The sequence below is a fragment of the Phragmites australis genome, chromosome 9 (assembly GCF_958298935.1).
Source record: "Phragmites australis chromosome 9, lpPhrAust1.1, whole genome shotgun sequence".
NCBI classification, from domain to species: Eukaryota; Viridiplantae; Streptophyta; class Magnoliopsida; order Poales; family Poaceae; genus Phragmites; species Phragmites australis.
In genome coordinates, this window is record NC_084929.1 from 35,420,503 (window position 1) to 35,528,267 (window position 107,765).

The 107,765-nt window shown below is 43.5% G+C and overlaps 11 protein-coding genes, 1 long non-coding RNA gene and 3 pseudogenes across 14 annotated transcripts; 7 read left to right on the top strand and 8 right to left on the bottom strand.

The window, feature by feature from the left end:
• Positions 1–15,205: 15,205 nt before the first annotated feature.
• On the top strand, positions 15,206–21,374 carry LOC133929463 (uncharacterized). Of its 2 annotated transcripts, none has more exons than XM_062376224.1 (20): positions 15,206–15,521; positions 16,474–16,553; positions 16,836–16,922; positions 17,692–17,742; positions 17,850–17,967; positions 18,106–18,162; positions 18,298–18,362; positions 18,491–18,574; positions 18,673–18,723; positions 18,812–18,874; positions 18,959–19,005; positions 19,085–19,163; positions 19,264–19,326; positions 19,489–19,578; positions 19,664–19,702; positions 19,769–19,996; positions 20,095–20,180; positions 20,306–20,435; positions 20,517–20,610; positions 20,723–21,374. In XM_062376224.1, exons 1-20 carry the CDS (start codon positions 15,404–15,406, stop codon positions 20,914–20,916), a joined length of 1,824 nt encoding a protein of 607 aa, XP_062232208.1. In that variant the 5' UTR covers positions 15,206–15,403; the 3' UTR covers positions 20,917–21,374. The 2 variants fall into 2 exon arrangements, with proteins under 2 accessions (XP_062232208.1, XP_062232209.1); XM_062376225.1 differs by lacking the exon at positions 15,206–15,521 and adding an exon at positions 15,594–16,134.
• A 1,614-nt stretch (positions 21,375–22,988) lies between these two features.
• On the top strand, positions 22,989–26,517 carry LOC133929464 (uncharacterized). The gene is made up of 4 exons (XM_062376226.1): positions 22,989–23,298; positions 24,299–24,650; positions 25,374–25,501; positions 25,787–26,517. The coding sequence occupies exons 1-4, from the start codon at positions 23,233–23,235 to the stop codon at positions 26,219–26,221; spliced, it is 981 nt and encodes a 326-aa protein (XP_062232210.1). The 5' UTR covers positions 22,989–23,232; the 3' UTR covers positions 26,222–26,517.
• Positions 26,518–26,796: 279 nt separating this feature from the next.
• LOC133928201 (pentatricopeptide repeat-containing protein At5g39680-like) lies at positions 26,797–29,251 on the top strand (annotated as a pseudogene).
• Positions 29,252–32,699: 3,448 nt separating this feature from the next.
• LOC133929465 (uncharacterized) lies at positions 32,700–33,604 on the bottom strand. The gene has a single exon (XM_062376227.1). The coding sequence runs from the start codon at positions 33,425–33,427 to the stop codon at positions 32,933–32,935; it is 495 nt and encodes a 164-aa protein (XP_062232211.1). The 5' UTR covers positions 33,428–33,604; the 3' UTR covers positions 32,700–32,932.
• Positions 33,605–41,702: 8,098 nt separating this feature from the next.
• On the bottom strand, positions 41,703–42,741 carry LOC133929918 (oleosin-like). Its single transcript, XM_062376674.1, has one exon. The coding sequence runs from the start codon at positions 42,416–42,418 to the stop codon at positions 41,930–41,932; it is 489 nt and encodes a 162-aa protein (XP_062232658.1). The 5' UTR covers positions 42,419–42,741; the 3' UTR covers positions 41,703–41,929.
• A 765-nt stretch (positions 42,742–43,506) lies between these two features.
• On the top strand, positions 43,507–46,889 carry LOC133929468 (uncharacterized). Its single transcript, XR_009911599.1, has 2 exons — positions 43,507–43,804; positions 45,546–46,889. It is a non-coding gene; the product is annotated as an uncharacterized LOC133929468 (long non-coding RNA).
• On the bottom strand, positions 43,971–48,807 carry LOC133929466 (protein CHUP1, chloroplastic-like). Its single transcript, XM_062376228.1, has 9 exons — positions 48,481–48,807; positions 48,342–48,391; positions 47,527–48,252; positions 45,584–46,888; positions 45,308–45,439; positions 44,991–45,172; positions 44,729–44,840; positions 44,420–44,563; positions 43,971–44,327 (listed from the first exon to the last, which is right to left on the bottom strand). The coding sequence occupies exons 1-9, from the start codon at positions 48,566–48,568 to the stop codon at positions 44,229–44,231; spliced, it is 2,838 nt and encodes a 945-aa protein (XP_062232212.1). The 5' UTR covers positions 48,569–48,807; the 3' UTR covers positions 43,971–44,228.
• Positions 48,808–51,384: 2,577 nt separating this feature from the next.
• On the top strand, positions 51,385–56,705 carry LOC133929467 (mitogen-activated protein kinase 17-like). Of its 2 annotated transcripts, none has more exons than XM_062376232.1 (11): positions 51,385–51,863; positions 52,782–53,181; positions 53,276–53,403; positions 53,491–53,550; positions 54,031–54,180; positions 54,582–54,737; positions 54,829–54,966; positions 55,053–55,132; positions 55,268–55,369; positions 55,735–55,915; positions 56,077–56,705. In XM_062376232.1, exons 1-11 carry the CDS (start codon positions 51,573–51,575, stop codon positions 56,149–56,151), a joined length of 1,761 nt encoding a protein of 586 aa, XP_062232216.1. In that variant the 5' UTR covers positions 51,385–51,572; the 3' UTR covers positions 56,152–56,705. The 2 variants fall into 2 exon arrangements, with proteins under 2 accessions (XP_062232216.1, XP_062232213.1); XM_062376229.1 differs by having other exon boundaries at positions 55,735–55,924; positions 56,077–56,701.
• Positions 56,706–65,008: 8,303 nt separating this feature from the next.
• On the bottom strand, positions 65,009–67,914 carry LOC133928202 (probable auxin efflux carrier component 3b; annotated as a pseudogene).
• A 7,306-nt stretch (positions 67,915–75,220) lies between these two features.
• On the bottom strand, positions 75,221–76,734 carry LOC133929919 (protein MIZU-KUSSEI 1-like). Its single transcript, XM_062376675.1, has one exon. It carries the CDS (start codon positions 76,606–76,608, stop codon positions 75,730–75,732), a length of 879 nt encoding a protein of 292 aa, XP_062232659.1. The 5' UTR covers positions 76,609–76,734; the 3' UTR covers positions 75,221–75,729.
• Positions 76,735–82,861: 6,127 nt separating this feature from the next.
• LOC133929469 (probable calcium-binding protein CML14) lies at positions 82,862–83,822 on the bottom strand. Its single transcript, XM_062376233.1, has 2 exons — positions 83,735–83,822; positions 82,862–83,660 (listed from the first exon to the last, which is right to left on the bottom strand). Exons 1-2 carry the CDS (start codon positions 83,805–83,807, stop codon positions 83,101–83,103), a joined length of 633 nt encoding a protein of 210 aa, XP_062232217.1. The 5' UTR covers positions 83,808–83,822; the 3' UTR covers positions 82,862–83,100.
• A 2,007-nt stretch (positions 83,823–85,829) lies between these two features.
• Positions 85,830–90,195, bottom strand: LOC133928203 (serine/threonine-protein kinase STY13-like; annotated as a pseudogene).
• Positions 90,196–91,249: 1,054 nt separating this feature from the next.
• Positions 91,250–92,063, top strand: LOC133929470 (Bowman-Birk type bran trypsin inhibitor-like). The gene has a single exon (XM_062376234.1). The coding sequence runs from the start codon at positions 91,284–91,286 to the stop codon at positions 91,827–91,829; it is 546 nt and encodes a 181-aa protein (XP_062232218.1). The 5' UTR covers positions 91,250–91,283; the 3' UTR covers positions 91,830–92,063.
• An 8,843-nt stretch (positions 92,064–100,906) lies between these two features.
• Positions 100,907–101,639, top strand: LOC133929471 (Bowman-Birk type bran trypsin inhibitor-like). The gene has a single exon (XM_062376235.1). It carries the CDS (start codon positions 100,939–100,941, stop codon positions 101,464–101,466), a length of 528 nt encoding a protein of 175 aa, XP_062232219.1. The 5' UTR covers positions 100,907–100,938; the 3' UTR covers positions 101,467–101,639.
• Positions 101,640–101,813: 174 nt separating this feature from the next.
• Positions 101,814–102,980, bottom strand: LOC133929472 (thaumatin-like protein 1). Its single transcript, XM_062376236.1, has 2 exons — positions 102,584–102,980; positions 101,814–101,933 (listed from the first exon to the last, which is right to left on the bottom strand). Exons 1-2 carry the CDS (start codon positions 102,973–102,975, stop codon positions 101,894–101,896), a joined length of 432 nt encoding a protein of 143 aa, XP_062232220.1. The 5' UTR covers positions 102,976–102,980; the 3' UTR covers positions 101,814–101,893.
• Between the last annotated feature and the right edge of the window lie 4,785 nt (positions 102,981–107,765).

Consider the following 107,765-nt stretch of genomic DNA (forward strand, 5'->3'; position numbering starts at 1 on the left):
AGTCACGTTCAAGAAAAAACCAGAACACACTATCATATCACACCAAACGATCAATAACCTAACCTGTGTGAATCTGTGATTGTACGTACTCATTTGGCTCACCCCGACCTGGCTACGTGCTTAGAGTACCTCTACCTAACTCTCTAAATTTTACTCATCTATATTTACTAATATTTTATAACTAAAACATTATTTTCAAATTTGACGCACCTCACCAAAGCTGTCACCTCCCCTTCTCACCCTCCCGCGCCGACTCCCTCTTCTCGACAGTGTAGAGCTCTTCTGCATCGTCCCTACCCACACGAGGAAGGAGGTGAGGCTGCCCTCATCCGCGACATCGTCGATGTGAAGCTAAAATCCATCTTTTGAATACGAATATGCTGAGGTAGATAGCAATTCTGTTAGATATGCTCTTAGAGTATATCCATCTGACTCTCTAAATTTCGCTTACAGTATTTTCATATAGAGAGTCTCTTTAAAAGATTCTCTTTCTATTTCTCTACATATTCCAACCGACTCACTAAATCTCGCTCTCTAAATCCACTCACATATATTTTATTAGTATCCTATAAATAAAAAATATTTACAATGGCTATATTTCCGAAGGATAAATTTTTATATGTTTAAATTTTTGTTTGAATTTAAATTAAATTAAAAGAAGAATATTATATAGAATGATTAAAAAATGCATATAAATAGAGTATTGCAAGGGAACTTAACTTTTCACTATATAACCTAGAGCTAAAAATAATTTTAGAAATTAGTCCATCATATAAGCATAATATTAATGATTTTTTTAGATTGTTAGGAATTTATTTGAGGCTCTAACAATTGTTAGAACTTTAGTTTAAATTCTACCATGCTTTTTAGTTAATCTAATTAAAATGGGTTGCACATGAATTGTGAAATATGTATAAAAAATTATAGAATTTTTAGCAACAGAAGATCACTATTTTAAATGGAGAAGATAGAGGAAAATTAGAGTTATCATACTATTCACACTGGTCCACCTGTCATCATTATTTGTTTGTTTCTTTTGCTGATGCAGGTGTGATAGCGAGCCTCTCCCGCTTAATAGATGTGACGAGCGAACGAACGAAATAAAGAGCAGGTAGCGAGTGAACCGAATAGCAAGCCAAATACCGATTCTATTAGAGCCTTTTTTTTCGTTGGTTAAATTTGGAGATAACTAGTGATGTAGCCATCTGTTGGAGTTACTCTAATGCTATGGATTTAGAGGGATACAGGAGTACGGGACCCTACAAGACCATCTACAATATATTTTTTTTCGAGTCATATTCTTTTCGTAAATATATTTTTATTTTTTTCGTCGTTTCAACGATTTTTCTTCACGGTTCTCTTCACGAAAAGATTTTCAAGGATATTCTCTTCACTAAAATTTTTCTTCTTTTCTTTTCGCGAATATCTTTAAAAAAATTGTTAGAGATAAGAAGAAATAAAAAATAAAAATAAGGAGAAAAATTAGGAAAAGAAAAATAAAGAAAAAATGGTTAGAGATGGTGTACCTACCAACGGTCGAGCCCGCGACGTCAGGGGAGGGCCACGTGGTGGCGGGCCCATCTGGGGCTTGTCGGCTGCATCCGCAACGTGGTGGGGCCCGCGCACACCGACCTGCTCTGCCGGGTGGGCCACTCCCACCATTCAACCGCTCCTCATACGTGGCACTGGTAGGCTAGGCGGCAGGGCCCCACCGAGGATCCGCACCGGGCCCGCGTACGTCCGGAAAGATGCCAGATTTGGCCCCGTTCCTCCCGGGCGTCGTGCCCTTCACTGTCGCCACGTCGCTGCACATGTTGGATGCGTCATCTGGTATGCAGCACAGTTGCATGCTGCTCCTATAAATTCAAGCGATTTTACAAGTGCTTATGAAAGTTTTCTAGTGCTATATATACGCGTAAATCTATTGCACTCATTCTTAAAACAAAGACTGGAGTCTCGATACATTGTTAAATTAAATTTGTTCCTGACACAGCTAGACAGCCAATCACCAAACTTATAAGTTAATAACCCGGGCATGGTTTGAGGTCTCTCTATAAAGCCTTCGCAGGAGCTACAATTAAAGAGTGGAGTAGAATATATGTCAATGGCACTGTGCCTTTTAGCTGAGTGGCAGAGCCGGTTTTCTTCGCCGAAGCCAAGGAGGCTAGAGCTTGATACCATCGGTCCCGATTTAAGATTATCTTCAACTATATTTCTTTCACTTCATTTCCTTTTCGATTTTCTTCTCCGTTCTTATTCTCTTTATTTTCTTTCATCTTTAACAGCTTCCATTCGAAGGGAATCACGAAAAGAAATAAGAAAAAATCCCATCATGAAGGGAATGATCTTAGAAATCTTTTCATGACGGAAACCGTAAAGGAAAACTGTTGGAGCGTTGAAGGGAACGAAAATCCCTTCACGACGAGATTTTCGTCCTCAAAAGGAAACCGTTGTGCTAGACTTGACACGCCTGCTCATCTTACTCTTGGGGTTAAATCCTTTATGGTAATATATATAATACATGCTCACATGGTGAGTGCTCACATGGTGAGTGAGGTAGCTAGAAGAGAACTCAAAGATGTTATGATTTACATCTGGAAAGAGTGAAATTAACGTATCTTTCAAAACAGTGCAAAACATCATTGACTATCAATGACATCAATCAGGGGTGTCGACCGTTGGCTATGGGGATGTTAGTTTGTAACTTGTCTTGCTCTGGTCGTATTTCTCGGCTCTGTTTCGGGCGGCACTTTTTGTAAATCTGTTTCTTTTGACTCTATCTTCTAATTGAATTAAGGTAGAACTCATGCCAGTTTTTGCACACAAAAAAAAACCCATGACGAGTGAGGTTAAACCTCCAATCTAGCTTAGAAGTTGTGTTGTCACACACTTCATTTTGTTTAGAACAACGCCAAGACAATGTTGGCCATGTCAGCCGGGCATAAAGAAAAAGCGCACCTATCGGATAAGCCGATAGCGCATTGCCTTTTGACAATAGTGTGGGCTTTCGTCACCATTAACGCATGCAGGAGTCAACAAGATATACTCGGGCAGAACTTTCTATGATTCTTTCTTTGCCACTACACGTAGCAGTACTGAATAGCAAAACAAAAACCAAAAGTTCGAAGCTTATCGCGACGTTCCTTTCGTCGGGAGAAAGAATCATCTGATCCTGTCGGCCCACGTACGTACGTGGCCACTCCACGGTGGAATTTTTACATTTTAACCTTTTTATATTCTACCAACAGACTCATGTGATAACAATTTTTGAAAATAGATCTTTTTTATGAAACTATAACATTTGGCGTTTTGATTGAACAACACGACGACGTGATATTTGGTACCGTGCTACCGATCTTAAATTTTAAATTTGAAAGATCAAAAGTAAATTATTATGTCGTTAATTGTCACGTTTCTATGCTATTCAAGCGTCAAATGCCATGATGCTATAAAAAAAATTACTTTTTGATATTGTTTCTTATAGATGAAAAAGTTTTTGTAAAGGGTGAATTCTAAAAATTCCACCACTCCACGCTCGACAAAGAAGTACGTTCATTGGACGCGCTCGCTGGTCATCGTCGTCTTCGCCGCGCGTCATGGGGATGGGGGCCATGCTTTTGCCCGTACCCATGGAATAAGCCACGCGAATTTCAACCAAAACCGGCAATCCGTGGTCGTCCATGCGAAAGCGAAGCGAGGGCAAAGCGGCTTTAGGAACGCCCGGTCCATATCCTTACGTGCTCCTTCAACGCGTACGGGCTGTGCTAATTTGCTGCTTCCCTGTTCCCTCCACCTTCCAAGAAATCGATGTAGGATGTACCACAATAGAATCTTTGGAGCTGGGGGAAGTGTCAATGTCCATACTTCTTTGACTAGCTTAAGCTTTTTGAATGAGTTGGTCCATGCACCTGTAGCATGATTTGGATATCATCGGATCAAAAGTTCCGAACATCAGCACTCCATCCTCTAGTGCTCTAGCTGGGAAAAGAAAATTAACAAAAGCCTAGACATGGCAGGGCTAAACATCTGGCCGGTTGATGAATTTTGGGCAAAAATTCAAAAATAGGTTACATACGTCATCATACTTATCATAATATATATTATAGCGATGTATTTACAAATCTAACACAAATTCGGCAACTCAAACACCGAAAACTCGATTTCGAAACACGAGACACCGAAAATAGGTGGGTCTGCCTATTTTTGAAAACTGAGGTGTCGAATACCGTATTCAGCGCCTCAAGTTCTGATAATAGGCTGGCCTTGCCGCATGCTGCTTTTGTCGCTCACGTCGTGGCTTGTCGTGTGTCATTTTGTGGTATTTCTCTGCATAGAGTGTAATATCTATTGGTGATAGTAGGGCTAAATAAAGTATAGTAGCATAACTTCGTTTCAATAGGGCACGAGCGAATAAATAAAGAAAATAACATGATGAGTGAGTGTGTCATTTCGTGTCATCTCTTTGCATAGGGTGCAGTACCTACTGGTGATAGTAAGGTTTAATAGAGTACAGTAGCACATCTTTAGTTTATTAAGGCATGGGCGAATACATAAAGAAATAAATAGGATGAGTGAGTATGTGTAAATTTGTTTCAACGTAATTTTATCGATATTTTATTATTCATTTAATATATTTGTGTGGGCAACTTTTTAGTGAAGTAACGTTGGGAAGATACAAATTCTAATTTGTTAAACAATATTAGTTGTAAAGTATGATTATCATATAACTTATGTGTAAATTTGTTTCAACGTAATTTTATCGACATTTTATTATTCATTTAATATATTTATGTGGGCAACTTTTTAGTGAAGTAATGTTGGGAGGATACAAATTCTAATTTGTTAAACAATATTAGTTGTAAAGTATGATTATCATATAACTCGGCTTAGAGGTTACATACGCCCATAAATATTATGGGATATAGGGTTTTTTGTCGCTGCGTGAATGGATCCTAATCATAAAGAGATGACGATAACAAGCGTTGGCATGCACGGTAGCCTAAAGACTAACTTAATAGTATGCCGCTGCTAAACCTAACATGCCTTAAGGAATGAAAATAGATCGGGTTACAATAGATGCTCTCTACTGAGTGCACCTAGTATATTGCCCTTTCGTAGGGCATCGGGGCCTTTCGCTTTAGTGCGACGGGTCCTCTCCCGCTTCATTTCCCTCTCTGCTCCGCGTGCCTCAACCGCGACATGCTACTTTGATGCTTTCCTCATACGCTCCTCCTCCTGATACTTGAGTAGTAGTTCCTCCTACTGTTGCTCGTACTCCCGGCGTTCATAGGTTTCCCTCCTCCACCGTATGCTCATGTCAACCCATCACTTCTGGTGCTCATTTTGCTTCAAATCTAGTCATTCCATAAAGTCACAGATATGTGGAGGAGACTGGACAAATGAAACAAGAGGAGAGATTAGTATGACAATGCATAAAGTCATATGAAAAGTGTCACATGAGTGATATACGTCGTTATACCAGTGGGTATTAGTACAGTCTATATCGAGGCTTGTCGTACTAGTACTTGGCCCATATGAAGAAGTGTAGGCTATAGGTGTAGGAGATGTCTTGAGACTCGCGAACCCTACAAGGTTGTCACATAAGCACATCAATTGTTCGGCCTCCTGGGAGATGAAAATCCTCAATGTTTCTTGAGTGAGCTTGGTGGGGCTGAGGAAGATATTGCAGTTGAGAGAGCTAAGGAAAGAGTGGTCTATTCATGGATGAGGGTGGGGTTATTTATGGTGGCTGAGGGCCGATGTATGGACTACTTGCATAGACTTGGATGGGGCTGAAGCATATGATTCCCTGTGAAAGCTAAAAAAGTTATAACATTGATGCTTAGTAGAGATTCCTTGTGAAAACTGTTACTTAGTGTGATCTTTTTATTCTGTAAAAGTTCAGCAATGAGTCATTGTTGCCTCTATATGGAGGCATAGAATCCTTTAAAAACATTCCTTATGAAAGCTGCTGATTTTAAGTAGGTGTAGAAGTAACATCTATCTCTTTGATTTTAATCCAAAGTCAAAACCTGCTTTAAGCATTCATCCTAAAGCAATCAATTCTTGTGTATTGAATAGTTTATACAATCACATGGGTGATACAAGAGCTGCAATTAATATTAGTTCTCAAGATACTGGTGATACAATCCTAGTCTATGCCAGTCCCCAAGGTACTCGTGCTACAACATTAGTCATAAGAGGACACTAGCATAAGCATTTGCGTGTCTAAAGTTTGAATCGGGACAAAGGTGTTGTGGTAGGGAAAAACCTGTGCATGAGCCAATGTTGCAGTGCCTTATATTGATGAAGGGCATCAAATATTCTGGTAAGCTCATTAACGGGCATAATTGCAGCAACAGTGAAAAATCTGTGCATGAATCAATGCTACAGTGCGATGAGGTGATTAGTCCCTGTTGTTTGATAATTGACCTACATCTAGATTGTGGTGGAGATGAAGTAGTCGTTTGTATGCACTGAAGTGTTTTCGTGAGTACGTGAGCGGGTCTGGTGATACTATACTTAAGTAGCTTTGTAAGTAATGTTTTTTTTTATGTTGGAAAGAATTATACTTAGACAATACATTAATATAATAAATTTACCATCATATTGATTAGACATAAAATTTACAAATAGTTCCTAACATATAGTATGTTAATATAAGACATTGATCATATACCCATCGAACTAAATAGTCAATGCTATCAGGGTAAGATGGCTGTTGTCAAGACCTCGACCTCGGGTTCCCATGTGCCTTTTGTATCAGTCCCTGAATCAAGTAGCTGATACGCACAGAATTCAATAGAATTATATCAAATACATCATTCAAATAAAATAATTACCTGAAAGGCGCAAAAGATGATCTAGTGGATAAGGATCCACAACAGACCAACCAGCCAGAAGTGCCTACAGCGGATTAGAGCAAACAACGATGCAACCCCACGGTGTAGCTCACATTCCTAATAGCCTTTGCGCTACATGTATGTGGGGTGTATCTACTGATCACAAAATAGTTCTCATATTTTGGCTTATGTGCTCGTACGAAGTAAGAACATTTTGGTGCTTAATACACCTAACCTCATACTCTATATGGTTAGATTGGGCACACTTGTGGTCTATTCTTATCATTATAGTATAGTTGGTAATAAAGTGGATGATCCTCCCCTTGTTACGAAATTATTGCCTGACTTGGATGTCGCTACTCTGGTATCCTTAGTTAGATAAGGTTTTATACTCAACGACGGCACAATCCAGCAGCCCAGCACCATGGAAATACTAGATCATCGGCATCAGATCATCGTTGTCAGCAGCTTTCATCCTCGCTACCACCGGCTTCATCATCCATCGTGCATCTTTCTCAAAAGGGTCAACTCTAGTTCCCTCTCTATCAGAACTGTCCTCTTTGACATACCCTTTATCCTCTTCATGCATCACATGCTGGCCTGATACATCCACGGTAGTCACTGTATCACCTTGCACCAGCCGTGGTACTATATTTACGTACACCCCCATATCAAAGTTCTCTTCTAATGCCTTGAGTGAGTATAAAGTCCATGTGTTGTTCATTCTTATCTTGAACAATATATGGACAACGACCGAGCTGTTTGGATAAGCTGTGGCTGCGTTGTTCTTTCTCATCTCGAACAACATATGGATAATGACCGAGATGTTTGGAACAAGTCATGGCCGTATACCCTCCAGGATAATAATATGAGATTGCTGGTTCACACGCAAAATACTCATAACATGTGATTTCAGACCATCTCGGTCGTTAGTACCTCAACCGAACTCTCTATGTGCTACTAATTCTGAATTATTACGAGACTCCCTTGCAAAACTACGAGACTTTCTCCATAATATATATAGAAAGTCATACTGTATCTACTAAACAAAGGTCATGTAATAAAATAGCTACTTAAATGTATGTACAATACACAATTAATTATGCCCATCGAGAAATAATAAATATATTAACAATGCAATTAAATAGTATACCAATGCTAAATATTTATGTAATTAACAATGCAAATTAAATCATCAATATTGAATTCAAAAGAAATAATTAATTTAATATTAAATTAAAATATTAATTAAATAGGCTTACACCACTATGCATCTATCATTCTTATCGCATCTCATCCCTAACCATATCTCCGGCCATGTGGTATTCGGTGCACACCACTATTTTAATTGATTGAATTAATATACTAATTAAACAGGTGTACACCACTATTAATTAAAAAATTTCAATTTCACAATTGTGCATTATGATTTTAATCGAATCTTTCTGTCCAATCTAATTTTTTTTTAATCTTTTTGAAATTTATTTATTTATTCCTTTCTTTTTCTCTCTTTTATCTCATTGCATCAACACCCTATTTACACCTATGGAGAGCATGCATGCACTAGACTATCATCCTACACCACCACTAACACAAAATACCACAACTAGGCCACCATATTATTAAACTAATTAAATAGTCTAATTATATTGACTAATCAAATTCATGTTAATTACTATTATACAATATGCTTACTCTGACTAAGCAAACAATTGCTATTATACAAATTCACACTAATTACTATTACACTGACTAAGAAAATAATTAAATTCATATAATCAAACTAAGCAAATAATTAAACAAATGTAATTGAATGGATTAAATAATCTACTTACCCTAATTACTATTATTGTGATAAGTATTAATTAAATACATAATTTTGGTACTTACTGTAACTCGCGTTGCTGCTCCTCCCTGCCTCGGACTAATTCTCCTCTCCTCACGCTACTGCTACTCCTCACCTCGTGTTGCTTCTCCTCTCCTCGCACTACTGCTTCTCCTCTCCTCCTTTGCTCGCGTTGCTCGTCTCTTCTCTTCTCGCGATGCGTCTCCTTACCAGCCCACTGTCATCTTATAGAAAAACACGGCAACGTAGGGGCTAAGTAATTAACGCGGGGCAGCAGCGCATGGGGTGACAACACCGACAAAAGCGAAAGCGACCGGGTGCACCGAAAGCAGTGACACGATGCGATGTGAAGGGACAGGAGCACCACGCCTGCCCTAAGGTGCCGAATACAGGTCGGGTTCATCGTTTTTATGCGCCTTAGGTACTAGCATTGATTTTTTGGTGTTTGCGGTGCCGAATACATATGCTAGATTTGCAAAGACGTTGATATGTTGTCTATTTTGGCAAATACAATGACATATGTTGTCTATTTTTTTGTTTTTTTGCCTAGATTCTGCAGAGATCAATCATTTGGTCACTCTTGTGAGCCAGCACTACTGTAGAAACCCTAAACACGGCTGGCTCCAAATCCTCCTTTGGAGCCGGTAGTGGGCAACAGGCAGTGATAGTCTCTGAGTATCACTGTCGGTTGAAGCCTTTAGATAGAAGTAATTGCCGATCCCCAATTCAACGTGTTTGTGGTCGAAAAAAGCAAAAATATTTTTCTTGACCAGAGGCATCCGATCGACTACTACTCACCTGCTTCAACCAGAAGCTCGAGTCCGATCACTGCTCACTCACTATTTTTTCACGTGAGTTTTAGTACTCAAACTCATGACCTCGATCAGAAGCTCCAAGAGCGTGACCTCTCTAATCATCTCACGTCTCATTCATTCATCAGTACAATCGCAAAATCAATTCTTTTGATCTCTTCTGATTAAATGTTTGAACGGCTATTTGCATATCTAAATGATCCTAAATGAAAATGTTATCAACTATAAAGATGTACAACTCGTTGAGTTCTACAATGTTAATATAAAGTTAGTCTTCATCTGACTTCGTATAAAAAAAGTTTGTGTCAAATCTGTGTAGTGTTCAATAAAGCAGTCATAACTTTACATATGTAATCTGATTTCAACGTTCGACTTCTACTTTCAAAGCTAACGAGGAGGCGTATCTGAAAAAAATACATATCTTTAGACCTGTACCTTTCGTGGCCCCAAAAAAGGCTCGAAAGACCCTTAACAGGATCTCTAAGGTTTTTGTTAAAAATTAACCTGAAATTTTGTGGAGATATAATTCTTCTTCTAAAAGTTAGTACTGTGTGAACATTTCATCAATTCGAGTTACCAAACTCACTATAAAAATCTTTAAATTTGCAGTTTTCAGCTTTGTGACCATGTGTGTGTCTTTTTCGGTGATTCGTACAAGTGTTTTACATTAGATCTAGATCAAAAGTATTCGTACAAGTGTTTTACATTAGATCTAGATCAAAAGTTTGTGGTCAGGTACATGGCTCCCTCTATACTAGTTTTAGAAATTTATTTGTGCATCTATATGGCTTCAAATAAAAAAAATTATACTATAAAGTTGTAATCTTATCGAGAGTTATAATTTTCATATAAAATTTGTCTTCATCCGACTTTGTATGAAAATGTTATGATTTTTTTTAAGATGAGCTATCATCGACCACGACTGAAACTTTGTTAAGATTATTTGAGCATTTAAATAACTTCAAATTAAAAAGTTTTCAACTATAAAGTTATATATCTTGTCAAGTGCTACAATTTTTATATAAAGTTTTTCTCATCTAATTTTATATGAAAAAATTCTGAATTTTTTAAGATAAACTCTCATTCATTATCACTGTCAGCTCGTCACATGACCCGACGGTGATACCCATTATTACTGCCGGTTCATAATAGAATTGGCAATGATACTTGATGAATTATCACTGACGGTTCATGGCTAGAACCGATAGTGATAGTTCAGTATTATTGTCAGTTCATACCCTCACCTAACAGTGAAGCATCACTACCGGCTTAAGGCTTCAACCGGCAGTGATGCTCTTCATCACTACCGGTTCATAAGTCATATTAGCTGATTTTTTCAGCATGACTTTTAAACCAGCAGTGATGTTACATTTTTGTCGGCCTATTAGCAACCGGTAGTATTGTTCTATTATTACCGATCTATTAGTAATTGGTAGTGATGATTCGATATATAAATCTATTTTTTTTTATGTAGTGGGAAAATGAAATGAAGAATATGTTTGGTCGGCGCAGAGTCCGCGGACTCAACATGTGCTGAGTTCAGTACTCCCAAATTATTGGACCAGCACTGCATTCATACACTACCAAAGAAAATTGACCGTTCCTCTCTCTTGTCCCAGTTCATCCCTCCCCCTGCCAGTTTCCTTTCTCACACTCACACAGTAGTACATGCAGAAAAGAGAGCACAGAACATGCAGCGGTGCGACGTGGAACCCTGTCTGGGCAAATGCAGCTATGCATATCATCTGAGACAGCGTACGGGGTGAGAGTAACCAACCAGTGGTGATCAGCTACCATGAAGCGCAGCAGGTAGGCAACCTTCGATTAGGTGCTGAAGCCAAGGATAACGTACACGTACTGATGAAACCGACAACGACAACTACCCGACCGGAAGATCTCGACGTGTGAATCAAAGGGATAACGTAGTTTAGGTAACAATGCAAGCTGGGTTAGGGCTCGATCGATCAGGATAATGAATTAATGATGACCTACGCGTCATTAGTTTAGCTGCTCGTGCAGTCATGCTTATGTTAATTCATGGCACAATTTAAAAAGTGCACGTTTGTTTTGAAAGCCTTTTTTTCATTATAATTATGACATGCACGCATGCACACCAACCACACAAGTACAAACCCCGGGAACACGTATCATATCACACGCTTATAAATAAACCGCTAAAATCGCTTGCATGTGTGTAAACGCTTATAAATAAACCGCTAAAATCACTTGCATGTGTGTAAACTGTGAATAACAGAATTTACTTACATCGGTTTTGAACAATACTAGTACTCTTCCGGTCATAAATACATGATGTTTTAAACAAAATCTAGTCTAACTTTTAAATATTTAGATTCAAATAAGGAAATTATATAAACTTATTAAACTTTATAAATATATTCTAGTAAAAAATAGTGATCGAATGTACGTATCGAAAACTGTAACATATCTAAAACTAAGTATATTTAACCGGAGGAAGCACTACTCAATTAATTTGACTCGAGGATGCTTAATTAAACTGTGACCAAGGAAGATATTTCACCGGCCGGCGCTCTTAATTATGCCGCAGATTGCCTTCCATCCGACGGCATGGCCTGCCTGCTTCCCGGTGCAGCTGTTGTCGGACGAGAAGCACTGACAACACTACTAAAGTTACTACTCAATCCGATCATTCATACTTATTATTTTAATTAAAATCCAATCAAACTTTAAAACATTAATCATTAATAGCTTCTAGAATAATTAGTTTAGAAACATAAAAATTATATGTGTATATTTGCCTTGAAAAATACTTTTATAATATTCTATTTTTATTACATATTATAACTATATTCTAATATAAACTAATGGTTAAAGTTGTACATCGAAAACCGTAAAAAATTAAAAGCGATAAATATTTATGACCAGAGAGGGTACAATCTTAATTGAGGATATAATATTTTCCACTTCATTTACTCGAAGCTACACATCCGAATACAAACAACAAATCTCTCATAAAACAGTGTGATCCTTCCGGATTTCCACCTTTCATCCCACCACTACTTGCTTGCTTTACAAAGAAACCTGCACGAATCCTAAAGTGCTTAATTGGGGTGTCCAAATAAGAGGAATCAATTTAATCCCTTCCTCGGTCGCATTAAAAGAATATAATTCCAGTCATGATCATATATACTTCGTTTTGGTAGGTCGTTGGTTGCAACTTGCAAAGGTAATTAAGTTTGTAATCCGGGTTAGACTGTTGTAGTTAGGTTGGTAAGAACCTTTGGCGCCAAGCTTCAACATTCAAATACTCACCTTTTGCTGAGATCATGAACAAAACCATATATATATATATATATATCTCCCAATCTACCTACTTCGTTGTCGGTCTCTCAGCTTAGATCCCGCAGCAAAAGGGGCCTTTAATTTACGTGTGCTAATTAGTTTCACTTGAGGAGATCATGGCCGAATAGACCAGATATATATAGCGTAAAGAGCTCGCACTGAAAAAAGATGTGAGAGCCTGATGAAATGGCTGGATCTCCTCCCATGGTCAGGTGTCAGAATGAAGAGTAGCATCAAAGCAAATTCTAAACGCAGGCAGGTAGCTCACGCGCGTACTACTGCACAGATTTGATCAAAGAATTCAAAGAAAGAGATGGCCCAAACCCCACCCGGATTACGACGTTCTTTCGATCGACAGCGAAGCCAAGCAAGCACTATTAGTCGGCATGAAATCCATATGTCAATCCGAGGCCAGGGCCGTGCGACAGCTGAGCGTCTGAACGCCACACGGTTCTCTGAATTCAGAAAAGAAGATCATTACACGGTTCAATTCAAGGCCCTCGGAAATTAACGGCCAAGCTTTTTTTTTTCCTTTCGGAATCAGGTTCTCGCGTTGGGAACAAGTCTAAAAAGCACACCCTGATGGCTTGATTCAAATACGATTACTAGATCAGCAACAAGCCAACAAGGGAATAGTCACCAACTTTTGCGCTCAATTATTGTTAACACTCGATCGATCGATCGAAAGTGAAATCATCGCGTGATGGTAACTAGTTGGAGAGGAATCTAGTATTTCTTGTTGATGCCCGACAACCAGAATGAGACTCTTGACATAGACTTTGCAGCAGGACTGAGGGAACAGATTCTTCGCAAAAACTAAGTCTCTCAAAGTCAGAAACGGAAGCTTCTTACTAAACCTGAACGGTTGCAACTGATGCTACTGCAACAATTATGCCAGCCGTATCTTACCAAACTATGCATAGATGAGTTTATTTGTGATCTTTTTCTTTCATGGTCTTTCAGTTGATAAGCTTGAGAATATGACTATGTTAGTCATTGCAATCGTTCGAAGTAAAAAATGAAAAAGACAGAAAGAAGGCAACCAAATGGTGTGCTTAAGACTAGAGATGTCTATATTACAGCTAGCGTGCTCAAGGCAATGCACAAAAGGGTACAGCACATCATCACATTCTTTCCTAGTTGTTTCCGGTTCGACGAAAAGAAGTCATGGGTTAAACGTTGCTGATGATCTTTATTATCTACGTCAAAGTTTGAGTATGGCGTATAGTTAGAAAAGTTTGAGTACGGTGTCAACATCTTCTTAGCAGCTTACTCCCTCCGGTCAAAAATACAAGATGTTTTTAACTTTTCACGATCTTCGATGTGTAATTGTGACCACTATTTTTTATTATGATATAGTTATAATATATAATAAAAATATAATACTATGAAAATATTTTTCAAGATAAATCTAAATGTATGATTTTTATATTTTCAAGCTAAATATTTTGAAAGCTATTAACGATAAAAGTTTTAAAAATTTGACCGAACTTTAATGAAAGCATCAAGTATTTATGACTGACGAGAGTAAATTTTTGAATGAACTGGTGGCTACTTGAAACCTAACAGTTTAGATTCTATTCATTGACCAAGATTGACGTTCAACTAAATAGTCTTTCGTTCTGCTTTGAAACTTTTGAAATACAGCTACAATCTTAGAAGCGCCAGATGTACGAAGCAAACCTAACTTCAACCTCAACTTAGAGTGGTGTTGAGATAAGAGAGAGAGATTAAAAAACCAGCAAATGAAATGTGGTCCATCTTCCTCCTGCTAAGGGCTTAGATTTGTCTGAATAAATCATATATGCTACTGTGCTATTTGTTTTGGTTTCAATTATGAGAGAGGCTGTTTTGTCCTCCTCTTCAAGAACTAGGATCCTTTGACTTCTCAATAAATGAAGTTACGGTGACTTCAAAACGGCGTGAGCCATTTGATTTGAAATGGGTGGGCAAGATTTGATGCTACAGTATTCCCGTAAAACAGAAAACGATATATTATTCCATTAAACAGTAAATATCGATATAGTATAAATAATATATGACTACAAAGTACTAATACACATCACATGTCGCTGTTCATCTCTGGCTTCATGAGATTCGAATCCCAAGAGCTGTATGGGCAAATTTGATGCTATAATATTACAGTGACTTTAAAGCGGCATGAGTCATTCGATCTGAAAATTGGATGGGCAAGATTTGATACTACAGTGTCTCATGGACAGACGTATTCCATTAAAATAGTAAATATGGTACTGTATGAACAGTACATGACTACAAAGTAGTACTGTATCTCATCTCACACGTTATTGTTTCTCCAGACTTCAAGACGGTGAGAATCCGGATTCTAAGGGCCAACAACGCCTATTTAACCCCTCCCCTCTCCTCCCCTCCCGGCTACCAAATCCCAGCCTGAACCAAAAAAACCTCCCACCTCCTCCGCTTCGGCACTAGCAATCTCCTCTGTCCGCTCGCCCTCCCTCCTCCCAAGGCAAGAGGCAGAAGCGACCGCACACGAGCCACCGCAGCGACCTAGCTAGCCAGCCGAGAGGAGAGAAAAGAGGCGAGGGACCGCGCGAGAGGCCATGAAGTACGTGCTGGTGACCGGTGGCGTGGTGAGCGGGCTCGGCAAGGGCGTGACGGCCAGCAGCATCGGCGTCGTGCTCAAGGCCTGCGGCCTCCGCGTCACCTCCATCAAGATCGGTAAGCCCGCCGCCGCCGCCGCCGCCGCCGCCGCCCGTTTCTCCCCCGCACTCCCCGCTGGCGCTGTTTCTCTTTGTAATGGCGGCCACGTGATCGCACAGGGCACGAACGCCGGGCTTCGCGCCTTCGCCGTACAAAAGCCATTCCAACTTCTTTAGTCTCCATGCGTACGTGTGCCATTTTTCGTTTGCTTGAACTTAAACTACTACCCCTAGCTAGCTAGGGTCTCATCTTCTCTCGACATCAGGCATTTCCATCGTAATGGGGACCTGATTTGGATTTGTGATGGTCTCTTGGGTGGATAAGGCTCTAACCTTTTAGGCACTTCCTTCCATCTTTCCATGGTGATAGTCATTTTTTCCCCTGTGTTGTACAGTACCTGCTACTGCTACTTGTTTTCTCGCTTGGTTCTCTGTTCGTACTACAAAGCTATCTTTTTTTCTATGGCCAGCGATTAGCTAGCAAAGTTGCCGTTTCCTCTAGCTTTCTGTTAAAATATTCATCCCATGTCTCATTTTCTTTTGAACCGCAATGACTCGTCGCTGCTTTGATGAAGTCCGCATCTGATACTGTGGTCGCTGTCTTGGTTCCTTGAAGCACATGAACTTCTCAGGTGCAGTATTTTATATTGGGGAAAATTTTCATCTCGCGCTCTGAAATCTTTTTGTCTTGACTGGGAGTTTTTGACAAGTGCTGCGCTCCTTTCTCCGGTCTAGCTATTAACAAACCAGTTTTTACCTTGCCTTGTAACGTCCCAGCTTCCCTGCTTGTTTATCAATTTTCTCTCGTATACGTATGTTGTGGTAGTGACGTGGCACTAACTTATGACCATTTTTGTTTTTTGCCATACGTACGTATGTCGAGTTAGTGAAACTTGTGATGTTATTTTGTTGGGTGACGATTGCTGAACTCTTGTGATCTTCTTTGTCTGTCGCTGCTCGTGTGCATGCAGATCCATACCTCAACACCGATGCAGGAACCATGTCTCCTTTCGAGCACGGCGAAGTGTTTGTTTTGGACGATGGCGGTGAGGTAGTACCACTACATGCAGTAGATCTATCTGTTCATACTTTCTATTAGACCAGTCACCGCCCAATTGTGCATTACACTATTGGAGATTTAATGCCGTCAAATTTTTAGAACAGTATTACAAAGAACACGCCAGCACCTACACGATACTGCCACGTACTCTCCTCTTTCTTTTACTTGAACTATCACTGACTGGTAGCCCACTTCATACACTTGTCCATTCTTCTCTTCTACGTCTCAAGTGTTCTTCAAACTGAGCTATAATTCCAATCTTTCTTGTCAAAGGTGGACTTGGACCTTGGAAATTATGAACGGTTTCTGGACATCAAGTTGACTCGTGACAACAACATAACCACGGGAAAGATCTACCAGGTGATGTGAATAAACAGCATCTCTCTCTTTCTCTCTCTCTCTCTCTCTCTCCCTCCCTCGTTCGCGCAAAGGAATAAACAATCTCTGTCGAAGTCGAAGTCCACACAAGATTTTGAGCTAACTTGCTAGTATCTGTTAAAAGTTGTGGTTTATGCTTCACCTTGACATTTACGTATTGGAATATTCGGTGATTCTGTTTTACCACACGGTTGGGTTGGGTGCTTCTTTACCAGAATTTTCCATGGAACCCACAAATCTTTTGCTGTGTCGCTTTATTCATCCTAAGATATGCTACAGTTCAACTGTACATGTGGACAATCCTCTGGGCCTTAGTCGTCGGTCACTACTGTCTCGAGCAATTGGTTGGTAGTATATATTCAGCTTGAGAGTGCACCAGTCATAGGATTGGACTCATTGTAGAACTGGATGCTTCATTGGCTGCATCCGCAAATTGGTGCAGAGGACTACTGGCAGTTGAAATATGTACGATGAATATCATAAATAAACACAATGTGAATCAGAATAGATAATGAGAGCCTGAGACTAGAAATACACTTTAAAATGCCAAGTGTAGCTGTTTGCTATTACTTTGCACTGGACAGAATTTAGGATCACTGTAGAATATGCCTCTATGTAAACCTTGTATGAGATACCCATATCCTGCATTCCTGCTAATTGAACATGTTTTTATTAGAATACAGATTAACTTTTACTAGTTCGTTTCATAGTATAACCGTTAATAACTTCTCTACTAATGCTCAAACTGCAGTCTGTTATTAACAAGGAACGTAGAGGAGATTACCTGGGAAAAACTGTTCAGGTGAGGATTGGTAATCAGAATAGAGGTTTCAGTTTTTTTGTTTTGCTATGGGAAAGGTACCATTGTTTATGATGAGTTTACAAATCATAGTTAATTCTCTTTATCAGGTTGTGCCGCACATCACAGACGAAATACAAGAATGGATTGAACGTGTGGCAATGAATCCAGTTGATGGCACCGAAGAGTCAGCTGATGTTTGCGTCATAGAACTTGGTGGAACTATAGGTAAAAACAACATACTGAAATATTGCGGAAAATCGCATAGCAGCATATTATTTTGCTCAATTGTTCCCATAGTTGTAAGTATGCCGGTGCAAGAGAAAAAAAAATCGCCGCATAATAACAGTTGCATTCTTGATGCAGGGGACATTGAATCAATGCCTTTCATTGAAGCATTAGGTCAATTTTCATACCGCGTAGGTAAGAAAACAGTAGATACCCCCCCCCCCCCACAACACCAAAAAAACATGTTTTCAATTAACGATGTAGCTTCAATATTTATTTTGCTATTAACTCGATCTCCTATTGATGCGATCTTATATATTCGTATGTCAGGTACTGGAAACTTTTGCTTGGTTCATGTCAGTCTTGTACCAGTTCTAAATGTAGTTGGTGAACAGGTAAGTTCTACTGATTTGGAGGCCCTTAGATACTTCTGAGTTCTAAAGATATTTTTTTAGACAAAAAAAGTTCTAAAGATATTATTACTGTCAGGAAATATATTGACATCGCTTTCTTTCTTATCCAGAAAACAAAGCCTACCCAACATAGTGTCCGTGGACTAAGAGGACTTGGACTCATACCTGATATTTTAGCATGTCGCAATACTCAGGTATCATACAGCACTTGTCTCGGTATTTTCATGCCGAGCTCCCTGCTCTAAATGTTGACAGTGGCTTTATGCATGGTTTGCTCTGTTCTTTTTGGCAGCCACTTGAAGAACATGTGAAAGTGAAACTCGCACAATTTTGTCATGTCCCGGTAACAGTGTTGCTTGTTATTGCAAGAGTACTCAAAATTGAGTTTTGCGTCATGCAACAACAATGCTGATTTCGATTTTATTTGGCAGATACCAAATATCATTAATCTCCACGATGTTACAAACATTTGGCACATCCCTTTGTTGCTCAGGGTATGGCACCTGAAATCAGTCGTATGCATGATTGCCAAATTTTCATTGTGCTTAGTTAACCATAAATGCCGGTACTCTTGATAGGATCAGAAGGCCCATGAAGCAATTCTGAAAGTTTTAAACCTTCAGTGGTACGTATTTTGGCCAAAAGTATGATAAGCTTATCCAGTTGGCAGGAACACTTACGTGTATTCTTTCTGTTACATGTAGTGTGGGAAAAGTGCCTCGTGAACCCAAATTGGCTGAATGGACTGAAAGAGCCAGCAAATTTGACAAACTGAAAACCCCGGTTGGTTTCTTGACATTTCAATTGTTACTCTTCATAGTATGCACTCCCTTTGCTCATAATAATTCGGTGTTGAAAATTATTGTGAAAAAAATCTTTTCAGGTTAGGATTGCCATGGTTGGAAAATATACTGGCCTATCGGATTCCTACCTGTCTGTGTTAAAGGTGATGTCACTGATCGCTCTACTGCTTTTCAACATGCTTCCCAACTTGTTTATTTTAGTGAAACTACTGAATCTACCTTATAAGACAGCTATGTAGTTACCAAAAAAAAAACTGTGCTTCTGAACAAAATTTGTGGGATTTATAGTTGAGTACTTCTTTCAGGCTCTTTGTCATGCATCAGCTGCTTTGGACAGAAAGCTTGTGGTAGACTGGGTTCCTTCCTGCGATCTTGAAGATTCTGCAGCAGAAGATGTCAGTGTTATTTATGTTTGCACTTTCAGTTCCGCTTTCCATGTTAGAGAATTTACTGATAATTGGGGTATTGTTGCATTTGCAGACTCCTGACGCCTATGAAAAAGCGTGGGAATTACTGAAGGTAAACACAGACTACATTGTCAAGACATGCCACTATACAGAAATCTGAATGATTTTTCCACCTCAGGGTGCAGATGGTGTGTTAGTGCCAGGAGGTTTTGGAGATCGAGGAATCCAAGGGAAAATTCTGGCTGCAAAATATGCGCGAGAAAACAACGTTCCATATTTCGGCATTTGCTTGGGCATGCAAATTGCAGTGATTGAGTTTGCCCGTTCTATCATGAAGTTGCATGGTGCTAACAGCACAGAGTTCGATCCAGCCACAAAAACACCATGCGTTATTTCCATGCCAGAGGTAATTAATTTACTACAGCTGCTAGGCTTTTAGGTAATTCTTGTGTGTTGAAAATTAGCTTGTGTTATAGCGCCAACCATTCTCCTGCTGTTCTGCAGGGATCCAAAACCCATATGGGTGCAACAATGCGCCTTGGATCAAGGAGGACTTTTTTCCAGGTCAATAGCTGCAAATCTGCTAAGCTGTAAGAAAGCACTTGCCACATCTTCCACCATTGTTTTTTACAACTACTTTACATTTGATCCCTCTTTTCCACCATTCTATTTATACACTACGGAGATACTCGTTCTGAACTCTGGACTACCTTAGGTATGGCAATGCTAGCTATGTTGACGAAAGGCACCGCCACCGATACGAGGTGAATCCTGATATGGTCCCCGAATTTGAGAAGGCAGGGCTTTCTTTCGTTGGCAGGGATGAAACCGGGAGACGCATGGAGGTAAGGTCCCTAACATTTTCCTGAACAACTTACCGATCGATGTTCTCCACGGTCTAACGCATAATGCTTTACTGCGTGCAGATTATCGAGCTACCAACTCATAGGTTTTTCGTCGGCGCGCAATTTCACCCTGAATTCACATCACGGCCTGGAAAGCCATCTCCACTTTTCTTAGGCAAGGCGTCCCTAAAACTCCCACTTGATTTTGCCCGATGTGCCGTTTCTTTCCTTTTGAAAAGAAATACAAACGCTTTAGGGATTGACAAAAGCCAGTGTACGTTTGACAGGATTGATAGCGGCGTCATCAGGTCAGCTGGATCACCTGCTCCAGCGCCCTTGCTGCATTGTCAGCCAACCAGGCAGATGCAGCTCCAGCAACGGAGCGACGAAACTGAAGCTGTACCCGAGCGGCCGCGCCAAGAACAGCCTGGTGAACGGGTACTATGCCAACGGCAACGGGTGCTCACATCTCGCAGCATAACGCTGCAAGAGGCCGTGTGCTTGTCTCTTGAGACTCTTTGCAAATCTGTCGGGTTAATTTTTGCCTTTTTCTTGTTCCCTGCTTGCATTCGTCACCTGCCCAACTAAGAAGAAGAGAAGGGTCGTCTACTCCGGCGACACGGCGAGCCGTTTCCGATGTTTTAACGAGGAAGCATTTGGCACAGGCGCCGTCGCATTAAAAAGCAAATCGGTAGCATAGCTAGGAGTTGATTAGTAGTAGTAATCCGTTGAGCTGTTTCTTTTGTTTGTTCGTTTGTTTGCCTGTATTGATGAAGATTAAAAGGGCTGGTGATGCGCAGCTAGCTGAAGCGGAGCCTGCCATCTCTTCTGATCATATACTGTAAACGAACTGATGCTCTCCATGGACTGAATGAATGGATGGGTATACAGGTATTCATTACTGAATTTGCTGCTGGGAATGTGCAGTTTCATTGTTTTCGCGGCGCAACTCCTCGTTCTTTTTGTGAGGTTTAAGCAGCTGACCCAGTCGGCAAACTAGGAGTGGTTAACAAACTGACCTCGGTGATCAGGATCGGCGCGGCCGCCGCCGTGCATTGTGTTGGCAGCCACTCTCTGACGGCGGCCGGCCTCGACCCCTCCAGTTTGTGCGCTCTCGGTGGCGCTCGCCGATCCGGCGGAGAACCGCCGCGTACCATCTGCCCGAGCGCACGCATGGTTGGCCGTTGCGCGAGCACCGGCGCACGGCACGGAGCGCTGTTCCATCACAGCTCGGCGCTGGGCGTCGAACGAACTCATTCCAATACTCAGCACGAAACCAGATACAGCTAAAGCAACAGTCAGACACCATTCTCACTGGACACAGGTTCTTTATCCTTCATTGAGATATCAGGTACTCATGTATAGCAGTTGCATAAACGCTGAATCTAGGACAAGCTCTCACTGGCGACGATCTGACACGGTACTGCTGATATCGAGTTCAGATCGGCTGGTGGCACCAGGAAAGAAAATGGCGACATAATCAAAGTGACTCAACAGCTCCGATGAACAAGAAGATCCGTGAACAAGAAGGCGGCGAGACAGATAATGCAGTGGCGTACTTTGAAGATCCGTGAACAAGAAGGGCAAGGTCCTTGGTCATCTTCCCAGACTCAACAGCTCCGATGCAGGCAGCCTCAAGCTTCTGAGTGAAGTCAACTAGTCTAGCATTGTCATCTCTAGCTTTGCCCTACAGCACACAAAACAAGGGGAGGGTAAGGGTTACAGTGACAATTGAAAAGATGGGGATGCCCAAGTTCTGAATAGTGAAGATTGAACAACAGGGTATTTCAATTTTCACAGCATCACTAGAAGGCAATGCTGCCACTTGCCACTATAGCAAACGGAAATCTCCACATAACGTAGAGAACTGAAGTAGTTAACAGTTGTACCTGTGTGCAAGTCCTCTTGTCCATGCAAATATTGAGGCAATGCTGTTTGTACTGATTTCACCTCCTTTCTGGTGAACACGGTAATGACGGTAACAGTACCATGGGCAGCTTCAGCTTCGATGGTCTTCCCATCAGGGCATACCTGGGACATGGTTATATAAACCAATCAGCATCAGCATCATTGTGATTTACAAAAGTTGTGTTCTTCTGAAACCTCAAATTCTTGCTAAATATAGCAGCATCCAGGTAAATTACACAGTGAATACAGACCCGCTCATGCAGTCATATCTACTTGTTAGTGTCACAAAATCATTTTCATATAAATAACTAATAACAGTCTCAACTTTTACATCCACTCATACAATCTCACATTCGACCATTTGACTTTTACATCCACTCATACAACCTCACATTCGACCAATCAAATGAAAACTCACCGCATCCTATCCTAACAGAGATAACCAATTAAATAAATTTTTTTCAACAAATATGATTTCGCCTAACATATTTTCTCTTAGCCTATATATATATACAATCTATACGAGCAAAATTCATACGAACAACAAATAACATCCTTTTGAACATGTGGTAGAATAAAATAAGAAAAGAAAAACAACAACAATATCTGATTTTTTTTTTTACCTGCAGCTTCAGGCCATGGTTTTCCTTTTCCCTTTGGCTCGAGCCTTCCCTGCTTCCTAGTTCCTTCCCGCGAGGCGCACCAATGGCACGAACCGCCGTCCTCGGGTCTCCCCGCCTCCCTGGGCTGCCTCCGCTCATCGGCTTGTCTCGCTGACCTGCTTGCGTTGCGCGTTCGTGGCCCGTCTCCTCCGTTTCAAACCCAGTGCCCACCCGCCCCTCTCCAGATCTCCGGCCGCCCGGCGCGCGCTCAGTTGTAGTCCGCGGTGATGCGGTGGTGGGCCCGCGCGCTCCTCCTCCTGGTCGCCGTCTTCTTCGTGGTTGCCGTAGCGGAGGTGAGCTAAAATCTTCCTGCTGTCCCGTGACTGATCGAGCTGCTTGTTAGTCTCGGTTCGCTCTGTTGCTTGCCGTATGGCTGGCCGGATCATGAGCTGTGCTGCTGCTGCTGCTGCGATCTGAAAGAGGAGTTGCCTTAGGGGGCTGATTTTGAATGGACTTAATCGGATTTGGACGGCTTTGAAGCCGTATATATTTAGGGCCAGTATGATTTGGCGCTGAGGCGTCCCGTTAGCTAACAAAAACAATACTCACTTTGATCTAATGTTTTCATCAACGCAAACACGAGGTAGATACGGTTTGGTGTACAAAATTCATCTGACCAGATCAAATAGTCACTGCTTGTGCTTCGAGTGATCCGAAATAAGCTGCCTAATTCTGGGCACAATCCTGCAAAAAAAAAAAAAAAAAAAAATCGAAAGCCAAATCCTGCAAATTCAAGTAGCTAGTGAGGATGTGTTTAAATATGCCAGTTTTGGGAATTCAGACATACTGTTTTTAGGATAACCGTATCTAAGCCACAAGTATGTTAAATACGCAATCTGCCACCCATTTATATCTAGTGTGATATAAAACGCGGATGGTAAAGTTCTGGTGGAGGGCCTTGTTCTTCTTTTTGGGAGGGGGCTAACTTTGCTGTTAATTTGATTTTTTATGCTTTGAGCTAACTTGGCTAATGACCCGTAACACTTAAGCCCTTTCTGTATACACACAAGCATGCAAATCATTTTGATTCATCTTGACATCTCAACTGGGATATGCACTTTGTTCTTAAAAATCAAGTTGGTCTAGGTTGTTACCCCTTGTTCTTGGGCCAAAGTGCTCCGGTTTCCCTTGCTAACTTCAGGAGTTGCGAGTCCAATGCTGAAACACCTGTTAGCAAACTCAGTTTCAGATAATCAAAGTACACTGCATCAGAGATTCAGAGGTCCACTGGACTAACTGATGCTGCAATGCGTATTAGTTTTCTTTGTGATACATCTTTCCTTTTGAATTCAGGATAGTGCTGATACCCTGCCAGCCAAAAAAATTGGAGATAGCTCACATTCAGGTGTTGGGAAATTTGGACAAACTGATGAGACAAATCCTAATAAAGAGCACATTGTACATGAGGAAGGAGGATTCAGGAGTGATACAAGTGAGAACAATAAGAAAGATAACTCAACAGAAGGAACCAGCGTCAGAAGAGATGAACCAATACAGCAGCCAAAGGAAAAAGATAACAAAGCAACAGAATCTTCACAAACAAGAGACTTCTTGCAAGATCCTCTTATCATGGAGTGTGATCCGTCCCATAGGTGTATCATTGAAAAGAACAAATTCATTGCCTGCTTAAAAGTTCCGGGAGAAGGTGATTTTTCCAGCTGTTTAAACTTTCTCCCTTATCTGTCAGTGCACACTACACATTTTATTATTTTGTTATTGTATACTTGTCGCTATCAGTCTTCTAATCTTCTAGTCAACTTCTTGTTCTTTTAAGGTCTGTTTACTATTGTGATGTTGCAGTTAAACTAATAGCATTTTTCATTAAATATAACTCCAACATTCAAAGGTAACATTTGTACTTTCAAAAGTACTATTTCAAATATTTGAACATCGATTTTGACATCCTCTAGTTTGTACTTGCATCTATCCAAGAACTGGAAGATCATAGAATAAATGTTTTGGATGTAGACATTGCAAACGAATTTCCAAAATGGCATCAAATTTTAAGGCCAAATACATATGTTCTCCAGATTTGGCTTTGTTCAGTTTGTAGCTAAAAATTTGCATTGAAGGAAAATTTGGCCAATTATAGTCGAGTTTTCTGTCAGCATGTGCCTACACTAACTTGCTTGGGACAAAAAGGCTTTTTTTTGTTGCTGTCAACATGTAGCCGCAATTATGGGTGCCTAAAGAATTAAGCAATTGATGCTCAATGACACCTATTACCTTTATTCTTCTCCAGTAGCAATTATTTGCCAGGAATATATGTGTTCTGGAGTTTTTGTTTCACATTTTGGTATAGTCGTATTGGTTCTTTTGCATTCTGTCCATACTTTGCACATAAGTAACTTGTTACAGTTGGAAACAGATTCATTAGCTCTATCACTTCTGATGGACAACAAAGGCATGGATCCACTTGATGTTAGCATCATGGCTCCAGATTATGTCACTTTAGCTGAAGTTACTGTCCATGTTGAAGCAAACGATCACAATGAGGTATAAGTGAGTAATTCATCTTTGAAGATAATTATACTGATGAGTTTTTTGGATAGATTTTTCCATATATTGTCTATATTACATGCTTAGCTGCACTAGCTTATGTATATTTTGAAAGATTGTTAACAGTGTATAGTGGTGTTGGCAGATTGTTTAGTAAACATTGTTGTGCTTACCAGCTTCTAGTAGTAATCTATTGTTGTGCTTATCTTTGATATTTGATTTTGGTGTCTTCGAATGCTTTACTGAGCCTTTGACTTCTATTTGTTATCATTGTTGTTTTAGACACAGGTGAGCGTTTCTATCAGTGATGCTGCAAATGACACAGCGATAGTTCTCAAGGTTGCAGAAGAAACCTGTACTATTAACATTCACAGTGCAATCACAAGGGAGACAGGTCCAGTCATGCGAATGCGGCTGACCTCAACGTACACGCTAGTGCCTGTATTTGTTCTCCTTGCAGTGGTGGGAGTATGCATCAAACTTCGGAGGACGCGTAAGCAAGATGGCGACCCTGCGTATCAGAAGCTTGACACAGCAGAGCTACCGGTTTCGATAGGAGACAAGAAGGAACCTGATCAATCTGATAAGTGGGACGACAACTGGGGAGATGACTGGGACGATGAGGAAGCCCCGTTGACATCATCCAAACCTATGCCCAACCCATCGTCCAAAGGTCTTGCTCCAAGGAGATCGACAAAAGATGGCTGGAAAGATTAGTTGGCAAAGTGAGCCCTTTTAAAGGAGCATCGAGGGAATATTTCTATTTCCAATGCCTATACCGTATTTTGGTCTTCCTTTTAGAGGAAAATTTTGTATTGTTGCCTTATGGTTAAATTTCTGGAGGAGACTGTCAGACGGTTGTAATACACTGATACCACGCAGAGAGTTGCTGGTCGATGCAAAATTTTCAGGTGTATGTCAGTATGTCTCTTCTTGCCTGAGACCCTTTTGTATCGCGGAAATCCACAATATTCTTACAGAATGTATACTAGTATATTACTATTACCAGTCAATTTTTTGCAAAGTTGTTATGAAATTCCTGGGTTCCAAAAATATGGTTTTGACAATCTGGGTCATACCTTTGATGTGAATGGTACGTGACAGCTGCAGTGGCGGTTAGTGGAATTGAGGCCCGTCCTTACATTTTCGGCCCAGATAGCCTATCTAGGAGTACAAATTCGAAGTCCATATGAGCCGGGCCTTCTACCTTAGATGGGCTCTTGGCCGCCTTCTCCACCTTGAACCATCGAGAATATACGGAAAATAAAAATGGGCTGGGCCTTCCACCTTAGATGGGCTTTGCAATTCTATATTTCTGTCGTCTTTTGAGGGTCGACCTATCAAGGGTGATGGGTTTAAAAAATTAAAAATACAGTATTCCAATACTCTCAAACGCTATTTAAATTGTCATATTTTTTTAAAAAAACTGTTGTGTAGATGATACTATAATCTAGCGTTAAAAAAAATTTCAACGCAAACAATTACTTGTACAATGAAAAAAAAAATAAATTTCAACCTCCCTGAAATTTATCTTGTTTATTTCTCATTTTACTGGTTATATTTTTGTCTAATTTTTTGTAGAACTAGATGATAGCATCATCTACACCAAAATTATTTTTTAGAATTTTTCATTACTATTATTGTAATGTTTTAATTTATATTTGTAATTTTCTGATTTGAAATATTATAAAAATTAAAAAAGGTCCTTAGCCGCTTTGCCGACCTTGAACCATTGAGAGTATCTCGAAAGTCAGGCCCTTCCTTGTAACGTGCCATTTCCTTTTCCTCAAAACTTCTCTTGAACCCTGAACCTGAATCCATGGCTAGGCCCCACGGTGCCGCGCTCTAGCGGTAGCACACAGCCGTGGCTGTCCTTCGCGTGGCGAATGTCGCCGGTGACCTGTCCAAGGTCAAGGCACTCCACGCGTGGCTCATTAGAGCCACCTACTTTGATGTCGTCCTGCACAACCACCTCATCGCCTTCTACGCCAAGTGCGGTCGCCTCGGGCTCGCCCGCCAGGTGTTCGACGCAATGCCCTCCCGGAGCTATGACATGGGTAGGCAATGCCATGGGTATGCTGTTAAGGCCGGGTTGGCAGAGCAACCTTACGTTTGCAACTTGGTGCTGCATATGTACTGCTAGTGTGCGCACATGGAGGATGAAGTGAAGGTGTTTCAGAATGTGTCCGGTTTTAATGCATTCACGTTCAACTCAATGATAAACGGGTTTCTTGATCGGGGGCAGTTGGATGGTTCAGTCAGAATTGTGAGAAGCATGGTCGGAGAAGTTGAGCAATGGGATCATGTGTCGTATGTTGATGTTCTTGGGCATTGTGCTGGCTTGAAGGGCTTTATGCTTGGGGGTCAGGTGCATGCCTAAGCTTTGAAGAAGAGGCTTGAACTGAATGTGTATGTGGGGAGTGCACTTGTTGATATGTATGGGAAATGTGACCGTGCCAATGATGCTCATTGTGCGTTCAAGGTTTTGCCAGAAAAGAATGTTGTTTCTTGGATAGCTGTTATGGCTGCTTACCCTCATAACGAGTTGTATGAAGATGTGTTGCAAATGTTCTTGGACATGGAAATGAAAGGAGTTTAGCCAAATGAATTCACTTATGTTCTGGCTCTTTACAGTTGTGTTGGTCTTGCAGCATTGAGGAATGGCAATGCCCTTGGTGCCTGTGTTATGAAAACTGGGCATTGGGGTCATCTGTTTGTCGGTAATGCCCTCATGAACATGTACTCAAATAGTGGTAGCATCAAGGATGCATGGAGAGTATTCATTTCTATGCCATATCCTGACGTGATCTCTTGGAATTTTATCATTTTTGGCTATGTTCATCATGGTCTTGCAAGAGAAGCCATGGAAGCATTTCATGATATGCTGTTTGTGGCAGAAGTCCCTTCTTATGCCCTTATGTGACTTTCGTTGGGGTGCTTTCTGCTTGTGCTCAGTTGGGTCTTGTAGATGAAGGATTTTACTACTTGAATACTATGATGAAGTGGGAGTAAAACCTGGAAGGGAACATTATACTTGCATGGTAGGATTGTTATGCAGAGTTGGACGACTAGATGAGGCAAAACGGTTCATCATGAGTAATTGCATTGGCACATATGTTGTTGCATGGCGATCACTTCTGAGTTCTTGCCAGGTATATCAAAATTATGGTATGGGTCATCGTGTAGCTAAACAGATCCTTAGTTGAAACCGGACGATAAAGGAACCTATGTTTTGCTATCTAACATGTATGCAAAAGCAAATCGATGGGATGGTGTGGTGAATTCCAGAAGCTGATAAGAGAGAGGGGTGTTAGGAAGGAGCCTGACGTTAGTTGGATTCAAGTGGTAAGTGAGGTGCATGTTTTCACATTAGAGGACAAGGTACATCCACGGATGGACCGGATCACCAAGAAACTTGAAGAGCTGATCGACCAGATAAAAGTGATCAGACATGTTCCAAACTTTGCAGTGGTCCTACATGATGTTGAGGATGAACAAAAAGAGGAGCACCTTATATATTGCAGTGAAAAATTGGCTCTTGCGTTTGGCCTTATTCACACCCCTAAGGAAGCAACTATCCGTATCATGAAAAATCTCAGGATATGTGATGATTGCCATGTTGCTATCAAACTCATATCAATTGTCACAAGCAAAAGAATAGATGTGAGGGATGTCGTTTTGTTTCATTGTATAGAAGGTGGAGTATGTTCATGTGATGATTATTCACTACTACAGAACTACTTATAAGTGTCGCCTTATCAGTGTCAGTTTAGTCAAAATTGGCACCGATAGGGTATCAATGCCGGTTGGTAGTAATACCAAGCATCAACTCGTCCATTCAGATAAAAACCGACACTGATAACTAGTATCAGTGTTGGTTAGTATTATGAACCAACACTGATAGTATCAGTGTCGGTTCGTATTACGAACTGGCACTGATATTACGATCGGACCCAAAAATTTTAAGCAATGGATTTTGGCTCGCGCTGGCATCCACTCGGCTCTGTCACGACTCAGGCGCATCCTTATCCTCTCGATCTCTCACCCTTGCAACCTCACTCCTCGAGTCCTCACCCCCATCTCTCTCTCATCCGGTCTCTCATCCAGCCTTCTCCCCCACGGGCCTCCCCTCCGACCTCCTCCCCACTGACCTCCTCCCCTCCTGCCTCCACCGGCCTCCACTCCTCCGACCTCCTTAGTTCTACAAGACGACACCGTCCACCTTGGAGAAGTGTGGTCAACCGATGGAGGTGACACTGGGAGAAGTGTTGTGGGCACCACTGGCCTCGTGCCCCCGAAGGAGCGCCGTCCCGTAAGGGTCGGCTGACAAGTGCCACCGAAGGACGGTCTGCAACGCTGTCGCCGGCCAATGGCTGGATCTACATGTCCACGTGGCTCGTTATCGCCCTCTGCCGGCGGAACCACCAAATCTGGGCGGTGCGATCAGGGGGGAGCCGCGCGGCCGGTTGTCGTCTGGAGGACGCGGCCATCGTTGGGTGTGCCGCACGACCGGTCGTAGGGGCTATGACTTGGTTGATGTTCTTGCAGATTCGTTAGAGGTTGTTGAGTTCTTGTTGATTAGAATCCCTTGAGACCGTTCACCAAGGAGGGACTTCTCCAGAATGGAGATGAGATACTTGTCGTGTGCCATGAGAAGATCATCTAAATCCTTTGTCGCGTCCATTTCATCAGAGAAACAGGCACATGAAACCTCCAGGGCCTCAAACATAATGTAGTACTGGAAATTGGTCACAAAGTGATTCATTTCATTGAACAAAACTTGGCATTTGCGGATAACTGAAACAAACTGAGCTCAGATGCTTGTTCCTTCCTTGTAAAATGGCGAAGAAATAATGCAATTGGGCTTCATTGTCTTCCACACTCCAGTCAGAGAGTGATCAACATGCTTGAGCTTCCACAAGAAATTGAAAACCTTCAGATACATCTTCATCACTGAAGCCGTGAACACAGCTGGTCATGCCCATGGATCGGCCCATAAACTCCTGAAACATCGGATCCCCATGCTGGGCATGCCCATGGATCGCACTAGCCATAGTTCCTCCTCTCAATCCCCGGCATCCATCCACCAAAACAGCCATCAGGTGCATCCTCACAGAAGGCTCAGCAAGCCACACAGAAAGACGTCATAGCGAGAGGTAATTACTTGAAACGCCTGAATCAGATACAAGTGTTGGGATTGGATTCAATGAGTATGACTCGAGAACAGTGAGGATGCCGATTCAGCGGTTGCCGCTCGCGCGCATAAAGCCCATTACCTCCACTCACAACAGCCTCGCGGCATAGGCGGGCGAGGAGAGTTCACGGCAAAAGCCAACAAGAGAAAAACCACAGAGTCAGTCTCCATGGAGGCCGAGGCGCCCGTGTGAGCTGGCCATCATCTCCGCCGCGTCCGCCTTGCGGCACTGCCCCTTCCTTGCATCGTCCGTCTCCCGCTTTCGCTTCGCCGCCGGGCGCGCCATGGTGGCCGGTTCTGCGGCTGGCCTCCGCCCACAACCATGCACCGCAGCCAACGCCCGCGCAGTAGCCACGGCTGCCACCGTGCTTGACAGTCCCACCCTGCATATCGATGTCGAACTGCTTCTAGGTTTGGTAGCCGCCAGGACTGGGAGAGTGGGAGTGGGAGATGTGGATCCGCCGTGTTCATGTCTAGTCATGGGGAATGGCAACCAGCATGGGCCTTGGGCCGGTGGGGTGCAGGGGTGTCCGGGTGGGACATTTTCATGCGGGCAGCTGGGCCACATCTCGCCGGTGGGTGACTTGTTGGCTTGTTTCCAGCAGCACAGTACTTGAAATTGATACATACAGACATACTAGTATATATACTAATTTTTTTACAAAAATATTTGGATGTACATCTATACACCCATGCCCCCAACGTGTGCCCACCCCTGCGTATGGGCCCTGCTCCTACACCCTTCGAACAGTGAACGTAAGCCATTGAGTTAATGCAGAAAATGCTCAACTAGCAGGGTCCCTCGCTGCATGAAGGACATGCATGCGATCGGTCGGTCAGCCACGAGGGGCGTGTAGGACGGGTATCTGTAGCAAGCATGCATGTTTGTTTCTATGCTGGCCCAGCACGAAGGTGCCTGGCATGCCATTGGGCCATGCCTGGGCCTCATGGGTGGGTGACGAGTCGTGCCAGCTCTACCTGCAAATAGGGTCTGTTTGGTAGATCAGAATCCCCGCATCCTGGGATTCTAGTCCGACTGATATGTATAATTTCAGAAAGAAGCGTATTTGGTTGTCCATATTCATTGTTCCTGTCTAGTCTAGCGGATACAAATGTACACCTTCAGTCTTGCTCAGAGCACTCCGTAGCCTGACCTGCATCCTCTCATACAGACTGATCCACTTATCAGTATCATAAATTCACCTTAATGCAGACAACCAATCAATCTCTCAGCTTTGCATCCGCTCATATGATCTCAGATTTGATCAATCAAACAGAAACAGTTTAGTCTGACTAAACAGATACAACCAATCAAACACTTTTATTTTTAATAAATATAACTCGCTCAATATGTTTCTTCTCGGTATGCATATATAGTTCATACAAAATAGACCTATACGGACACCCAATCGCATCCCCTAATAACTTCTCTATCTAATGCAAACGCAGCCAAAGGCTCAGTTACTAATGTTTCCACGTACGAACGCTTCAGAGTTCAGGTTGCCTCAATCTTCTCTCTGATTTGACCTGGCGTTTTCCATGCTTTTGTTTAACCAACATGATATCATTGTTTTGGCTGGAGGATCTAAAAACCAGATGGGGCATGCTCGATGAATTGCTCCTGCATGACGCTTTGTGATAGCACGCAACGCAACCACGTGAGCGCGTTGACGGGAAGAGGCTGCCGATTCGGCTGGACACTTATCTCAAAGCAATGGGTGAAGGTGCGTGTGCATTTCTCGCACGTTCTATCAAACACATGGTTCTGGAGTAGTACTAATGTGCTTCGAATGTGAACATAGTCGCGTCAAAGTTTACCACGGACAGCGACACTTTGCTGTTTGTGTGCACTGCGGTGAATCTTGGAAACATTTGAAGTCCGCTTTTGCCCGTATCTTTTCAATCTTCAATTGTTGATGAACACATTTGAGAGCAAACCCGGTTGATATATGTGAATAACTGAATAGATGACATGCAGTCGCTGAATTGAATCACCAGATCGGAGATGACAAGGTCACGAATTTGCTTTGCCAAATTTTCTCAGTTACATTACACGCTGCCTCTTTGCAGCAGGGCGGCTTGCTCCCAATAGCTAGAAGCATAGAACTGCTCGGAATTTTTCATTCTCACAAAGCGAAGAACACTATAGTTGTACACGATAAAAGCGCTAAAATCAATCAAGCAAAAGAACTTGGAGTGCTCGCTTTGGGTCAGAAGCACATCCATTTCCCAGCTCACATGTCGAGGAGATGCACTGGCCCCTTGCCACGCGTAGGCGACGTCTGCAGGTGCGCCGTGGAGCAGTGAAGCATGGTTGTGAGCTCCTTGGACGCGACGATGGACTTGTAGATCTCGAAGATGAGCTTCTGCTCGAACTTCGTGGGCTGGCCCGGCCGCGCAGCTGGCAGCTGCTTCCGCCGCGGCACCCGCTTGGCCCACATGCTCTCCGGCCCGCCGGGCAGCGCGATGGCCGACGCCTTCTTGGCCACCACGAGCATGCCGCCCACGTACGAGTCCCGCGCCCGCGCCAGCGCGCGCCGGGGCCCGGCCATGATCGCGCGGACGCGCACGCGGAGCCGCCCCCACCCGCCGCGCCGCGCGGTGCCCAGGTGCTGCGTGGCGCCCCGGGGCTTGCCGCCGCCCGCGGCCTCGAGCCGGTGGTACTTGCGCCGGCGCCAGTAGGCGCGCACGCCCCTCGTGAACCGTATCGGGAAGGCCTCCGCCTCCATCACCGGGTCGTGAATCGTGATCGCCTGTCCTCGCCTCTCGTTCGCGCGGGCGCGGGTGGCAGGGTTGGTGTGGGGGTTTGGTGGCACCTCTTCTTTTATGCCGGGGGGCTGGCCACGGTTGGTGTCTTGGTGAGCATGTAGCGCTCGTGGCGCGCGGACAGGCGTCGGAATGAGTGCTTCCTGTTGGCGGCAAGTGCGCGCTGGTTGGTGTAGTGACCTGCTGCCATGGTGGTCGTTTTCCAACTCCTGCAGGCCACAGCGACATCGTTTTTCTGTTGAACATCTAGAAGCGAATGACTTGTAAATACTTGGTAATGGTTTGACCGAACGATGTGTCACTGCATACGATACGGGCATGAACTCATTGAAAGTTTTGTTGCTTCACTTTTTAGAACTGCTACTAATAAGTAGTAATAACGGTTTTAGAACTGCTACTTTTCTTCAAAGTTCAAATAGGTTTTATTACTTTCTGCAGGTGGATCCAAAAGTCAGAAACACCGCAAAGCAACCGGGAGCCGTGCCCTTTTCCTATATGTCCAAGGGTTTTTTTTTTGTTTCTTATCATGTGACCGTTTCACCCTTTGCTCGTTTTCCTGGGTTGCTAAGGTGTTGTTTTTTATCATGTGACCTTTTCACAACAGTTCTATAAAAACCTCCTTTTCCCTCTCGCTGGCAGAACTCGATCTCTTGCTTGATTTGGAAAAAAAAAGGTCAGAAACATAGGGAAGCGTGTAAAACTCGACTAGGGGAGATACGTCCACTCTAGCATCATAATACGTAGACGATGATAATTGAGTTATAGTTGGTTAGATGACAACCATCTTCACTAACTAATATATCACATGGAGATTCTTAGAGAAGCCTGTAACCTTGAATAGTTCGTCTTGATCGTGCGGTGCAAGTCTGATGACCAAAGTAAAATGGTGTGTCCAATTGAAGCATGTGGCTGGAAACTAGTATTAATCAAGGAATAATCGTCGGCAGAGGATTCTTGGCCAGTGACTTCTTGGTCCACAATTTTGCAATGGCTGTGAAGCGTGCGCGTCCAAGTGTCTGTTGAAATGATGAAGGAAAATCTGATGCGTCGTTACATTCAAAACACGTGAGGCGGCATGATTATTTAGGGTCTGAGCACGGTCGCAGAGCAGCGATGGTGAAGGGCGGGCGAGAATGGACATGGCATGGGCTGCGAGGACTGGAGGATCCCCGGTCAAGGCATCAGCCGCCATTGCTGACGTTCCGGCCCCGGCGTTTGGACGGCAGCGTGGAGCGATGGAATTTTATCAGGTTCTCGGCTGCCGTCTTTTTGAAAGCCGACGGTAGTTTTTCTGATACGGATTCGACTTTGGAGTTTGGATTAGGCACTGTAGAAACGACAACGTACTGCTGTACGGGTACCGGGAAATGTTTGTTGTTTGGCCCGCAGGCTGACAATTTTGTTCGGCCCATTGTTACCTATCCAGCCAATATCCCACACTAAGGGCTAGTTTGATAGGGATTTGGATTCTCAAATATTTCAGTTCTAGTTTTTCATTTGAAATGTTTTTCTGGTGAATCATAATCACTTTGTGCAATCATGTGGCTAGTTAGATGAATTCTAATTCTCGAGAGAGGATGTCAGTTGTAAATGAGAAGAGAGTGATTCAGAAATAGGAGAAAATCACCTTTTTCTGTTTCTCCCTCGCAGTGTAAAAAAGATAAATGTTTCTCCTATTTTGGATTCAAATCACTTGCCAAAAGCAACTTTTGAAAGTGATTTCACATATTTTGATCACAATCTGAAACGTTTCTTGCTGCCAAACACAACTTAGAACTCATTGGGTAGGGTTCTAGGTTCTCTCATAAATATTTCCTATTCGATTTCTTCCTAGAAATATTTACGTGTGAATCAGAATTAATTTGTGTAATCATTTGGCTAGTTTAGTAGATTCAGATTCTTGAAAATTGTATGTGAGAGGAGAGGTGATTCTCCTATGAAACTCGGTTTTGTCCGATTCTCTCGCACAGGCAAAAGTTGTGAAACGTTTATTCCCATTTCTCCCTCGAGTCGATCCTTGGCGTGCGTGTTTGGCACGGATTCGAGTGATTCTGGCGAGAAACGAAACCATTTCTCGAATCCAAGTGGGGCCTAAAACTGAAGGCCAAGCGACAATGGAGGACCGCGAGCCCGAGAGGCCAAGATCCCAAGAGACGATCATGTTCTCCTTACAAAAGAATGAAAAAGAAGATCAAGAATCACTTTGGGCTTCTTGATCAGAAAAGCTAGACTTGAAGCATACTTGACTCGCAACTATTAGCTTCTTTCCTAACTCCGGCGAGGTCTACAATGAGGTTAGGGTTCGAAGTTGGGTCATGGTTTGGGGTGGGGGCTCACTGGAGTCTAAGCCTTGGTTGAGGTTATGGTTCGAGGTGGGAACTCTTTGAAGTCCGTCAGGCTTAGAGGGAAGCCCCGCGGTAACATGTTGGCCCGATGGTTGTGACAGCTTGTGGGTGAGGGTGGCAAGACAGTGTGGGGGCCGTCATCCAGAGTGGTGGAGGATAGTTGGTGTGCTGGATTGGGATGGGGTAACAATGATGATGGTAGGAGGAGGCTACTGCGATGGGGTAGGGTCTCGACGTAACTGCCACGGTAGTACGACGACAAGGGATGTTAGGGAAAGAAGAAGAGGTGTCTAACCCACCGGTGTGGAGGGTCCCGCCGCAGTAGGATGGTGGCGCATGCGGGCGGTGGCGAGGGAGGTTGAGGGAAGAAGAAGAGACAGCTGACGGCACGCACATGTGTGCGGTAGGGAGGGAGAGAGGTTGAGGGAAGAAGAAGAGACGGCCGACGGTATGTTGAAGAAGAAGGATGAGCCACTGGATGGGGTTGGATCCCATCCAACCAAAAAAATAGGCACTAGGCATTCTGATGTATATGAAACCTTTATCTTAGGTGGAGCAGGGTTCACAAATGCGACGAATATCGGTCGAAATTTGCGAAATTCGACCAATTCGAGCCGCATCGAATTCCTAAACCGAGAGAATTTCAAAACTTGAATTAAAAAAATTAAAAAAATAAAAAAAAAACTAGAGACAATTCTAAGACCTTATGTGAACAAAATTTGAAAAATAATGTCTTTTGCATCATATTTTATATGGAGAAAATTTGAAAAAAAAGAAAAATACTAAAATGGGTCGTATGAACATGATGATTTTGACCCATCACGTTAAGGAAAAGATTAGCACGCAAATATATATTTTTCTTGTGTATGACGTATCTTAAGAGGATTTTTAAAATTTGTTTCACTTCATTTAGAGTTTTATTAATTTCTCTATCATTTTTAAAAAGTTCACAAGCATAAAATGAACATGTTAAAAAACAACATTGTAATTAACTTTTTCATATTACGCTTAATGGTATTTTGAAATCAGGTACTTCTTCTGTGATGCTTAATGGTGTGCCAGGCAAAGTGTTTCATTGCAAAAGAGGAGTCAAACAAGGAGATCCACTCTCCCCTCTGCTCTTTGTCTTAGCAGCTGATCTTCTACAATCAATTGTGAACAAAGCAAAAAACATGGGCCTTTTGTAGTTACCAATACCCTAAGTAGCTGGAACAGACTTCCCAATTGTGCAATATGCTGATGATACTTTGGTCATCATGGAAGCATGTCCAAAGCAACTTTTTGTTCTCAAAGCTCTTCTTAATACATTTGCAGATTCCATTGGACTGTGAGTAAATTATTGTAAATCCATGATGCTCTGTATCAATGTGTCTGATGACAGATTAAGTTTGCTTGCACAGACCTTTGGATGTTAAATAGGCACTTTGCCTTTTACTTATTTGGGTTTGCCTCTGGGTTTGACTAAGCCAAAAGTTGAGGATTTTATATCACTAGTACACAGAATTGAAAGGCGCCTAGTTTCATGTTCCATTTTCTTAACTCAGGCAGGCAAGTTAGAGATGGTCAACTATGTCCTTTCATGTAACGCCCGTTCAATTTTTCTCGCAGCCCAGCCCAGTTCCCCGGTCTCGGCCCAGCTTGCGCAGCCCAGCCCGAATCCCCTGCGTTCTCCTGCTGACCACCGGGGTCCACCTGTCGGCGCCTTCGTCTCCACCGCGTCGCGCCCGCGCTCGCACCTGCGCTGCTCCCGCAACCGCCTCGCGCCCGTACTCCGATTTCGCCAGCACGCCCCGCCCCGCCCCACGCGCCCATGTCCACGCAATGGATGCGCATGCCCTCGCCTATTTAGCCTCTGCAGCGCGCCGCCATCTCGCTCCCCATCTCACCGAGAACACCGAGCGCCATAGCCACCGCCGCCGAGCGACTCCACCGCACCCGAGCCGTCCCTGTCGCATCTGAGCACACTGCCAGCATCGCCGGAGCGTGGGGAGTCCATTTCACCACTCGCCGAAGCCCCTCCGCCGCCGGAACCGTGCTCGCACCGACCGCCGGTAAGCTCCGCTGCCCCTTCGCCATGGTCAGCCAACTCTGTTCATCCCCGCGGTCAATTGACGCCCCCTCTGTCTCCACATGCCTCCCAGGAAGCTGTTTCGACCTTCAATTACGCCGTCCTGTCGTCGCAGCTGAGTTTTCGCTGAGTTCCGACTGCCGCTGACCACCACTCCCGTCGCCGACCATCGCTAAGACCTCCCCTGCCGTTGACAAGCTCTCGGTGAGACTCCCCGTGCCCTCCTCGTTCGTTTGAGCCATCTCCCATAGTGTTTAGCAGACCGTAGCGCGATCTACAGCATCTCCGATGAGATTCCCGCGAAGCCCGAGGCAGCAGCGCCGTTCTCCGTCGCTGTCGGCCCTGTCCCCCCCCCCCCCCCCCATCAGCCTCGGTCGTCCGATCCGAGATGAGCGCCCTAGATTAGAAAGCCCCGTACCCCTTCGCTAGCCAGTTAGAAGCCGCCACGTGTTTCCTTTAATCCAGTCAGCAAGCCAAGCCACATCAGCGCACCACGTGAGCGTTCCTGTCCTACGTGGCAAAGCCACGTCAGCCCTGGAGCCCAGTCAGCCGCCATGTCAGCATTGCGCAATAAATAGGGTTTTCAGTATAAAAATAAATCAAGTTATTCTCTGAAATTAGGTAAACTTGCAGATAGACCCTTAGACTTTACTGTTTTCACAAAAAAGCCCTTAGATAGTTCTGTTTTATGCATTTAGGCCCCTGAACTTTAGGATACTTGCATTTAGGCTCCTGAACTTTAGGATAATTGTTGATAGGTCATTGAACTTTGCACATAAGCCCATAGAACCTTCTGTTTTCACAACTTAGTCCCTGCAACCTTTCAGAAAAGCCCATGTAGAGTAAAACTAGCGTAACTTTTTCATACGGGCTTCGATATAGGTGATTTTCGCGCTCCCGAGATCGTAGCAGCGTGTACTTTCCTTTAATAGCCTTTTTAGAGTTAATTACCCCTATTTGGTGTGTTATATTTAGCTGTTTGTTTGTGCTTTGCGTTTAGGAGACGAGCAGAGCGTCAGTGTTCAGGACCAAGCTTTTGAAGACTTCGAGCAGCCTGCTTTTGAAGGCAAGTGTTCTTGATCACTTTGATGCCATTATAGGACATTATAGTTTTATTTTTCTTTAGCTGCATGCTTGTTTAAATATGAAATCCCATGAATAGGGTTTTACTAGAATTTGTGTGATCATTCCTTGTAGCCTCTTTTGGGTCTCGGGACATGAAAAGGGTAGTCATGCTAGTGTAGTCAGGGATTGGAATAATCATGAATTTTGACTAATGTCTATGAAATAAGTAATTGGGAAATGATAATCTTATAGTAACTTGAACTAGGGATCCCAACTAGATGGCTAGTATGAGGTGGAGCTACACAGCAGGGATTGTGTACGTTCTTGTCTGGGATTCTAAGGACCGGTTCTTGGAGCCTGTAACCCGGCATAACAACACAACCATGAGGCCTATATGGGTACGACCTGGCTAAGTAATTAGTACCCTTCATATTCTGTACGCACCAATGGTCAATTAAGTGGCACAAGAGGGGGGCCTCTGCAGTGGATGGAATCCCTGTTAGCGGTGAAATATTAGCGGGTGCTTATAGATGTGGAGGTACTTTGTAATGGCCTTGTAGTGAGACCCTGGCTCTACACCGCGGAAGTGTAAAGCAAAACGGGAATTACGACTCATGGGTAAAGTATGCAAACTCTGCAGAGTATAAAACTGATCGATCAGCCGTGCTCACAGTCAAGAGCGGCTTGGACTTCTTCATGATTAGATGGGAATCTTAAGGGTTGGTTTGGGTAGTTGGGTGGTGGTACTCCCGATGAGTCGGTAGCCGGATATGAGATATCTGGTGAGTCTGGTAGTCGGATGAAATTCGATGAGCTATGTTCTTTATTTATTGGAGTTTAATCTAGTAAATAGGTTGCTAGGTTATTTAAGTCTTGTTTAGTTGGGCATAGTCGCAGTAATCTCCAAGTCAACTTTTCCTTATCATTAGCCTGCATGTCATACTTTTCCCCCACTTGCTGAGTACTCTGTGTACTCACGCTTGCTTTCTCCCAAACTTCTGGATGCTGCTTAGAAGGTGAAGCTTTCGAGGATTTTTCGGACGATGATGCTGAACTAGAAGGAAGAATGCGTCGTTTGAAGGCCATATCCTAGGCTGGTGTTTCCCCCGGACAACGCCTGTGGATGGATGGGAGTTTCGCTGCCATTTGAAGATTTCTTAGTATTTTCTTTCAGACCTTCGGGCCCTTTTGTAAGGAATATTTTTGTTATTTAAGACACAGTTCATGTTATCACTAATGATGTCGCTACATGTATGGAAAACTTGATCCTGGCATACATGTGGAATACATCTGGTTTGTTTCCTTTAAAACCGGGTGTGACATTTCATCTCTGCCAACATACTATATGTGTACACTACAGTTGTCAGGTACTATTAGCAAGCAAATTGACAAATATAGAAAGCACTGCTTATGGAATGGATCTGACCTAAATGCTAAGAAGCCCGCTCTTGCAGCATGGAACATGGTCTGCTGACCCAAAAAAGAAGGTGGCTTAGGAGTGATTAAGCTTACAGTTCAAAGTAATGCTTTACTCATGAAAAACCTGCACAAATTTTTCAATAGGGTAGATCTTCCATAGGTTAATCTTTTATGGCAGAGTTATTATGTGAATGGTCATTTGCCTAGCTTCAGAAAAAGAGGTTCTTTTTGGTGGCATGACATCATTAAGCTTATTGATACATATAAGGGGCTGGCAGCAGTACAACTTGGCGATGGATCTTCAGTTTCTTTTTGGCATGATCTGTGGAATGGGATGATCCTAACCTTCTCCTTTCCACATTTATTTTCTTATGCAACTAATGTTCAAATTTTAGTTCAAGCTGCTGTAAATCTTGATCATCTGTAGCAACTCTTTCAGCTTCCGTTGTCAGTGCAAGCGCATGAGCAGTTCCTGCAACTTCTAGAAATAATGCAGGGTCTGATAATTGAACAAGCACCTGATACTTGGAGATACATTTGGGGAACTAGCAGCTACTCCTCATCTAAGGCTTACAAGCAGACTATTGGCCATACTCTGATTCATCCAATATATCGTTGGTTATGGAAGTTATCATGTCAACCAAAGTATAAAGTCTTCTTTTGGCTTTTAAACCAAAGTATAAAGTCTTCTTTTGGCTTTTACTAAAGGATCGCTTAAACACAAGAGGGCTACTAAGAAGGAAAGGTATGGATTTACAATCATATGCATGTGAAAACTGTATTCTGCAGAGAGACGAAACACTGCCTCATCTTTTTCTTAGATGCAACTTTGCTCGAAGATGTTGGGCTACCTTAGGTTTGCATGCGCAAAGGAGCCTCCCTCCTCTTCAAGTCCTCAAGAGATTTAAAGATCAATTATCAGTTTTTTTTCTCATGGAAATTATAGTACTCATGTCTTGGAGCATTTGGACAGCAAGAAATGAATGGATCTTCAATAGGATTGACCTAACAGTCTAAGGTTGTTAGGTTAGATTTAAGTATGTTTTCGCAATGGTTATCCATAGAGCGAAGAAGAAATAGGAGAAGGCCCTACTGTTTCATAAAAAAAAAGGTCTTGATCCTGACCGAGTAACCATCTGATGCATCTAGTCACCCCTGTACATCGTACAAGCGTGATGGATGCACAGGACAACCACGTTGATTAATTCTCGCTTCCTCACTTCGTAGCAGCGTCGGAAGAGACCGAGACAGTCGATGTCACTCGCCAAGCTTCAGACACTAGTGTAAGCTCGACAGAGTGAAAAGCACAAGGTCATCACCTCGGAGAAACACATCAGGCTGCTAAGTGACGAGGTTAATTACTGATCAAACTAGCAGCCTGGGAGCGACCTCTTATGATCCAACTAATCAAGTGCCTAAATACAAGACGAGAAGCATCAAAGCACCCTAGCGAAGGGGGGAAAAAGAGGGAAAATGGCAACAGGAGTCAGGAGGGAGTACACAGAAGACCGAAGGAAAAGAGACAGCGACCTAGCGGCGACGTGCACGGTGGCGCCGTGCCGGCGCGCCTATGCGCCCGGGGCGGCGTCCTTGGAGCGGCTATGCAGGTACCCGCCGTACTCGCGCGCGTAGTCCTTGACGTGGCTGGCCGTGTCGGCGATCCGGCTGCGCGCGTAGTCCAGCTGGTCCGCGCCGGCCGGGTGGCGCCCCGTGAAGTAGCGGTACATCCACGTTCCGCCCGCGAGCGTGGCGACGACGAAGCCGCAGGTGGAGAGCGCGGCGGCGACGAGGAGGAAGAGCGCGATGGCGACGGGCACCCAAATGGGGCTGGTGATCAGAGCGAGCGGGCCCAGGAAGACGAGCGCGACGACGGCGCCGGTCAGCGTGAGCCCCGTCAGGAGGAGGAGCACGGCGCCGGAGACGAGCAGCGTGAGGAAGCCGACCACCTGGGTGGAGTTGGGGGCGTGGGTCTGCACCCGCCGGAGGAGCGTCGCCGAAGAGTCCGCGGGGGAGGGGGACACGCCCTCGCCGTGGACATGCTGCTGTCGGCCTGCCATGCTCCCTACGCACGGCCTAGTCGCGCGACGCGTGGCTCTGAGGAGCCGGGGCAGCTCGGAGGTGTCGGGATGGCACTGCGGCAGTTGGGAAATGGCGGGGAGGAGTTAAAGGCGCGGAGAGGGACGTGCGCGCGCCGGCACGTGTCTGGGCGCCACGCGTGCATGCGCGACGTGTGTGGGAGCGCGCGGTGTTGTTCGCGGCAGGCGGCAGCCGCAGCGGTGGCGGTGTGGCACTCTGGTCTCATCAGTGAACAGAGCAGAGCAGGCATCGCCGGGCGACCGACAGCCAGAGAGGACGGTGACTTGGTGAGGCACTGCACGGCCGATTTTTTATTTTATTTAAAAAATGTATTTATCTTTTATTAACATTACAAAATTTGGCCCCGTTTGTACATTTCACAAAATAGACTCTCGTCTCCTAACCATTGCGCGTCAAGGGTAAATTCGCCGTTTGATTGGGTGATTTCTCCAAAAATCAGGAAAATATAACGTTCCTTTGCTCAGACTTTCAAAACACCATCCAAAGTCACAAAAGATTCTAAATTTTTTGGTATTGTAGAGCATGCTATCTTCGAGTCCTCCACAAATTTTCAACTTGAACAGTAAATTTCACAATAAGAAAAAAGACCAATTTCGGGGAAACAAAAACTTGACTTGTTTGCTTCTCATTGTACAAGACATATTTATGATAAAATTTTATAGAGACTTTCAAGGTATCATCCTCTACACCACTATTTTTTCAGAATTGTTTGCGACTATTTGATGGTGTTTCAAAGGTTATGAGCAAAGGACCGCATTATTTTTATGATTTAATTATTTTTGCAAATGTCACCAACAAATGGGCAATTCATATTCAACCCAACATTCTAATTCAAATAGTCTAATTTTAGTGATAATATCGTGTTGGGCAAGTGGGGTATAAAACAACTCAGTTTATTAGGTTAGCTTGGTTTTTGAAAGTTAAAGAGTGAATAATAAATCGAAACCGAACAGAGCAATTTTCAACTGAAAACCGAATAAACCAAAAAAAAATAGTGGTTCGGTCACGGACGGTTCGAGTGGGCCGCACGGCAGGGGATGAGTTGAGGGGCTGCACGTGGGCTGTGCAAGTTCTTCCTCCAGCCCGTCAACATGAGGCCCAGATAGATCTACGGCCTTCCTTGTCGGTCGGATTCCCCGCCGGCGGCGGCCGGCGGCCGGCCCCAACTGATTCTTCCACCCACGCGAGTACGCGACGCTACCATCGCTTTGAGCCATTCATCGCTGATGCAGCAAGCCGGCGAGTAGTTGACGGCGAACCGAGCGCAACTGCCCGCTGGAAGTGGTCGCTTTTCCCTCCAGGTGGAGCTGGCCGCCGCAACTTGGACCTTCTCCTTCTCCCTTCAGGTGGATTTTTTTTCTCTTCATGTGATTTTTCAAAGTTAGATCTGCTATCCGTGCATTGCGCGCTTGGGGAAAATCGGGCAATTTCTTCAAAATGGAGCAAAAATCTCCATAGTAACAGACTACCAGACTGGACATTTAGTACCAAAACAATGCTCAGTTCAAAAAATAGTACAAAACTATGCATCTGATGCGATTCATTTATACGAACTGCTCGTCTACATTTTACAACCTTTAAATGCAGAGGTACACGCTTGCACTAAAACTGGTATACGTATGAACAAAACCTGAAGACTTGTAATCTCTTCTTGGCATATACAACTTGCTTGATACAACCCTGAAATTTACACTTTTCTTTTGTACACTTAAGCTACTCAACTAACAATTAATTTCCAACCAACAAGACGTGCCGAATCCTGTGTTTGACTTATGCTTCAGACATTTGTGAGGCAGATGTTTGTGTAGTCATCTTGCTTCTTAGCTCTTCAAAAGCTTTCATGCTTTCTGCATCGAAGCCTCCAGCAAACTGTAGAAGGTCGATGAATAAGTTACTAATTCAAAATCTCTAATTTTACCTGTGAATTAACTAAGTATCGAATATAAAGTTGAAGTATTTACCTGATGAACTCGGAAAGCGAACCTCACACCCTGTAGAAGCAAAAACTCTCTATTGGGCTCTTTCTCGGTTCCTTGCAATGCATCAAGTTCTGAGGCAACCCTCTTCATATACTTGTTTGCAAGCTGAACAGATGCCAATTTGATCTATTCCAACATACAAAATAAATTTTGATTTAGTTTTGGTGCATACTACTAGAATATTCTCAACGCTATAAGGAATTTTGAAACTTATGGTTTTGTAACATAAGGCTGGCAACATAGGCTGTTAATCAAGTGAAAACAATTGAAGCATATGTTAGAGATGCACACCTTGCCAACTACTCCAGAATCAGACAGCCAGTCAACTGGGATCCCATACTCCTTGTAGCGTGAGACGGCCATGTCTCTAGTACGGAGTAGTGCATAAACACTCTGCTCCACTCTGGCACAAGTTTGACTCTAGTTAGTTCAGTGAAATCATCATTCTGGGTAATATAATGTTTATCACATTTATCTTAGACCTGGCAATTATTTCTTTTTCGACTCTAATGAACTATGTTAGGGAGAATACTAGTTCAAAGAAGACACTTACTTTTCAAGCAATGAATACATCTTCTTGAGAGCTTCTTCACATGCAAGTTTTGGATCATCGGTAAAGGTTGAAACCTTGTTCTCTAACTTCAACAGGTCTTGGTACTCAAAGGCTGCTTCTCTTAATGCATCAGTTTTGCTCTCTGGCCAATCGAAGTGCTTCAGCACTGCTCGCTCATCAACCTAAAAAGTTTGTTGATCCTTTTTCAGTAGTAGATCATATGTATTTGAATTCTGAAGTACCAAACCTCGTACAGCGGTACAGGATGGCCTATTAATTTGCATGTGTTGTATGGAGAACATGGTGGGACTGCTTACCAAGAATGACAACTCCTCATCCAGCCAATTTGCAAATGCAACGACATCATCTATCTTTGCATAACTCGCTGCTCGGACCTCATTTGCTAGAGACTCAACAAATTCTCCTTGTGTTTCCACATCAGCTTTGACCTGAAGCATACCATTTAAAAAAAAAAACATTTGTCATTTCTCATGTTAAACGTTGACTACCATTTACAATGAGCTGCATTGATAATAAATTGCATATATTTGTCAGGATTCTTATGCCAGGTGGTGCCAGCAGAAGATACTTACAGCTAAGAGGAATGTTGATCTGTTCTCAATCTCTCCGATCATATTACTCTTGACATCAGAAATACTGGATGATGTTGATCCCAGAGATGTCTCTTTCTTGGCTTCACGCTTCATGAGACTTTGATAGAACTCCACGATCTCCGGCGCACGGTGTACCTTGTCACCACCAGCAAGGCTCCTGGATAGAGAACCTGGAGGTGGTGGTGGCGGTGGTGGGCCGCCAGGTTTCCCAGGAGGCGGTGGTGGAGGAGGCGCACCAGGTGGACGTGGCGGTGGTACTCCACTTGCAGTATTCGTAGCCCCTGAAGCAGCAGTGGCTGATGGCGCGGGAGGTGGCCTGGGAACTCTTGGAGCCCTCTTCTCAATGTTGGCAAGCTTCAACTGGCTCACCACCAGGGTGTTGTTCTGGTTGTCACTAGATTGCTCACTGGGTTCAGCATTAGCTGCAGGGGCCCTCTCCTTAATCTGAGAGAGTTTTGGAGGGAGTGCACCTTTTGGAGGGGAAACAAGAGCTGAACTATGTCCACCACCAAATCTTTGCGCTCTTACTTGCCCAGCCTTCTCTTTTATCGCCTTCTCCCGTTCAGTTGCAAGCTTGTGCCTATCTTTGTAAACGGGATACTTCTCACCAGCAAAACCTTCGACAGTCTTTGACATCAGATGGAATGAGGATGCAACATTTGCCTCATCCAAGGCGTCATTGGGATCATGTTCCCTCTTTCCAAATGTCGTTATGGCTATACCATCTCCTGCATTTTTTAGCATGAGAGCTTCCAGGGGACCCTTTGGTTTGTGGTTGGTACTTTGCCTCCTTGGAGAGCCACTGGTCAGGGAGCGTGTTGGGGAAGCTAAACTGCTGCTGTCATCCTTGCTCCTTCCCCACTTCTTGAGCTTTAGCATCAGATTAGGCCTTTTGCTTAGGAAGCTGTATCTGCTGGAAGAACTGTCAATTGAAATGTTGTCAAAGTCTTCGCTTCCGGGTGAAGAAGGCATAGAGGAAGCACTCTCAAGGTCAGTGTCACCCTGACCTCGTTCAGATCCTGCATACTCCAACATCAACTGTTTGGCCCTCTCCTGTGACTTCGGGCTCAGGGTCCTGTTAAGGTCACGGGCAGAGACTTTCCCTGATGGTGTCTGGTAGTTCCGGAGCTCGAATCTCAGACAAGCATTGACCCAACGCAGGTAAACCAGCTCCTCGACTTCACTGAACCTGTTCATCTGCAGGCCTTCCACTTGCTTTGTAAGGTCCTCATTTGTATGCCTCAGCTTGTTTATCTCTTCTCTTGCGTGGGCAACTACATCACTCTGCATGATTATAGCGTATGTCATTAGCACGTGTTGGAAAAGTACATCAACACTACCTAATACTTCGCTGGAAACTAGTACGTATCATTCTTCTTTTATAGAAAATCTGAAATTCTGACGTGAACTTACACATAAGTCTGCCTCTAACTCTTGTTCTAGTAAAGCACTTCGTGGCAAAATAAAAAAAAAATGAAATTATTTGTACACTAGGCTGTGCAATAACTTTTGCAGCTGAAAATAGTACAGTGGCAATCATGAGTAAGAGGAAATTCACAATTTGCATTCATGGTCATGAAATTATTGTTTTGTTTATACTTTATAGGGAAAAAGGCAAAATAAAACTTAAAAGGGGAAGCATATAATTAGTTCTACTTTTGTAAGTGAAAACAACAGCACAAGCAAAATTCTTTTCCAACTAGAGGCAAGCAGAAGATAGGCTTATACAAAAAAAAAAAAAAAAAAAAAATCAAAAGAAAAATCCAAACTATTAAAATATTGCACAACTACTGTCAGTCTGCCACATAAACTAGGATTCTTAGGGACCAGACAAACAGCTAGCGTTAACAATCTGCTTCTGCAAATTATGTCATGCAAATTCAAAGCTTCACTAATTGTGCAGAGTAACAGTGCTAAGATACCTCTGTTATTTTGCCTTCCGCTGCATCCAACTTCACCAAGAGATCTCTCTTCTCATACAACAGCTCCTTGTTCTTCCTCCTCAGCTCAACTACCTCCACTTCCAACTCCTTAAGCTTCTTCAGCTTTCGCTCGACCTCAGCTTCTTTTTTGGCCGCCTCTTCCTCCTTGGCCTTCAATCCTATGACCTGCTGTTTCAGTAGCATCAGCTGACCTTTTGTCTGGCCAGCCTCCAGCTGTATCTGCCGCTGCAACTCCTTAATCTTGCTCCTAGCCACTTCAAGCTCTTTCTTGATTGCCACTCCACGTGCAACGTCATCCTGCAACTTCTTCCGCTCTGCCTGCAGCGAGTTGATGGTGTTGTTGAGCATGTTGATCTCTACTATTTTGATCTTGAGCTGCTTTTGCAGTTCAGTGACGTCAGTCTCCATCTCCTTCATGCCGTAGTACTCTAACAGCTCGCTTTCGAGCTTCACCTCCCTGTCCTCCATCTCCCTCACCAGGCTGCGCAGCCTGTCTACCTCAGAGGCGTTGTTAGCCATCTGAGCATTGTAATGGGACCGTCCTTTGATATCAAACCTATCACTTGGCAAAGGGATGTCGATCTCTCCTGACAGGAGGCTCTCAATCTCCGAAAGCATATCATCGTCATCGTCGTCTATCGACCGAGCCGAATTGATTATGCCGCTGATTGTTTTAACCTCCTCCTTCTCTTCTTCTTTCTCCCCCTGTAACAGTCGGACATAACAGTATGACACAGGCCACTAATACAATGATAATTTTTTAGCAAACTGTAACTAATAAAAGATATACATACCTGTTCAGAATGGCGAGTTTTGTCCTTCCTTTTCTTTGCTTGGCCATTGTCTGAAAGCAGGGATTGAGTAGAGCTTGAGTGAAGAACTCAAATGAACAGAAGGAACTATTGAATGGAAAGTGAAGAACTAGACTTGTACCTTTATTACGTCTGCCCCCACTGTTTGCTCTCTTAAGAGTTAAAGCTGCGACGGAGGCTACAACCACGAAGCCTAATCTCACAAGCATGACTCCGTTCACTCATCACTCTGCCGGCCTCAACCGGCAGGAGGGCCGAGACAGAGAGCCTCTACTCATCAAAAAGATGGCAAAGCAGAGTTAGAGCAGGTATGAATGGCCTAGGCTTCTAAACTCTCTTCATATCTTAGCCCAGAGATGGATTGGAGGAGAAACTCGGTGCCTGTGAGAGCTGGTGAACACCACCAGAACATGTGGCTGGCCTTATTCATCCCATATTGGCGTTGCAATTGCCTATCTGTGTTTATCCCTTGCAAAAACGAACTCATATATCACACAAGTCTCTCTCATCTCTGTGTCCACTAGTGTGGTACTACTTGGTAGCTGACAAAATTTCCATATGCTGATGGTGCCCGGAGGAAAGCATGCATCTTCCTGGCTTCTGATTTGGCCCTGCCGTGATACTCGAAAGACTAGTGGCTTGGAAGCTACTGCCCATTTGCTATGCACAAGAATGGGTGGTGACTAGTGTGCTTGGTGTCTCATTACCCTATCCTGGATGCTAGTGTATGTTGATTTATTTTATCCGAAGCAATAGATGAATTTTACTATTGGCATCTATATATGCTGGAAAATTGGACTGGCTTTACCTGGAGTACTTGGACGAACTGATCTGGTTAACTATGTACTTCTGTAATTAGTTGAAACACTGGCACTTTTTACTGTACTAGAAGATCTAATCTTTTGTTTGAGCTGTTCAGTGATAAGAGCTTTAACCTTTTTCCACCAGATATCACTGTGTACGTTTCCAGGTCTGGAATCTCCATGGAATGGGAAGCATGCTTGTGGGCAAACTAGTTGACACCTTGATCATGGCAACCATACAGAGAACTTGTGGCTCAACAGCAGCAACAGGATACACGAACACAAGCAGAGGATTATCTCATATGTCCGGTGTATGATTGCTAAATACTAATTAGTATTGCTTGTAGCCTGCTGGATGGTTATGGCTGCGTCCCGGTGTTTTGCCTTATCTTTTGCTTGATTAAGATGACGTACATAGTTTGTAGCTGCTGATGTTGTACGATGTAAACAGATGCCTAATTATATCCTTTTCTACTCGTGACACGGGCGAAACATGAAAAGTAAATGTAAAGGCCCTTTGTCATTTACATTTCACATGGTCCATGCAATGGTTGATGTTCCTTACGTATGAAATCTCACTGGTCTTATTGCTTAAAAGGGGAAAAAATCCCACTGGTCTTCTTTTAGCCGTGACGATAAACTTCTACATTTTCATCATATATTCAGTAGAACTCACATGGGGTAGTTTGCATAATAATAATAATAATAATAATAATAATGAGACAGACTTGAGGGGAAAAGAAAAACAGTTTCCCATGGCCCTGCTATCGGGCTGCTACGCCGATGTGCTCCCGTCTGCAGGTTGAAACGTTCCGTGCTCCCCACCCACCCCTGTCCCACTTGGCAGTTGGTATTACAGAAAAAAAAAATTGGTCCGAAAAATCCGATTTACCAACATTACCACTGGATCCTGCTAAAATATTAAAACGATCAAAATATTTTAGCTATATTTGAATTTAGTCTGGATTGCAAACCTTGGTCATCTTACAACAACGGATGAGCTCCATCAATTTGTGCTTCTGTGGGGAAAACTTCAGAATGTCGTGCTTGACCCTGAAGTGCAAGACGCAATCTCTTGGAGGTGGACAGTCGACGGTGAATACACAGCACAAAGCGCCTACAGAATCCAGTTTGAAGGTAGCAGAAGGAAGCCGGTGATGATGCAAATTTGGAAGGCAAAAATGGAGCCCAAATGCAAAGTTTTCGCGTGGCTACTCCTGCAACAAAAAGTTCTAACAGCAAACAACCTTGCAAAGAGGGGATGGCTCCATGATCCAATATGTAAGCTTTGCCGAATTGAAAGTGAGACTCCGCAGCATCTTTGCAAAGATTGCCCGTATACTCAAGAGGTGTGGAAGGTGATCACCTCTTGGTTGAACCTTCAAGATTTTTCGGACATGGATGAGCATTTATCAATCAACAGATGGTGGCAATTGGTTCGTAGGAAAGTGGCACGAACTCACCGTACATTATTCGACGGCGTTGTCATCTTTTTTTGGTGGAATATATGGAAGGAAAGGAATCGGAGAACCTTTGAAAATAAGCAGCTATCAGTGACAGATGTGGCGTTCAGGCTCAAGGAACAGATTGATCAACATCGCATAGCTCTCGCCTCTTCCTCTTAGTGTAGGAGTTTATTCGTGCTTTCTTTTAAGGCGCTCGGTCGTGGATGAACGGTATGCTGTTGAAGCGTTTCTAGCCTCCCTTCTAGCTGTGGAGGGGGGGGGAGTGTGGGCCTCTCTAGCTTTGTTTGTTGCTTCTATGCCGTGTGTGTTGTCCTGAGACCTTTTTTATCCTTTTTGGTTTTTCCTTCCTAATATATGATCGGCAAGCTTCTTGCCGTTCCTTTCGAAAAATATTTGAATTTAGGAACCTATAAAATGGCACATCACATTTTCTCATATGCTAATAAGGTCTGGTGTTTGAGTTCTGTTAAGCGTGCACTTTTTGAGAATTTGTATCTTGATACGTGGATCCCACAATTAAATGGTAAAAAATCCTAGGTAAAACTCCAGACTGCGTATTTTGATTACAACTAGACTAACTGGTATCTTATATCCCTAAATGTTCGTTTGTTTTGTATCAAAGTTTACATTTAATTATTTTCTTTTTTCTTTTTTTGAATTTGATCCGAATAAAGCCGATATATATTACCTTTATAATTCTAGTTGGTATAAGCGCCGGGGCCCATCCCCACCAGAGTAACCGGCACGAACCGCACCACTCGCCCTCCACGCCTCGCCACCACGCCGCGCGCCTCGCTGCCGCCTGCCTGCCTGCCTGCCTGCCTCCCTCCCCCGTGACGCGCTCCCCGCGGCGACCGGGCGTCCCCAGGTCCCAGGAGGCAGGGCACCCCACGCGCCGCGCGCGCCCGACCAATGTCCCTCCTCCACCCCGGGAAGCACGGTTTATGGGCGGCCGCGCCCGCTCCCTCCTCCGCTGGCTCCGTCATCGTTCCCGCCGCGTCTCCTCCTCCTTCCACCTGACAACCAACAACGACAACACCACTAGCAAAGACCTCCGCGCCCACTCGCTCCCGCACCAATACCACGGGGAGAAGCTTGGAGAAGAGGACGGGTGGGAGGAGGTCGCCGAGGGCCCCGAGTCCGCGTGTGACGAGTACATTGTGTTGCTGCAGTGGGGCGCGGGAACGCGCGCGCCGGTGCGCACCAAACCGCCACACATGGATCCGAGCAAGAAGGTATGTTAAGAGCGTCCCCGTGATCGCACTCTTGGATCTTTGCGACTTGTTTTACTGTTCTTTCTTTGGTTCTTTCTGCCCCGTCTGCTTCTGCTGTGATGTTTGGATCCATCCGCGGCTCCTGAATTCCCCTCGTGTGAGTTATGGGGCTTCTAATGGCGGCCACCGTTCCTCGGTGATGTGAGCAAGTCGAACTCTGTGCGTCCTGGGCTCCTGGTAGGGTCAACGAAATCCCATTGGATGGTCTTGTTTTTGCGCGTTCTTGTCAGTTATTGTAGATCTGCATAGTTTGGTTCGGATGTGTTGGCGTTCGATGGGGCATCTGAATGCTTCAATAACCAATGCTTGGGATCATTACTGATGTGTTGTGATTTACAAATAGTCATACATCAACGCGGTTAGATTTATGGAAAAGCCATTTGCTTTATGAAAACATCGTACAATTTCTGCCGTACTACATTTTTGGAAGATTTAGGGGACCTACACTCTACTACCTTTTTCTTGTCCCTGTCTCATTTGAAGCTGAATTAATGCTAACAGTAGAAGAGGTACAGGCCGAGGCAGTAGAGGTTTTGTTTTTGCAGTGTTCCTTATTGACTTTTGATGAGGATATGAGGTACAGGCGTTTGTCAGCTTATGATTGATTTGGGAACAATCACTGTTAATGTTTACAATTTACCATGTTTCATTCACCCTCTAATCCAATCTAAATACAAGAGGACCACAAAATGTCCTCCAGTAGGTTCATGTCTTTGAAGCTCCAATTCTCGCTCATCAGTGTACATTCAATGAAATGTGGTATCTTGTTTATCTTTTCACTTAATAATTCTTGTCTTTGGACTGTATCACATCAGAATATTTACGCATCTAGCAATCTGTAACAATTGTACTGACTTGAACTCGCTTGTTTCTTTTCAGGAGTCTGACTTCTTCACAGAGTATGGTGAGGCAAGCCGGTATCAGATCAGTGAGGTCATTGGCAAAGGGAGCTACGGTATTGTTGCTGCCGCTGTCGACACCCAGACTGGTGAGCGTGTCGCTATTAAGAAGATCGTTGATGTATTTGATCATGTCTCCGATGCCACTCGTATCCTTAGGGAGATCAAGTTGCTCCGTTTGCTGCGTCACCCAGACATAGTTGAGATCAAGCACATTATGCTTCCTCCTTCGAGGAGGGAATTCAGGGACATATATGTGATCTTTGAACTGATGGAGTCAGATCTCCATCAGGTAATAAAAGCGAACGATGATCTCACAGCAGAACATCACCAGTTCTTCTTGTACCAGTTGCTCCGTGGAATGAAGTACATTCATGCAGGTGGTTAGATTCCACATAGAGGGGACTTGATAATGGTTTGTCGGATCTTTGCATGTGTGGATTATATGCTCACTGTTAAGTGTTGGTTCTGCAGCAAATGTTTTCCATCGGGATCTTAAGCCCAAGAATATTCTAGCCAATGCTGACTGCAAGCTGAAGATTTGTGATTTTGGCCTTGCTCGTGTGTCATTTAATGACACCCCATCAGCCATATTCTGGACGGTAGCCATTTTGATAATGTTGAGCACAATTTTTATTAATTGAACTGCCAAAACTTGTTATCTTATGATTTTGCATTTTTTCCTGTAGGATTATGTGGCAACTAGATGGTATCGAGCTCCAGAATTATGTGGTTCCTTCTTTTCAAAGGTGAGGGAATTTTCACCCTAACTTCATATTACAGTTATATTGCTATGATAGTTTTTTATCCAGTAGAGCAATACTGGTTCCAGGATGCATCAGGTGATATCTTGAGTTCTTGACTTCCACCGATTATATATATGTCAATTCACTTCCCTGTGTGCAACTGCATTTCTCCTTTCTTTTCAGAGTTTCTACTACTCTTCTGAGATGTCTAGTTCAGATGTTTATTCTTTTTGACTTGTCATGATATGTATGCTTTTCTTCCCAGAGATCTCTGAATAACATATTTGTATTCCCCACATGATGCTTTCATGAAAGTGTGAATATTGAACACAGAGACGTGGTTTGCGTGCTAATTTAATATTGATAATGTTATGGAACTGGCTGGGCATTAATTTAGTGTACATGGTTTGGAATTGATTTTTGTGCGTGTTTTACAAGTGTTGTAGGATTGCAAGGTTCTGAATTTGACATTGACTTTTGCAGTACACTCCTGCTATTGATATTTGGAGCGTAGGATGTATATTTGCAGAATTGCTTACTGGGAAGCCACTCTTTCCAGGGAAGAATGTTGTGCATCAGTTGGATCTTATGACTGATCTACTTGGTACTCCTTCAGCAGAATCCATCTCTAGGGTATGCTCACTCAATTCTTCAACAGTTTTATTAAGTTTTTTTTTATTCCAATCATCACTCAATGTTTCAGATTTTCAGTGCGAAACTCCTGTAAAATGGTCAATCTTTCATTGGAAACTGTGTAGTTATTACTGATTGTTTGTTCTATTTCACCAACTCCTTTTCTTCGAGGACTGTTGCACTGTATCTCTCGACACTGCATTCACACTCCATATTTAGAAACTCCAAAACTTTTGAATAAATGGTTGAACGTTTTGTTACCAGGAAGTACAAGTTCTGCACCAGTTAACATCAGTATTCAATAGGAACAATCTCTTCTATTCTTCTTATTCTAAAAATGAAATGAAAATTGTGGGCCGATGCTAAAACCATGTGTTAACGCCAACATTGTATGGTTACAGATAAGGAATGAGAAAGCTCGACGATACTTGAGCAATATGCGGAAAAAGCCCCCGGTTCCCTTTACTAAAAAGTTTCCAGGGGTGGATCCTATGGCTCTCCATTTACTTGAGCGTCTTCTTGCTTTTGATCCCAAGGAGCGACCTAGTGCTGCAGAGGTAGGAGTGGATTAGACCAAGGATATATTCCACCTTTTAAATGTTGGATAAATTGTTACTCCAAATACTGAGATTGGAAATGTTATTCAAGGCCCTGACAGATCCATACTTTACTGGATTAGCAAATGCTGAACGTGAACCAATAACACAGCCTGTCTCAAAACTTGAGTTTGAATTCGAGAAGCGGAAACTGGCCAAAGATGATGTCCGAGAATTAATTTACCGAGAGGTACCACTGTTCAGTTATGTTTCTTAGGTTATGATAGATCTGTTACCTGACTCATCACTTTACTAACACTTGTTATATCTCTCTAGATTTTAGAGTACCATCCTCAAATGTTGCAAGAATACCTACGTGGAGGAGACCATAACCAGATGACCTTCATGTATCCAAGGTGGATCCACTATTTTGTTTTACAAACAAGAGTCACTTGTGTTGCAAATCTCTGATGAATATGCTAGTTATATGTATGAGTGGTTGAGGGTTTATTGCAAGTATAACTCTGATGTCTGTGTATATGGGTTGACAGTGGGGTGGATCGCTTTAGACGACAATTTGCTCATTTGGAAGAAGGCATTGCAAAGGGTGAAAAATCCAGTCCACAGCTGCGGCAGAATGTTTCTTTACCAAGGTTGTCATCAAAACTTCCATTTTCTATTCCTTACCCAAGCAATTTTTTGTTATTTCTGTGGTGTGGGAAAGGTCAAGTGCAGACACATAGATGATCGTATCTGTCTTTGTCTTTTGGTTGTCTTGCGTTTTTTTTCCTTTATCTTAGTTTTGAGAATTTATATCATGTTCCTAAGAACCTTCCTTCTATTTTGAGGAGGCCAGGGACGTTCAATTGGTTAGGCATGCAGAATTTGCACAGATACAGTAGTTTTGAGTAAACAAAAGAGAGACCTCAAGCACAATATCCATTAAGTTGCCTTATCATACTATTTAAAATCTACTGTTATGATTCTTGGAACTAACAATTCCTTTATCATATCTCAGGGAAAGAGTAATTGGCAATAAACAGGGAGATGGCGAGTACTGCACAATGCTGAACGTAGGTGATAAGCCAGCGCATGCATCAGTGACGGATGGCATAAGCCAACCGCTCTTGAGTGCTAGGAGCTTGCTCAAGAGCGAAAGCATCAGTGCTTCCAAGTGTATAGGTGAAAAACAAAAGCAGGTAAAAAATGTAAGTACAGCAACCACATCGTTTCATGATCTAATTCTTGAAATGCATGCATGTTAACATGGCTTTATTGTGAAAACTGCTAGTATATTCACTTCCTTATCCTCAAATTACAATCATGAACTGATGAATCATTCGCAATCGACACTTTCCAGGAGGAATCTATCACCGAGAGCATGGACGAAACAGTCGATGAAGTGTCGAAGAAGATCGCTCAACTGAAAACCTGATTTTTCTCAGGCTCACAGAAGCCATCATATACAGTTCGTACAGCAGCATGTTGGTAGGTTCTCAAGTTCAGAATGAGCGTATTACAAGTGTCTACAGCTAATAAGACAACAAGTTGTTACGATAGCTTTGTTATGATGTAAATTTCCCCCCTAATTTTCTGTGTTTTGACTGCAAAGAAGAGCTTCCTGTCGAACTGACTGAATAGCTCGTGTTTTCCTGTGTGGAGCAATCACCAGTCACGATCCTGCAAATTTTTTCAGTTGGAAGTAAATCCTTTCCCGAATCTATCAATTTTCCGAAGTCCTTTTTGGCTCCACGCTTGTCCTACAGTGTGAGATGATCCAAGCGGCCAAGAGAGCAAAAGGTGCATGGCGGCGTGGTGGTGTCCATGGTGGAGACGGCGCCCTGCCGCCCTCCGACGTCTCGTGGAAATAGACGATTAGATGGCGCCGCGGCGGAGAAGAGGCTGATTCGGTGTGCCGCTTTTTGGAGAGAGAGGGACCGCGCAGACGGCCCGCAGGGATCGCTTCGGCCCGCTACGGGCTGAGGAGCCCATGGGCTGGCATGAAAAGGCATGCTCGCCTCCGTTCGCGGGTAGCAGGCCGTGGGTTGGGGCATCGGCAGGATTTTTTATTTATATATTTTATTTTTTTTAATATTTGTAAAATTATACGGCCGTTTGCAATAATATGTTATTGTCGCCGGTTCATCGTGCGAGATTTTGTGAGTCCTGCTGATTAACAGATTAAAAAATATGAAAAATACGATCAGACCACCTTGCTCTCGCCCCACGGAACGGGCGAGCGACACACTTGTGTTATGTTCTATACGTGAGTATATAAGTAGGTCAAAAATTCTAAATATTTTTATAAGCAAACTAGAACTCACTAGCAACCCATTTTAATTAGTTTGATCCAAAAGGCTAAGCTAATATTTAATTAAAATTCTCAAAATAAACATACTTTTATAACTTATAGCAATTTTTAATGCCTCAAATAAATTCTCAAAAATCTGAAAGCATTCACTAATATTCTTCTCGTGTGAAGTACTAATTTATAAAAATGTTCTCAACCCTAGGTTATTTTGTGAAAAAGTGAGGTCATTTATAATGCTCCGTTTATATGCATTTTTATCATTTCATATGATATTCTCTTTTTAATTCAATTTGAATTCAAACATGCAAAAATTCATCCAAATCCTACACAATCAAGGGGTAAGTTCACTAAAAGATTATCATAAAAAATTGCACCAAATAACCTAGGATAAATTCACTAAAAGATCATCGGTGCAATGTGGTATAAACTGATAGATATTTGAGGTAGATACCTAATATACATATATTTAGAAAGTATAATCATGAAAGATAACTGATATGGCTTCATAAATCACAAGATTGCAATGAGGATTGGGGTACTTATATGTATAATTTACATAAATAACTGAAAGGACAAAGCTAAACAAAATAACAATAAAACAACTGAAAGGATTTGGATTTAATATCTAACTTATAGTTGGACTAAAACAATTGATATATATAGCACATGATAAGCTGCAAATATAATTATATAAATAATAGGTAAGCTCCTTACTATTGTGCAGAGCAATCTCACTACCTACACAAAAAGCTATGTTCGAATTATAACCAAAGTTTAACCAACAACTTAAAGCTTGTGCGAGCTATTATTATACCAATAGAGGCACATGTCCATGTTCTTTTTTTTTCACCGGGTGAGATCCAGGTAGTGATGATCTTTTTTATGATGATCAAATAATCTAGCGTAAGTTTACTAAAAGAATATCACATGAAATGATAAAATACATATAACTAGAGTATTATAAAGGAACTCACTTTTCACAAACTAACCTAGGGTTGAAAATATTTTTATAAATTAGTACATCACATGAGAAGAATATTAGTGCTTTTTTTTATTTTTGGGAATTTATTTGAGGTATTAAAAATGGCTAGAAGTTATAAAAGTAGGTTACTTTGATAATTTTAATTAAATATTGGTTTAGTATTTTTGGATAAAACTAATTAAAATGGGTTGCTAGTAAGCTCTAGTTTACTCATAAAAATATTTAAAAATTTTGGATCACTCGTGTACTCTCAGATAAAATCGAAAGTTAAATAAAAAAGAAATATACATGTATATAACACAACACAAGCCGACAGGCACGGAAGTGCCGCTTGCCTGTTCAATGGGGGAGATCAAGATCTCGACGTGGCTTAACTATATTTTTTATATTTTTTAATCTTTTGATCTACGAGACTTACAAGATTTCGTCCATTCATCGGATGAGACTTTGATCTCACATGATGAACATGCAACATTAGCATATTCTTGCAATTTATTGAAACGATCATGTAATTATGTAAATATTAAAAAATAAAATATATAAGTAAAAAATCCAATCGGTGGTACGCATCACGGTAGCCGCATAGCCCATTCAGCAATGGCCGGAAGGGACGATCACGGTGAGAACACAGAAGCAACAAGGTGAATCAACCATATAACCGATGCATGGTACACATTTCTTTCCTGAAATATTTCGCTTTTCAACGCGTGTTCTATATAGAGAAATGTACAAATGAAGATATCTTCTTAAAAAGGGAAGAACATGACACCATCAGACCCGTCTTGCCTTATTAAAAGCTGTGATGACCTCGTAGCCTTTTTACTTCCTATCGGCTATCAATACTCTTGCACCAGATCCACAAAGCAAGGAAACAATTTCTATGGGCGGGATGCAAGCCTATCACGGGTGGAAAATGCAAGGTCAATTGGAGAAAGGTTCACAGGCAGAAAGCTCCCGGGGGCCTCGGGGTTCTGGACCTTGAATCCTTCGGTTGGGCACTTAGGCAGCGTTGGCTCTAGCAGGAATGGAACGTGTCGCAGAAGGCTTGGGTTGGTGGCCATGTGCCTTGTGATGACTCTGCTAGGCTCTTTTTTGTGACGGCCACTTCAATTACCATAGGGAGTGGAGAAAAAGTTTTATTCTCGCACTCTCCTTGGGCTAGGGTCTCGGGCCAAAGGACTTTGTGTCCCTGCTCTTTGAGACTTCTAAAAACAAGCGGTATTCCCTTCAGGAGGCAATGGCGCAACGCAACCGGATTAAGGACATGGCTTCGCTTCAGCATGTCTCGCGAGAGCACATCTCCCAGTTCATTCGTCTTTGGAATGCTACTCGGGATGTAAACCTTCATCCTGACATCCCTAACTCTGTCGTATGGAAGTTCTTCAAACAAGGTGAATACACTGCTAGATCCGCGTACGCCCTGATGTTCAAAAGATCCATTCCTACAAAGTTCACTAGGCTCATTTAGAAGGCATGAGCGCCGCCAAAGTGCAAACTCTTCGTATAGTTGGCAATCCAAAACATGCTATGGACAGCGGATTGCCTTGCTAGAAGGAATTGGCCTTGCATTCCGATTTGCACCCTTTGCAAACACTTCCACGAGACTTGCCTCCACTTGATGACAGAATGCCCCTTTACCAAAAGGGTTTGGCGTCATCTTGGTAGGAAGCTTAACATGTTGGCCATCCTCCCTGAAACGTGGCCTCTTAACTCCTTGGTTCCTGCCTGGTATGCTTCCACAACAAAATGCATCCTTTCGTCAGGAAAATCCCTGAAGTCACTGGTGCTGCTTGTCTCCTGGGAAATTTGGAAAGAAAGAAATAGGCACACCTTTGAAAACAAAGAGACGTCGGTTGCCGAAGTCCTGAACACCATTTTCGATGAGGCCGACATTTGGATGTACGAGGGGGCGTACCACTTAGGGTGCTTTTTGTCACAAGAATAGTTTTTTCTCATAGCTTGGTGAGTTCGGGGGCAGCTCTGTTTGTTCGTGGGGATACCCCGGCTCGAATTTGTTACTTTAAGCCCGTTGGACTCTCCCTCTTTTTAATATAAATTGGCAGGTCTCCTGCCAATTCTGTTTCAAAAAAGAAATGTACAAATGACATGCCTTTAAGTCTAGTAACTGCGAAGAAAAAAAAGCCTGGATTCAGATTACTGATTTTGTATACTATTAGTTTCTGCGGTTCTGTATCCAACTGGATGATGCATGGCTATATAAGCAACTATTGCTCGTACCAAACAAGACCATTGTTCGTTTATTTTGGAAAATTAATGTATACAATTATATATAGGTCATCAACATTTTGTAGTAAATAAATAGATGAAGTAATTTCTTTTAGTTATTCAAAATATCATGTCGCGTTATGAGTAGTGTTTTTTTATGCATGGCATAAATAAACATAAGAAGTTGTTCGGAAGCATTACGTTACTAATGCAACTACGCGCGTTAATCCAATAATCACTGCTGTTTACTTCAACTCAGTTGCTGTTTATTCGACCTAAGCACATCCGTATTTTTGTCAGAATAAACGCGCGCCAAGTTCTCTCTTGGAAAATAATAGGCCATGAACATTACTTTCAAAGTAAGTAAACAGATGAAGTGATTTTTTTAACTATGAAAACATGACGCCGCTTTATGAGTAGTGTTTTTATGCTCAGCTCAAAGATAAATAAGTTGTTCGGTAGCGGTTCCTCTATTAATGGTACTACGCGCGCTAACCCAATAATCACCGCTACATCTTGATCATATATATCTTGTGGCCTGTGCATGCAGGTTGAAGAAGCAGCAGATCAAGCAGACCCAAAAGCAGCACGACGACAGATATAAGCAGCAAGTGGAATCACTGACCAAGGAAACGCGCCACCAGCTCCGGCGCAAGCTTAAGAAGCTCGAGCACCACCACCACCACCACCACCACCAATCGTCGTGGTGCTCCCGCTCCCGGGGGCGCCTAACTCACTTGGAGAACTGCGGTCCAACGGCGAGCAAAACGTGACAGCCATGGCAGCCGCGGCAGCAGCCCTTAAAACGCAGCAGGGTGGTGCGAGCGATACTGCTTTGGCCACTGCTAGCGCTCCGCTGCCACCTTCCTGCGGCTCCATCTGATGCGTTGGGAGCGCGTATATATGCTCAACAAGGATGGAGTACAAAGATTTATCCTTGATTTTAGTTGGGGATTCTGGTCAGTCATTCAGCGGCGTTGAATGGATTAATATTGTTGGGATTTACTGTGTGTTTCTTGAACTTATGTCAATGTCGTCTATCTTCAGCGTCGATCATGTATTAATCATGAGAATCAGCTTTTGTTATATCAGTTTCAGCTTAGTCAATGTTATTTCGAAAAGATTATCATAAACTATAGATTCCCCCATCTATATTTATCTTTCGAACGATAAAATTCATGTGCTTAATTGAGAACCTTTACAGTACACCATGATACTAGATGATGAAGAGTATCATTGTTGTGATCCAACCGTCCATTTTAGTAGGTATTATTGTAATTATCTTGATACCCTTAGGGGTAATTACGTCATTGACTGACCGGACTTCGGACCTTCGTCACCCATCATCGACCGACCGACGGAGAGTGGAAACCCTAATAAATGAAATGAACAAAATAAGTGAAAGCTTATCCGAAGAATAAACTAACATTTTGATCTTCCCTAATTAAACATATAATTTACAAGTTTATCATAATTTTTTTTCCAATCCTACCCTTATGATACCCATGATACTCTTTAATGATACCTATGATACTGATAGTCGATAGAGTATCATTGGGCCAATCTAAGCCACCCGATGAAGAAAATGGACGGTATACATTTATTTTGGTGTACTGTAAAAATCCTCGCTTAATTATGTGGTTACAAGTCATGTTGCCATGTTATCTGCTCGGAAAATGGGAATACAGCAGATAGCAAATAACCTTCAGGTATCCATTGCAAGGATCGGGGTCAGAAGCGCACAGAAGGACATGTGGACAAGTTTTCACTTCCAGTTCCTACAACAAATTCAAACTTCGATTCAGCTGTTGTTTGTCAGGAGTGTTATTAGTTTGGTCCGGCCCAGTGGCGGAGCTTAAAAGAAAAAGTTGAGGGAACCAATCTAAGATACACACCCAAATATATAGTCAATTTAGTGTTCTTGTTAATGTAAATGTGATAAAAAAAATAGGCTTGAGTGCTTGACTCACACATACACCTGTTCAACACACACACCATGGCGTTAGCTCGCCTAGCTGCTTACACACACAACACACACACTCACTCACACAAACACAACTGTTCAACTTGAACAGCATGAAGTTAGCTATAATAATGATCTGGGAAATGAATGGAACGCTTTTCAGAGGACGAAGGAGGCCTTGGCTGAGGGACTCAAGGTGACGCTGAAGCAGGTGCAAGTCTGGTTCGTGAACCGCAGGTCAAGGTAATCAAACAAGAAGTGACTCCGTGCTAGATTTCACTAATTGAAAAGGCCTCTTACGATAGTAGTAGTACAACTAGTCTTGTTTCCTCTAAAACAATCTTGATTAACTCTTTGTGTTCTAAATATAGTATCTGGGATTAATTCTTTTACGTGAAGTGAGAACGAAAGTGTAAGCGATGTGCTATATGTATGCGGGGCCATTCCATAAGTGGGCTGAGCTATAAACGAATTTTGGAGGCGAGATGTTATAGATGGTAATCAAAGCTAATTCTCGCTATACGAGTGCATGTGTGTTAGCCTGTGGAGGGGACATGATATGACCATAGCACTGAGGAGAGATCTTGTGTATTTATGTTTCATATACGCGGTAAGTTGTCGAAGGTGTTAACCCTGAATGGGGGAGTGTAATACCCAACCTATTAGTGTTTCTAGTTTTGGCCTGTGTGGTACAAGTGTTCCGGTGTGGTGGGTTTAATATGATCTTAGTAGTTTAAATAGGTTGATGTCAGCTTATAAGCATTCATGTTTCAAACATTGTTTATTTGGGTTAACTTTTTTACACGAAGCAAGAATAAAAATGTAAGCGGGATGCTATGCATATGTGGGTTCGCCCTATAGGTGAGTTGTGCTGTAAGTGAATTTTAGAGACGGGATGTTACACGAAGAGTACTCTGTTGTATCGTCGTAGAACGCCCAATTTTTTTGGCTCCGTGGGGACGAACTTTGAACTCATCATTTGGAAAGTATGGATGTCACCAAAATACAATTTCTTTGCCTAGTTAGTCATCAAAATAGGATTTGAACCTTGAATAGGCTTGCCACCAGGGGATGGCCTCACACCCCGTTCTGTCCCCTCTGCAGAAAGGAATTAGAGTCGACATCACTTGTTCGCTACTTGCATATTCTCGTTATGCTTCTGGTCCAACCTCGCTTGGTGGACTTTACAACTAGTTTTAGAGCCAGGCTCTTGGCCTGCTACCCTCTCAACTCTCCGATGGTGAACTGTCATGGAGATGCGCCCAACCATCCAAAAAAGGGTCTAAGATCTCTTATCATCCTGAACACTTGCTAGAAGCCAGATCTGGGCCCAGGCACCCATTTGTGTGGCGGCACGAGAGCACCCGGTCTGTGTGTCGAACGTGCTCATCGCCGCCATTCGTGCCACAGGGCTGGGTTGTCTCCTGCGTCTGGCCTAATTCAGCCAGAAGAAAAGGACGAAGGAAGAGAAAGAGGATGACAGTGGAGCCGGGCCACGTCATGGACCATGTGGTAATGGTGGAGTCAAAACCACTTTAAATGGGCTCAGGGTGTAATTTGAGCCAGTTTTGATAGTTCTAGTGCCAAATTTAGACATTTTGGGAGTTGATGGTAGGAATTAGACGAATGGAAGATTTGAGGAGCCAAAAGTGTACTTGCTCTAAAATCATAACCCAGTTAACTCAATGAATTGTCGTTCAGATACAAACAGTTTAGTGGCATTTTGACAATCATATCGCATGTCTAGATCATAAAATGATGCAGTTATGGTAGAATTCTCACATCAATTAGTTGCATATAATATCTTGTTTCCGCCAAAAGAAATAGCTTCACCATATCTTGGCGTGTGTACGTGCAGGTTGAAGCAGCTGCTCAAGCAGACCGAGATGCAGCGCGATTACTATAAGCAGCAAGTCAGCTCACTAACCGAGGAAAAGTGCTGCCTGGAGAGGGAGCTTGCAAAGTTCAAGGCAACGCCTATGGCGCCGCCGCCGCCGCCAGTTGCAATGCCCGTGCTACTCCTGGTCCCGGGCCGGTTAAGGCATTTGTAGAACTATGCCACGACTGTGGGCACACCTTCAGAACCAGGTGGCCACGACAGCTTCCCGAGGCCTATGCCACGACTGCAGGCGCACCTACAGAGCCATGGCGGCCGCGGCAGCTTCCCTTGCACAGGTGCAAGGCGGTGCTAGTTTGGCCACTACTAGCACTCCACCGCCATCAACTTCCTCTGCCAGAGGCTCCATCTGATGTGTTGGGCGCATGTATGCTCAACAAGGATGGAGTACAAGTTTCTTCATCATTGTACTAATTAGTTGAGCGTCGTAGTTAGTCATTCTGCGTTACATGGGTTAACCATGCATTGGATTGTCAAGATTATCGTTTGGTTCCTCCTTCTGTTTTGAACTTATGTCGGTGTCTATCTTTAGTGTTGATCATGTATTGATCATTAGGGTCTCCTTCCTTTTGAACTTATGTCAATGTCTATCTTTTTTGTCGATTATGTATTGATCACAAGGAAAGATTTTCGCCATCTATATCTATCTCTCAAACCAGAAAAAAAAAGAGTTTAATTATGTGGTTCTTCCAAATCATGCATGTTATGGTGTTTTTATTTTGAATGAACATGTGATGTTATTATGCTCGCACTCTGCTGGAAAATTGGGAATACAGAGTCTTTCAGGTATGCATTGGAAGAACCCGATCAAAAAATACAGAAGGGATGCCATGTATGGACAACAAGCTTCACTTCCCACAACAAATTCAAACTTCGATTCAGCTGATGTTTGTCACGATTGTTAATTATTCCTTCAGCCCGCCAGTGAGCAACTGTGTAGTGCTAGGTTCTCTCCGTTGATCTTGGCCAGGAAATTCCATACGGGCCCTTTCTGTGATCTGTAGATCAAATCAAATGAATACCGAGTCAGCAGCTGCAACCAGGTTCATAAATTCGATAGGCTCTCAAAAACCATACAGTAATTCGGTGAAATTCGGTAAAAACCGGTTAAATTTTATTATTTTTTTTAAAAAAAATCGAATTTGAGTTTGATCGGTAACCGCTCAGTTTCTAAATACGGTGTGAATCGAATTAACCGATAACCGTGATAACCAAGCGGTTAACGTTGCATTTTCGAACCCTTCTACAACTGCATGCCTGCTAGCTCCTAGCCTGAAGTGATTTACAATTGTATGCATGTGCAATCCTGCATCGTCCGATCTGCGCCACGTGTGAGCAGTGGCACGGCCGTTCTTATCGTTCATAGTAGTCCAACAATGATGTAGTAGATGGGAAGTTAGGAACATGCGCACCGATGCACCAATTGCAGGGTGATCAGGTAGCTGTTTGGCTTACCCGGTGCAAAGAATGCGGCGTGCAGATTCTACTCCTTGGCGAACACAAACGGCACAATTCCTTGCGGCAGAGCAGCCTACAGAACATGTACATGGAATCAGTATTTTTGGCTGGCTCAATGTGTAAACCAAAAGCCTAGCTCAAACCGGTATGCAGTGTTTACCTGGACAATGGCGATGCGCAAGGAGCGTGCCTCGAAGGCCGACGGCAACGGACGCGGCGGCGGCCATGACTGCGGGACCGAAGAGGAAGCGGATCGCCATGCTGACCACCGCGACGGAGTTTCCGCAGCCGATGAGCTTCGGTTGCATGGCCATGAACAGTCCTGGGCAGCAAAAGAATTACAGGGATAACACGTGTGTTAAATGGTGAGTGAGTTTTTTTATAATGAAAGTATAACTTTCGGCATTTACATCAACAAGACGTCAAAAATTTTAGGATGCATACAACGTTAAGTGCGAAGTGCATGAGCCAATGGTGAGTGAGCACAGAGGTGAAACTTGAGTCAAAATAACACTAGTGCTATTTCACTATACATCTAATTAACAACAACACAGATTTATATGATTGATATGAACAGATTACTAATAAAGTTTTTTCATCTTAGTGTCATTACACCACCTTAAATCAAGGTAGCTTCGCCTCTGTGAGTGAGTACGGGCTGAACTAAACAAAAGCTTGATCAGGGAAGTCGTGGAGGTGAACGCACCTAAGCTTAACATGGCCATCCTTAGCCCTGCCTCGGAGAGTATGGTGATGGAATTCTTCACTATAGTAGGCATTGAGATGTGGAATCTGCAGCAACAGTGCCCATTATAAAATGCAGTACAAGCTTTGAACACGGTTGCTTACAGTAATTACAAAGATACTATTTGCTGATACAACTTGAGTAGCAGCCGCCGGGATAATTTTATTCCATTATTAAAAAAATTTAAGTAGCAACAAAGAACTTTGATTTACCGGAATGCGATGAGAGACCAGGTGAGGCCAACGAGGCTGGCATGCGTGTTGGGGTTGCGGATCAGCCGGCGCCACACCATAGCTCTCCCCGCGCTTGCGCCACCGTTCTCTCCTCCGGCATCCTTTGCCGTGTTGCTCCGTCGTCGTCGTCGTCGAGCCGGACTCCAACTTGGATAGCGCGACCTCCGATTTGAAGCTGGCGACGCGCTCCCCTGGCCGCATCGCTGAAACAAAACTCGCGTGCATGTCCATCAGTGCATGCACGGTTTGTATTGGCTTCCATAGTTCACGTGTGGTCGAAAGCTGTTTGGAGATGTCGAGGCTGACCTCTCGACGAGCCAACGGACGGCGCCTCGGAGGGGACTAGCCGGCGGGCATCCTTGGAGGCTTGGAGCGGTGGAGGTCGCTGCTCCGGAACACCGGCAAGCCGCTTACCTCCGACGCAGAGAAACCACCGGAGCTCCACTCGAACACGTGCACGTCCTTGGGGTCATGGCTGGGCACCACAGCGGCGGCTGATCTGGCCCGCACCGCTTGCTCGTCGAAGCTGGACTGCCGCGGCGTCGGCTGCATTGATGAGTGCAGCGAGAAAAGGTCCGCCGCGCCGTGCGGCGCCCCGGCGCCGGCGGAGGAGAGGTGATCGCCGTGGGTGAAGCCGGAGGCCCGCGGGGTGGCGTTCCGAGACGAGCTCACCGAGTAGATCTCCGCGCTCGTCAGGTTGGACGGCCTCGGCGTCGTGGCAGCCACCAGGGACCGCCGTGAGACCGACGACCGGTGCACGACGAGGCGCATCCTCCCATCCGGCGCCACCTCGGCCCGTGACTCCGCCTTGCTGCCCTCGAGCGACACGACGTCCGGGTCAACGTGCACGGCTGAGATGGACGCCGCGGTGTCGGGGCACTGCCCCGCGATGAGCAACCGCGCGGCGCGGAACTCGAAGAGGACGAGCAGGAGCGTGTACCATACGATGCACTGCAGCACGAGGACCTGCACCATGAGGTCAACGGAGTAGTGGCCGTACATGGCGACGAGGAGCGGTAGCCCCATGATGAGCGTGTTGGGCAGCGTGGAGAGGGAGAAGAGCGTGATGGACCAGTCGAGCGGCGCCCAGCTGGCGCCGCGCTAGGGGAGGCGCGACCAGACGGCGAGCGCGGCGAGGACGAGGACCTTCTGCAGCGTGTCGGCGGCGATGAAGCGGAGGTTCATGCCGTAGGGGTCGCTGGTGGAGATGATGCGGAAGGAGAGGAGCGGCACGGCGAAGGCGGCGACGAAGCGGCTGATGCCGGAGCACTGGTCCGGCGTGAGGACGCCCCACCACCGCGCCGAGCCGTAGGCCAGGATCATCGCCACGTACAGCGGCACTACCGCGCACAGCACCGTGTACAGATCGTGCCACGATATCATGGCGGGCGGCGGCGGTCGATCGCCGGGAGTCTCTGCCTATCGTCTTGGGTTGCGGAAAAGTTTGTTGATCGAGTCTGATCCATCGAGAGTGTAGGATCGAGTTAGTTGCTTGCAAAGAGGTGGTTTGCCGTGGACTGTCAGTTTAGCTGCGACCAACTTTTTTGTATGTTCATGGCCTCGTCATGCATGAGATGATTACCATTCTGCCTCACGTTGGGATGGCCCCTCAAAAATCCATTCTGATTACCATTCTTTGCAATGAAACGTTTCCGTACCGGGTCATTCCCAAGTACTCCCAATATATTAATATATGAATACAACAATATATTAAATAATGCTAAAAATTGCATTCTAGTCACAAAATAGAGGAGCGAAGAGAGAGGGTGTAGGATATGGTTAGTAACGGGGTGAAAACGGGCCAAATTTTTTCCGTCCGTCCGATTAACAATCCGTTTTATATGCTAATCGGATTTCAGATATCGAAAATTCGAAAGAAACATCGGATATCAGATCGAATATTTGTATCGGATATTAGATTCATATATAGGGAGTCAGGTATCCGTCGGATATCGGATATCCAGAAATAAAATCGGATATATTCGAAGACTATCCAACAACTATCTGAGAATATCTTCCGAAGCTTGTAGCATTTTCATATGGAGTCGGATAGAGATGATCTTTATATGAAAATTATAGCTCTTGATGAGATCTACAAGTTTGTAGTTGATACCTTTTCATTTGAAGTAGTTAATATATTCAAATAATTAATAGAAGTTTCAGCCAGCATATTAGGCACCCGTAACTTCTCCGATTTTCATGGGAGTATATTTTTGCTTAGCTTATTGGACCTCTAGTGTAGTTGAGTTTTGGATACGTGGAATAGTCGAACCATCATAACATATGCGATATTTATGGTTATTATTTTTAATCAATATCAACTTTTGTGACCGATATTGTTTGCGTCTCCATCAATATTCCTGACCGAGATTATTCGTATATGTATCTGTATCCGGCACCATACGTGTCCGACTCCAATTCCAATGAAAAAAATAAGATAAGATATAGGATCAGCGATATCTATCTGTATCTGATCCAATTTCATCCCTAGTTAATAACATGGCAAGTGAGTTTGTTGTGGATTGTTAGGAATTTTTTTGGCCCATTTTTCCCAGCACAGCCCATCTTTCATGCAGATTGCTATGACGTGTTGCTGTTTTCACCAAGTTGGATTTGATGTGATAAACCGGCTCGGTGGAAAGGGTTATATGGCTTGAGTAGACTAGGTTTGTACTGAGGCCTTGACTAGGCCTCGACCGAACATAGTGTTGAATATAAAGAGAAACACTAGAGTGTAGCCTTGTTCGCCATCAATCTTCCTTTGCCCCTCGTCGATCCTCTAGGTTGTTGAGTCTCCAAGCGTTTCCAATGTGGGTATGGAGAAGAATCTCATAAAAGCTACTTGTCTGTGTAGTTAACCTGGTATAGTTGGGCAACTTAAGCCTACACCGAGCCACCTTGTAATATCAAATTCGACTAGGTCACCATATTTGCAATGCTAGAGTAATATGCATGAAACACATGATATATGATTATTATCCTAAGAGAGGTTTGAACCTATATAAAATCCTGTGTCTTCCTCTTCAATAAGCATAGTTGATGAACAGATATCCCTGCATAATTGACTTTACTGATCATCGACGTAGCTAACTTGAAATAGTGTAAGGGGAAGAGAGGAGTAAAAGAATACTTGTAAGGAGAAGTCAAACTCTAGTCCAGTTCCCCTTGTGTTTTTGGCACATAGGAAAATTCGCGACTCTGGTAGTGCACGCACCATTATGTTTTTGGCACATGGGGGAATCCGCGACTCTGGTAGTGTATGCACCATTATGTTTAGCTCTTTGCTTATTTGCATCATACCCATTTGCCTTGAAAAAACAAGCCATCTATTTATTGTATCACCAAATTGTATTTAGTTAGTTGCTTATCCGCATCATACACGTTTGTATATTGGAAAAACATGTCATCCATTTATTGCAGCACCAAATCATGTTTAGATGTTCGCTCCTCTATGGACCTACTCCTCCCTCGTCTCAGGTAGCCAATTCTTTGCATTAGTTGTTCCATCTCCTCCTCGCATGTTGGGATAGTCTCATGTCGGTTTTAAAAAGGGAGCAGAGCACGACATATATATTAGGGTGGATGTGACACCACCTATTAAGATAGTCAATTAGGATTAGAGGGTCCAACACCCATACATGAAAGTTAATGCTCTATAGTTGGACCCAGGGGTATAGCAGGCCCAGTGTCATTGGGGCCAAAGCAATGGTTTATTAGGTCTAGGATCTGCTGCGCAATAATCGGTATTAGCGCCAACCCCAAGCTATCCCAGATAGCAAATCTCAAGACTTAAGGGTTGTTTTAGGGCATACATCTGATGTGTGAAGGGGCATTTATTACGATGCTTATAGGGATGAGGGTGGGCTAGTCATTTTGGAACAGCAGTCCCAAGACCCTTTTGAGTTGGTGCTCTGCAATTGGGCCTGCGAGTATAGTAGGTTCAATGTCCTAGGCGCGGTACATTGGTTTAGCATGCCTAGGATCTATGCACAACACTTGATATCAGAACTAGCCTTAGGCTACCCCAAATAGAATATGCCAAGCCTCAAGGGTTCTGGTCATACACTTGATGTATGAGGGAAAGATTTGTTTGTATAGTCCCACTTAGTTGTTGAAATGGGCAGAGCACAACTTATAAAGGTGAGAGTGGCACCGCTTATCATGTTAGTCTTTTATGGGGAAAGAACGCCTGAAAGTCATTGGTACTCTGTAGTTGGGCCTATGAGTATAGCATGCCTAATGCCCTAGGGACTGGGATACGGGTTTAGCGGTCTTAGGATCCATTGCACAACACCTAGCATTATTGTGCTACCTAGCTTGCCTACAATCCATGCAGTTAAATTTATCTGCACCCAAACCATGTTTAGCTGTTTGCTTATCTTCACCCAACCCATTTGGTCTCTTTGAAAAATATGCCACTTGTACTACCATGCACCCTCCTAGAAAACCCTTCCTAGGCACCAGCTCTTCCATCATCTTAGATAGCCTCTTCCATCTCTTCCCTCTCCTCTTCCTAGCATTTCTAGTGCTGCCTTGCCTAAGATCCATGGAATCCAAGGGATTCCAAAAGTCCCATTCAAGCTTAGAGCTCACCATTTGCTACCACCGGAAATGGCTTCAACTCCTACTTTGTCCCCAGTAAGTTTGCAATGCAATCGTATACATGTGCCTCGACCAAACATGGTATTTTTTGAGAGAAACATGGCGAATACACACAACTCACACACACATTTATGTCACAACAAACACTCATACACGTGTGTGTCCACAACATATGCTAGAAAACAGATCGAGGATTACAATATTTTTAGAGTGCAGGAAATATGATCTATCACTGATCGTGCGCGCATGTGTACCTATTCAACTGGATACACGCAAGTACCCCTTAGGAAGAACCCTGGTGAGGCAACCAGAGTCTATCCCAAGGATCAAACTAGAGCGAGCAAGAGGCACAACGATAGCCCCGACTAAGTGAGTGTATGAGCTACGCTCACTTGTCGACCAGACATATTATTGGAGATATAAAGAAGCATTATGATGTATCCCTGATTGCCATCAATTTTTCCCTTATCCGGCATCGAGCCTTAGTTGTTGAGCATTGTAGAATTTGGTTATGATAGGGATGGTTAGAATTTTAGAGTCGGACTTCTTTGTCAAGTACTTGAAACCAACATATATATTTTTCAATTATAATCCTTGGAAAATGAAAAAATTGAAAATTAAAACCAGTCAAATGTCACGGACACAATTAGATAATTATCTTACAGACGAGTTGTTGTGTGCAGGTTGAAGGACCACGCTATGCAGTGTGTATTGTCATGTTTGACTATTGTGAAATACTATCAGCCTGTGTTGAGGATTTGTTTGGTTGGACTGAGGTTTTTTCAAAATTTATTTTTGAAAATTTGTTTGTAGAAAAGTTGTTTTTGAATTAGTTTTTGATGTAGATGAAATGTATAATATATGTAATAACCCTCATAACATCATCCCTCGTAAGTTACAAAAGCTCATCCGAATCCGCTTCTGATTTCTAGTAATAATGACAGCTTTTACTAACTTTTATTTCTCAGAAGTCATTTTTAGAAGCGAACTGTTTGGTTCAATTTTTTATTTCAGAGTAAAAACATCAGTAGAAACTAAACCAAACAGTACCTTGAGTATAGGATTTTCAACCGTATCGCAACTGATCGGCTCTGCACGCGGGCATGCCGTGACGCAGTGGATTCGGGCGACGACGCAGGCAGCTGCACTGCATGAAGCTTTATAAGGCCATCGAATGGCCCACACAGCTTGGAGTAATGTGCTTCCATTCCACGTAGATCGAGTACAGAACACGATTAGGCTGGAACTCTCACATGCTATCTGCATCTGTGCTCTTGTTCATCAACTCCTCTGAATGACTGAACATGTTTTTAGGAGCAACGACTTCAGAGGTACCTACTACGTAGTCGGAGAGAGCGAGTCAAAAGCCAACATGTGTGTCTCTGTCCGGGGACTCCCTGTGTATAGCTCGACCAAAAGGATCGGATCTATGGAGTAGCGCGGCCCAGCAGTCTTCCAATGTGCAAAACATGCCCATGTCTTCCTGTAGGATTGGCTCGCTCTCTCACACACACTCTAAAGCTGGGCTAGCCGAGAGCGGGTCGCTACCTGTTGGTGGCCCGCGTCGCAGCGTTAGCTCCAAATCCAACCGCCCCTTCTGGTTCTGGACGGGCACCCGTGGCCGTAGCCTCTAGGTTGGGGTAAGCGCCGGCGCGGCAGCTGCGCCGTGCCACCGTCTCGGCGGCAGATGACCCGAGAGCATCGTGCCAAACGGGACGAGAACCCGAGAAGAAGGTGTCGGCAGAGGCGAGGTACCACCACTCTGCTCTGCAGCTCGCTCCATGCACCTCGGATCGATCAAAGCGAGAGATCGCATCGCATCGCGTCACATGCCGGCTTCTCCCGTACGAAAGAGACCTCGCAAAAGCAAACAGGGCTGCACGGGTCAGATACAGATACAGAGGGAGGGAGAGAGACCTCTCAGTCTCTCGCCCAGTGCACCCTGCTCTTTATCGAGGACCGAGACGAGACTGCAAAAGCAGGTGTCATCGTGCATGGCTATCATCATACTCCACAACTCAGCTCGCAGCATCTAGCGTAGTGATAGCGATAATGATACCATAATGATCCTGTCCAAAATGGAGTACTGCAACAACAATTCTACTCCTAGCTATTATTAGCAGCAGCACTAGTCTAGTACTGGTTGGCATAAGAAAATTTCAGAGCTGGGGGGGGGGGGGGGCTGGAAACGGGAAGGTCAGTGATGAAAGGCACCGGCCGTAAGCAAACCTGTTCCTTTCGATTCTTTCTGCAGTGATTTGCCAGTCCCAGGTGATGTCAGAATCTTGATGCTGAGCTGCTACAGTATGGAGTATGGCGTATGGGTCATAGGTGGTGGTGGTGTTGCTGCTACTTGGGCAGGCCGCTGCAATCCGTGCCGTGCTTACCTCGGGATGGCAAACGAAATTGCGACTAGGACTAGGCATGCCTGCCTGCCTGCCTCTCCCGAAGTGGACCACGTTTCAAGTCCTTGCCCATCTTTTTTCCACAATCCAATTTCATCAGTCTAGCACATTACTCTACCGTAAAGCACACGTAATAACAGAGGTTTGCATTCACGAAATGTTCGCTGTTGTCAGTTGATGCACTTACATTTTTCTGTAATGTTTTTTAATAATAAAAGTATAACTTCCATCTATGCACCAAAGGCTAAGGCGTTTGGGATTCACACAAGTATTTTTTTGAAAATATACACTCAAATTCGTGTGTTTTTTGAAAATATACACTCAAATTCGTGCATAAGAAAACTTGAATTTGAGTGGTTCAAGATCTTTTTTTCTGTAATGTGGTGAAGGGTTCCCTTTCTTTTTTTTTGAGGCTGCTGTGACCATGGACGTTTTTGGAAGTAATGATCTCCAAAATCTTCATCATATCCATAATTTGATGCGATTGAATTTAAGCTTGAGAAATAAGTTGAAGTGGTTCTTAATATTGCTAGAAGTATAAATTTTACAATCATAATTGATTTTAAATTCCCTTACCTTTAAATCATCAACGTAAAGAGTTCTTCACCTGGTTACTATCTTTATGGATTTTAGTGTTTCTTTCTTAAATTACAAGTTTGTGTATGTGATGACATATAGATTATTTTTAATAGAATCTAGTGTTCAATTCTATCTATAAAAACCATATTTTTTAGAAAATCTTTTAGTGCAACATGTTTTTTTTAAGTTTGCTTTCATATGTTATTTTAAGATGTGTTGAGTAAAAAAATAGTAGAAAATCATCTAAAATTTTAATGAGATATTTATTTACTCTTTTTAGTCTTTATTCTCGGTCCATTAAAACTAGACTTGGAAGAAGGTGCTCAGGCCTGAGAGAGAAGCAAGGTGCAAGGACACATGACACATGACAGCGCACCAAGGGAACCTGAACTACTGATGCTTCTGGTCGGATACTAATCCTGCTGGAGAAATAAAACCTGAAGCGTGTTGCTTCCATCTTACCAGTGCAAACTGCACTGTCATTGTAGCGCAACAGGATCAGCCTATCGATGAGGACTCACTGCTCAGGGGGGGGGGGGTTCCCTGCAAAAAAAGGGGGGCTGAGAATCATGATGAATATTTGGGTGCGGCATACATGCGAAACGGGGCTTCTGTTCTGAATTTTAGTGCAACTGGGGCAGTCTTAACAGCAATTACAGCCTTTTTAGGAGCTGATTAAACTCGGATAGATAATTATCAAAAAGAAAATCAAGTCGGATAGATGAAAATGGGAGGAAAAAGAAACAAATCTGCAAAAAGATAAGCAACGTCATGCATGTTGGTATGGTACAGGCCCAAAAGAAAATAAAATTTTGAGTCTTTTGAGAACAACATGGAAACTGTCCTGCAGAACGTGACGTGTCCTGTTGCACATTCGAGCGGCGATTTTAAAAAAGCACACGTATTCGGAATGAACAATACACGTACTAATTCACAGATAGACTCCGTGCGGCCGTGCCAAACATTGTCATCGTGGGCCTCGACATTTTCGCGTCTATTTTGAAAATAAAAAACTTTAAGTTTTACTTTCACAAATTTCACAAAAGGTGGCTCAATTATCGCAGGAATAAAAGAACATTTTAATTAACGTTTAAGTAGGATCTCAAAGGAGAAAAGGATACATATTAAGAGCACGTCTGGATTACTGCCCACACTGACCCGTCAAAACATTGGCTCGCCCACAGGCAGTTGGTGTTTGGATGGTCTCCAATAATTGGCTCGCCCAGCCCTATGTTGGCATGAGCATGCTATTTTTTCACCAACTTGTGGACGGAACGTTTCGCTAAAATATTGGCGAGCCCTAATAAGCTAATTTTATTGATCATTACAACATATGCAGCACAAGTACTACAACCCTAGTTGGTTTACTGGGCACTATTCAGTTATAGAGCATTCATTACACGCTAACACTCTAGCATGGCTCCCTACTCTCACTTTCGTCTCACCATAACCTAACACTCTGCATCAACAAACATTTGATCACCACATGAACAACAGAAAGATTTCCATTTCCATCTAAATCTAAACGCCACCTGCCTAATCCAACAGCCTGACATGCACAAAAAAGGATACGTGATCAACACACAAGTGAAGTGAACGAGCACACGGTCGATCAGACTCTGAGGAGGTAGACACTGAGCTCGGGGCTGCCATTGCTGCCGCCGCCGCTGTCCGGGTTCATCATGTAGAACGCCTCCGAGTCGCGAGAGCCCACCACGCGCTCGAACCGCGCGCGCATGTACATGACGTCGCCCTCGCCGCCGCCGCAGCTCGCGGCGGGGATGACCCCGGCGCCCATGGACACCGGCTCCAGCGCGCGGAGCACGCGCCAGTCCGCGGCGCCGCACTCGCGCCGCACCGCGTACCCGCGGCTCTTGCCGTTGCAGTACGCGCGCCACACCGTCTCCTCGAGCAGCTTCTTGCCGTTGCCGCCGGCGGTGGGCGCGGCTGTCGGGGTCGGGAGCGCGGAGCCCTTGGCGCGCTCGCACTCGAGCGCGATGCGCACCAGGCCCGAGGCCATCTCGCGCACCAACGTCGCCGTGGGCGCGGCCAGCTCCAGCAGCAGCGCCGGGCACGCGCGCTGGTCGACCTGGAACGCGAGGTGCACGTGCCCGCGCCGGTGGCCGTACAGCGTTCCGGTGAGCCGCGCGCCGAGGCCGACCTGCCGGTGCCGGCCGGCCACGGCATTGGCCAGCGCGGAGCGCAGCCGCGACACGGCCGTCCGGACCTTCCTCTGCGGCTGCTGGTGCTGCTGCGCCGGCGGTGGCGCCACCTTCAGAGGAGGGGACACCAAGTCCTCGGAGTGGAAGGACGGACAGGCGGAGGAGAACGCCATGGTCGCCTCATCCTCCTCCGCCTCAGAGTTCTTCATGTACTCCTCGTCTCCAATCGTGGCGCCATGGCTTTTGCTCTTGCCAAGAACCGGCCACTTGAAGTGCCTCCTGGAGGAGGAGAGGGAGTCATGGGGGTTTCTCGCTGCGATGGTTCTCATGGTACTGTCTTCTTCTACCTCGAGCTAACTAGCTTAAGCTTCTTGAAGCAAGCAAAGCAATGGACCTATGTATGCTTCACTAGAGAGCTGTGCTAGCGTTGGGCTGTGTGAGGTTATATTGAAAAAGATTTCGTATTTCCAACCACAGGTCCGTATTCCGAACCACAGGTTTGTTTCAGCGGGAGACGGTAAAAAATAGTTTATAGATTTCGAATTTAAAAAAATTAAATTATAAAAGTTGAATTATACGGTCTAGATAAGTTGATAAAAAACAGATTGCTAAATTATTATAATCTAAAAGCTGAATGATACAAAAATTGGATTACATAATTTATTATTTATTTATATTTCATTTTATAGACTGGATTGGGAAAAAATTTAAAATTAGACAACATATATGAACGTATTTATCAAAATAGATAATATGTAGTCGTATTTATTAATTTAGCATCCGTATTTGACGCACAATGTACATCGTGTACCGAAAAAGTCATTTTCGACACACAGTATGTAGAATACGGCACGGTTGCTCGTATTCGACACACTGTTTGTAAAAAGACTGTATTCAGCACACAATATGCAGAATACAGGCAACAGTGCCGTATTCGGTATATTGTGTGCCGAAAACACTTTTTCTGTACTAACATGATCGTGTACCGGAAAAGCAGACGCGACATGACCGTATACCAAAAAGTGTTTTTCGGCACACGATGTATGGTATACCAAAAATCTATTTTCGATACACCGTACGTCAAATACGGATACTAAACTAATAAATATGACTACATATTATCTATTTTAACAAATACATTTATATATGTTATATAATTTTAAATTTTTACCACTGGATTGTGCAAGCTGAAACAATCTACTCGTTTCTAGCGTGCAAGCTGAAACAGACCGGGCCTCAGCTGAACTGTGTGCTGCTGGCAACTCCACTCGTTTCTAGCGTCCTCTATCCCTGCAGCACTGGGGCTTTCGTACTGGGGAGGAGGCTGGTGAGCAGAACCCACCAAAACTGAGCAAAAAAGACAAAGAGAGAGCAAGGAGTTCCTTGGCCTTGTGCTGTGGTTGGGCTCTGCTCTTGCTCTTGTTTTTTACAAGGAAATGGCAGACAGGAACTCAGATTATGGCAGTGAGGGCCAAGGTTTAAAAAACCATTTGGATCCTGAAAATCTCTCTCTGCCGGTAATCGTAAATTCACAGTTATCATGAAAATAACTCAAAATTCGATAAGAATTTACTCAAAATTCACTCGATCAAATTTGAAATTTAGAGAAAAAAATCGACCGAATTGACATTCGGTAACTAGTCGAATTACACCGGTTACCGAGCACATTCAATGATTTATCGATCAATTTTTCTGTATTTTCCGTATTATCGGTAACCATTCGGTTTTAGCGATTTATCGAGCGGTTTTCCCTAATTTCAGTGAAGTTCAAAAAAACCAAAAAATCAAGTGACTAACCAAGTTAAAATCAATAACTAATTCATCTGAGCTTCAAATCAAGTGATTTTTTTTTTGTTTTTCCTTGTAATATGATCTACATGATAAAAGTATTTAGACTCGTAAAAAAGTTGAATATTTTCTGTGAAAAAATGTATTTTCTAAAACAAGTTAAATGCATAGTTTACTCTTTACTAATCCAAAAATCATGAAACTAATTTTGTTAGTCTTTTTACATGATACTATGTCTTTTAAAAATATATGAACTCATAAAATAGTTATTGTAACATACAAGATTGTGTAAATGTGTTGCAACTAGATTAATTCATAACTAACCCATCACACCTCTAAAATTAGTGAAATAATTTTTATTAGTTTACTTATACTATTCTTTATATAGGACATATAATGGTAGACATGAAAAGGTTAATTACAATGTTGTTTCTTAACATATTCATTTTATGCTCGTGAACTTTGTAAAAATTATGAAGTAATTAATAAAACTCTAAATGAAGTGAAACCGATTTTAAAGATCATCTTAAGATACTTCCTATATAGAAAAATATGTGTTTACATATTAAGCTTTTTTTTAACATAAGTTAATAAATGAGCTACATGCTTAAGTTTTTTCTTTTTTTTTCAAACTTCCTCCCTATAGAATATGATGCAAATGATATTATTTTTTTAATTTTTTTATAGAAGGTCTTAGAATTGTCTCTAATATTTTTAGAATTTTATTATTATTTGATTTTTTTTTTGAATTTTATTATTATTTTGAATTTTTTATAATTGAGACTTCAAGAGAGTGACAAGATAGAGAGAGAGAGAGAGAGAGGGCATGCCCGGTTTGTTGGCTAGCTTTATCAGTGAGGTGGTGAAGAGGAATGTTAATTTAGCTTTTTTAAATGCTAAATGAATAACAATATATCCTAATCTCTGTATTTGAAGATATACAAAGCCATATATTATTAATACAGTATAGTAAGGGACTAGGGGTGGAATTTTTACATTTTGACCTTTTTTAAAACATTCTACAAATAGACTCATGTGAAAACAATTGCTGAAAATAGACTATTTTGCATCACGCCATAACATTTTCTTGTTAGTATACTATTTAGTAAAAAGGGTCCGTTTTTTTATATTGTTTCCCCATAGATTCATGCGTAGAAAAAGATTTTTAAAAATGCTAAAATCTAAGAATTCCACACTATGGGGTGAGTGGATGATGATGTTCTGATGAGGCTGGAATGAAGTCTAAGATTTCAGAGATTTTGGTCTCCATATTCTCGACTGCTCTCATGAGCAACATGTTAAAAAAACTACTACTAAGGTGCTTAATACTGTAAACTTCAACAACGACAGAAGTGTACTAGTTTAGTTTTGGGTTACTTGCAGCGGCATTCCAATTTCCAACCAAACATAGTAGACTCGATCACCTGATGATATACATACTTGTGCTGGTGTTCTCCTGAATTCATATGGAAGAGAGTATAAAAATGTCTCTGTCAGTGTAGCAAATTCTGTGGATGGCGTCTGCAACCTTATTGTTGAAGTACTTACCTAGTCACTGATCACTGAGAATTGACACACTGCTAAAACTAATTAAAAATCGAAGCATCTTTCTCAGCTCAAGTGAAATAAATGCAACTAGTGAAGCACCTTCCTTAAACTATGCAAACACATTGGCATGCAGCTTTACCCAATTGTACCGACCTGAAGATCGTAGTAGCTCTGCTCCCAGTGAGAGGATAAGCAACACTAAACAAGCTCAAACGCACATTGCTCGGTAGCGTACCTATCATGCAACAGTTTCAGACTTTCATTTCACGAAACAGAGTAATTAGCAATGTTTCTGCCAGCTGCAACCGCATGGAGTGTGTAACATGAAGTCATGAACTGTTGCTGTTCATCTTCATCAGCTGGTGAGCTGAATATAACTACATGTAACCGTAGTTCATTTTCCTTTCGATCGTGTGCTACAACTTTTCTTCCTTTTGAATCCCGGGGTGAGTGAGATGAGATCCAAACTGAAGGTGTCTGCGGCACAGCAGCAGCAGAACAGAACAGAACAGAAAGAAGACGAAAGCGGAGGAGGCGAAGGAAAGGAAAGAGGAAAGCGGAGGAGGAGGCCGTTGTTTTTTTCTCTCCGAGATGAGCCTGGGGATCGGCGCCATGCAAAGCGGGCCCCAAAGGGGCGACTGAATTACAAAGCAAAAGCTGCTGCCGCTGCTGCTTTTGACCAGGGACCGAGGGCGACGATGCATGCATGGGCATGGCAACTGTGGCTGGCTGGCAAGGGATCGGCCTCGCGCAGGCAGGCAGAAGCAGGTGCAGATCGGGTCCAGGTGAGGACGCAACACGCCGTACCACCCGGCAGCCGCCTCATCCTAGCCGTAGCCCGTAGTACCGACCCTACACGATGCTACTCGATTGGCAGGAAGCCACACAGGCCACAGCTACCTCTGTCGCCGCTGGCTCTCCTTCAATTCCCTCATAATTTTGCCTCTGCTCCTGGTTTCCTACTGTGGATCATGTTGCTGTCTCCACTCTCCATCCACAGTCAGTCCCTCACTGATGATGATAGGAGAGCAGGCAACTTACCCCACTGTAAAAAAACCAAGCAAGAAGAATGACAGGTTAAAATACTTCACAGGTTAATGATAGGTCAGGGTGAATGACTTTCTTATGACCATTTATTGTTTTCATGCTTTGCATGTTCTAGCAGAAGTTCAGGTCTGTAACTAACATGCTAGATTAGTGGATTGGATCATCTCACTCTAGCCCAACAACGGAGTATTTAAAGCCAAATATGACATTCTTTTTCTCATTATCTGATGATGAACATCATCAGGCTAGAGCTTATCGCCCAGAGGCCAGAGCTGACCTTCTCCATCATCCGAGCACCATTGCTAAGTTTTTTTTCCCGATAAAAGAAACTTTATGAACTCTCAATTATCGTATAAGGATATACACGTTTCTAAGTACAACTGTACACTAGCATCTGACCGTAATAGACTATAATCTGGTGAGGAGGATTACAGTGTTATCAAGAGCAGTTTGATTCTTCAACACGTACGCGTGCTTACAATCAGGTGACCTAATGAGTAGAGATGCGAATATGTGACGTGACGACCCTTACGCCTAGCAGATTCCTTCGGACGATTTGCTCGCAGACTGATACGGGTTGCCGGCACGGCGGATCGGATCAACACGGCCGGCGCACCCAGTGTTGGTCACCGAACTCGCACGGTGAGAGTTCTGGAAGGACGGTGACAGGCACAAGACCATCAGATAACATGATCGGCGACACGGCATGTTGGAGGCGACACCGACTTCCCCGGCACGGCAGTTGCCGACAGCGAGCTCCGCTCGACCGAACAGCGGAAATTGACAGGCCAAGTGCACATGTTTGAGCTCACTGGCAACAAAGATATGCTCATATATGATATGTCCTACTCGACCAAGTTCTGTTTATGCCAATTTCAGAGCTCAAAATTAAATTTGCGCCGGCGAGTGTGGACTAAAGGAATTTGCGCCACTCTGCCACTCCTAAGAAGCCACTCTCAACATAGGGGTTTTGATTATTTGCCATTTTAGGCCATTATACCTTTGGCCTCACATACCAGTCTTTTTTCTCCATCTCCACTCTCATCTGCTGCCTCCGCGAGCGTCAAGCAACCAGCTCTGCCATGGCTCGCTGACAAGAGGCGCACAAGGCCATCTACTCCGCCTCCGCTATCAACTCCTCCCACAGCAGCTCCTCATCCGCTCTCAGCCCCGTCGTTGTCCTTCCTCCATGGGCGCCCCCTCTGGCGGCGAGGAATCGTCGCGCTCCGCTGTGGAGAAGGGCGAGATCCCGCCGATCCGGAGGAGGCCGATCTTGTGGCAGTGCGGCGCCCGCGGCGGCCGAGCTAGTAGCTGAGCTTGCGGCAGTGCGAATCCCACGGCGACATCGACCGAGCTCGCAGGCCCTAAATCCGGCAACCTCGCGGCTGGAGTGTCCAACGGTGGAGGCCAGTGGTGGTCGGCGAGGTGGCTTTGAGGAGAGAAGGGGCTGCCGCAGCTCCAGCGCCCATCGAACTCGAGGAAGAAGAAGATGCGAAGGAGATAAGAGTTGAGGAAGGGTACTGACAAATAGGGCTAGGGGCAAAATTGTCCAAGAGCGGTAAATCTTCAAAACCCCTGCGTTAAGAGTGGTATTTTAAAGTGTGACATCTTAGCGGCGGCAAAGTGATGAAGCCTATTTTTGAGAGTGACAAAATTCCAAATTCTTCTGACTAAAACCCGGAGCCGGATACTAGGAAAGCTTATGAGGCCCAGATGCCCCTTAAAGCTGAATCTCACCATTCGAGAAGCTTTATGGGCCGGACCTGGTTTTGGTTGGTCAAAGTTTAGCGGCGAGATAAGCCCAGAGGGCTGCCGTTTGGTTTGTGCTGCGGCGCCGAGCTGGCTTTGCGCCGCTGTCGGCGACCAAGTCGAACGGTGACGAGCGCGGCGCAACAAAACTGAAAGCGACGGCGCCGGCTGCTCCAGGAACGCGTGCGGCGCCGGCGCCGGCGCGTCTGCGTGAAAATGCCTTGCGGTTTCGAGGGGGGACAGGGACAGCCCGATTCCATTTCACGGGCTGTTATGGTGGGTGCACGCCACATGGGGAAGGCGCAAAAAGCGGATCGCGAGCGCATTCCTCGATGAAACGACATAATAAAAATAATCTAAGCCACCACAAAAGTATTTGCTTTGCATTTTTTTTGAACTAAGAATCATTGGCTTTGCATTGTTTATTCAGTTGTTTCAGAAAACGAGAGAGAACGAAGCAACAGTGAACAAATTTATCAAAATATGTACACATTTTGTACTTTCATGTTAACAACCATGCGTGAGTTGCATGATCTATATCGCCACGATCCGTGCATTACAGATCTATTCAGGGATGTTAACAAATCACTCGAAACCATCATCCTAGATTGATCGACCTGACCATCCTAAAAAGTAAGAAAAGGAGGACTAATCAACGGCGGGCGGGCGACGCGCACACGGCGTGCAGTTCAGGAGACGCCGAGGAAGTCAAGCGCGGACTTGGCCATGATGGCGGCGAACTCCGGGAAGCTGATGACCCCGTCGCCATCCGCGTCGGCATCGCGCATCATCCGCGTGAGCTCCTCGAAGGTGAGCGGCTGGCCCAGGCGCGCCATGGACCGGGCCAGCTCGGCGGCGGAGATGTACCCGTTGCCGTCGCGATCGAAGGCGCGGAACACCTCCAGCAGCTGCGCCTGGTCAACGAGGTGCGTCTGCGTGGTGAGCACGGGCGCGATGGCGCCCGCCAGCTCGTCGAACTCCACCTTGCCGTTGCCGTCCGCGTCCATGCCGGCCAGCAGCGCGTGCACCTCGTCGCCCGTGGGACGCAGCCCCAGGGAGCGCAGCAGCGCCGCCAGCTCCAGCTGTGTCAGACTGCCGTCGCCGTCCATGTCGAACCGACGGAAGATCTCGCGGAGCTGCTTCAGCTGGTTCCCCCGCAGCACCTTCTCCGCCCGCGCCGGAGTGGAGGCAGCCGGTGCTGACCTTGTCATTGCTAGATGCTCAATCTGTGAGGCTTCGTGGAGACCAACTGCAGGTAGATGAGGAGGAGATGGTGAGAGGGGTGACCTGTTATTTATCCAGGGGTGGAGGAGGATCTAGTACCGAGAGGGAAGACGCGTTGGGTGCCTGGAGACAGTGCGGAGTTGCGACTGACCGGGTCGGTGCGTGCATGCATGGATTGGAGGGAAAGAACCGGGTGGTTGCGCTTAAAAATGGAGGTTTGGGGCTTTGTTTTTTTTCCTGTTGCAACTGAGGTCAAGTTAGCTGCAACTTGTAACCTCTAGAGGCTCATTTGAAAAACAGAGGAGTTTCACGAATTCTTGCGAGAATAATTTCTGCTAAACTCAAATAAAATTTCAGCTCTTCGAACAAGGCGTAAGGGTCTGCTCAAATTTCTGGAGGGGAAAAAAGGTTTTTTGAGTAACCCCTCCCCCTAAATACTGGAGTACATGCGTCATAATTTCATTCTTTCAGTGTATTCAGAATTGTTCAGTCTCGAACATACCGTGTGACGGTCTCGAAGTGTCCGAACGCGATTCATCTTTTGACTTCTCTCTAGGACAAAAAGATGCAGGGAATTCATCCATCCATACTGGTATCGGAAAAGAGAAAAGCGTGTGGTTGTCATCAGCAGCCTAAGATGAGCAACATGGAATCTTACAGCTGCAGCCCCTGCTCTGTACCATAAGCATTTGTGGTTCGTCACTCATCAGGATATGGGTTGATCATGCAGTATCATTTGTAGAATGATTGGCAGTGCTGACTGCTCTTACTGGAATAGTTCCGAGTTTTCTGGTCTTATTGTTTAGTCGATCGAATGCAAGCCAGACGAGAGACGATTATGGTAAACCATTACATGATTACATGAACGGTGCCTCTAGATTATTGTGCCGTGACGTCCTCTTCTGAGAATTAGCAGTAGGGAACACTTCATCCGATCTTGGATGCAGGAATATGTTTTTTTTTTTTGGTTGCTAAACTGAGCGCCTGCTTGTCATCGGTATTTGTTTTGGTTTAACTAGCGCATCAACCTGTGCGATTGCACAGGCTAGAAATTTAACATACAACTGAATTTTAGATATTTGTGTTAATAATAATTGTATGCTAAGATACATCAGCTATTTATATTTAAATATTAGAATATAAAATATAAATGTAATTTTTATTCATAATATTGAAATCATATTTATTATTTGTGAATAGATCTAATTTATAATTTTCATTTTATGTGTTATGCAAATTGATTTTTATTTGTTTCTTGATTTTTTGAAATTATTATTATTTTTAATATTGTCACCGTATCTTATATTATTTTTTTGAGATACATTATAAATTCTTTGATATTACTTTTATGTGATAATCCGTAATATGTTTGCGTTCTGTTGTTTTAATTTTGTAATATCTGATTACACGCATATTTAATTAGTATATTTTAATTGATTTGGAAAAGTGTGTTTATTGCTAACGTAACTAAGTTGGAGTTTGCTAACGTAACCTTGTTGGACAAAGGATATCTATATAAAAAAAAAGGAAAGATCAGGAAGGAAGTAGTCTTAGAGTTGGACTCTGATTTGTTTTTTAATCTTTTGTTTCTTCTGTTTGTTGATCTATGGTTACAGTTAGTCAATCAATCAATTCGACGGTCGGATGTTTTGCTTTTTTAAGAATTTCTAGGATTTTTTTAGGATTAATGTGGAGGCACCAAAAGGAGCCTCCAATTAGTAAATATAAGATACTTGTCATTCGTTTGTGGTCTGTTGTACAAAACACAATCAATAAGCACTGCTTGGTGGGGAAAGACCTCCATCATGCAACTGATCTTAGATTTGACCGTGGCACCAGCATCAGCCTATTCTATTAAGGTCAACTGATTGGTGGGTCAGAGGCAGAACCGTCTCCTGAATTTTCTTCCTTTCTCTGCATTAAGAACTACATATATGCATGTCTACAACTATCATGGTGAGCGCATCAGGTGATATACAATTAGTTTGCATGTAAGTTCGTATCCCCCCTAAAATTTTGCAAATTCTGTAGCATTACCTTTTCATTAGCGTGAAAACAGCAGGTTCAACAATTCTTTTCCAAATGCAACCAAATGATCCTAGCTACATGGATTCACATTGCTAGTCAACAATCCTTTGTTGAGGGTTTCCTCCTAGCTGTCAGTTTTCCTCAATATAGACAAACGAGCCGGTTCTTTCATTCATTGATAAACAGAGTTACAGAAGGGATGAACAGAGAATTTACATAAGAGGGCTTCTCAAACCAAGGACCACAAGCACACTAGCTCTCCATTAACCAGTTTGCTTTCCAGAAAACAAATTTAACAGAAACACACACGATCTAGAGGTCAATCTACAGATGCAACTCCCAGCGCCATCCATCTATCACGGACCTCTGTACTTTCGGAAGCACGAAAGGCATCCTGGTCGTTGGTTTACAGGGATCATGCCTCCACCTTTTGATGCATCGATCGCCTCCAACATAGACACAACCTTGGGCCATCTCAGGTCGCTTGTCAGGGTTCGCATCCCAGCAGCGTTTCATCACATTTGCTAAGGAACTCGGGCAGCAGCGTGGTATCTCTGGCCTCAAATTCTACAAAACAACATAGGAATATTTTATTATCTATTTTGTTCAGAAGTCAGCAGCTAAGGCAAGCAGAAAACAGGTTTTTTACCTGACGAACAACAGCAGATGTGAACTCTGAGAAGCTCAAGTCTGGATATGGCATATCACAGCAGTATATCTCCCATAAACAAATTCCAAAGCTATAAACATCACATTTCCTGTTGTAAGGATTTCCATTAAGAACCTGCACATAAGATGCAAATATAAGGCATATAACGTAGGCACATACAACCTGCTTGATTTTATTAGATTATTACATGCTAGAACTAAAATTGATGACAGCACGGAACAAAAGCTCTGGGGAGGGTGGAAAAGAGCAGTCATTGCCCAAGAAAAATACCTCGGGTGCCATATAACCAAGCGTTCCAGTTTCACCGGTCATATCACTGGGATTAGAAGCTTCAAGGCGAGCAACACCAAAATCAGCGATTTTCACAGTTCTCGTTTTGCCAAGAAGCATATTTTCAGTCTTCGCATCACGGTGCACAATCTTCTTTGAGTGAAGATAGCTTAATCTAATGAAGATTTAAAACTCAATACTTCTCAAATCAATGGTAACTTTGATTGTACAAAAACAGTAAAAAGATAAAGATTCAGAAAGAATCCGAGGATAATTCAGTTAAACACTTACCCCCTGGCAAGGTCAAGAACAACTTGGACAACAACCTTAAAAGCTAACTTCCTTCTCCTGTTCTTTATGAGAAATGATTTTAGTGCACCTCCAGAAAGGTACTCCACAACAACACAGCAGATATTAGTTGGCATGCCGATGATCCCTTGCACCCATTATAGCTCCTATAAACTGTATGGGAAAATTCACAAGCTGTTGTTACGGTAGCAGACAAATAAACAGACTACTAAAGAAATATGAATCTTGATCCCCCCCCCCCCCTCCAATGCTAGAGTTATCAAATGCTCAGCTAAAATCTGTAATTTTCAAAGTTTTCACTCCAACACGTAAAAGTCGAGATTTTCTTCATGTTTATCGTGACTAGAGCAATAGTAGTCATGGCTCTTAACAGAATTTAAAATAAATATATAACAACAGAACCTGCAGGAAGCTGCTAGATTGACTTACTAAACTACGGCTCAAGCATTTGATGGGTTTTCTTATTTTGTATACAGAAATTACTCATACAACAACTGCATGGCAGAATGTTTTACCCCTACGATGAGAAACTCAACATATTGTTCTCATGTTCTGCTTTAATGAGGATATATTGCAAGGAGCGGAGACGGAAATAAGGTTGCCAACAGGTTAATACTGGCATCTTCCTTCATTAGATATCTAGTTAAGGATGTTACATCGATGAAACGGCAAACCAAATGTATCGATGCACTGCAACTGATATGCAATCTAGACAGAGAAGTATGAACAGTTATGTATGAGTTTTGACATTGAAGATCCATCTCAGTTTATCACCATTTCTTCAAATATCGCCAAATATGAACTGAATTGATGCATAAAAATGTTATAACAGCAGTGCATGTAACACTAAAAAATATGGAAGAAATAAATAATGCTTTGGTCAACCAAGTAGTACCTTAGTTACATTTGGATAGTCAAGCTTATGCCAAACAGTGACCTCCTGTGAAAACGCTGCTCTTGCTGCTTGAATATCTTGTTCTGACCTATGACCATCCTCTCCCCAATCAAGTAGTTTCACTGGCACATAACATAAGTCAAAATCTCACATCAAACAGTTGTTACTTCTAACTAAAATAGCAAACTGAGAACCTAAAACAAGAACATAGACTTGATGTGATCACGGTGCCATGGTTTGGAAGCAGCAGGAGTAAATTTGAGAATTACTGGGGATAGGTGTATGAATCAAATATTGAATACTTTGTGTTATTCAATCCTAGGCCACAGATTGACTATAGGTACACTTTTTTTTAAAAAAAAGTTGACTACAGATACTTACTATCCCCAATCTACCACAACAGGATAGCATCATCTAGTAATTTCTTTTGGTGTTAAACTGATGACCAAACAATGCACACACACAGCTGATTGCCAAATTATGGAACCCATGTCAAGATCAGAGAAATGGGTGTGACAAGCCTGGGGCATGCGTCATTCAGTTACAGGACACGCAATCTATACAGAACAACTCCTTGAATTGCTCATCACGTACAGCGATACACTCAGGCTAGAAAGATGAATCAGCAAAGGAAGCTCTTTTATGCTGCTACCATGTCATGATGGATACTCAATCTGGTGAGAAATACAAAAAATTCTAGATTGCATTGGGCCCAACTAAAAAGTCAGCATCTTTTAGCCCTGTCTGGAACCCCCAAGGGCCCAAAGCAACTTTCGATCCAACTGTTGCCGCATTTCCCAGCGATCACAAGAATCATGGCCACGAAAACTACCTGTTGGTCCCGATTCACATGAGTGAGGGCAGTGCACACCAAAAGCCGCCCTATCCAACTGGTGTCACGGGGAATACCATGGGATGACCCAAAAAATGTGGGGCATCAACTCCCGCAATTTGCTAAAAGAGGCAAAAAGGAGGCGCCTCGGGTAAGCAAACAGTGACAGGCTGCTAGTCCTTAAGATGTGAAGCACCCCTAGTCCTGCACGACAGGAAGTCGAAGTGTCGCTAGTCCTTAAACAAAGTTAGCGCACCAATCGACTAAAAGAGTGGGTCGTGACCCGCAAGATGTAAGAATTAAGGGGTCGTGTGGTCTGAGGTAAAAGCAACTTCTTAGACGGTAAGTCTTAAGGAAACACGACCCTTCGAGTCCGCAAAGCCGAAGATTCCTTCATGTATGGTACATCACTGACCACCACTGTCGGCAATAGCCACGACTTTGACCTCTTCAAATTTGACTTTAGCGTCGACTCTGCAGGAGTTGCTTTCGTTTCTTGCTTCACTTGTATTGACGTCGACAAAGCTCTAGTCGGAGTTTGGCTAGCAACCTTCAACCTCTGCTGTGTCGACTACGTTGAAGCTGCGCCTGCCAAAGCCTCTTCAATGGCCTTCGCCAAGCAGGACGAAGAAGTACCTTCGACTTTTGCTACGTAGGAAGAAGTACCTTCGCAAAGCACTAAAGTCCTTAGCCTTCGTCGAAGACCCCTTTGCCAAGCAAGACGAAGTGTAGTTATAAGAGTGTATCTAGCTCTAGCAATCATGTAAAGAAGAACATACGCGATGTGAGTGCTTTTTTCTCCATGCTCTTTTTGCCACTGAGTTTTTTAGATGAAGTTTTTAGCGAGGCATACAAGTCACTAATAACCCTGGGTCCTTTCTTAGTTGAAGCTGTTTGCTCAGCTATTCTATTAAAATTTACAGTTGAGGGGCTGCTGTTAGAGGAAATACCTAAGCTTAAAAAAAAGCTCATGTAATAGAGCAGCTCATATAAAGATACAATAGTCTTTTTGTAATATTTGTACCCTATCCAGTGCTAGAAAGAAAGATTTAACTCACCTCCTTCACTTATATGGATAACCTAAGAGATCAAAAACAGTATGATGGGAATTACTGTTGATGATAATTGTCTCAACAGATCCTATCCAGAGGATCTACACTCGGTAAAACCCAATAATCCAGTGGCTCCCGCGTAGGAAATCACTCGCCACACGTCCTGCCTCGATCTTGGTCACCAGATCGCTACCATAGGCCCCCAACGGAAAACCAATTAACCCAGGGGCTTTCACGGAAAACCTCACTCCTCCACTTGTCCCGCCTAGATCATGGCCGCGGAGTCCCGAACCGACGGTCACAATTGGTCCCGCACCTGGATGCTAGCGATCCAATCTGAGCTGCTACGTGGGTGGTGACCGTACGTGGACCCAGCACCGACGCTTTCACAATTAATAAGGAACCACCATGCATGGACTCGACGGCGTGCACCACGCCGATGCAGCGGCCAAATTCAGTGGACGGATCACGTGGTGGAATTAAATAATGGAAAGTCTCTGTCATCCGCGTACGTAATGACAAATAAGAAAGGACACAAATCTGTCTTGACGTTGAGCCGGCTCGTCTCGACTCGTAGAAGCTCGGTGAAGTGGAAGCTCGGTTCGGTTCGATTTGGTTTGATTTGTGAACTAAGCTAAAATGATGGTTTGGTTTGGTTTGGTTGCTGACTCGAGTCGGTTTATGTGCTTGTCAGATCATCAGGTATCAGTACAGGCTAAAAGTTTAAAAACACCACACACGTAAATATAAAACACACGATAATAATAACTAATAGATTTATTTATATATATTCATGCATTAGTTATAAAGCACAGTTCAAACTCACACCAAGTAGCCTCAGACTTGCTATAGCTTTACAGTCTTTATCACCCTACCCAGCTATATACCTATATAGCTCTGCACTGTATCCATCACGAGACCTATCTAGGAATAAATAGGGCAGCAAATTAATTAAGTAAAAATATGTACACACTGCCTACAAATAAATAGACTGATACTGAAGTGCTGAACTACTAAGCTAGATATACCAAGAGTCTATGGCTCAATTTGACTCACGAGCGACTTACGAGCTAGCTCAACTCAACTTGGTTAAAAAAACGAGTCAACGGTGTGACTCAGATTCAACTCATTTAGATAACAAACCAAACCGAGCTAAACAGAGCCTCATGAGCTCAAGCTAGCTCGTGAGCTTCTGGTATGAGTTTTTTTTACCAGTCCTACTCATGGACAGGGATCCGATGCAGTTGAGCCAGTGATGAGTCACAACATTAGGTGTACTCTCGTAGCAGTGAGCCAGTGATGAGTCTCTGAACCATAAACTGCACGTGATCTTATCTAGCTCTCTCGTACCAGAAGGAAGCATATGCTTGCACAGTTGCACGCATATACGCAGCATATTCTTTCGTTTTCTTAGACCAAAGAAATTAACTACTGTAGCACACGTACATATGATTGGCGCCTTGTTGGCTAATTCCTCTATGCCTGTGTAGCCATGGAAGGCACCACGTGTTCTTATCCACAAGTGAAGCCACCATGCGCTTGGCCCATAAATAACGCTTCACACCTACTCGCAGAAACCAAGCAAGCTGACCATGACGATGAAGAGCGGCATGGCCGTGGCTACTTCCATCCTTCTCCTGCTCCTCGCCGGCCTCGCCGCCATCCACGGCGAGGTGGACACCGCCAACAACATCCGTCTCCCCAGCGACGGCAAAGCCGTGGGCCGTCCCGGTAAACCGTGGGGGAAATGCTGCGACAACATCGAGATGTCCCCGCTGCGGATCTTCCCTCCGTTGTACCGTTGCAACGACGAGGTCAAGCAGTGCGACGACGAGTGCATGGAGTGCGTGGAGGCGCCGGGGGATTTTCCTCGGGGCGCCTTCGTCTGCGGCGATTGGTACCAGACGACTGACCCGGGTCCCTTGTGCACGAAGAGGCCGTGGGGGAAATGCTGCGACATGGCCATCTGCACCAAGTCGTTGCCTCCGATCTGCCGCTGCATGGACAAGGTGAAGCAGTGCGCCGCCGCCTGCAAGAAGTGCAAGCGGGTGAAGTCGTCGGAGCCTCCTCGCTACGTCTGCCTCGACCAGTTCAAGGGCGAGCCTGGGCCCCAGTGCACATCCGACACGCGGAACTAGCTACACATGACCTACTCCGTCAATAAAATGCCGTAGCTGATCGTTCGTTCGATCATTCAGCGTTGCTCCATCTCCATCTCCATGCATGCAGCTCGCTCTGTATGTGCATGCCCTGTGCGTATGCATGTTTGTGTCTACCGTACTTTTGTTCAAACTGTTTGTGTTCTCTCGCATGCATGTTTATGTGTTGGGTATGTGATAAATAAAAAGATGAGTAAATTACTCTTTGCACCAGGTAAAGTGTATCTTGTTTCACTTTGCACCAGGTTTAGTATATACTTTCACTTTGCACCGGGTAAAGCGTATATCGAATAAGTTTCATTTTGTACCAGATTGCGTCATAATATCAGAGAGAAATCTTGTAAAATATGATTGAAAGTTATGAGACTTTTTGAATCTAGATCATATTTCACCATGTTTCATTCTGATTTTATGGAATTTCATAATTTTTTTCTATAGGTTTGATGATGTATTCTGGTGTTAGGTGAAGCTTGTTTCAATATACCATGGTGCAAAGTGAAAGTATGTGTTAAACCTAGAGTAAAGTAAAACAAGCTGCGTTTTACCTGGTGCAAAGTGCAATTTACTCATAAAAGGTGGATATCTTTGTATATCAATCTAAGTTGATCAAAGTTATTCACACTTTCATTTAGTCACTACGTACCTTTGTTTTTACCTATGCGTCGCTATCAGGAATTTTGAATCTTGACAGTGAAATTGATAGATATGTCCACTGAAATTCCTGTCTTTAATCGAGTTCAACTACTATAGAAATTGTCTTTACTAATAGTTTTAGAACCTCTGTCACTACCGATTTTAGAATAGTAAACAAGTGACAGTGAAATCTCTTCTAGAAATTAAAAAAAAAACATGAGCCGGCTCGATCGATTCGCAACAAGAAAACATGGTGACTTGAAGGCCACCACCACAGCACAATGCGCGCCATCCTGAAGCAATCATCGACAACTCAGCCGAAGCCTAGGCACCTTCGGTCCCGCCATAGGTCGCTGCGGCGTTAGGCTCAACCTCGGCCTCGGCAGCGGTGAAGGGGAGGTGTAACGCATGGGGCAACACGACGTCCCCCCTCCTACCACGCACATGCCCCTGCCCATGCGCTCCTCGCCGCCTGTGCCGCGGCCAGAGGCAGAGAGGAAGCCGCTGCCACAACCGGATCCAGGAGGAGCCCAAGGCCGAGTCATCATGGGTGGTCGAGCGAAGGGAGCCTGAGGCCATTTATCGTGGGTGGCCGAGTGGAAGGAGCCCGCGCCTTCTCCTCCTCCTCTGCCACCAGCGCGTGAGATCTAGGACGAGCCTGAGGCCAAGTCGTCGTGGGCGGCCGAGCGGAGAGAGAGATAGGGTCAAGGAGGCTCATAGGGTGGTGGCGACTTCTTAAATAGAGGCAAAGAGTTAGGGTGGAGGAGGTCAGCAGGGTAGACAAGGTCATCGTGGTCTAGCCGACGGGGTAGAGAGGGGTATGTATCTTGGGTGGGGAGAGAAGAAGACGGAGAGGGGGTGCTTAGAAAAACGAGGGAGAGTATGTGAGGAGGAGAAAGCCGGGAGAGAGAAAAATCTAAAGCTGGACTCGAGGCACCGAGCCAAAATTAAATTGCATAAACATTTGGGTCCTGCCAGCGTACTAAGTAAAGGGGTACCTTGACTAAACGGATCCCACAAAGGGTGTAAGAAACCAGAGGAACGTACTTTCAAAAAACTGATCATTCTGGCGATCAGGATAGGATTACTGCGGCCAAGACAAGACCTCCCGTGACCAGCCCCACTCGTCGCGGGGCCAGATTTGATACACCCATCCGAGGCGCCTTTGCTGGAATACGTTCAAATGCATTTCGTCACCAGGCGCCAGCTCCGATGGATAAAGTCATGGGTGGTACAAGGGAGGTAGTATTGTCCCATCTCGTAGCGATAAAAGGCTACGAGATGAGGCTTCGCAGGCCGGCGCAGCGTTGGGTGGCAGGTGTGACATTATTAGGAACGGCGTGGAGATGCAAGTGGACGGGGACGGTGCAAAAGGGCATCGATCCATCTCATCGCATTAAATGCTGCGAAAGAGGACTCTTAGGCCTGGTCACGACGGCGCACGGCGGCACGACATATGATGCCAGCTAGACAGGTGGGCATGCCTGGTCCTCCATAATGATGATTTTAGCTAGATATTAGAACGGACAGAGGCCATGTTGTAGGGCTCACATGTAAGGCCTCCTCTATCCCTACTATATAAAGGGATGGGGACCCTATTCAAGAAGGGGAAGGCTCCGGGCAACCAGCTAAAACATCATTTGTAACCAATTAAGATCTACAATAACATAAACACAGGACATATTGTTGTTATCCTCCGGGACATACGAACCTGTACAACCCCTTGTATCTCCGAACCCATCGCCTACATATAGACACGCCCAGTCTCTGAAACACGATTCACGCACCCACTATTCAGCACACCTTAGAATCACTGTCAGGGATTTACCCTCGACAGGTCCGTGCACAGCTTCACCGTCGGTTGGTATATTAGACCGGCAGTGATACTTTCATCACTATCGGTTCCTATTACAGACCGGTAGTAATAATTATTTTCACTACCTCTTCACACCCATATAAAACTTCTTCACTGCTGGATTTTATTATGAACCAATAATAATATTCTATCACTATTAATAATAAACCGATGCATAAGATATATTCTGTAATAGCGTTCAATTCTATGCTCCCTGATTCTTGAAAGATATGACGCGTTCGCAATTAAGGAACCAGCATTGCATGGACTCGACGGCGTGCACCACGCCGATGCAGCCAAATTAACATTCATTTGTGGCTTTCCCAGCTGCTTCCCTCGGACACGTGTTATCACGTATCTCAATTAGCTGGACGGATCATGTGGTGGATATTAATTAATGGAAAGTGATGGTTGCATGGATAATAAAGGTGTCTAAATGAGTCGTGTCTACTGAGTCAGCTCAAGGCATGACACTGTAGACATGGTTTAAGTACGATTTGGTCCGAGCCTAAACGGGCCGGACCGGCATGGTACGAGGTCTCGAGTCATGCCTGGGCCAAGCGCGCGGTACGACAGGTCGGCACGGTCTGGCCCGGACGTTTTAGGTCGGCACGGGCACGACCCAGCCCGGACAAGCACGAGCACGGCACGACTCGAGCACATGGAGGCATGATTGTCTCGGCACGACACGGTTCGACGCACCCGCTTGGCAGGAGGCGGCAGGGCTAGCCCCGCATAGCACGGCTTAGTCGACATGCTCCGGCGGGTGAGCCACAGCGCAGCGGGCACACCTGGGCTGGCTGTAGCCGTTGCGCGTGGGCCCGGCACACGGGGCACACAAGTTTCAAGTGTTAAACGGGTCATGAATGACCCATTTAACTCGTTAACACAATATTTTTTAATTTTGTAACCGTTTGGTGACCGTTTGAACTTCAAAAATTTCAAAAAAAATTGTAAAAATTATCATTTTCACCTATAAATAGAGGATCAATATGCACTTACATTCCACACCAGCAACACCATTTGCTCTCTTGACTCTTATTTTCTTCTCTCATTCTTGTCTCAAAGTTCTTGAGAATTAGTGATAATTTGGTAAAATTAGTTTGAATTGTTGCCAAAAATCCGAGCAATTCCAAAACCGTTATCATGTTGTCTTGAAGTTGAAGAAATCTTAGTGATTTTTTTGCATCGTTGTTCATTCTTATTTTATTATTTGATTATTTCTAACTTTGAATATTTGTATTTTTTTAAGTGTCATTCAATATTGATCATGTATGCCGGTGCTCATGATCATAATACATCCATCGATCATAAATTTTTTCTCCAAGGACTCACAGGGGAGTACGGCTCCTTTGATACCAGTGTTACAGGTAATGATAGACCCGACGGTGAACCTCCGGTTGGTTCGCATGCAGGTGATGCAGTAACACCTCCATCGTCAGGCTCTACAGGTGCACACGTATCAGCAAGCACTGGCTCTAAAAGATCAAGAGTTGTTACTTCCGAAGTTTGGCAAGACTTTGAAAGGTTCTAAAGAGAGGAAGATGAGGTAAGTGTCAGTACTAGGTGTTATATTTGCAAATATGAATTGTCTGTAAAGCCTTCTGGTGGAACGGGACATTTGAAGAGGCACGGCACAACTTGCAAGCGAAAGAGTGGAGTAGTTATGAAGCAGATGGTGCTGCAGTACAACCCGACGGCTCTGTTCGTCATTGGGAGTAATTCTCTGCCAATGCTCGAAAAGAGTTACGCCGCTTCATTGCAAGAGCAGATCTATCACTCAACATCGGTAAGTCTTCTGCATTTGAAGATTACATTAAGCAAGCTCATAATCCTATATTCACACATGTTTCTAGACTGACAACTAGTAGGGATATATTAAAATACTACAATGCGTGTCGTAGCAAGTTTACAGAAATATTGCAAACATGTACATTTTCGGTTGCTTTGACCTCGGACATATAGGCAGGTGGGTCTAAAGAGGATTATCTTAGTGTTGTTGCTCATTTTGTTAATAATGATTGGGAATTAGAAAACAGAATAATAGGTTTCGGGTTGATTGACAACGTGTATACCGGTGAAAATATTACTGAAAATATATCTCAAGTAGTTGAAGACTTCGATCTCACAAATAAAATATTTTCTATCACTTCAGATAGTGCCGGTGCAAATTCTAGAGCTATGGATACTTTTACTCTGTTATTTAGTATATATGCTGAATCTTTCTTGTTACATCAGCGATGTGCTTGTCATATTATAAATTCTTATAGTAAAATCTGGTTTTAAGAGGTTGTCACGATACCTAGACGATTTTCGTAGTATAATATCTTTTGTAAACTCTCCTAACCAATAAATTACAGCATATAAGTAGTACTACGTTGTAATTGGCGTGTGTCCGCGTAAGTTTTGTGGACATACCAGTAAGATGGAACACTACTTTCTTGATGCTTAAAAATATTATACCATATAAGAGTACATTTAGTGTGTTTATTCACACACACTATCATCAGTATGGGGTCAAACTTTACTCATGGATACGCATTGATATGTTGCCAAAAGTATACTATAATTTCTTGAATTTTTTTATGATTCAACTGTGAGTTTATCAGGAGTTTATTATTTAACATCTTGTTTAGTAGCGCATAATATTGTTGAAATTGCTACTCATTTAAACATGTATGAAAATGATAATCTTCTAAGAGATTATGTAGTTCCTATGAAATCTAAATTTTTAAAATATTAGAAAGAAATTCCTTTGTTGTATGAATTTGTCTTTATTTTAGATCCTAAGCTAAAATAGCATGTTCTATAGAATTCTCACAATTCTAGATGATACTTTTGGTCATGATTATTCTACTTATTATACTAATGTTCATTCTAAGTTATTATATATTTATAGTAAATATGAAATAAAGTATGTCGGAGTTTGCCTGCAACGACCTCCGCTAGCACGTACAACAAGTGAGAAGACGTTAACGTGGGGAAAAATATTTGGTGCAGGTTCTTCATCAAGAAGTTTAGATTGTTCGTCATGATCGTTTACGACTATGAGCGCTGGAATTCCAACATTCGAAGGGGAGCTAACCATCTTCATCGACAACAATGTTATTAGCCATGAATAAAAAAATTTCAACATACTGTAATATTGGCATGAACACAAGACAAATTATTCAGTGCTTTCATTGTTAGCACGAGATTTATTAACGGTTCCCGTATCTATAGTTTCTTGTAAGGCTGCATTCAGTCCTACTGGAAGGATAATCGAAGAGAGAAGAACAAATCTCATAAGTAAGATGGTGGAAATACTTACTATAGTAAAAGGCTGGAAACAAGCTGAAACACGAATGCAACACACTACAGAGAATACTGAGCTTCAAGCTTCATTCAAAAATTTATATCTAGATGTTGATGAGAACGTGTAATTTCTAATTTTTTTAAAGCTAGTTTGTACTTTTTTTTCTTTACTAGAAAGATTTTTGATAAGGTAATCTATCAATAAAGCTTATTTTTAGGATTAATTATGTCTTCCTATTATTTCTAAATTTTTTTATATTTTTATTTTTTCGAAAGCGACCCGCACATGCCACCCACCTCACATCTTAGCATATAAATAGCTACTTATACATCCATGCCAAACTCCAAAACCACTTACCCACTTCAACAAATCAATTTTATATTTCCAATTTCCCATTCATGGATAAAGACGTTAAAAACTCGCTTATATGGTCATAGATATGGCAATATTTTAAGAAGATCTTTAGAGAAATTAACGAAGAACAAGTAAAATTTACTAATCATATATGCAATAATTTATTAAGTGCTAGGTCTACAAATAGAATAGAGCATTTGAGGAAGTATATTAAATACTGCAAGCAAAATTATAGGTATCTAATGAAAACATGTATTTTTTCGAACCATAGCAATAGATGGTACTCTTTTTTCTTCTATTAGAAATTTTTTAACGAGATAACCATTCAATAAAATTCATTTTATTTATTTTCTATATTTTTTTAGTTTTAAAATTTTGTAATTATTATTTTTAATTTTTTTTCTTATTTTTAAAGTGTTGTTGGCTCTGCGTGCTCAGCCGTGCACAGGGCGACCGTGGTTCTATCGTGCCCGCCGGCCCACCGATGTGCAGTCAGGTCAACAGGACGCCCCTACACTGTGCCTCCGCCGGGCCACCCGTGCTTCTGGGTTGGCTATGTCGCCGGGTCGTAATCATGGCCAGACCAATTCGACACGTTACGGTGGATGACAAGATCGTGCCATGAACTAAAAGAGCAGCACGTGTACCGATATAACACGGTTCATAACAGTAGCTAGACTGATTGAGCTAAGCCGTAGCCAGACCGGGTCTAGATGGACTAACGCTGGGTTGGTCAAAAGGTCCATTTGGGCATCTCTGATGGGTAAGCATGCTGCGTGGACAAAAATCTGTCTCGTATACATCCAAATCTCTCTAGTCCCGATACACTGGCACCACCACGTGATGAGAAATCAGAATCACGACATTAGGTGTACTCTTATCTAGCTCTCTCAATTTCTCAAACCAGAAGGAAACATATGCTTGCATAATTGCACGCATATAAGCAGCACATGCTTGTACGGTAGCATACGTATATATTATTAGCGCTTTGTTGGCTAATTCCTCTCTGCATGTGTGGCCATGGAAGTCACCACGTGTTCTTATCCACAAGTCAAGCCACCATGTGCTTGGCCCATAAATGACGCTTCACACCTACTCGCGCAAACCAAGCAAGCTGGCCCATGAAAACTCACTATATGATTTAAAATAGTTGGAAAGAATATAATATAATAGATTAAAAAAGTTTATTTTATAAAAAAATATCATCTTCGTCTTAAATAGATATCATTTTAGAAATTTAATTTTGTTTTTAAATAGATATCATTTTATATTTTTAATATGGTGTTTTACTAAAGTGTTATATTAAAGTTTATTGGAAAGTGGAGTTTCAATTCAATGAGTGTGCTGGATTAATGACTTACGTACTGTTGATTTAATATGAGAGAAATCGAAAGGGGTAAACATGTCATATATTACGACATCTAAAAGAAAATAGAGGCAATATACTCTAACAATAATGATTTTACATATGTTTAGATAAAGAAATCCTCAACGAGATTTTGCATCATCTCTGTATATGTCTATGAGCTTAATATCATTGAAAATACAGCAGATATAAACAAAGCACGCAATCATCTAAACACAGAATTTAAAATGAAGAATTTGGCTAAAATCAAATTTTACTTAGATATACAACTCAAACATCTTCATTAGGTATCCTAGTACATCAAGCTGCATATGCATAGAAAATATTGAAAAAATTCAATATGGATAAATCATATCTATCCAAGACTCTCATGTTAGTTCGATATGTTGATATGGAAAAAACTCTATTTAGATCACGGGATGAAAGAGAATAGATACTGAGACATAAGGTTCATTTTCTCAATATTATTGAAGCACTTATATATCTTGTAAATTACACTAAGTCTGATATCGTATTTGTAGTGAATTTATTAGTTAAATATAGCACTACTTCAACTAAAAGTCATTGGACAATAGTCAAAATTATCTTTCGATATCTCTAAGACATCATAGATATTGGTATTTTCTTTAAAAAAATTAAAATATAAATATTATTGGATACACTAACGTTGTCTATCTACCCGATCCCCACAATACCATGTCAGAAACATGTTTCATGTTCTTACATGGTAAAATAGTCATTTCATTAAAGTCTTCAAAACAGACTCTAGTGACTACATCTATAAATCATTCTAAAATAATTGCTTTATATAAGATAATGCTTAGTCGGAGAGGGGTGGAATGGAATGATTCCATTCGTATATTTGAGTATGAGATGATTCTACTCATATATAGATGTTTGTTTGTTAAGTGGTATGGAATGAGTCCATTTTAGTACATCGAGTTCACCATCAGTATCACGTTCGAAATAAGACGGCTACGTTTCACCTTTTTTGAACGACTTTAATCCAAATCTTTAAAGACTATTCACTGATTCTGAACCATTGGTCCCCAACGGAAAACCAATTAACCCAGGGGCTTTCACGTAAAATCTCACTCCTCCACTTGTCCCGCCTAGATCATGGCCGCGGAGTCCCGAACCGACGGTCACAATTGGTCCCGCACCTGGATGCTAGCGATCCAATCTGAGCTGCTACGTGGGTGGTGACCGTACGTGGATCCAGCACCGACGCTTTCACAATTAATAAGGAACCACCATGCATGGACTCGACGGCGTGCACCACGCCGATGCAGCGGCCAAATTCAGTGGACGGATCACGTGGTGGAATTAAATAATGGAAAGCCTCTGTCATCCACGTACGTAATGATAAACAAGAAAGGAACACAAATTTGTCTTGACGTTGAACTACCGTTCTCATGGACCAAAGAAATTAACTACTGTATCATACGTATATATTATTCGCGCTTTGTTGGCTAATTCCTCTCTGCATGTGTAGCCATGGAAGTCACCACGTGTTCTTATCCACCATGTGCTTGGCCCATAAATAACGCTTCACACCTACTCGCAGAAACCAAGCAAGCTGACCATGGCCATGGCTACTTCCATCCTTCTCTTCCTCCTCGCCGGCCTCGCCGCCGCCCACGGCGAGGTGGACACAGCCAACAACATCCGTCTCCCCAGCGACGGCAAAACCGTGGGCCGTCCCGGTAAACCGTGGGGGAAATGTTGCGACAACATCGAGATGTCCCCGCTGCGGATTTTCCCTCCGTTGTACCGTTGCAACGACGAGGTCAAGCAGTGCAACGACGAGTGCAAGGAGTGCGTGGAGGCGCCGGGGGCTTTCCCTCGTGGCGCCTTCGTCTGCGGCGACTGGTACCAGACGACTAACCCGGGCCCCTTGTGCACGGAGAGGCCGTGGGGGAAATGCTGCGACAAGGCCGTCTGTTTCGAGTCGTTGCCTCCGATCTGCCGCTGCATGGACAAGGTGAAGCAATGCGCCGCCGCCTGCAAGAAGTGCAAGCGGGTGAAGTCGTCGGAGCCTCCTCGCTACGTCTGCCTCGACCAGTTCAAGGGCGAGCCTGGGCCCCAGTGCACACCCCACACGTGGAACTAGCTTCATCTGACCTACTCCGTCAATAAAACGCTGTAGCTGATCGTTCGTTCGATCGTTCAGCGTTGCTCTGCATGTGCATGTTTTTAATTTACCCCGTGCTTCTGCAGCATGTTCGTGTCTACCTTTTTTCAAACTGTCTGTGTTCTCTCGTGACCAAAGGGTACATTCATGCATGTTGTGTGTGTGATAAATAAAAGATGGATAGCTTTGTATATCAATGAAAACCTAGCTGAACATCGCATATACATACCTTGAAATCCGCCCTCCAATTCATACCTCACGAAAGCAGACACTTGATCCTGTCGCATGCTCATATACATGCACACCAATCTAAACGACAACAAACAACAACCTATTTTGCACCTAATCGTTCCACAAAGTTGTAAAAAAAAATGGCAAAAGAAACTCTGAATATATACAAATTGCATTACCTGAAAGTCTGTATTTTGCCAGATTCTTCTCCCATCCTGAAATTTGACAGATGATGATCAAGAACATGTGATGGTATAGAAATAACCTCCGTCCAGATTCTGTGGTTGTCAAAGTGCAGATAAAGCCTCAAAATTCTTATCAAGTAGAACTGTCAAGACTGTCACCGATCATTCGACGCGCAAATGCACAGGATCTGCATTACTTTAGCCAGCTTACCTCTGCAGGGATTCTTATCCCCACTGCAGACGACATGTATCCCCACTGCAGACGCCATGCATCTTGCTCAAACTTTCAGAAAAACAAAGGAGCTCATGCATCACGATTCACGACACAGTATAAGATTAGATCTCATGCTATTCTCGTTTGAATTCAAAGCAGTGCATCTGGACTCCACATTGATCGGGGCCCAAAAAAATTATGCACGGCGAAGAATGTCACTCGAATAGCAAGGTTTCTCCTCCCTATTGCTTGAACCCCCTTTTGATCCCCATATTAAATTTGGATCACTCCTACCGAATAGCAACGGAGAAAAGATTGCTTCTTTTCTTAGCTTAACTCTATCACCTCCTTCGCCAACTCCCCCAATTCATGTTCCACATAAAAATCTCAAAATTTTGATCGAAATCGCAAGGGAATTGATCTACTACGATTGCATCAAAGTCTCGGCAAGGTAGAGAGGTGTTACCTGGATGGAGTGGATCGCGGGCAGAAGGTGATGGCGTAGTCGGTGTGGTTGCAGGTGAAGGTGGAGGTGGCGTCGTCGTAGGCGTAGCTGTAGGACTTGGGGCACGCCGACTTGAAGAGCTGCGAGTACTGTGAGGGGTGGCAGGTGTTGGGGTTGCTGTAGGCGCCGTTGCAGCAATACTCAGGGCGGCCGAAGGCCTCAGAGGCGCTGCGGCAAGCGCGGCCGTCGCTGGCGCGAAGCTCGGAGGGGCAGCGCTCGTTGAGGTCGACGAGGCAGCCGGGCGCGGCCGCCTGCACGAGCATGGGCAGGTTGTATCCGTCGACGAGGTTGACGTGGTAGAAGTCCTTGCCGCCGGCGCCGTCGAAGGTGAACTCTGCGAGCGTGGCTGGCATAGCAGATCGCCCCCCAGCGAGGGAGAAATTTCAGTATTTGCCACCCAATTCGCGTGCCTCTCTGGAATTGCCATCTAATTCGCGTGCCTTTCAGAATATAACACCGAACACGCGAATTTCTTCAGAATACGACATCCGCGCCAACACCTTTAGCGCGGAGGTGCCCTTTTCGCAATTTCGTACCATTATGCCCCTAAGTACTGTTCATTGTCAGCGCCAATGCCGTTGGCGCGGAGGTTTAGCAGTCCAGCGCCAGCAATACAGAGTCCTAGTGGGTCAGCACCAATGCCGTTGGCGCGGAGGTTTAGCAGTCTAGCGCCAGCAATACAGAGTCCTAGTGGGTCAGCACCAATGCCGTTGGCGCGGAGGTTTAGCAGTCCAGCGCCAGCAATACAGAGAGTATGATGCTGGTGCTAGGAGTAGTGGGTCCGCGCCAATGCCGTTGGCGCGGAGGTTTAGCAGTCCAGCGCCAGCAATACAGAGAGTATGCTGCTGGCGCTAGGAGTAGTGGGTCAGCGCCAAAGACTTTGGCGCGTAAAGTACATTTCTCCACGCCATAGTATTTGGCGCTAACAATGAACAGTACTTAGGGGCATAATGGTACGAAATTGCGAAAAGGGCACCTCCGCGCCAAAGGTGTTGACGCGGATGTCGTATTCTGAAGAAATTCGCGTATCCGGTGTTATATTCTGAAAGGCACGCGAATTGGATGACAATTTCAGAGAGGCACGCGAATTGGGTGGCAAATACTGAAATTTCTCCCAGCGAGGCTAGCACAGCAGCGCAGCCATCGCTGCATCGCTCCGGCCCAACTAACATGGGCCGCACGTTCACGGCAATCCCGTCCCGGGTCAAACATATATGGGCCGCACGTCAGTGACAATCCCGTTCCGGCCCAACTTATATGGGCCGCGCGTCAGTCCCAATACCGTTACGGGCCAAACTTATATAGGCCACACGTCAGTGGCGATCCCGTTCCGGCCCAACTCATATGGGCCCGCACGCCCGCACGTCAGTGACAATACCGTTCCGGGCCAATTTATATGGGCCCGCACGGTCGTCACAATACCGTTCCGGCCCATTTTATATGGGCCTAACGTCGGTGGCAATCCCGTTCTGTGCTAAGAAGGCGCGGCCTTGTGGGCTGTTGAGTATACTTTCAGAGCTTCACGCTAGTGTGCCACATGAGCAAAAACACATTGATCTGGGAGATTTGAATCTTGAATGACATACTTAGCAAGTTTAGGGATTCAGATCTACAGTTAATAGTTTAGGGGTCTAGATGGCATGCCAAAACAAATTTAAGGGCTGCTAGTGCACTTTACTCAACTGAAATAAATGAGTGCTCTTGGCAAGCCACCACAATGCCAATCGGGACCTGCTTAAACCTTGCTTGTCTACAGGTGCAGAGATCAAGTAGCTTATTCTTTAAGAGTCCTTACAGAGGCCTTGTTTTTTTCTCTCTCTTAAGCACCGTGTTTCATATAATAATTTGCTATCCTTCACCTCTACTTCTATTCTGAACTAGAGTTCCAGTATTGGTTGGACTATTGGTGGATTTGTCTGCCCTCCATCTAATTAATACTAAGACCTGATTGCTTGCTTGCTTGTCTCCAGGTGCTATAGAGCAAATACCCGATTCTTGCAACCTTCTTAACAATGAATCGTCAGAAGGTTTGTTTCAGTTATGAAGTTTTGGGTAGCTAATGGTCTGTAAAGTTATCTATCGTTTTGTTTACTTATAATTTTTCTTTTGTAACTAATTGCCATCTATGGGCTGTTTGGGTGATTTTGTCTGCCACCGGTTGCATCTAATCAAGGTGATGCCACTCGTGAAGTTCGTTCTGAAGGTAGTGTAAAATCATTCTTTTAGGTTCACACTGTTCAATTGGAGTGGCCTGTCAAAAATCTGTCTACTGTAACATAGGGGATATATCTAGTTCTAACTGCTAACACTTAGTAAGTGCTATCATGCCTATCATTTTGATTTATATATTGTTGATTCAACTCAAAAAGTTCTCAAAAACAGTGAAACCAGCCAGAGATACGTTCTACATGGATATGAAAATTTAAATCAGAACTGATTGACACTAAGATAAATAAATGATACATTCTACATGGATGGTGGATTATATGGAGCAACAGGTACTCTGAAACTAATCTAGCACCCTAATCGTAGACTAGATGAGAGATGAATAGGAGTCTCACCAAATTCTTGAATGATTTATCATAATCTTTTCACCAAAGTTACTTAAATCAACGCATAGAAGCAACAAAACTAAGAGAAATAAAACACAATAAAAACCTCCGAAGAAAGCATGGCTCTCATGAATAAATATAAACTCTAGTTCCATAAAAATCAATTCCAAAGCCGTAACCAAAAAAGCTTGCAACTTGATTCACTTGTATTCGAAGAAATTCGCATCGGATGAAAAGAGTCTTCAAGTTGATAATTTAGAGACAAGAAATATTTTAAAATCAACTCATAGATGATTCTTATTCCTCTATAAACAAGAAAATCAACTCCAACGATGGAAAAATTCAGCACTTAAAAAACGAAAATCACAACCGAAAATTGAAAGACTTACAAATTTGCAAGAAAAACCAATAAAAAAAACTAAAAGGCGATAAACACAAACACAATATAGAACATAAACTTCAAACTTCATTTCTTATCGAGAAACACTCTATTTCCGACCGAATACAAAGTGTTTTTCTTAAAAAAAAAGCTCTCGCCACTTCACGTGCCAACGTGACGATGGTATATCTCGGATTTCAACAAAACAAAAACCACCCATACCACATCTGCAAACACCGATTATTGAATCTGTAACAACCTCTACGCCTATAACGGTAGCTTAATCGTTGGACCCACTACTGATTCTTGGGAGCTATGAAGAACCGATTCACTGGAGCGAAACTTACAAAAAGAAAGAATATGCAAGAAATGACATTCTGATTCCGGATTGCGAATTCAATCAAGGAAGAATTACAACACAATTATTTTGACACTACCAAAGGTTCACAGATAAAGCAATCATCAATCTCACTGAAAAAGCCCAAATCTCTCGCAATCTCAGACCCGTGAATTGAATCCGAGTTGAATGAACTGGTCATGCGTGTAAGCCTGTATATTTTCTCTCATACCGTTGTGTTCGGCTCGTTCAATTCACCGCGTTTTGACCGACGCTTGTTAAAGATGAAAGGAAATGTTGATTGACCAGGCCCTAAGGGTCGTGAGTTGTCAAGCCAAGGTCAGTGACTAACCTTCCAGTACAACAAGGTGTTACGGCCGCTCTAATTACTGACCGGCAATTCAGTGATGAGCGAGCACGGTTCAACGGCCGGCGCCGGCGCCGGCGCCGGCGCCGGTCAAGACCGAGATGCAGTTCGTCCCACTAAAATCTTAGGCACGGTCCGCCACTGCACAGGGCTGTGCCCTCCGCTGCAGATATGGCAACGCTTCCATGAGCACATCGCCAGCAACCTACAGTGTATAAGCAATAAGCATAATAATTGTACGTGTATGCATATACTTGCATGCCCTGCGACCGTTCTCTTCTCCTGATGCTAACTCCAGAAGGAAAAAAGGCAGCCAAACGTTAGAGATCGGACAGTGCCCGATGAGCCATCATGCATGCGGCTAAAAAAAAACTGTGACGCTTGCCATCTCAAGTCAAGTTTGATCCGTTTCCTCGATCTGTTTCCGAAGCTTGTCGATGGCGTTGAGCTAGGATGCATGATGATGCAGGATCTAAAGTATGGCATGCATATATCCGCCGACTTGCTATGGACTCATCGCGCCCTCCGCCGCCGCTGAGGCCATCGCATGCTCCACCATGCTGCAAAAGGTTGTTGTGTGTGCCAAGCATCCTTGCCTATTGATGCTAAGTCACGATCGATGCGCCTGCTATCAAGGCTGCCGTGTCAATCTCCACGCCTTCAAAAGATTGATCCATCAAACACAATGCGTACGTGCTATAGCCCACGCAGGCCCTCAAGCACTTATCAATAGCATGTGTACGTATGAATGCATGTCTTTGCATGGCATGCATAGATGCACCTATTTCCATGTTGATGCTAGCTTAAAAAATCTACTAGCCACGTATATATATATGGTGCTACCTCCATAATGATCAAGACGAGACATGAGGATATCCACCGTCACCAAGGAGGCCGGCCTCACCAAATGCTGCCATGATCGTCTCAGGGTAAAAAGTAAAAATTGCTGTTGCACCGCATGGAGTGTCAAATGCAAACAATTTCGCAATGGCTGACTCACAGTCGGCATGGAAATGTTTCCAGTCCTTACACTATTCTCATTTGATAAAAACCGACAAAAGAAAATAAGCCTGGCTGGTAAAAAGAGAAAAGAGCTAGCTCATTGCCCTTCGTGTATGTACTGGGGTATTGGTTATACACTTCTAATTAAGACTTGAAAGATAATAAAACTGAGTCAATGTTGCATGTCGAGCACCTAAGTTGCTGCTTCCGAATACTAACCTTTCGGATGTCGAGTTTTCACTTTTTAAATACCACGGAACGGTTAGGCTGATGTTCTTAGATTCTTAGGAAGTTGTTGTAGCGGACGTATTTTTTATATGATCGTGGTATAATTGTTTTGTATTTTCTCTCTGTCTCATGATATGTTTTTTTAAAACTTTTTGTTTCTTTTCTTCTTCTATTAATATATTCATAGTAACTCTCTCGCTGTGCGCTTAAAAAATAACCATCATGGGCTTTGTTTGCAGAAATGAGAGGGGGCGGTGAAGTTTCTTTCTGCTTTGCCA

Coding starts and splice junctions, on each gene's coding strand:
- LOC133929466 (XM_062376228.1), bottom strand. CDS start 48,568: ATGCTTGTGAGATTAGGCTTCGTGGTTGTAGCCTCCGTCGCAGCTTTA. Junction 44,841..44,990: donor ATGTATTCATTGCTTGAAAA/GTAAGTGTCTTC, acceptor AACTTGTGCCAG/AGTGGAGCAGAGTGTTTATG. Junction 44,328..44,419: donor TCGCTTTCCGAGTTCATCAG/GTAAATACTTCA, acceptor GACCTTCTACAG/TTTGCTGGAGGCTTCGATGC.
- LOC133929463 (XM_062376224.1), top strand. CDS start 15,404: ATGAAGTACGTGCTGGTGACCGGTGGCGTGGTGAGCGGGCTCGGCAAG. Junction 18,363..18,490: donor TAAATGTAGTTGGTGAACAG/GTAAGTTCTACT, acceptor TTTCTTATCCAG/AAAACAAAGCCTACCCAACA. Junction 20,611..20,722: donor GCCATCTCCACTTTTCTTAG/GCAAGGCGTCCC, acceptor TACGTTTGACAG/GATTGATAGCGGCGTCATCA.
- LOC133929467 (XM_062376229.1), top strand. CDS start 51,573: ATGGGCGGCCGCGCCCGCTCCCTCCTCCGCTGGCTCCGTCATCGTTCC. Junction 51,864..52,781: donor ACATGGATCCGAGCAAGAAG/GTATGTTAAGAG, acceptor GTTTCTTTTCAG/GAGTCTGACTTCTTCACAGA. Junction 54,181..54,581: donor CAGCAGAATCCATCTCTAGG/GTATGCTCACTC, acceptor GTATGGTTACAG/ATAAGGAATGAGAAAGCTCG.
- LOC133929919 (XM_062376675.1), bottom strand. CDS start 76,608: ATGAGAACCATCGCAGCGAGAAACCCCCATGACTCCCTCTCCTCCTCC.
- LOC133929465 (XM_062376227.1), bottom strand. CDS start 33,427: ATGGAGGCGGAGGCCTTCCCGATACGGTTCACGAGGGGCGTGCGCGCC.
- LOC133929464 (XM_062376226.1), top strand. CDS start 23,233: ATGCGGTGGTGGGCCCGCGCGCTCCTCCTCCTGGTCGCCGTCTTCTTC. Junction 24,651..25,373: donor CTTAAAAGTTCCGGGAGAAG/GTGATTTTTCCA, acceptor AGTTGGAAACAG/ATTCATTAGCTCTATCACTT. Junction 25,502..25,786: donor AAGCAAACGATCACAATGAG/GTATAAGTGAGT, acceptor TTGTTGTTTTAG/ACACAGGTGAGCGTTTCTAT.
- LOC133929471 (XM_062376235.1), top strand. CDS start 100,939: ATGGCCATGGCTACTTCCATCCTTCTCTTCCTCCTCGCCGGCCTCGCC.
- LOC133929918 (XM_062376674.1), bottom strand. CDS start 42,418: ATGGCAGGCCGACAGCAGCATGTCCACGGCGAGGGCGTGTCCCCCTCC.
- LOC133929470 (XM_062376234.1), top strand. CDS start 91,284: ATGACGATGAAGAGCGGCATGGCCGTGGCTACTTCCATCCTTCTCCTG.
- LOC133929469 (XM_062376233.1), bottom strand. CDS start 83,807: ATGCATGCACGCACCGACCCGGTCAGTCGCAACTCCGCACTGTCTCCA. Junction 83,661..83,734: donor CCAACGCGTCTTCCCTCTCG/GTACTAGATCCT, acceptor ATCTACCTGCAG/TTGGTCTCCACGAAGCCTCA.
- LOC133929472 (XM_062376236.1), bottom strand. CDS start 102,975: ATGCCAGCCACGCTCGCAGAGTTCACCTTCGACGGCGCCGGCGGCAAG. Junction 101,934..102,583: donor CCGCGATCCACTCCATCCAG/GTAACACCTCTC, acceptor GTCAAATTTCAG/GATGGGAGAAGAATCTGGCA.